At 43.8% G+C, this 144,179-nt stretch overlaps 5 protein-coding genes across 11 annotated transcripts; 3 read left to right on the top strand and 2 right to left on the bottom strand.

Moving 5' to 3' along the window:
- Window positions 1-374: 374 nt before the first annotated feature.
- Window positions 375-27,193, top strand: LOC310868925 (RPA-related protein RADX-like). Its single transcript, XM_083779421.1, has 17 exons — window positions 375-520; window positions 2,045-2,199; window positions 2,803-3,142; window positions 4,793-4,925; window positions 5,477-5,619; window positions 6,854-7,046; window positions 8,798-8,906; window positions 10,441-10,550; window positions 10,768-10,881; window positions 14,868-14,963; window positions 18,501-18,671; window positions 20,204-20,358; window positions 21,781-21,896; window positions 22,670-22,740; window positions 23,515-23,769; window positions 24,985-25,164; window positions 26,687-27,193. Exons 1-17 carry the CDS (start codon window positions 503-505, stop codon window positions 26,815-26,817), a joined length of 2,490 nt encoding a protein of 829 aa, XP_083635547.1. The 5' UTR covers window positions 375-502; the 3' UTR covers window positions 26,818-27,193.
- A 10,928-nt stretch (window positions 27,194-38,121) lies between these two features.
- cbx1a (chromobox homolog 1a (HP1 beta homolog Drosophila)) lies at window positions 38,122-55,039 on the top strand. Of its 2 annotated transcripts, none has more exons than XM_083780097.1 (5): window positions 38,122-38,256; window positions 39,860-40,037; window positions 41,208-41,302; window positions 47,660-47,812; window positions 52,520-55,039. In XM_083780097.1, exons 2-4 carry the CDS (start codon window positions 39,921-39,923, stop codon window positions 47,808-47,810), a joined length of 363 nt encoding a protein of 120 aa, XP_083636223.1. In that variant the 5' UTR covers window positions 38,122-38,256; window positions 39,860-39,920; the 3' UTR covers window positions 47,811-47,812; window positions 52,520-55,039. The 2 variants fall into 2 exon arrangements, with proteins under 2 accessions (XP_083636223.1, XP_083636222.1); XM_083780096.1 differs by having other exon boundaries at window positions 52,510-55,039.
- Window positions 55,040-61,359: 6,320 nt separating this feature from the next.
- Window positions 61,360-91,795, bottom strand: LOC310868886 (endoplasmic reticulum membrane sensor NFE2L1-like). 2 transcript variants are annotated; one of them, XM_083779367.1, is made up of 12 exons: window positions 91,566-91,795; window positions 90,629-90,906; window positions 87,848-88,117; window positions 67,871-68,086; window positions 67,565-67,712; window positions 66,454-66,778; window positions 65,699-65,834; window positions 65,431-65,650; window positions 64,235-64,509; window positions 63,199-63,312; window positions 62,281-62,492; window positions 61,360-62,142 (listed from the first exon to the last, which is right to left on the bottom strand). In XM_083779367.1, exons 1-12 carry the CDS (start codon window positions 91,594-91,596, stop codon window positions 61,743-61,745), a joined length of 2,625 nt encoding a protein of 874 aa, XP_083635493.1. In that variant the 5' UTR covers window positions 91,597-91,795; the 3' UTR covers window positions 61,360-61,742. The 2 variants fall into 2 exon arrangements, with proteins under 2 accessions (XP_083635493.1, XP_083635492.1); XM_083779366.1 differs by having other exon boundaries at window positions 65,431-65,834.
- A 7,610-nt stretch (window positions 91,796-99,405) lies between these two features.
- Window positions 99,406-104,547, bottom strand: praf2 (PRA1 domain family, member 2; the record flags this gene model as incomplete). Its single annotated transcript, XM_083779426.1, has 3 exons — window positions 99,406-99,831; window positions 100,305-100,522; window positions 104,369-104,547. The coding sequence occupies 3 exons, from the start codon at window positions 104,545-104,547 to the stop codon at window positions 99,692-99,694; spliced, it is 537 nt and encodes a 178-aa protein (XP_083635552.1). The 3' UTR covers window positions 99,406-99,691.
- Window positions 104,548-113,499: 8,952 nt separating this feature from the next.
- copz2 (COPI coat complex subunit zeta 2) lies at window positions 113,500-131,307 on the top strand. 5 transcript variants are annotated; one of them, XR_014570189.1, is made up of 11 exons: window positions 113,500-113,562; window positions 116,840-116,908; window positions 117,034-117,118; window positions 119,406-119,497; window positions 120,374-120,429; window positions 121,924-122,001; window positions 123,293-123,344; window positions 125,256-125,294; window positions 127,667-127,699; window positions 128,358-129,125; window positions 129,525-131,307. XR_014570189.1 is itself a non-coding variant. In XM_083780740.1 (11 exons), exons 1-9 carry the CDS (start codon window positions 113,542-113,544, stop codon window positions 125,276-125,278), a joined length of 555 nt encoding a protein of 184 aa, XP_083636866.1. In that variant the 5' UTR covers window positions 113,500-113,541; the 3' UTR covers window positions 125,279-125,294; window positions 127,667-127,699; window positions 128,358-131,307. The 5 variants fall into 5 exon arrangements, 4 of the variants coding, with proteins under 4 accessions (XP_083636866.1, XP_083636864.1, XP_083636865.1 ...); XM_083780740.1 differs by adding an exon at window positions 123,638-123,716 and having other exon boundaries at window positions 128,358-131,307; XM_083780738.1 differs by having other exon boundaries at window positions 128,358-131,307.
- Window positions 131,308-144,179: the final 12,872 nt, after the last annotated feature.

Genomic DNA, 144,179 nt, shown 5'->3' with positions numbered 1-144,179 from the left:
TTATAGCATCATATAGCATCATTTAAATGCTTAATTTGTAGTTTTAATGTGCAAATTAAACTTTTTTTCAATACTCTAGAGGGTACTCTTATTTTGAAGAGATCGTCCACCGGAAGTCTTAAATTAGCTCACTAGATTAGCTCACTAGACGCTGCCCGCTCGGCTGTAGTGTTGTTGTTGATGTTATGGCAACCGAACCAACACTGTCCGTGACGCAATCAAAGTGCGCCCGGCTGTACTGTTTGTTATGGCGGGGAAAACAGAGCGAACACGACAAAAGTATTTATCTATAATAGGCTACTGTTATGAATATCTAAAGTATAACTCTGTGGACAGAAACACTAGTTAATAACAGATACATAGTTTCTGTATGTTCTACATATTATTGTACAGAAACACCAGTTATGTGTCGTGTTGTGGTTGTTATTATGAACGTGTAGTTTGCGAGTAACGTTTGTGAGACTGTATTTAACAACAACACGTTGGAGCAGAGTTGTAAAACATGGACAGAACCTTAAAGGTAGGATATGTACTGTAATGTTCCATAACTTACATTGTCATTTAAAGCAGTGGTTCCCAAACTTTCTCATGTCAAAGACCCAAATAATCTAAAGAATATGTTTCTTTGTTGTATAAGATAACATGACGTTGGTACCATTAGGAGAGATAACATGATGTTGGTACCATTAGGAGAGATAACATGATGTTGGTACCATTAGGAGAGATAACATGATGTTGGTACCATTAGGAGAGATAACATGATGTTGGTACCATTAGGAGAGATAACATGATGTTGGTACCATTAGGAGAGATAACATGGTGTTGGTACCATTAGGAGAGATAACATGATGTTGGTACCATTAGGAGAGATAACATGATGTTGGTACCATTAGGATAGATAACATGATGTTGGTACCATTAGGAGAGATAACATGATGTTGATACCATTAGGATAGATAACATGATGTTGGTGCCATTAGGAGAGATAACATGATGTTGATACCATTAGGAGAGATAACATGATGTTGGTACCATTAGGAGAGATAACATGATGTTGGTACCATTAAGGATAGATAACATGATGTTGGTACCATTAGGAGAGATAACATGATGTTGATACCATTAGGAGAGATAACATGATGTTGGTACCATTAGGAGAGATAACATGATGTTGGTACCATTAGGAGAGATAACATGATGTTGATACCATTAGGATAGATAACATGATGTTGGTGCCATTAGGAGAGATAACATGATGTTGATACCATTAGGAGAGATAACATGATGTTGGTACCATTAGGAGAGATAACATGATGTTGGTACCATTAAGGATAGATAACATGATGTTGGTACCATTAGGAGAGATAACATGATGTTGATACCATTAGGAGAGATAACATGATGTTGGTACCATTAGGAGAGATAACATGATGTTGATACCATTAGGACTCGGAGAGATAACATGATGTTGATACCATTAGGAGAGATAACATGATGTTGGTACCATTAGGAGAGATAACATGATGTTGATACCATTAGGAGGGATAACACGATGTTGATACCATTAGGAGGGATAACATGATGTTGGTACCATTAGGAGAGATAACATGCTGTGTTGATGTTGGTACCATTTCATGAGGGAAAGAGTACGGCTAAAAAAATACAAGAACAAATCAAAAACAAGAAATACAAAAATCACACCGTGTGAAGGCGCTCTTATCATCGTACATCATCATGCATCAGCTCATACTGGCCAATCAGAATGCATGTTGCCACAAATTTACGTCATATCTGGCGGACAATTGACCTAATTTCTCCTTTCATTGTCGTTGGCAAACATGAGACGTGTGGGGACAAGATGACGTACATTTTCCCTTCATTGGCAATGGCATTTAATGTTTGTGTTGCGGACATTTTGTGGGGACAAAAGCTGTATATAGGAAGGGCTAGCCTAGCGCCCCTCATAAATACAAATGCATTGTTTCATTCATTCATGCATTCATTCATTCATGACTCACTCACTCACTCAATGACTCCATTCCAGGTTCCAGATGGTACTCCAGCAGCAGAATCCGTGTCTTTCCTGCAGCGCTGGCTGCGTTCCGGTTCCAGTTCCACTTCGGGTTCCAGTGCGTCAGAGTGTCGGGTGCCGGTGGCCGTCATCGGACTGCACAGATACCTGTCACCTCCTCAGACACGGTAAACATTAGTACCACAGATACCTGTCACCTCCTCAGACACGGTAAACATTAGTACCATTATGGTACTAATGTTTACCGTGTCTGAGGAGGTGACAGGTATCTATGGTACTACCATAGATACCTGTCACCTCCTCAGACACGGTAAACATTAGTATCAGGGGTTCTCAACATGTCTTTACACGGACAAATGTATCCATGGCAAATTCTATACAATCCGATATTTATATATTCGTACAGAAGACTGATGCAATATTGATATCGGATCAGGAGCCAAAATTATTTTTGGCTGTGGGCTCCCCCAGAGTTAGTGTCGAAGTGTCCTTGAGCAAGGTGCCTTGCATGGTTTCCTCTACCATCGGTGTGGGAATGTGTGAATGGGTGAATGTAATGCACAATCTATGTAAAGGTGTGTGAATGGGTGAATGTAATGCACAATCTATGTAAAGCGCCTTGGATAAAGGTGCTATATAAATGCACCATTTACCATTTTAGAATGACTGACATAGAAACATGGCTTTTTCAGAAAACTGTCAGGATTTTAGAAGACATTTTGTAGACTCGTCCTCAGGTCTAAACGGGTTAAATTATGTGACTGCCCCAGCCCTACGCCTCAGCAGCAGTGTGACTCCTCCCACACCTCCTATGACATCATGCTGACAGACGGGGTGTGTCGGACCAAGTGCCTCCTCCACCCCAGCCTCCACCCGCTGGTCCAGAGCAGCGCGCTGCGCAGCGGTATCCACCTAAACCTCACGGAATGGCGCTTCGTTCACGACGAGACCAGGGTGGGCCGCGGAGGTCACGTCTGCATCACCAAGGTCGCGCTCTGTGACCCCTCCTCTCCTTCGGAGGCGTCCGCGGTGCTGGCCAACGTGACGGACGTCGACTCGCTCCCCCTGGTGGCGGCCAGAGGCGACGGCGTGTTGGAAACATCGGCGACGGTAAGACCTGTGGTGGTTATTAGCGTACATACATCACTGTTAACCAAACCGTGGGTTGGGACTGCATATATCTTTTCTACGTCCGAGTATAGACATGCCCCACCTGCTTCTGATTGGCCTACCGACACTGCCTTACCAGAGTTTCCTCTGAGGTGGAAGATACATGCTGGATAGTCTGCCGCGAGGTTACTCCTTGGTCGGAAATAAATACATTATACAAGTACGATATATAATACAAGAGAATGACAGCTTGGCAGGCGCGACAGTAACCTTTTTTTTGTAGAAGAGGCAAACTAATATTGTTTATGCCGTTGGCCTGTTTATGTGTAAACTTGAAACATTATTGTACTGTAAAAAAGTCTCTTTTCCCTTGATCTTTATCTTTTTTAGTATAATAGTATTAGTTTACTATAATTAGATTGATACACGACAATCAACACTAACACTTTAATTTAGAACACAGCCAAATCAAATCATAGTACATACGTGTTCAATCAATTATTCAATCAAAGCAAACGGCACAAACAATATTAGTTTGCCTCTTCCTCTTAAAGTTACAAGTTACTGTCGCATTTTGCCATTCTCTTGTATTTGTATTATTTCCCACCACGGAGTACCCTTGCATCTCGGAGGACAGGTAAGACGAGCAGACTGGGAAGGCCAATCGGTAGGCCAATCAGAGGCAGGCGGGGCGTTACCATGTCTATGCTCGGACGTAGAATGGATATACACGTTGGGACTAGGGACGGAGCTCGATAACCGATACCCGAAAACAAGCTTATCGAGTACCCGTTATCAATAAGCTTTGGGCTTATCAAGCCTGTTATCGAGCATAGCGGCCCATGACATCATGTTTAAACAATCAAGACAAGAGGCGATCAAGATAATCGCCCACACTGGCACACTATTGATTCCTGCCAACCGAGTAAACAACATTACACTTTTAAAGTCACTGTCTGTAGTTCTGTACACATATTAACTCTTCCATCGCCACTAGGGGGCGCAAAAAAGGCCCTGAGCGCCAGTTTCTATACTTTTTATTTTAAATTTTTTTTAATAAAAAAATAAAAAAATAAATTTTGGCCAATGTTATACACGTGTTAAAAAGGCGTTAAAGACGTTGTTGCTGTGGGAGTTGACCCATTCGGCGGCGAGTTCGCCTTTTGACGGCTGTTTTAATATCAATTGATTATGGTTCACATCGGTGTCCTGTACGCGCTCATAACACCCCGGCTGTGGTGCGATGGGGAAAATAAATTTAAAAAACGGAAATGGAAATTCCGCTGGTCTTATGGTGTCTACGGAGTTTTAAGAATCGTAATTTCTCTTGATTCTTCTTTTTGGCTCAAAACAAGCTTGACTTGCGCCTCATTTCTCTGAATTTTATCTGATTTGATCCGGTTTACAAAATGTATATCTATTATAACAAGTGTAAAGTTGTCACAAAAGATGTGCGCACAAGCCAATGAAAAGATGTGCCCATAAGATGTGGCCACCAGCCAATGAAACACAACATTTCATCAATATTGAGCTGTCAATCATCTGTGACATCATCAATAATGGGCTGTCAATCGTCTGTGACATCATCAATATTGAGCTGTCAATCATCTGTGACATCATCAATAATGCGCTGTCAATCATCTGTGACAGGCAGTGCAGTACGACACCACGCCCCTTCAGCTGAGCAGGAAGCACTACCTCCCCTTGTGGAACGATGAGGACCCCGAAGGCAGCGTGTGGCGGGGACCCCCCCAGGGACCCCCCAGCACTGTGGTGTTAGACGGTAAGGACAATTTAGGCATTTAGCAGACGCTCTTAATCCAGAGCGAGAACAAAAAAGCATCATACATCACATGAAATCACATAAAAATAATTTATCATGAAACATGTGTAAGCTAAGAACGTAACAGTGGAATATCTATATAATGAAACTATATAAACTATACATATATACTATACTATGCTATACATATGTACTATGACGTGCTATGGCTACATACAATGCAATTATAGTGCTGTCTACATAACATGCTATAAATCTCTATCAAATGCTATCTAAGTCTACAGAAATGCTATCTAAGGGGGTAGGGTAAGTGCTATGGGCATATATAGAGTAGGAACACTTCATGACAATATATAGAGTAGGAACACTTCATGACCATATCTTCGCTCGTAGCGCGGCAGCTTGTAGATCTGCTATCTTTGAACCCCCCCCCCCCCTTCCCCAGGTTGGCAGAGGAAGTGTAGCCCCCAGGATTACATCAGGTAATTGACACTGGGTGAAAAAATGGCTTACAAAATTGTGGGATAAAACATTTTTCTGTCTTTCAACAGTGTCCAGGATCATGCTCCTCGGTGAGTTGGAGTCCTGTTCAGGGTTCCAGCGTAAACTGCCCCCTCTGCTGGTCAGGATCCTACAGAAGTCCAGACTGCGCTACTACGGGAAGCCTGGACACAAGATCCCTTATCCGTACCAGGTGAGAAGGACACAAGATCCCTTATCCGTACCAGGGGAGAAGGACACAAGATCCCTTATCCGTACCAGGTGAGAAGGACACAAGATCCCTTATCCGTCCTGATTCACTAAGCCGTTTACACTCATATTTTGGGTGTAAAGGAATTGACCAAACTTCCCACGTTAGTGTGAGTTGTATCATGTCTGTGGTTCTGTGTGGTTGTCTGTGAGTTGTATCATGTCTGTGGTCCTGTGTCAGTTGTATCATGTCTGTGGTTCTGTGTCAGTGGTATCATGTCTGAGGTCCTGTGTCAGTTGTATCATGTCTGTGGTTCTGTGTCAGTTCATGTCTGCGGTTCTGTGTCAGTTGTATCATGTCTGTGATTGTGTCAGTTGTATCATGTCTGTGGTTCTGTGTCAGTTGTATCATGTCTGTGGTTCTGTGTCAGTGGTATCATGTCTGAGGTCCTGTGTCAGTTGTATCATGTCTGTGGTTCTGTGTCAGTTCATGTCTGCGGTTCTGTGTCAGTTGTATCATGTCTGTGATTGTGTCAGTTGAATCATGTGTTGTGTGTTTGTATCATGTCTGTGGTTCTGTGTCAGTTGTATCATGTCTGTGGTTCTGTGTCAGTTGTATCATGTCTGTGGTTCTGTGTGAGTTGTATCATGTCTGAGGTTCTGTGTGAGTTGTATCATGTCTGAGGTTCTGTGTCAGTTCATGTCTGCGGTTCTGTGTCAGTTGTATCATGTCTGTGATTGTGTCAGTTGAATCATGTGTTGTGTGTTTGTATCATGTCTGTGGTTCTGTGTCAGTTGTATCATGTCTGTGGTTCTGTGTCAGTTGTATCATGTCTGTGGTTCTGTGTGAGTTGTATCATGTCTGAGGTTCTGTGTGAGTTGTATCATGTCTGAGGTTCTGTGTCAGTTGTATCATGTCTGTGGTTCTGTGTCAGTTGTATCATGTCTGTGGTTCTGTCTCAGTTGTATCATGTCTGTGGTTCTGTGTGAGTTGTATCATGTCTGAGGTTCTGTGTCAGTTGTATCATGTCTGAGGTTCTGTGTCAGTTGTATCATGTCTGTGGTTCTGTGTCAGTTGTATCATGTCTGTGGTTCTGTGTCAGTTGTATCATGTCTGTGGTTCTGTGTGAGTTGTATCATGTCTGAGGTTCTGTGTCAGTTGAATCATGTCTGTGTGGTTGCATCATGTCTGTGGTTCTGTGTGAGTTGTGTCATGTCTGTGGTTCTGTGTGTTCCAGGCGTACTTGGAGGTGGCGGACCAGAGCGGCGTCATGTCCGTGGTTCTGTGGAACGAGCTGTGTCCAGAGTGGTACCTCAGGCTGAGCGTGGGGACGGTTCTCTACCTGCACGGATACACTCTGAAGCAGAGCTACTGCAAGAGGTCCAGACCTCACATGGAGCACCACGGACTGAAGGTCTACAGCTCAGTGGGTACGTTAGGAAGATGTTCAGATCACTGGGTACGTTATACGTTATGAAGATGTTCAGATCACTGGGTACTGTAGGTTATGAAGGAGATCGTCTTGCGTTGCCTGCAGACGGTTGCCTCTCGCAATTTTCAAACGCTTCCGTCGTACAGTCTGGAGCAACTGAAGCTCTGATCACGAGTGAAATATAAATGCTTCCGTCATACAGTCTGGAGCAAGGGAAGCTCTGATCATGAGTGAAATATAAATGCTTCCGTCATACAGTCTGGAGCAACGGAAGCTCTGATCACGAGTGAAATATAAATGCTTCCGTCGTACAGTCTGGAGCAACGGAAGCTCTGATCATGAATAAAATATACATGCTTCTGTCATACAGTCTGGAGCAACGGAAGCTCTGATCACGAGTGAAATATAAATGCTTCCGTCATACAGTCTGGAGCAACGGAAGCTCTGATCATGAGTAAAATATAAATGCTTCCGTCATACAGTCTGGAGCAACGGAAGCTCTGATCATGAGTGAAATATAAATGCTTCCGTCATACAGTCTGGAGCAACGGAAGCTCTGATCATGAGTTAAATATAAATGCTTCCGTCATACAGTCTGGAGCAACGGAAGCTCTGATCATGAGTTAAATATAAATGCTTCCGTCATACAGTCTGGAGCAACGGAAGCTCTGATCATGAGTGAAATATAAAGCGGAAGTGAAGCCTCCTCCCCACTTCCGTTTTGTCTTTACAGTCACACACATTTATGAATAGAAATCATCTAAGCATACATACAGTAGCTTGTTGCTTAGCAGAAATGGAAATAAAAAAATAAGCTCTAAAGATATTTTTAAATATATTTTTGTGAATGGAAATTACAAACCGATTACTCAGACTCTACATATAGTATTCAGAGGTTGTGGAATAGTTACCTCCCTGGAGTCTAACGTGATGTGTCTCTGTGTGCCAGAGATCGGTCTGAATCCCTGGAGTCTAACGTGATGTGTCTCTGTGTGCCAGAGATCGGTCTCAATCCCTGGAGTCTAACGTGATGTGTCTCTGTCTGCCAGAGATCGGTCTCAATCCCTGGAGTCTAACGTGATGTGTCTCTGTGTGCCAGAGATCGGTCTGAATCCCTGGAGTCTAACGTGATGTGTCTCTGTGTGCCAGAGATCGGTCTGAATCCCTGGAGTCTAACGTGATGTGTCTCTGTGTGCCAGAGATCGGTCTGAATCCCTGGAGTCTAACGTGATGTGTCTCTGTGTGCCAGAGATCGGTCTCAATCCCTGGAGTCTAACGTGATGTGTCTCTGTGTGCCAGAGATCGGTCTCAATCCCTGGAGTCTAACGTGATGTGTCTCTGTGTGCCAGAGATCGGTCTCAATCCCTGGAGTCTAACGTGATGTGTCTCTGTGTGCCAGAGATCGGTCTCAATCCCTGGAGTCTAACGTGATGTGTCTCTGTGTGCCAGAGATCGGTCTCAATCCCTGGAGTCTAACGTGATGTGTCTCTGTCTGCCAGAGATCGGTCTGAATCCCTGGAGTCTAACGTGATGTGTCTCTGTGTGCCAGAGATCGGTCTCAATCCCTGGAGTCTAACGTGATGTGTCTCTGTGTGCCAGAGATCGGTCTCAATCCCTGGAGTCTAACGTGATGTGTCTCTGTGTGCCAGAGATCGGTCTCAATCCCTGGAGTCTAACGTGATGTGTCTCTGTGTGCCAGAGATCGGTCTCAATCCCTGGAGTCTAACGTGATGTGTTTCTGTGTGCCAGAGATCGGTCTCAATCCCTGGAGTCCGGCTGCATCCATCACCGTCGTCCCTCCCAGATGTGTTCCGTCTCAGTGGGGTCTCCCCCAGGTCTGCTACCAGTTCACCAGCAGGTAACCCTGAGCCCCCCCCCCCCCCCCCATATAACCCTGAGCCCCCCCCCCCCCCCCCCTCATAACCCTGCAGTGTTGTTTTCGTCGACTAAAACTAAGACGAAAAATGTTCGTCGACTACCTTTTTCCACTGACAAAACTAAATGAAAACTAAGCTACGATGACTAAAACTAAGACTAAATATACTGACAATTTCGTCAACAAAAAAAAACTAGTTAGGAAGGGACTAGTGAACAAGAGATCCAGTATAAGTCATTTTACACTTGGTTGCATGCTGAAAATAGCAGATCTACAAGCTCACAACCTGTCGTCCTGCGACGCGTTGTGAGCTTGTAGATCGGCTATTCTCGGCAAGCGTAAAATCAGTCATTACGACAACATCAACAAACCAAAATACATATTATTCGACTAAATCAACTGTACATTTAGTCGGCTAAAACTAGACTAACACTAAAACATTCCAGAAATGTGACTAGAACTAAATGAAAACTATTCAAGAGACTATGACTAAAACTAAAATCTAAATTCATATCAAGGGCCATTATTTATTTATTGGGTATTTGAGCCACGGAATGCAACCCTGAGATTTAGCCTCTCAGACCCAAAACTAACGAATATGTTGTTGTCGTTGGACAACATGTTGTCCACAATTCCATTCTGTATTGATGTTGGTACCATTAGGAGAGATAACATGATGTTGGTACCATTAGGAGAGAACATGATGTTGGTACCATTAGGAGAGATAACATGATGTTGGTACCATTAGGAGAGATAACATGATGTTGGTACCATTAGGAGAGAACATGATGTTGGTACCATTAGGAGAGATAACATGGTGTTGGTACCATTAGGAGAGATAACATGGTGTTGGTACCATTAGGAGAGATAACATGATGTTGGTACGATTAGGAGAGATAACATGGTGTTGGTACCATTAGGAGAGATAACATGATGTTGGTACCATTAGGAGAGAGAACATGATGTTGGTACCATTAGGAGAGAGAACATGATGTTGGTACCATTAGGAGAGATAACATGATGTTGGTACCATTAGGAGAGATAACATGGTGTTGGTACCATTAGGAGAGATAACATGGTGTTGGTACCATTAGGAGAGATAACATGATGTTGGTACCATTAGGAGAGATAACATGATGTTGGTACCATTAGGAGAGATAACATGATGTTGGTACCATTAGGAGAGATAACATGATGTTGGTACCATTAGGAGAGATAACATGATGTTGGTACCATTAGGAGAGACAACAGGCAAGCGGTGAATTGTGTCTACTTCTTGTAAATTAAGCAATGCAGATGTGTAACAATAATTGAACTCTTGAGAGTGTCAAATTAAACCAAATTGTTTCATTTTACGCTCTTGTACATACGAACCCTGTGTGTGTGTGTGTGTGTGTGTGTGTGTGTGTGTGTGTGTGTGTGTGTGTGTGTGTGTGTGTGTGTGTGCGTGTGCGTGTGCGTGTGCGTGTGCGTGTGCGTGTGCGTGTGCGTGTGCGCGTGCGTGTGCTCCTTCCAGGTCGGACTTGGACAGCGCACCCAGCGGATTGGCCTGTGATGTCATCGGTATGGTGACGTACGTGAGTCGTGTTGAGAGACTGAAGGAAAGCAGCAAGACCAAAGACCAGGGTACTTTCTGTCTCTGTCTCTGTCTCTCTGTCTCTGTCTCTGTCTCTGTCTCTGTCTCTGTCTCTGGTTGGTTGTTTGGTTATTAAATGTGTTTAATGTTTCTAGATAAGTTCTGGGCGGTCCGGTGGGTTATTAAATGTGTTTAATGTTTCTAGATAAGTTATGGGCGGTCCGGTTTGTCCACGCGGTGGTTATTAAATGTGTTTAATGTTTCTAGATAAGTTCTGGACGGTCCGGTGGGTCCACGCGGTGGACGGGACGTCCAGACATCCGTTCATCCTCCAGATCTTCTCCCCGTCTCGCCCCGAGGTCTTCAACGCCATCTGTCCCAGTACGTCCAACCCTTTGGTACTTTAAGCACTTTTAGATGACAATATATTTAGTGGACTTTTACTTGTCACAGAGTATTTCTATATTGCAGTATTGATAGCTGTACTTACATCATTAGAGTACTTTGTCTTCGCATTGCAGTCAGAACTGCAGACTCACTCCCAATCTAAACTATGGATATTATTAAATTAAATGTCAGAATGACCTGAGGCCTATGTGCATGTGCAGCACCATACCGACTTACACCATGGTGTAAGAGGTGTCCTTTGGGAAACCGGGCCATTGAGGTTATATCTTCCCTTCTTCTCTGGAGTCCTGCCTCAAAGCAGACCAGAGGTCTGATGTCATCACTAGGGACACATGCATCAGTAGGCAGGAACTGGGGATGGCAATGAAGGACCGGGAAGTCTGGCGTGGCGTTGCTATGGAGTCGACATTATGTTAATTGTCCCCCACGTGTGGTTATAAACATTACGCTAATAGACGCCCAGGTGTGGTTATAAACATTACGCTAATAGACCCCCAGGTGTGGTTATAATAGTGACATCACGCTAATAGACCCCCAGGTGTGGTTATAAACATTACGCTAATAGACCCCCAGGTGTGGTTATAATAGTGACATTACGCTAATAGACCCCCATGTGTGGTTATAATAGTGACATTACGCTAATAGACCCCCATGTGTGGTTATAATAGTGACATTACGCTAATAGACCCCCATGTGTGGTTATAATAGTGACATTACGCTAATAGACCCCCATGTGTGGTTATAATAGTGACATCACGCTAATAGACCCCCAGGTGTGGTTATAATAGTGACATTACGCTAATAGACCCCCAGGTGTGGTTATAATAGTGACATTACGCTAATAGACCCCCAGGTGTGGTTATAATAGTGACATTACGCTAATAGACCCCCATGTGTGGTTATAATAGTGACATTACGCTAATAGACCCCCATGTGTGGTTATAATAGTGACATTACGCTAATAGACCCCCATGTGTGGTTATAATAGTGACATTACGCTAATACAGTGTCTCTCAACCTTTTTTGTCCCGGGGCACACTTTTCATAGCCTAAAAATCTCGGGGCACACCTAGATATATGGTGTGTGTATATACTGTATATATAATATATGATATATATATATATATATATATATATGAACCCAATATACTTTTAAAAACACACATGACAGCACTCGTCAAATTACTTTAAAGAGAAAGAAAAGGACAGAGACAGTGCCTCAGTTTCACCAATTTATTTTTGAAAACTCATACAAAATGTAGCACACACATGTTCAATTTGTCAATGCAAAGTAATACTTCTAAATAAAAAAAGGAGTTGTAAAAACAAGAACAAAAATCTTTTGCCACAATACAATGGTCTTAAACTTGAGCACTTTTGTACAAAGAAAATCGTAAAAAACAATTGATAAAAAGAAAAGTAAATATTTTTGACAAGTTCTGTCTTAGTGTGAACCTTGAGCTTGTTTTCCTGAACAAAGAGTTTTTATCCTGGCTGGATGCTGGACAAACAGACACGGAGCTCTTCATTTTCAAGTCAGGCTTGAAAAGCTAAGCTCACAGGTAGGTTGTGGAAAAGGGGAGCAGCACTGCCATTGCGCTGGCTGTGATGGCTGGATATTCTTTCAAGTATCAAGAGACTTGCCTGCTTCGTTGTGTCTTTCTCCTTTTTTTCTTTCAAGCTCACGAAAAAGTGTTTGTCCTTCGTAGCGAGTTCATCATGATTGGTATGAAGGTGGCGCTTCAGTATACTCGGAACCATGCGCTGTTTGCAAGCTTGAATCCACAAACTATACACAGCGGAATCGGGTACGTTTTATCCCCAGTAAACGTGAATCCAAACTTCATGTAATCATCGCGGTACAGTCTGGCAGGGGCTTTCTTTGTAGGCGTTGCATTAGTAGCCGCTGTTGTTGCTGTGCCGTCGTCAGGTGGAGGTGACTCGGCGGCGCTGTGTGTGCTGCTATCGGGTTCTGGTGGTGTCTTTCTGGAGGAAGCGAAATGTCTGTGCTGTGCCCCATTTATACAGTAAAGTTGCCAGGCGATTAACATTTCTATGGCCGATGGTCGTTAAGAGTGAAGAGTCTATTGTTCCGTCGTCATGTTGTTTTCGCATGTCTATTTAGACGTGTGACAACAACAACGACGCAACAATAGGACGCCTATCTATCGCTTTCCGGGGAGGGCTAGTGTTACTTTTGGTCAAAATCTCGAGGCACACCTGGAGATTTCAAAGGCACAGTAAAGTGCCGCGGTACATAGGTTGAGAAACACTGCGCTAATAGACCCCCATGTGTGGTTATAATAGTGACATTACGCTAATAGACCCCCATGTGTGGTTATAATAGTGACATTACGCTAATAGACCCCCATGTGTGGTTATAATAGTGACATTACGCTAATAGACCCCCATGTGTGGTTATAATAGTGACATTACGCTAATAGACCCCCATGTGTGGTTATAATAGTGACATTACGCTAATAGACCCCCATGTGTGGTTATAATAGTGACATTGCGCTAATAGACCCCCATGTGTGGTTATAATAGTGACATTACGCTAATAGACCCCCATGTGTGGTTATAATAGTGACATTACGCTAATAGACCCCCATGTGTGGTTATAATAGTGACATTACGCTAATAGACCCCCATGTGTGGTTATAATAGTGACATTGCGCTAATAGACCCCCATGTGTGGTTATAATAGTGACATTACGCTAAGGCCTAAAAAGAAAAAAAACTTTGGTTTCCGGTTGCCGACCGACTCTATTAAATATGCGCGACCCATATTATTTTATTGGCATTTGGTGGAAAAAAAACAAAAAAAGCTCAGAATACGACCGAGTCAAGACCAAAAAGGTCTTTGATCATTAAAATTCTCTTTGATGAGACCATCGGGACAAGCAACCTCATCCTACGTTATAAAAAATATAATCCACGTAGGAACCACTATCGTTTGTAAGTCAACACTGTCAACACAGCGCTCTGTGCGCCGCCATGTTGCTCAGCTCTGACCGCGGAGCGGAGCGCAGCCTCTAGACTAGAGCTGTTTAAAGACAGAGAGTGACGACAATGGACTGATCAATGACGCATGCAACCCCACGAATAAGCAGTGAACGGAGATGTCGCAACTCTCTCAACTAAACCGCGCTGCCTCTGACAGAAATATTTAGGGGAACATGTTTTAACGTGACATGCAGACCCGGTTCAATGGGAAACACAAACACACATTGAATAACACACGCCGATATTGTTGTGTTTCTGTTGCGTGTGTGTTGTGGTGCCACTGCCACCGCACATTAAAATGCCACCAAAAAAATTGCCAAAGCCAACCGCAGGGCAGCAGAAAATATCAGCAACCCTATTTTCTAAACCTGCTGCCTCTACTCCAGGTATGTCACTGTGTAATGAAAACAATGTAAAGTTGTATTAACCATTAAAACTGCCACAGTTATTTCACATAGCCAAAATATGAAATATGTAGAAGCCTATCCATCATTGCCGTAGGATTTTTTTTTAAATCCTTGCTACCCATCCTTCCCACGAAAAAATAAATAAATAAAATAAAATAAATTCCTTGCTACCCATCCTTCCCACGAAAAAATAAATAAATAAAATAAAATAAATTCCTTGCTACCCATCCTTCCCACGAAAAAATAAAATAAAAAATAAAATAAAATAAATTCCCTACCTACTCAGCCCAAAAATGACAGCCAATCGGAAACCAACGTTTTTTTTTTTTTTTAGGCCTAATAGACCCCCAGGTGTGCTTATAATAGTGACATTACGCTAATAGATCCCCATGTGTGGTTATAATAGTGACATTACGCTAATAGACCCCCATGTGTGGTTATAATAGTGACATTACGCTAATAGACCCCCATGTGTGGTTATAATATGAATTGACCCCCAGGTGTGGTTATAATGTTCAGATATGTCTTACCTGTGTATTTTCCCAGTGACGTACCTGGTGTGCACCCAGATGAGGGTGTGTCAGGTGACCGGCTCTTTACCGTACCTCACTAGCAGCTGTGAGACCGAGATCTTCATCACCGGTGAGTCCATCTGTAACCATTCATCACCGGTGAGTCGTGTGCGTGCGCATGCGTGTGTCTCAACAACACTGATACAGTGTAATTCTGATGGAAAACTTTTATTTAGTTTTTTGTCAGTAGTGTCCTGATACATTTCCATTTAGTTTTTAGTCACATTCCTCTGAATTATTTTAGTTTTTGTCTAGTTTGTCTAGACGTTGACGAACGACAAATTATTCGGGACAAGACTGACGCTGACGAGCTAAATCAGCTCTGTTTGATAACTATGACGAGATGTTTGTGTGTGTTATCGTTGACGAGATGAGGCTAGACGAAAATGTTAGTGGATTGACGTGTAACTCTGGAATGTTCCGCCAATAATGTCACAAATGCTGCTCTCACTGCTATCCTCCTCTCCTTTCCTTGTTGGTCACGCCCATCACCTTACATCAGGGGTGCCCAACCTTTTTTGACCCAAGATCTACTTTCAAATTTGCCACCTAGCCGAGGGCTACCAGCCCAAAATGTACTGTAATAACCCATTCAATATGCACATGACCAACAGAAAATATTAATAGTCATTGTAAGGTCGGAATTACAAGAATGAAAACATTGCAACTTCTCATTTGGGACTCCACATTTATTGAACTCTGCCATACACACTGACAACACATTCATTCGAGTGTTTTTTTTGTGCTCTCAGCACTTTGTATTGACCTGTACTTTTCTTGCATTGTACCCATTCTGCAAATTGTAATATTACATTTTTTCCATCAATCAAAACAATCAACAGTCACTGATGTTCAAAGTCTCCGTTTTTTTTCTCGTTTTTTTTTTTTACATTTTCTTTTGTTTTGTTATTTGAATAATGTCAGTCTACCTTAGTGGGAACGCTGGCACTGGGAAGAGGAGGCTAGTTTCTCAAAGTCTGGGTTGTAGGCGCTGGTTGCAAGCCTCAGGCAGGCCACAAGGTGGTCATCTGTCATTGTGGTTCTGTACTTTGATTTGATGAACTTCATGTGAGAGAAAGCAGACTCACACAGGTAGGTTGATCCAAAAAAAGCTGTTATGTTCATGGCACATCTCCTGAGGTTAGGATACTTTTCAGGCAGCAGTAGCTCCCAGAACTCTCCCTGCATCCCTTGTGTTGCCCTGGATTTAATCTCAATGTCATTTTGAAGTGTGAGGATCTCATTCTCCACAGAAGGGCTGTCCAGGTGAAACACTGAGGCTACTTTGGATGTGATGGTGTCGATATCCACAGTTCCAAAAGGAAAACACATGTAGCTGGCAACAGGTTCAATTGTTGAAAAGTCTGTGAAGCGCCTCTCAAACTCTGTCACAATCTTTTGAAGTTGCTCCACATAACATGTATAATCGAGCAGTGCAATGTCCTCCTCCTCCTCTTCTCTCCTCCTCTCTCCTCCTCCTCCTCCTCTTCTTCCTCCTCTTTCCCCGTCTTTGAATGATTTCTTTTTTTTTGCGAGAACGTGGCTAACACGATATGACGCTATTGTAGCCGCCTTTGCCTTGGTTGTCGGCCTCGTAAAAATTGCTTGTTGCCCCGCTAAACGGTCTTTCAATTCCTGTACCTTTGTCGTTCGTAGGACTGATTTTTTTGGGAAGGCTGGGTCGATTTTCTTTTGGTGCATTGAAGAATAATGCCGCTCCAAGTTGCCCCTTTTGGGGAGGGCAACCGTCGCATTGCAGAGCAGACAGATCGATTTATCTTTGAAATAAATAAAGAAAAACTCCTCCTCCCACTCCCAATTATATGTTTTGGGTCGTTTCGGTTGTTGTGCCATTATTGTCGCTCGTCTCAAATCCCTTTTTTTTCTACACTACACCAGTTTTAATGCATCAAAACATCCGCAGGCATGATGGGCGTAACTCCACTTGTTGACTTGATTGACGGTTCATTGACCATTGACGGCTTCCAATTATAATTTATTCACGTTAACCAAGCTGAAAACACCACCTCCGCTGTTTTCGACCAATCGTTTAATTTGAGGTTTAATTTATTCACGTGCAGAACAGATGTACAAGCAAACAACCTGACTGATGCAATGCATAATGCACTTGTAGAGAGGTTGTAGATCTGCTATTTTCGGTAGCAGTGTATTATGGAGGGCTCAAGCTATCCAGCTCACTTTTTTTTTCTTTTTCCCGAAATCATCTCGCGGTCTACTGGCAATCCTCACGCGGTCTACCGGTAGACCGCGGTCGACTGGTTGGGCACCCCTGCCTTACATGCATGCATGCACACACACACACACACACACACGCCGTCCCAAGTCCCATTTCTTCACTTCCACTAACTTCCACACACAGAGTCAGTTGACCATGATGGCGGCGCCCACAGCCTCAACGCCGGGGCTTGGTGGTCGTCGAAAACGACGACGAATAAAACAGAGTGCCTCGTACCGGGAGACGGGGACAAACCATGTGGCTTCAAGTTAGTTGGGAAGAATACCACCAACTTAAAGCGACACCTCAAGGCTCTCCACAAAGAGATATATGCGGCGGTAACGGTAAGTTGCCGTCGCATATATTTGGTTGCTGAGGGGATATGCATAACATATCGCAACGTGGCGATTTAACATGAACACAAATAGACGACCGCTAAACATATGCTGCTAATGTTACAGCAGACACGTGTGTTGCTGCTGTTTATCCAGAGACACATTAGGGAAGGGAACCGAACGTAACAGCAACAGGTCTTTCCCAGTCAAGAAGTCACACAAACATGAAATCCCTAAACGTTTTATTCATAATAACAGACTAACTAGATAAAAAAAATGCCTGCCAAAAACAACACTGGTCCCCAGTTAAAATATGATTATTTTAGGGGGTCCACAGTTAAAATATGGTTATTTTGGGGGGTCCACAGTTAAAATATGGTTATTTTGGGGGGGTCCACAGTTAAAATATGATTATTTTGGGGGAGTCCACAGTTAAAATATGATTACTTTTGGGGGGTCCCCATTTAAACTATGATTATTTTGGGGGGGTCCCCAGTTAAAATACGATTATTTTGGGGGTCCCCAGTTAAAATAAGATTATTTTGGGGGGTCCCCAGTTATAGTATGATTATTTGGGGGGGGGGGGGTCCCCAGTTATAATATGGTTATTTTGGGGGTCCCCAGTTAAAATATGATTATTTTGGGGGAGTCCCCAGTTAAAATATGATTATTTTGGGGGAGTCCCCAGTTATAGTATGATTATTTTGGGTGGGGGGTCCCCAGTTATAATATGGTTATTTTGGGGGTCCCCAGTTAAAATATGATTATTTTGGGGGAGTCCCCAGTTAAAATATGATTATTTTGGGGGAGTCCCCAGTTAAAATATGGTTATTTTGGGGGGTCCCAGTTATAATATGGTTATTTTGGGGGGTCCCCAGTTATAATATGGTTATTTTGGGGGGGTCCCCAGTTATAATATGGTTATTTTCCCCAGTTGAAACGATGGTATCTGCGCCCTGAAAAGGTTGAGAACATCCTCTGTGTTTTAGTGGAGGAAATGGAACAGTGAACTGTCCATGTTGTTTTCCAACCACAGGAGGACACAAAGGTCAGCCGTACGTGTGTGACCCCATAGTGAAGGGCTTCCTCCAGTGGACCAAGACCCTGAAAGACCATGTGACCATGGGCCGCTGCTCTGTGGGGGGCCACTACTGCTACCCCCAGCCCCCTCCCACCTTCACCCAGCCCCCTGAGGACCCAGGCCCAGGTTAGTGCTCTGTGGGAGGGTCACTACTGCTACCCCCAGCCCCCTGGGGAGGGTACTCCTAGGCTAGATCTTACACTCAGTCAGTGTGGTCCAGGCTAGATTTGACACTCAGTCAGTCTGTGGTCCAGGCTAGATTTGACACTCAGTCAGTCTGTGGTCCAGGCTAGATTTGACACTCAGGCAGTCTGTGGTCCAGGCTAGATTTGACACTCAGGCAGTCTGTGGTCCAGGCTAGATTTGACACTCAGTCAGTCTGTGGTCCAGGCTAGATTTGACACTCAGGCAGTCTGTGGTCCAGGCTAGATTTGACACTCAGGCAGTCTGTGGTCCAGGCTAAACTCATGTTATAATTATTTACACTGTAAATCATTACTCTGATATCATTACTTGCGCAAGCAGAGCGTGCAAGTAATGTTGTTTGTCCGGTGCTCCGATATGTCGCGTATGTCCGTGCCGGCGTCTGACGTAATGATTAATTTGTGCTTGATATGGCATTGGTTTCAGATTACATACATGTATACATAGGATATGATTACTGCAATGCACTTTTTTCAGGACTGCCTAAGAAAACAACTGACAGATTACAACTTGTCCAAAATGCAGCAGCCAGAGTTTTAACTAGAACTAAGATGAGAGAACATATTACTCCAGTTTTGGCATCACTGCACTGGCTTCCGGTTGTTTTTAGGATTGATTTTAAAATTATTTTACTTGTCTATAAAGCTCTCAATGGTCTCGCACCTTCCTACCTACATGACTGCCTGCCTAAATATGTCCCAAACCGCCCCCTAAGGTCTTCCACCGCCGGCCTGCTCGCTTTGCCTAAAAAAATGGCAACTAAAAAATACGGGGAAGCAGCTTTTTGCTTCTACGGGCCGTCGGCATGGAACAAGATCCCACTGTACCTTCGTCAGGCAGCCTCTGTAGACATTTTTAAAGCTCAGCTCAAGACCCACTTCTACAACATTGCTTTTAATTGATATTTTATTTTTTTGTTATTCATGTCCTCACTGTATTCAATTGCATTACTGCTTGTTTTTTAATGTCGTTGCCTTGCTTTTCTTTTATTCTCCATTGTTCTGTAAAGCACTTTGAGCTGCATTTCATGTCATGAAAGGTGCTATACAAATAAAGTTTTATTATTATTATTATTATTATATTATTACGTCACCATCGAGAGCCAGTTATACCTATGGGACATACGCATCAAACGACCCAAGTAACCACAGTATACTGATAATCAACTTACAAATTACATATACATATATACGACTTACATATACATACATGTATATATGTAATCTGAAACCTAGCTTTATTACGTCACCATTGTGAGCCAGAGATTTGAAAGTTCGTAGTGGTTGACAGTACTTTGCGCGCTCTGCTTGCGCACTAGTAGGTCATTTATGGCCTACTTGTGTGCAAAGCGCAAGTAGGTACTCGACAGAGTGCAGTTCTAGTTATTTCTGTTCTCTTGTGAACTTCCAGCTGCTATTCCTCTGATATTGATTGATTGATTGATTGTCTTCCAGCTGCCATCCCTCTGCTGGCTGCAGCTGATCTGAAGACGGAGTTAGAATCTCTTCAGTACAGAGAGCACAGGAGAGTGGCGCTACAGGGACGCATCGTGGCCGTCACGTACCGGACCCATCCTCAGAACCCTGACCACCAGAACCCTGACCACCAGGTACTGACCCGTCCTCAGAACCCTGATCACCAGGGACTGACCACCAACACCCTGACCATCAGGTCAGTGGCGTGCAGAGATACACTAGGGGGTGCAATTATTTTTGTATAGTGTACACTGTACAGTATGTGGAGTCTGGACCATGGTGACATTGATCAATTCTTGATAAAAACGCTTCTAACATATTATTTCGGCCCCACAATCTATAAATCTCACACTTATTTTTTTTTTAAGATATGTTTTTGCGGCTTACGCCTTTTATTGGTTTTTTGAAGGGACAGACAGTAGGCTGACAGGAAACGGGAGAGAGATGGGGGGATGACATGCAGTAAAGGCCGTGTCGGGCTCGGGAGTCGAACCCGCGGCACACTGCGACTGGATTACCAGTCGGGTGCCCAGACGGTTACGCCACCGCCTGGGCAATCTCACACTATTAATATATATATAACCCTAACCGGCCGGTTCCACGCGCTGCACAAGGTGCCCTTTTTGCACTTGAGCACCTGCCCCTCTAAATGTCTGTGCACGCCACTGCATCAGGTACTGACATCTAAAAATAGCAGATCTGCAAGCTCACAACACCAGATATCTGTCTAAACACCTGAACGTGTCCAGAGAGCTCTGTCTTCTATAAACACAACACCAGATATCTGTCTAAACACCTGAACGTGTCCAGAGAGCTCTGTCTTCTATAAACACAACATCAGATATCTGTCTAAACACCTGAACGTGTCCAGAGAGCTCTGTCTTCTATAAACACAACACCAGATATCTGTCTAAACACCTGAACGTGTCCAGAGCTCTGTCTTCTATAAACACAACACCAGATATCTGTCTAAACACCTGAACGTGTCCAGAGAGCTCTGTCTTCTGTAAACACAACACCAGATATGTCTAAACACCTGAACGTGTCCAGAGCTCTGTCTTCTATAAACACAACACCAGATATCTGTCTAAACACCTGAACGTGTCCAGAGAGCTCTGTCTTCTATAAACACAACACCAGATATCTGTCTCTGGTAAAATAAGAGCAATGTTTTCCTAAAATGTGCTGTTTTTTCCACTGTTACTACACTTGACACAATGCACGCTACCCCTATAAGCCATAAGGTGGCGCCAGGGCCAAAGAGATCCGCACTATGAGCTTACAAGACGGGTCACTTCCGCTCGCCCCAGATCAGGGGTTCTCAACCCCTGGGGGGTTTTTTTTTTGCAACTGAATCGCTGGAAAATGGAAATGAAGAGTTTACATAGTACACATATATGCAAACACGTTCCCTAATGATTATATCTGGTTTCAGTATTTGTGGTGTATTGTCTCTATTATTAAGGTTATTGTAGCAGTCAATTTATATTGGGGGGCGGGGCGGGGGTCCCGAGACATTGCCAAGCATGCATGGTGATTCTGCTGGTTGTCCCCAGGTCCCAGAGGAGGGGTCCTTAGAGGTGTCGGCCCCCCCACACGGTGACCACACGACAGAGGAGCCCCCCGCCCGCAACGGCTTGGCAAACACGCGGAAAAGAAAGCTTCAGGACAGGTAAAGATCGCCTCGATTAACCCATTTTGACCTGAGATCAGATTCTAAAGAATGTCTTCTACATCCTGACAGTTTTCTATGTCAGTGGTTCTTCGATTTTTCAAAAAATAGCAGACCTACAAGCTCGTAGCGCGCCACTCGGTGGCGCTATTTTTCAATAGCTAAAGCATAACATAATGCTAACACCAAAAGGGGTTTCCGCCCAAAATGGGTTAAATGGGTCCTCGGTTCTCACCAGGTGCTTCATTTGTGCCGGAAAGCTCAGTAACCAAAGTTTCCTTTTTTCTATTTATTTATACATTTTCATCCCACGATTTTGTAACCAATTTTTCACCCCTGGCCTGTGTCAATTATCTAATGTGATCCTGGGCTCTACACACCCTCCGCCAACCTGGGGAGAGCAACAGACTTGAACTTCCTTCATGCCTGAGTGTCCAAGTTGCTCTTTTTCACCTGACAGGGGGGAGTTTCCCTGGTTGGACGTAGTGCGTGGAAGGAACACGTTATTCCAACCCGTTCCTTTCCCCTCCATCAGGCGCACCGGCTGGCCAGGGGGAGGCAGTATAGAGACCAGTTCCTTTCCCCTCCATCAGCTCCACTGACACAGAAACATGGGGTTTTTAAGCAGCTCCACTGACACAGAAACATGGGGTTTTTAAGCAGCTCCACTGACACAGAAACATGGGGTTTTTAAGCAGCTCCACTGACACAGAAACATGGGGGTTTTCAGATATCATACATCTGTAGAATACAGTGTTAATTTCCACCCACAGCACGGAGGACTGCAGCAGTGATGAAGACACGCCTCCAAGTCCATCACATGACCTACAGCTTGACCCGGAAGGTATGTGAAGTGACCTCCGACCTCAGCCGTCATGTCCGTCTGTCCATCCATCCATACATACGCGGGCGGCGGTGGCTTAGGGGTAGAGTGGCCACTAGGGGGGTGGCGGTAACTCAGGGGTAGAGTGGCTGGATGGTAACCGTGAGGTTGCCAGTTCGAACCCTGCATGTGGGCTCCCCCAGAGTTACTGTCGAAGTGTCCTTGAGCAAGACTCTGAACCCCTGATTGCTCCTGATGTGCTGGTTGGTGCCTTGCATGGTTTCCGCTGCCATGTGTGTGTGTGTGAATGGGTGAATGTAATGCACAATCTATGTAAAGGTGTGTGAATGCGTGTGTGAATGCGTGAATGTAATGTACAATCTCTGTAAAGCGCCTTGGATAAAGGTGCTTTATAGAAATGCACAATTTACCAAGGTTTTTTTTATATATATATTTTTGGGGGATTTGTTGCCTTTATTGATGGATTAGACTAGAGTAAGGTACTAGAGGGGGGAGGGGAAGACACACAGTAATACTGTGTGTGTGTGTGTGTGTGTGTGTGTGTGTGTGTGTGTGTGTGTGTGTGTGTGTGTGTGTGTGTGTGTGTGTGTGTGTGTGTGTGTGTGTGTGTGTGTGTGTGTGTGTGTGTGTGTGTGTGTGTGTGTGTGTGTGTGTGTGTGTGTGTGTGTGTGTGTGTGTGTGTGTGTGTGTGTGTGTGTGTGTGTGCGTGCGTGCGTGCGTGCGTGCGTGCGTGCGCGCGCGCGCGCGCGCGCGCGTGCGTGCGTGCGTGCACAGCAGGCGACAGCGGGCCGTCCTGGGTGAACCCCTCCTGGTCTGGGCAGAGAGCAGAGCTCTCGGACCACCTGTGCCGAGGAGGGGGTCTGTTCCAGGACAGCCTCGCACAGAGCTTCCACTACGACCTCAAGGACTGTCTGCTGCACCGCGCCAACCTGCACCCCGCCCACTGGACCCCCCCCGGGCACCATGCCCACCCTGCCCACCTCTGGGACAACGCGGAGGGTCCCGGGTACTACCAAGTCACTATACTAGGTAACATTACCCTTTCTCATGTCATGTGAAAGCAGGGAATCGTAGCTTCAAATGGACATATTGGTTGTTCGGTTTGACCCGCCAGTTTTGGAGATATGGCTTAAGTTATATATAGGGTGCACGATTATGAAATTATGACCGATATCCAATCTCCGATTATTTTCAGGGTCATATCTGACCGATTCCGATATTATACAGAGGACCACAATGGAAACAAGCCTATAGGGGGGCCTAGGCCCCATAGGGCTGGTGAAAGCCGATTATTATTGCTGGTGAAAACCGATTAAATTATCTGTATTATTTTGGGACCGTTCAGATACCGATATGGCCTATTCCGATTATGCTACCGATTCATTGTGCATTCCTACTTATAGAGTAAATGTCTTGCAGAGAAACAGGGAGTTGAGAAAACAGGCTTGAAAGGTTCACTTCTTCTGTGGACTCTAACATTACACCTAGCTACATGTTTAAGCATTATTTCATATTGACATGTCTTCTTTGGTCTCTAACATTACACCTAGCTACATGTTTAAGCATTTATTTCATATTAACATGTCTTCTTTGGTCTCTAACATTACACCTAGCTACATGTTTAAGCATTTATTTCATATTAACATGTCTTCTGTGGACTCTAACATTACACCTATAGCTACATGTGTAAGCATTTATTTCATATTTACTTATTTCAGACATGCGAAGAGTGTGAAGAGTCTGCCTGTGCTATTAACAAATTTTTGGAAAACATACGTTTTTCTCCTCTGGTGAAAAGCTGGAATTTGCGCGATGGTAGTCTCAGTCAAATCTGGTCACATATGACGTAGATTCTACATTCATTGTCAATGGGAATGTGTAGTATGAGTCTAGGATGTGTGGAGCGTTGTCCAGGGTGTTTTAGACAAGGGAGAAGAGTCTGGGACGTGTGGAGCGTTGTCCAGGGTGTTTTAGAGAAGGGAGAAGAGTCTGGGACGTGTGGAGCGTTGTCCAGGGTGTTTTAGACAGGGGAGAAGAATCTGGGACGTGTGGAGCGTTGTCCAGGGTGTTTTAGACAAGGGAGAAGAGTCTAGGACGTGTGGAACGTTGTCCAGGGTGTTTTAGACAAGGGAGAAGAGTCTAGGACGAGTGACTGGAAGTTACAAAACTAGGTAACATGACTTATTTCCGTTTATTCTCTGTATTTAGGATGAGTTCATAATATGACTGTTTGTTTTTGAACAGGCCTGAACAGGGACGTCGCCATCGACGCTGCCTTCCTTCCCGTGGGGAGTTCCGAGGACCCCCGAGCTGTGGGCGTGGTCTGGGACCACCAGGGGGACCCCCGGCCCAGGACCCTGCTGTCCTGCCTCACGACCGGGTTCCTCTGCCCTCCGAGCGACCCCGCGACCCCTCCTCAACCAGGTGACACAGGAACTGACATCAGCCTTTATTTCAGACCCCAGGAAGATCCCTAGTACAATTAAAAAACACACCTGTGTGAAGTGAGGGGCGCTCTTTTCATCATATATCATCTCATTCTGGCCAATCACAATTTGCGTCGGCACTTTTCCGTCGTCAATTGACCTATAGCCCCTCCCCAAACTGCTATGGTCCAATCACAGCTAAGCACAACATGGGTTAGATAAACCTCTCCACCAATAGTTTTCCTATATGACAAAACATTGTTTTAAAAATAAATGCCACGCACATATTTTTCCAGTGCATATGGCAGGCCTTGTTGACGGATTGGAATCGATTTTGAACGTCTGGTTCAAAAAATGAACCAGTATTTAATGTGCAAAGTTGCGAGACCTTTGAGAGCTTTATAAACAAATAAAATATTGTTTTAAATCAATCCTAAAAACAACCGGAAGCCAATGCTGGATGGCTGCAAATTTCTATTTTAGTTTTTAGTCATAGTCTCTTGAATAGTTTTCATTTAGTTTGAGTCACATTTTAGTCACCTGGAATGTCTTAGGGTGTTAGTTTAGTTTTAGTCGACTAAATATCATCAGCACTTACAGCCGCCTTCTAATGAGAGTTCAAAACCTCTCTTGGAAGAGCCACCCATCGACTGATCTAATATACGGCAACCTTCCCCGTGTTTCTTCACTAGTCCACCCATCGACTGATCTAATATACGGCAACCTTCCCCGTGTTTCTTCACTTGTCCGGTCCAGAAGAACACAGTTTGCCGGCCACTGCTACAGAGCTGTCAATGAGGTTATATCTTCCCTTCTTCTCTGGAGTCCTTCCTCAAAGAAGACCAGAGGTAGAAAACTGTCATTCCCTGATGTCATCGCTAGGGACACATGCATCATTAAGCAGGAACTGGGGATGGCAATGAAGGACCGGGAAGTCTGGCGTGGCATTGTGAAATCCATGATCTCGACCGCGGTCGAAATATGATGATGTGTGCAGGCTCCGTTATGACAATGATGATGCCATTTACTGACACATAAACCTGTTTAAACTCTATTTAAAATAATGAATAATGAATTGCAATTTTATAGCGCTTTTCCAAGTGCTCAAAGCGCTTTACAATGGTTCATTCATTCATACATTGGGAGGTGAAGGTTCATTCATTCATACATTGGGAGGTGAAGCGGCGAACAGTCGACGCCAGCATCCTCACTTCGCACATTCACACACCGACGGTGGCGAGCTCACACCGACCGACAGGGCCGTGCAGAGAGCACTGAGGGGGCAGGGGCTCAAACTCCAGAAAAGGGCACACGTGTGGGCGCGCGCAGCGTGCGCCGATTTTTGGGGCTGGTCTTTTTGTGGAGTCCTTCCCTTGTGCCATTTCATGTCAGTGGACAGTAAAATAAGCAATATGTTCTCATTAGTCTTTAACTAAAACTGACTGATGGCAGATTAAAAGTTCTGTTATTGTCGTCGTCGTTGTCTGATGTGTGTATTTCTTGGTCATTGGTTCCTGCAGAGGCCTTGGTGTCGACGGCAGAGGACCTAAAGGAGACCCCTCTGGTGGTGGTGCTGGACGTGTGTCTGCTGGCTCCTGATAGGCTGGAGGTGCTGGTCAGCCGGGTGCACGCAGTGTCTGCTGGCTCCTGATAGGCCGGAGGTGCTGGTCGACAGGGTGCACGCGGTGGCCAATAGGAGGGCAGTGTTTGGTTTCCCCGAACTTTTCAGCCCCGTGACTCAAAGCAGAAATTAGACATTTGACCCAATCTAGTGAAAATAGCAGACCTACAAGCTCACAATGTGTCGATTCGTGCCACATTGTGCGCTTGTAGATCTGGCTATTTTCACTACTTCCTAAATATTTGTCGTAATTTATTTTTCATAGATTGTTTTTGCTTTAATTTCTTCATGACATTATTGAAAGAAAAAAAACCATTTGGGGTTTGTTACTAATTCATGATGAAACATTTTGCTTTTTCAGGGGGGATTTTTTTTTCTTTTTTTAATGTTTTGAAATTGTAATCATTAAAAAAAACGCTTGGGAACCAGTGGCCTCGGGCAGGACAGTATTTAAAATACATGTATTTGTAAATACATTGCAAACGTAAATACGAAAATATGTATTTTATGTGTTTTTAAAAGACAGAACATGTATTTCAAGTACATGTATTTCAAATCCATCTCTGGGGCAGGTCTTGTGGTGGACATGTTTGTCATATATATATATATATATATATATATATATATATATATAATTTGCCACGGACATACAGAACGAGTAGACAATAATATCACCAGAAACACAAAGAGATAGCCCTGCAGGACCATAACAGGTCTGTAACTCTGAGAGTGAACAAATGGAACCAAACAGACCCGTAAGGGTCCATTTGGTTCCATTTGTTCACTATCAGAGTTACAGGGATCTTTGCAAGTAAAACATGTGAGAACCACTAGTCCTAGTTGGACTCCTAATATTCCATACATAGTGTGGTAGTAAATCAGTACTAGTTGGACTGCTAATATTCCATAAAGAAAATCAGTGTCCTACATATTGGGAAGAAAACCTGGAGAATGGCATTCAGTAATTATTGGGTCTTATGATAAAAAATATGAACATTATGAAGGCGTGTAAAGAAGGTTTTGCTACAGAGACCAAGGGTTTGTCACAGACACGTATGTCCATGTATGGACATGTTGGTGACCCCTGGCCAAGGGTCCCCCCACCACCCCCCCTTTTTTATAAAATCCTATTATATAGGATGTATAAAGTCTATGGACTTTAATGTTTGTTTTAGGTCGTTTAATGACGATGGAGGACGTCAGAGTGACTGATGTATAAATACATGTTCTTGTCACTGGTTTTGTTTCATACAATAATAAAAAGCTAGGATGGCTTGTTTTGGTTCCTTTAAACAGACCTTGTTTTGGTTCCTTAGTTTAAACAGACCTTGCTTGTGTTTGGTTTGTTACATTGTTTTCATATTAACCCATTTAGGCCTGACGTGACCGTTTTCTGAAAGACCTCATGTTTCTACGTCAGCGGTTCTCAAGCATGTTCATGTACAGTACCCTCAAACATATATGTAATTGACCTCCGACCCCCCATCTGGAAATATGTTGTTCCAGGGACCCCCCCCCCCCCCCTCACGATTTTTCAAAAATAGTGTTTTATAGACTTTCGTTTTTTATGTCAAAGTCAATTTACAGTTTCTCAATTTGTAATGTGATAAATGTGTTCAATATTGATTTCATTGACAATATTGAATATTGACTTTTTAGGAGCAACATCTCATTCATTGGTGTTTAGATGATTTAGGTTTAGTAGGGCTTGACATTAACTTTTTGAGGCACTTTGTCCTTTCGGTCAAGTACATTTCCCATCCACAAAAGTCACTTGTCCGGAGCACGAGCACACACTAGCCTAACTGTAAGTTGATTTTGTTGAATATTAGATGAATATTCTCAGTTTACAAGTTAATACCTCCACCACTCATGAATGAAGTGCCTGGTGTGGGACCTGTGCAACGCACAGGTCTTCGGCCTGGTGAGAGCAGGAGTGGACCTGGTGAGACGTAGGAGGGGCCCGGACAGGAGTCAACCCACAGAGCCTATAGTCCCTCCATGCGCCAGAAGCGTACCTCCCAGCCCTGGCAGAGTAGTTCCAACGGATTGTGTGTCCCTGGTTTTTCCCTAATGGGTCTGATAGAGGGTAGCTTGATCACCCCGGCTGGGTCACCTGAATGTTATAGAGTGTTATAGAATGTGATCTTACATACATTTCATGTATTCCAAATACACAACCATAAATTGGTCCCATCCGAACACGGTTGGTATAATGATCTCATCTGCATTTAAACTTAGTTGTACCACTGTTTCTGCAATCACCCAATAATGAATTCCTAAGATTTGGAGTCGGTTTTTTTTGGGGGGTGGGGGACTAGTTTCATATTCATTTGAAAGTTCTGGGCAGAAAACGTGTATTTAGTCAAATATCACCACTTTTCCATGAGCATGCATGTACAGTACGGGGACGACATTCTCTCCGGTGAGCGGCCTGGTCGGAATGAGTGCAGGACTGAACATGTCAAAACTTCCTCAATATAGGCACAGCGCAGCACACCTGTCCAATATAGGCACAGCGCAGCACACCTGTCCAATATAGGCACAGCGCAGCACACCTGTCCAATATAGGCACAGCGCAGCACACCTGTCCAATATAGGCACAGCGCAGCACACCTGTCCGTTGTGTTGTGTGTCCCGTATGTTTGTGCTTCGACTGTTCCCAAAGGATGTATTTTAAGTCCATTTCATATTCATTTATTTCATTTCAAAATATGGTTTTACTTAATTATATTCATTTTACTTTGTACTTTTTCTTTTACATATTCCATAACAGAAAAAGAAAAGGAGCAGGAAGAAGATTAAATCTTATTAATACCTGCCCCTATCTATCATTTAAAAACATCTAATTGATGCTGCTATACCAACCATTAATTTTCACCGTGGGTGACGGCAGACTGCTGGGTGAGGTCACGTGCACACATCCACCAGGGTGACGGCAGACTGCTGGGCGAGGTCACGTGCACACATCCACCAGGGTGACGGCAGACTGCTGGGTGAGCAGCGAGCGCTTTGGCATGGGGGGGTCATATCAACATAATGGAATGAATTGTACTGTACTGGCCATATATGGAGTGTGTCTTGAGTGCACAGGGTTTTATGAGGTCAGATCAACAGCTAGGTCAGCTCCATATATGGAGATCTAAGGGTGGCAGCGGGGGCAGTGTCTTGATTGTACAGGATTTGATGACGGCCCATGCGTATTTTATTTTTCTGGCCTGTTGAGAACTCTACTTTTCGCCGGCTGACATACATCATCTACTTTATCGGAGACTGACATCTTGTGCACAATGATACGAGAAGCATGTTCTGTTACTATTCATTTCTGTTCTTCTTATCTGATTAATTGAATTGATTGAACATTGTATTAACAGTTTGCAGAATGTGTACAGTACAGTTCAGAGTGGGTACAGTACAGTTCAGAATGGGTACAGTACAGATCAGAATGGGTACAGTACAGTTCAGAATGGGTACAGTACAGTTCAGAATGGGTACAGTACAGTTCAGAGTGGGTACAGTACAGTTCAGAATGGGTACAGTACAGTTCAGAATGGGTACAGTAGCCTACAGATCAGAGTGGGTACAGTACAGTTCAGAGTGGGTACAGTACAGTTCAGAATGGGTACAGTACAGTTCAGAATGGGTACAGTACAGTTCAGAATGGGTACAGTACAGTTCAAGGAAGGTACAGGTCAATACAAAAACTGCTAAGAGTATTCAAAAACAAAACCCTGAAAAAGCACTTGTTTACATCAGGGTAGGCCCTACTCCATTTTCAATTAATCTGGACATTTAAAGACTCACAGATATACAATAAATATGCACAAAATAAAGAAATCATCCTATAGGCCTACATGGTTAGAAAAAAGGGAAAATGTGTACAGTATAAAAAAGAGGGGGGGATTTGTACTTAAAGTAAAGTAAATCAGAGTTGACAATGCCTCACATCACAATGCATTGTGAGCTTGTAGATCTGCTCTATTAAAAAAAAAACACTTTCTGAAAACTTTAAGAAAAGTAATTTAAATGTTTGTTTTGTATTGTAGGGGGCGGAGCGGGGGGGGGGGCGCGGGTGTCTTTCACATTTAAATGGTAGGGGGCGGGGCGGGAGTCTTCAGAGCCAGGCAGCCATTTCCCTCCATGCCGCTTTCTCTCCCTTTCTCCATTCTGAACAGGAGCTCCCATAGCCCGGAGGGATGCTGCTCCCTCCGCCTGCTGTGACTGGCTGCTGTGGGTTGTCATGGCAACCACCTGTAGCGCGAGCAGTGTTCATTCAACGGTAACAAGAGGTCTCGCCCCCTCCCAGAATTTTCCCCAATGTGAGGGGTGGGAGAGGCTGGACAGCAGACGGCTGGACTTTGAATTTCTCTGACTATAAACTGTCATGACAGCAGACAGCCTAAGTACAAATATAATTTATGAAAAGCTACTACAGTGAAGTCTGTTCACAGAAGTTGTTGTAGGATATGTGGGGATTATCTGACGAGGTAGGCCTACCATTTGAGTGTGCAAAACCTTACATATACTAAATAATACTAAATTGTTTATAGGGTCAATATAAGTAAAATAATATAGCCTTTCCACAGGAGTATCTTTTTATATTTTTCCAAAAAGAATACAAACAGCCAATAGCATATTACAAAGTTATCCCCCTCACTGCAGGTGACAATTCCGGGAGGAAAAACGGGCAAGCACCGGGTCAAGTCTTCCGGTATTCCATTCAATAATAATATATCATTATTCAGAAGAACATTCGATGTATTATTAAATTATAGGCTATGTGTATAAGATAAATATATAAGAAAGTATATAAGAAAAAAGTGTGTTTGCAGGCGCAGTCGCTTACATAGCCTTTTGGGCAAACACACTAATAATTACGGTCCTATAAGGCCAATAAAGTGTAGTAACTGATTGATTGCTTGCTTGCTTGCTTGCTTGCTTGCTTGATTGATTGATTGATTGATTGATTGATTGATTGATTGAAGGTATTAATTAACAGTTTGCAGAATAGGTACATTTCAAGCACAACTCAATACAAACACTGTTAACAAGAGGGTCCACGTTTTTTTTTGGGGGGGGGGGTTTGACACTTTTTTTTTATTAATTTGTGAATCAGATTAAATTAGCCTTTGTGATTTGGAGAATAAACAATTAGCAGGCTCGAGAACAGAACATATTTACAATATATAGTTATATTACTGTAATATTATATAATATAATATGCCTATTACTACGTAATATCACTCATTTATTTCGGCGACCAGTTGGAACTCTTTTAAAACCATTTATCAGCCAGAAAAATAAAACACAAATGTCGTTGTAACTTGTCACAGTTGATATTGTGGTATTGCTGCATGGAGTTGTGCTTGAAATGTACTGTAATTCTGCAAAACTGTTAAATAAATACTTCAATCAACCAATCAATTGTTGTGGTTGAGAATGTTTTTGTTGTTGTTAAATGTTTTGTTTAATTGTATTATTATTATTTTGTTATTTCTATTTCTATTTCTTTCTTTTCTTGGCGTTGAGTCTCCCTCGAAACGTCATCATGCCTAAATATGATGCCTAAAGCTGTATCCGCTCGTCTCCGCCGCCGTGCCATGCGCTAATATGGTTTCTGCCTCGGGTTTGAGTTGGATCTCTGTGTGTTGTGTTGACCTTGAGGACTTTCGTCTTTCCTTTGTGGATGGTGAGGCCAATTTGTGATGAGGTGTCTGCCAGCACTCTTATCTTCTCTTGCATCTGCTTTTGAGTATGTGAGAGCAGAGCGATGTCGTCCGCAAAGTCTAGATCATCGAGCTGTGATGTCATTGTCCACTGAATCCCGTTTCTCCTGTGTGTTGTTGTGACCCTCATTATCCAATCGATGGATAAGAGGAAGAGGAAAGGGGACAGTAGACAGCCCTGTCTGACTCCAGTCTTCACGTGGAAGCCATGGATGACTCTGCATGTCGTCCCTTCGTTGGAGTTCCTTATCAGGTTGACCAGTTTTTCTGGGATGCCATAGTGCCTGAGCAGTTTCCAGAGGGTGTCTCTGTCAACACTATCAAACGCCTTCTCATAATCTATAAAGTTTATGTAGAGTGGAGAGTTCCATTCCACTGCTTGCTCAACTATGATACGGAGAGTTGTAATTTGGTCAACACAGGATCTATTCTGCCTGAAGCCTGCTTGATGGTCTCTTAGTAGCGGGTCCGCCGCTTTCTTTATTCGGTCCAGGAGAATCCTGTTAAAGATCTTTCCTGGCACTGACAGCAGCATGATTCCTCTGTAGTTATGGCACTGACTGAGGTCTCCTTTCTTGGGGAGCTTGACCAGGTATCCTTCCTTCCAGTCGGTTGGAATTTCCCCTTTCTCCCAGATCTCCTTGAACAGTGGGTGTAACATCTCTACAGAAGCATCTGTGTCCGCCCTCAGTGCCTCTGCTGGGATGTTGTCTGGTCCTGTCGCCTTCCCGTTCTTCAGTTGAGTGATGGCCTTCTTTATTTCCAGCTTGGTTGGGATTCCACAGTTGATGAGAAGGTTTGTCTCTGCTGCTTGTATATCCGGCGGGTTAGGTGGTGTCGGTCGATTTAGGAGCTCCTCAAAGTACTCTGCCCATCTTTCCTGTTGTTGTTGTGGTTCTTTGCTTGTATTTCCCTCCTTGTCTTTCACTGGTCGCTCTGGTTGGCTCCTCTTTCCTGACAGTTTCTTGGTGGTGTTGTACAGCTCCGCCATGTTTCCTTTCGCAGCTGCCTCTTCAGCTTCTTTTGCCAGGCTGTCGACACCTAAACCTAACCCTAACCTTAACCTCAGTAAAACTATACCTAAACCTAACCCTAACCTTAACCTTAACCTTAACCTCAGTAAAACTATACCTATAAACCTAACCTCAGTAAACTACCTAAACCTAACCTCAGTAAAACTAACGCAGTGGCTGGGGGGCGTTTCCAAGAACCCGAATCCGCGGAAGAAACCCTTTTAGCGTGCCATGCGTATGTGCGGCGCGACCATGGTTTTATCTTCGGGTTGAGTACAGAGTGCCGTATGACGTAGAGCAGGGGTGTCGAACTCAACTTGGGGCGAGGGCCGCATTGGTCAAAAGGTCACTTGATGGGGGCCACAACCAGTTGCGGACGCACGCTCGATGTCTCAGTCAGTCACTGCTATAATATCTATCTATCTATCTATCTATCTATCTATCTATCTATCTATCTATCTATCTATCTATCTATCTATCTATCTATGTATGTATGCTCAGACCCAGTCGTCGTAGAGGGTGCGCTGTGACTGGCCAGTCGCTGTGATTGACAGCCTACACCTAACCCTAACCTTAACCTCAGTAAAACTCAGGCCCGGCGCCAGGATGAAATGACTGAGGTGTCAATTGAGATTTATTTTTTATGTTTTTGTAATGTCAATAATAAAATATAAAACGACGAAAAATCATATTCATCTTTACTGTGCTATTATTGCCATTTGTCAACATCAGCAGTAGGCTACAAAACAAAACATTGGATAGGGAAGGGGTGGGAAACTTTGATGATGGAGAGGGCACTATATTTCAAACTCACTATCAGTATTCTGATATTAACCTGCAGTGCAGACCACATTAAGTGAACTGTGTCAATAGCACCCCTCCCCCCAATGGCAGACAATCATGCAGACACATACATTCATTTGATCCGAATTAACATGTGTTAAATCCCTGTGCCTCAGGAATGTCATACTTCCTGTTCTTTCCAGATGGGAGATGGCCATGACGCATGTTAGATGTTCCTTGCATGCCTGTACAATATAACCAGTGCTGCTAGTGAATATCACTGCCAAATATCACTAGAAAAATCAATCCAGCCCAAAAGGTCGTTTTATATTTTATTATTGACAAAAGGAGGTCGGGTTGAGGGGTCAAGTACCCCCTTTGACCCCTCGTGGCGCCGGGCCTGGTAAAACTATACCTAAACTTAACCCTAACCTTAACCTCAGTAAAACTATAGGCCTACCTAAACCTAACCCTAACCTTAACCTCAGTAAAACTATACCTAAACCTAACCTCAGTAAACTATACCTAAACCTAACCTCAGTGAAACTAACGCAGTGGCTGGGGGGCGTTTCCAAGAACCCGAAGATAAAACCATTCCGTTTCCGTATCCGGGTGGTCTAGAAACCGGAAGCGGAACCGGAACCCGCTCCACTTCCACCACCAACCAGCACCAACAACAGCAGTTTGAACTCACAACGCAGCCAATCACAGCACGCGCGGCCGCTCGCGCAGCCAATCGCGGCGCTCGGGCGTCCTTTCGGGCTATGGGGTAACTGTGTGTGTGTGTGTGTTGTGTCTACAGAACGGACCCACTCCACACCACAGTCCACAGCGCGCCTCTTCTACCCTACAGTTCAGTCCGCTCCGCTCGGGTCCATTTGGTTAATCCAGATCCTCTGTTCTGCTGCAGCCTGTCTGGGGTTCATTTGGTTCGGCTGCAGGTTCTAAACGTCCACCTGGAAGCTCGACCTCCTGTTTGTTTCACATAAAGGTGAGCTGTTGTGTGTGTGTGTGTGTTAGATGCTAACAGGCTAACGGCCATGTTGCTCCATGGCTGGCTGGCTGCAGGATGTGTGTGTGTGTGTGTGTGACTGTGTGTGTCTCAACATGCAAACTATCGATTTTATGTCCTCGTTTTAAATTATTATTGTATCGATTATTTGTCGAGACATCAGGGTTTTTTATCGTGTATTTTTTACTATCTATTGTTCTGAAGACATTCCAACATGCTGTGATCACACACACACACACACACACACACACACACACACACACACACACGGACTCTGAACTGAAGTGCATTGATTAGGATGGTAGCTTTGAAAAGATGTGCACGAACCAGCCGTGCACGACACGAGAGGAATGTTGTCCTCTATTAACTTTACACGTGTGTGTGTTGTGTGTGGAATCTGTTGATATTTATTATATTTATTTATGCATCCTCCAATTTGTCTGTAAGTTGGTCTATAATAATACTCAATTCTAGTTCAATTTAAACTTTTTTTGGAGGGGTAATCCTCCCCTCCCCCAATGACCCACTGCTGTTCAACTCTAGGCAATGATTTACATTTTAAAACATTTATTTCTAAACTGTATTTAGGTTTGTTTGTTTGGTAAATATAGGAGAGAAAACGCATACATGCATGTTTTGTTTGGGTGATGATGTGGGCATTAGAAGGACGTTTTCTGGTAGCAATTGAAAACGGTGGGCCCTGTTGTAAACAAGTGTAGTGCTTTATGGTGTCGTCCACTCAGTTAACAGTCTTTATATTGAGTTGTACTTGAAATGTACTGTAATTCTGCAAACTGTTAATAAATCAATCAATCAATCAAAAAACACTAATAGTTCCATCTACAGCCTAGGAGGACAATGGTTCTCAAACCTTTTCACATCAAGGAACCCCCAAATTGGCCCAGGCCGTAGCGTAACGGTCTGGGCACCGGACTGGTAATCCAGTCGCAGTGTGCCGCGGGTTCGACTCCCGGACCCGACACGGCCTTTACTGCATGTCATCCCCCCATCTCTCTCCCGTTTCCTGTCAGCCTACTGTCTGTCCCTTCAAAAATCAATAAAAGGCGTAAGCCGCAAAAAAACCCCAAATTGGCACTAAATAGCCGGCGGACCCCCATTTGAAAAGATATGCCAGGGACCCCAATAATAATATTTTTAAACTGTTTAATTTCAAGGACCCCCAGTTTGACATGCATTAGTCTACGGACCCCCATTTCATTGCATTTCTATCTCGGCATGGGACCCTCGATTTATATTGTAAAATCAATGCTAATTTAACTGAGTGTATATTTGTGTAATAACAGTCATTACGACGGCATCAAGGCCCGCCAAAATACATTTTGTTCGACTAAATCAACTGTAGATTTAGTCGACTAAAACTAAACTAGATTAAACACAAACATTCCGGGTGACTAAAATGTGACTGAAACTAAATGGACTAAATGACTAAAACTAAAAATCTAAATCTTCTGCCAAAAACAACACTGGTACTAGCAATAGAAAGGAGTATTTGAATTGATCAAACATCAATGAGGCATTTTCCACTTTAGTTCTTTATGGAGCAAGATGCGTTTTTCACGGTTGGGATTTATTTAGAAGGCGGAAGAAAACGTTTATTGTCCATTACATTTACATAAAATGTAAATTTGTCTTTGGCACACCGGCAGTCGGTTACAACAATAACACATAACATAAAATACACAGATGTAGGGATGCACCGAAAGGGAAATTCTTGGCCGAATACCGAATATACGAACATGATTAATATTATATATCTTTTTTTCCTACCATTGCTGTCATCGTCGTACCTTAAAGCTACCTGATTTATGGCAAAATAAATGTTTATGGCAAAACTTTAAATAATCACTATTATCGGTCCATAAAACATTTATTCAGCTCTTTTGAATGCATTAATTGCATACACTATTCGGTGATATATTTTCTGCCTAATTTGGGCCGAAACCGAATAGGCCAAAAATATATTTTTTAGCCATTTAGTGCATTTTCTGGTTTTATCCCCAGTAGTAGTTTTTGTATTGTACCTGTAGCCTACGTTCGTTGAACTGTACCCATTCTGTAAACTGTTAATGCAATTTACAATCAGTTAATTCAATTCAAACTTCAAAGGGCTTTAATTATTTGCATGAGAAAACATACGTTTACACGAAGCAAAAAGTGGAACGATACATTCAACACAATGCATTGTACAGTCGATGATAAAGTGAATACTATCTTAAGTTGTTATGGTCGCACCGATCCATGATTGTTTTCATTCATTCATTAAGTTTGGGCACTGAGCCAAAACTACTAGGCCAGTAGCTCTCAAAATATAAACAAATTAATTATCCTACGATTTAGTCTTACCCTGAGCCACTGACATCTCTTTGGGATTCCATTCCACACCACCGAACCTACAAGCTCACAATGTGTCGCAGTTGTGAACTTGTAGATCAGCTATTTTCAGGGGGGGACGGATTTGGCATTGCGACGGAATGGAGCTGCATCAGAATAGCGGTCTTTGGAATGCCTCATTACTCATTACATTGAAAACATAGTGACATCACCGACACATCTTTTACCCTGCTGTCCTTCCCCCTCCCGTCCACCAGAGGCACTGACACCACTCAGTCAAGCTGGCGACCACGGCGGCAAAGAAGGCCAAGAAGCCCGAGGAGGTGGCGGAGGTGGAGGCGGAGCCTGTTGCCGAGACACCGGCGGCGACGGCGGCTGCGGCAGAAGTAGCAGACAAAGCAGCAGACGCAGCGGCGCCCCCTAGCGGCGAGGAGGCTCCCGCTGCAGCGGCGGCCGCGGCGGCGGAGGGGGGTGCGGCCCCAGAGGAGGAGGAGGAGGAGGAGTATGTGGTGGAGAAGGTTCTGGACAGACGGGTCGTCAAAGGGCGGGTGGAGTTCCTGCTCAAATGGAAGGGCTTCTCTGAGTGAGTACACCATGTCTCTTTAATGTCTTTAATGTCTCTTCTCTGAGTGAGTACACGATGTCAAGGACCCCCAAAAATGTTGTAACATCTAAAAATATATGTAGTTCCAGGGACCCCCCCCCCCCCCCCCCCCCAGAAGCAAATATTTCAGTTAACCCATTTTGTTTCTTTGTCAACATAATGCCATTGCTAACACCAAAAGGGGTTCTCGCCCCAAAATGGGTTAAAAGCGTTCGCTCTGATTATTTTTAACATTAAAAAGGTTCATTCCAAGCATTAGTTTTGCACGAAAAATACCACATGCCCAAAATGTGCTGACCTCATCACATCACAACATCACACACACCGTTTTTAGCCCAAGGAGTGCAAAACTAATGCTTGGAATGGATTTAGAATCTTGAAAATCCCCTAGTTTGACATGTCACAATTGTCACATGCTACTTAAAGGGATAGTTCAGATTTTTTTAACTTAAGCTGTATGAAACACTTGAGATTAAAACTCACTCAGTGCCACAGGACGCCTTTGGATGCCTCCCCTTTATTATAGTGGTTGCAACTGTAATAATTGATTGCCCGAGTCCCGTGGTGGGAGTTCTGCTCTGGTTTTGGTCAATATTAAGTAGGGGGGCACTGGAGGCCACGCATTAAAAGTAAATTAATACACAAAACTAACGTTATTTGCAGGGGTGCACACTATTATTTTGGGCTAGTACTCAAAGGAGCACCTGCCCATGTAGTTTGGGGCGCACAGCGGGGTGCGCACTGCTGCTTAACGATAGTGTCGGCGTTAAGCAGCAGTATATCCCACTGGCAGCACCTGTCCGTTTATCTCTAGCACAAACGTTTAACACATATACAATGAATTACTCACCTAATGCTGCCTGCAGGTTCCTTGTTTAATTCCAGCGTGTGACAGTTTTCATATTGTAAATATGGTCCCTAACATGGTTTAGCGACTAGCACTTTGACAGCTCATCCATCGTAGCTTGTTTACAAGTGAAACAGACTTTCTGTGCAGCAACTGCCTCATCAAAATAAGAACCACTTGTATTGATTAGTCAACACTAGTTTTATTTCTAAGTCTACTTACAGGACGTTAACATCTCATTTGAGTGCCTGTCAGCATTCTCTAAATCCCTGTCTCTCAGCTGGTGCGCAAATGCGCCTCCATGCCTTTGATCTACCGCGCACCAAATGTTTTGACGACGCATGCGCACTTTCGTTCAACTTTGACCCCTCTATCACATTTTGTTTTGGCATAGTGATATGGACACAAAAAACATAGAGGGAGGAGGAAGTAACTACGGTAGCCTGCGGGCGAGTGCAAGAGAGATTTACCGTAAATAGTAAAAACCCTAGTAAATATCGCGATTTCGATCAAATTTCGATTAATCGCGCAGCCCTAAAAGGACGTGCGTACACGTACTACAGTCTTGATGTGTTAATGGCTTGCATATAGTAATACTAACGTGTGTGTGTGTGTGTGTGTGTGTGTGTGTGTGTCATTGCGTGTGCCTGCCTGTGTGTGTGTGTGCGTGTCCGTGTTTTCGTGCCTGTGTGTGTGTGTGTGTGTGTGTGTGTGTGTGTGTGTGTGTGTGTACAGGGAGGACAACACATGGGAGCCTCAGGACAACCTGGACTGTCCTGACCTCATAGCCGAGTACATGACCAAACACAACGAGAAGGAAGCCAAGAAGAAGGAGACCAAGAGGAAGGCTGCCAGCGACGCAGCAGCGCCCCACGATGGAGAGGAGAGGAGCAGCAAGAGGAAGAAAGACGAGGTGAGCAGGGCGCAGGTGGGCCCATTTAGACCCGAGGACCATTCTACAAATGTCTTCTAAATCCTGACGGTTTTCTGAAAAACCCCAAGTTTCTGTGTTCAGTGGTTCTCAAACATTTTCATGTCAAGGATCCCCAAGATTATTATGTAATCGGCCCGCCGACCCCCATCTGAGAATATGTTGTTCACTCTGAAAGAATATATATTCAAAGATTTGCACCACATTTAAACGATTTCTCAAAAATAGCAGACCTACAAGCTTGTGTCTTGTGCTTAAAACACAAATGGGTTCCCGTCCAAAATGGGTTAGAAACGGTGTTGTTTTCGTCGACTAAAAGTAAGACAAAAAATGTCTGTCGACTACTCTTTTTCCACTGATGAAAACTAAGCTATGATAAATATACTGACAATTTTGTCAACAAATACAAACTAAACTAAAATTTTAGGAAGGGACTAGTGGACAAGAGATCCAGTAGAACGCTGCGACGCGTTGTGAGCTTGTAGATCAGCTATTTTCAGCAAGTGTAAAATCAGTCATTTCGACGGCATCAAGGCCCGCCAAAACACATTTTAGTCGACTCTTTCGGCTCTGGGCCGTCTGTATCTCCACAGACACAGAAAGGTAGACGCCTCCTTCGGCTCTGGGCCGTCTGTATCTCCACAGATACAGAAAGGTAGACGCCTCCTTCGGCTCTGGGGTGTCTGTATCTCCACAGACACAGAAAGGTAGACTTCTCCTTCGGCTCTGGGCTGTCTGTATCTCCACAGACACAGAAAGGTAGACGCCTCCTTCCGTTCCGTGTATCTTGACCGGAGAGTTTAAAGGGGAGGAGCCAGTGATAAAAGGGGAGGAGAATGGAGCCAGTGAATAAACCAGCAGTACTAGAACAGTTTCTCAAACATGTTCATGTCGATTACACAACGAGGTTCAGTTTATATTTCGCGAAGATTAACAATTTTCAAATAGCGAAAGTACCATCTTTGTTCAACACAACACTGCCTCAGCAAATACAGCTCAATGTGTTCTTAAAACCTGCATTTCATTCCAGTCAGCAGCGCCTCATGTAAGCTTGTAGATCAACTATTTCCGGTATTTTTGAAAAGATCTTTGATAATGTATGACATTTTTCATGTGTCACTAAAGACGTCCATTTGTGTCATTGTGTTTCAGGGCGAGAAGGCCAGAGGGTTCGGAAGAGGTTTACAACCTGAGAGGATCATTGGAGCAACAGACTCTAGTGGAGAACTGATGTTCCTGATGAAATGGTACACACACACACACACACACACACACACACAATTCAATTCAAAGGGCTTTATTGGCATGAGAAAACATACGTTTACATTGCCAAAGCAGAACGAACAATACAGCAATACAATCAAAACAAAAATGATGTACATTTGAAGGTCAGAATCTTCAATAGATCAAATTCTATGTACCAAGGTCACTCAATGCAGGTATAGTGCAGGAATATACACAATGATCAGTCTTTAGGGTGGTTGTGTTCCATTTGATATCCTTCTCCTATCACAGCAACTCACAAATCTTGCTGCTGTGTTTGCACATTGTTGTACTTCGCCCAGCAGATATGGGAGTTTTTTGTCATTGGTCATGTTTTCAAAATCTCTGTGTGTGGTTGTAATCTGTGGGAAGTATGTGTCTCTGATGTCTTGGTACAATGGACAGATGGTTAGGAAGTGTAGCTCGGTTTCCACTTCATTTTGTGTGCAGTGGGTGCATAGTCTGTCTTCTCTCGGGATACAGGTCTGCTTATGACGGCCTTTCTCGATTGCGAGACTGTGCTCACTGAGTCTGTACATAGTTAAGATTTTCTTTGTTTTGGGTCGGTCACGGTGCTCAGGTATTCTGCCACTGTGTATTCTCTGTTTAGGGCCAGATAGCATTCTAGTTTATTCTGCTTTTGTGTTGCTTCTTTCCAATGTGTCAGATAGTTTTCCTTTTGCTGTTTTATAATTTGGTTTAGTCCAATGGGTTTTCTATCTCGTGGCTCTGTTTGTGTTTGTGTTTCTAGGGCCAGATGGCTGAGGGGGCATCTCTCTAGATTTTCACTGTGTGTGAGTGCCTTGTTATGGAGTGCATCTAGGTCACTTTCTTTTAGGTGGTTGTAGAACTTAAGTGCTCTCTTTTTTATTTTGATTATGAGTGGGTATCGTCCTAATTCTGCCCTGCATGCATTATTTGGTGTTTTTCGCTGGAGTTCTGTGTGTAGGGTCTCTGTTTGGTGTTTTTCCCATTTTTCAAGATCATGGTTTGCTAATGGTCCCCAGATCTCGCAACCATAGAGGGAAATTGGTTCTATCACAGAGTCCAGTATTTTAAGTCTTTTGGAAAAATGCTTAATTAGTCTTAGTCAGTCTTAGTCATTTGGAAAAATGCTTAATTAGTCTTAGTCAGTCTTAGTCATTTCTATCCTTGATAGTTTTAGTCGACGGAAACTCCTAAGGGTTTTAGTCAGTTTTAGTCATTTTAGTAAAAGGTTTTAGTCCAGTTTGTCAAAAAATTAAAAATGTCTTTAAATAAAATGTCTATAGCGTACAGGTATTAATTAGAGCTGGGACTCGATTAAAAAAAATAATCAAATTAATCAGAGGCTTTGTAGTTAATTAATCTCGATTAATCACATTTTAATCGCATATCATTATTTGACCCAAGAACTGAGAGCCATTTTTTAATGGATTTTAGTATACTAGTGAATCAATGAATAGTGAATACATAAGTTTAAGCAATAAAACATTGTTTTTGTAATATCTCAAAATTAATAATTTATATAGAGCTTTTCTGAGTACCCAAAAACATTTTATTTGGCCATAACCGTTTAGTTAGAAACCATGTCATCTGGTCGGGTACTTGAACTGCTACTGGGAGTTGGAATAACATTAGCTCTGATCCATAGTGTTAGAAGGAGGAAAGTAGGCTTTCACATCTTTTTTTATGTTAAAAACGAGGTGCTGCAGCACAGCCTGCACTTCCGCGGGTGTGAGTGAGGCGAAAGGATCAAATTGAGTACCATAGAACTCCTGAGTCCTAACTACGCTATCGACCAGAGCTACTGTTGTTGATTGACGTTAGCTTCCAGGCTAGGCTAGGTGCAATATGTTTCGCATTGAGCCGATACTGGAGGCTTGCCGAGGTGCGGTGAATTCTTTATTGAATAATTGCACACAACTGTGCTGTAATCCACGCTATCATCGAATAGCCTTTTAAATCCTATTTCCAATCCACGGGGACAAGCAAAGTGATCTAAGCGGGTTCCCCCAGTCTGGTGGTGTTATTGTTGTCTGAAGAGGAGTGTGTGTGTGTGTGTGTGTGTGTGTGTGTGTGTGTGTGTGCATGCATGCAGATGGGCGTGACCAACAAGGAGAGGAGAGGAGGATAGAGGCGAGAGCAGTGACAGGCGAGGGCAGTGACAGGCGGAACATTTTCATGCATTTAAAACTTTGTTCGTCAATCAACTAAAATTTTCGTCTAGCATCGTCTTGTCAGCGATAACACACACACGTCTCGTCATCGTCATCGCGTCAAACAGAGCTAATTAGCTCGTCAGCGTCAGTCTTGTCCCGAATTATTTGAGTGTCGTTCGTTTTAGTCCGTCTTAGTCCTGGAAAAAGGGGCGTTGACGTCGTCATTTACGTTATCGCCAGTCCTGACGAAAACAACACTGGTTTTAATTGGGATGTCTATTTTTATGTTTCTTTTGATGGCATAGAATGCACTTCTTGCCTTGTCTCTCAGGTCCTTTACAGCTTGGTTGTAGTTCCCTGTGCTGCTGATGTTTAGGCGAAGGTAGGCTCTGTTTGTGTTTGTTCTAGTGGGATTGTATTAGGAAAAATTGGTGGTTTTGGCGGCTGGGCCTATTTTGAAATATCATGATTTTAGTCTTAGTTAGGTTCACTGTCAGGGCCCATGTCTGGGAGAATTTGTGTAGGAGATCAAGTTGCTGCTGTTGTCCTTCCTTGGTTGGGGACAGCAGCAGCAGGTCATCTGTGTAAAGTAAGCATTTGATTTCTGTGTTTGCCAAGGGGATGCCTGGAGCTGTAGACTTTTCTAACGTTTTTGCTAATTCGTTGATATATATGTTGAAGAGTGTTGGACTCAGGCTGCATCCCTGTCTAACTCCTCGATTTTGGGGGAAAAAGTCTGTGCTTTTCGCCTATTTTAACTGCGCATTTGTTGTTAGTGTACATTGATTTTATGATGTCATAGGTTTTCCCCCCCAATGCCACTTTCCAACAGTTTGTACATCAGGCCCTCATGCCAAATTGAATCGAATGCTTTTTTGAAGTCGACAAAGCAGGAGAATAATTAGCTTTTGTTTTTGTTTATTTGGTTGTCAATTAGGGTGTTGAGAGTGTAAATGTGGTCTGTTGTGCGATATTTTGGTAGAAAGCCAATTTGTGATTTGCTCAGGACATTGCTTTCAGTGAGGAAATTTAGAATGCTGTGGTTGAGGTAGGGGTGGACGATATGGCGATAATTATCGTCGGGACGATACAACGTCTCCACGATATGGCTTTTTAGAGTTATCGTTTTCATCACGATAAATGTGCTGCATCAGACAGTGAATGCACACTCTATATATGCAGTTCTATGCCGTAATTTTTACTTCTGCAGTACGACAGTTTCGTTCACAAAAAATAAAAGATCTACAAGCTAACCACACGTTGCTACGGCACCCCAATGGACGGCGTGGTTTGCTTATAACTCTGTTGAGTTCTCAGCACTCCCAAAGTCCCCGCCCCCTTTCTTCTAGGCAGAGGGAAACAGCATTGCGCTGAGCTGTAGCCTCATGTAGTAAACAGCTCAACATGTCGAGGAAGGGCGACGTGTTTATAGTTCCCAAAAAGAACTCCACGTCTGTCACACAGACAGAGCCCGTGTGTTAAGACCAACGTGACTCGTCTTCATGGATATAAACTCACAAAACAACAGCATAGACTGCAGGACTCCTCCACCACCATTTACCACGCTATCGTCTGCTACGCTACAGAGTAAATTGTCCGTAACACCGGGGCTCCACCGGGCGCATCAGCATCGCGTCTCCGTCACCATCACAGAATGTTCCCCTTTTAATCAATGAAGGGGTCACCATTAAAATTGAACTGGTTCGTTTGTTGACGCACGCGACGGAGACGCAACGCGCCCGGTGGAGCCCTGGCGTTAGGCTGGCCACGGCTAGTAGCCAAGCACCAGAGCGCGCGCCGCTCACTGTACACGCGTCGCTCGCTTAATAATCATTAATTTCTGTATCAATGCGGACATAACGTGGTAAATGTTCATAAGCACACAAGTGTACAAAATGCTTTTTACACTTGATTTATCTCCAGAGTCCTCAGTCCTGCACCCCCACAATGCCTATGCCAGTTTAGCCTTAACATCTACATGTTATTCAATGTATTACTTTAGCACAAAATAATCTTTTCTAAACCAAGCCCTCATTCAAAAGTTATGTAAGTAAGTAAAATGAAATGTTATTTATAAAGCACCTTAAGAAACAAAGTTAGAAGGTAAAAACAAGGAACATATCAATCACAGTTGTGACAATATCAGAACAAAAACAGACGAGGCAGAACAGAAACATAGGGCTATACAAATGAATGTATTTTCTGTGAATTAACTCAGTTTAATCCAGTGATCCTCAGCCATTTTAATTTCAAGGACCCCAATAGAAAAGGAACCACCGCTCATCCGCTGAAAAAAACTTTAGAGAGATGCTGGAGCCACAAAGGGAATAAGAGAAAAAATAAAGGGAAGCTCCGCACACTCAGATCTGCGCACAATCAATTTATTTTTGGCAAGCTTTCGGTCTACTGACCTTCTTCAGGCATTTCAAGGACTTATCCAGGAATTTCAAGGACCCCCAAATTAAATGTATATGAATTAGCCTATAGGGTGACAGGGTCCTATAGGCCTTTTCATTGTGATTTTCATCTCTGCACTGGGACCCCATGTTACAGACATGTTTACAATATTTTACAACAGTAGCTACTTATATTTTGTTATTTAAAGCTGTGATTATTTATTTAAGAAGCACTGTTCTGAACCAATGTTCGCCTTTAAATAAATAAAAAATGTATCATCCTTAACCTTTTAAGCTAAAATAATGATGACCGGGGACTTAAAATCATTGTTTTAATTGATGGCCTTCATGCCCTGGCACTTGGCCTTGTGCCCTCAAAAAGTTGACCACACTAAAGGCCAAATGGGACTCATAACAACTTTTTGGGAATCATTTGAATGACCACCTGTGCATCCCGGGACCCATATTTGAAAACCTATTTACATCACTGATACAGCGTCACACAAAAGCAGCAAAAGTAGAAGATCCACAAGCACGAGATGTGTGAGTGAAGTGACATGATTTGAGCTTGTAGATCTGCTACTTTAGCCCTTTTTGAATTTGAATCCTATATGGGATTTCCACCGACAGAGACGATAAGCAGAGCTTGCGGATCTGCTATTTCTGTTGCTTTTGTGTGATGCTATAGTATGGTAGAGCATACATTTGCAAGACATAAAATATAAAAAAATGACAACAAGCGGTTTCTGCTGACAGCTACATTATAATAGTGTGGGGTGTGTGTGCTCGTGCACATACCGATGAGGAGTTTCTCATGGTATTTAAATGTCTAAATACAGTCTAAATGGTATTTCTTAAATTTTTGTTACCTTGTACTGTTAAGTAACTTGAAAAATAACCATAAAAAACCGCGCGCGAAAATATCGTGATAATATCGTGTATCGTGATAAGCTTGAAAAAATATCGTGATAAAAGTTTTGTCCATATCGCCCACCCCTAGGTTGAGGATCATGCAGAGGATCTTTCCGAGGTTGTCCCCGTGGTAGTTATTTGGGTCATATTTGTCTCCACTTTTGTGGAGTGGCGTTATCAGCCCTTGATTCCATATGCTGGGGAAAATCCCAGAGCTGAGCACGATATTTAGGAGTTTTAATATGGCCAGTTGGAATTTGAGGTCGGTGGATTTTATCATTTCATTTAGAATTCCGTCTGCCCCACAGGCCTTCTTTGTTTTAAGTGTTTTTATTTTGTATTTTTGTACACACAATTTTGTATTTTTGTACACACACACACAAAGAGAAGAGTCTGGGACATGTGGAGCATTGTCCAGGGTGATTTAGAGAAGAGAGAAGAGTCTGGGACGTGTGGAGCGTTGTCCAGGGTGTTTTAGAGAAGGGAGAAGAGTCTGGTACGTGTGCAGTGTTGTCCAGGGCGTTTTAGAGAAGGGAGAAGAGTCTGGGATGTGTGGAGCGTTGTTGAATTACTCAATTAATTTCACCCATTCTTGACATTATTCCGGTACTGTCTCAGCCCTAGCGGTCTTTATGGCGTTTTACTGGTGTGTAAACACACATGATTTCCTGAATTTACTCACTGTTTTCTTTCTCTCCTCTCCTCTCCTCTCCTCTCCTCTCCTCTCCTCTCCTCTCCTCTCCTCTCCTCTCCTCTCCTCTCCTCTCCTCTCCTCTCCTCTCCCACCACCCTGTTCCTCCTCTCCTCCTCAACGATTTTCTTTCCCTCCATCCCTCCGCCACCCCCCCCCCCCCCCCCTCCCCCGCTGGTCCATCACTTCCTGTCCCGGCAGGAAGAACTCTGACGAGGCGGACCTGGTTCCCGCCAAGGAGGCGAACGTGAAGTGTCCTCAGGTGGTCATCTCCTTCTACGAGGAGAGACTGACCTGGCACTCATACCCCACGGAGGAGGAGGACAAGAAGGAGGAGGAGAAGAAGGACTAGAGGTGAGCCCTAACCCCTACCCCCTAACCCCCTGTCCTCCTACCCCATGGAGGAGGAGGAGGAGGAGAAGGACTAGAGGTACGCCCTGACCCTAAAACCCTAAGCCCTATCCCAGAGTCTTAGATATAGACAGAGTTACGCAAACTGCGTTCCCTTCATGGGGCTTCAGTCTAATGAAGTGTCTCTCCTATACATAGACTTCTGTTGAAAATGGGGACGACCAACTGGGACAAGTCCTGGACCGGAAGTAGGCAGAAATGCATTGGACTCAGGGCAACAGCCCAGCTGTAATGATCTTAAATCCCTTTATTGTCTCCACCAGGCCGAAGGCATGTGGGGAGAGTATGTTTTGCACTCCGTCCGTCCGTGTGTCCGTCCGTCCGTCCGTCCGTCCGTCCGTCCGTGTGTCCGTGAGCAGCTAATCTCGGCCACCGTTAACCCGGTCGATGCCAAATTTTGCACACACACTCCCTGGATGCCAAGGATGAACCTCTGCCCCAAACTTTCCAGAACGGCCTGTTATAGTGCCACAGGGAGGCCGCTTTGTGCAAAACAAGTGCAAAACAAGTTTTTGCACAGTACACCTACAGATTTTGTCCAAACATCACGCAAATTGGTACACAGTCTCTCTAGAGCCATTCAACGAAACCGGTCTTTCAGATTTCTCACACTCCATCCTGATTGGTTAAGATTGGCTTCCAAAGTTCACAGGAGTGCTCAGTTTCAAACAAAATGCTGCAAATCATGAACACATCGCGTGATTTCCGTGAAATTGTGCACCCACATTCCCACTAGGCCGAGGACGAAATGCCACATGAACAATTTCAACTCAGACTCAAGGTGGCGCTATAACTGGCCGAAAAGTGTTTTTACCTCTAACTGCACGGATCTGTGGATAACTCTGTATGCCAACTCCCTAGAGGCCAAGGAAAAACCTTTGCCTGGAATTTTTCACATCTGCTCTTTATAGCGCCACCAGGAGGCCGACATATGTAAAACACATTTTCTATTATTACTCCAGATTTTATCCAAATTTCACGCAAATCGGTATACACTATCTCCATAGTCATGTGATCAACACGGAGCGCCACCATTTCCCATCTTCCATCCTGATTGGCTACGATTGGCTTCCAAAGCTCACACGATTCGTCCATTATACACGCACATTTTCACTAGGCCGAGGACGACATGCCACAATTTTTTCCTCAAAATCAGCCTCACGGTGGCGCTATAACAGGCCAATTCCTGTTTTTAGCTATAACTGCATCGATCTGTATACAACTTATGTATGCACACATGGAAAAACATTGTACCTGCATCCCTCCAACACGAACCCCTGGCCCAAATCTTCCTCAACAGCCTGTTATAGCGCCACCATGAGGCCACAACCTGACCTGCCCTGGTGGAGACCTGTGCCGATTGGCACTTTGTCTAGTTTTAGATTGTTTTGTAGTAATGGTACAACTTAAAGATACTTTAGTTGTTACTGTACAATACTTTAAAACAGTTGTCATGTCATGCGCCGCCCTCGTTGAAAACAATGTATTTCCAACTCCAGCTTGTCTCAGTTCAGGCTGCATGAACAGCGCTCGAGCGCTCGGTTTCTGCCCCCTCAATGTCCTAACTCTTCTAGTAGATGGCTCTACCCTATCCTAACCCGCCACCTCGCCCTAAAGGGCATGCACTGGCCATATATGGAGCGTACAGTGTACAGGCTTTGATGAGGTCAGATCAACATATGGAATGTCAGAACAGGTCAGCTCCATATATGGAGATCTAAGGGTGGCAGCGGGGGCAGTGTCTTGAGTGTACAGGCTTTGATGAGGGGCAGGGGCGTCTAGAGTTGAATTGGACGGGTATCAGTCAAAAGGGAGACGCTGTGATATGATCCCTGATTTACTATCGTCCCTGGTGATGTCACGAGACCTGGGCACAATATATGGGGCCTTTCCCCATGTATGGGGATTTTGAGTGACGAAAAAATGCAAGATTCCATAGTTAACTGTAACTACATCACCCTCCTACTTTACTCATGGGTTAGTTAACTGTAACTACATCACCCTCCTACTTTACTCATGGGTTAGTTAACTGTAACTACATCACCCTCCTACTTTACTCATGGGTTAGTTAACTGTAACTACATCACCCTCCTACTTTACTCATGGGTTAGTTAACTGTAACTACATCACCCTCCTACTGTACTCATGGGTTAGTTAACTGTAACCACATCACCCTCCTACTGTACTCATGGGTTAGTTAACTGTAACCACATCACCCTCCTACTGTACTCATGGGTTGGTTAACTGTAACCACATCACCCTCCTACTGTACTCATGGGTTAGTTAATTGTAACCACATCACCCTCCTACTGTACTCATGGGTTAGTTAACTGTAACCACATCACCCTCCTACTGTACTCATGTCTCATGGGTTAGTTAACTGTAACCACATCACCAGCCTATTGTACTCATGGGTTAGTTAACTGTAACCACATCACCCTCCTACTGTACTCATGGATTACTGTTCTCAATGGCCACGACGGATCATTTGGATTCCATCGACCCCCCCCCCCCCCCCCCCCCCCAACGTGTATTCTGTGAAGGCATGCTGCTGCACACCAAACATATTTTCAGTCATTAGTTATTTTAAGATGAAAGCGTATTTGAAGTGATCAAACTAGCGGTCTGTGATTGATTTCTTCAGCTGGTCGGCCTGTAACCCTAGCCCTAAGACATTACATTTTCATCCATCCATCCATCCATCTTCAACAGCTTATCCGTAGTTGGGTCGCGGGGGCAACAGCTCCACCAGAATGCTCCAGACTTCCCTCTCCAGAGCAACATTAGTGACTTCCTCCTGGGGGATACCGAGACGTTCCCAGGCCAGTCAGTCTCCTCCCAGTGGGACGTGATCCTTGGTCTGCCCCGGGGGTCTCCTCCCAGTGGGACGTGATCCTTGGTCTGCCCCGGGGGTCTCCTCCCAGTGGGACGTGCCCCCGGGTCTCCGAGTGGGACGTGATCCTTGGTCTGCCCCGGGGGTCTCCTCCCAGTGGGACGTGATCCTTGGTCTGCCCCGGGGGTCTCCTCCCAGTGGGACGTGATCCTTGGTCTGCACCGGGGTCTCCTCCCAGTGGGACGTGATCCTTGGTCTGCCCCGGGGGTCTCCTCCCAGTGGGACGTGATCCTTGGTCTGCCCCGGGGCTCTCCTCCCAGTGGGACGTGATCCTTGGTCTGCACCGGGGGTCTCCTCCCAGTGGGACGTGATCCTTGGTCTGCCCCGGGGTCTCCTCCCAGTGGGACGTGCCCCGGGGTCTCCTCCCAATGGCACGTGATCCTTGGTCTGCCCCGGGGTCTCCTCCCAGTGGGACATGATCCTTGGTCTGCCCCGGGGTCTCCGAGTGGGACGTGATCCTTGGTCTGCCCCGGGGGTCTCCTCCCAGTGGGACGTGATCCTTGGTTTGCCCCGGGGTCTCCTCCCAGTGGGACGTGATCCTTGGTCTTCCCGGGGGTCTCCTCCCAGTGATAGGTGATCCTTGGTCTTCCCGGGGGTCCCCTCCCAGTGGGACGTGATCCTTGGTCTTCCCGGGGGTCTCCTCCCAGTGGGAGGTGATCCTTGGTCTTCCCGGGGGTCTCCTCCCAGTGGGACGTGATCCTTGGTCTTCCCGGGGGTCTCCTCCCAGTGGGACGTGATCCTTGGTCTGCACCGGGGGTCTCCTCCCAGTGGGACGTGATCCTTGGTCTGCCCCGGGGTCTCCTCCCAGTGGGACGTGCCCCGGGGTCTCCTCCCAATGGCACGTGATCCTTGGTCTGCCCCGGGGTCTCCTCCCAGTGGGACATGATCCTTGGTCTGCCCCGGGGTCTCCGAGTGGGACGTGATCCTTGGTCTGCCCCGGGGGTCTCCTCCCAGTGGGACGTGATCCTTGGTTTGCCCCGGGGTCTCCTCCCAGTGGGACGTGATCCTTGGTCTTCCCGGGGGTCTCCTCCCAGTGATAGGTGATCCTTGGTCTTCCCGGGGGTCCCCTCCCAGTGGGACGTGATCCTTGGTCTTCCCGGGGGTCTCCTCCCAGTGGGAGGTGATCCTTGGTCTTCCCGGGGGTCTCCTCCCAGTGGGACGTGATCCTTGGTCTTCCCGGGGGTCTCCTCCCAGTGGGAGGTGATCCTTGGTCTGCCCCGGGGGTCTCCGAGTGGGACGTGATCCTTGGTCTGCCCCGGGGGTCTCCTCCCAGTGGGACGTGATCCTTGGTCTGCCCCGGGGTCTCCTCCCAATGGGACGTGATCCTTGGTCTGCCCCGGGGGTCTCCTCCCAGTGGGACGTGATCCTTGGTCTGCCCCGGGAGTCTCCTCCCAGTGGGACGTGATCCTTGGTCTGCCCCGGGGTCTCCGAGTGGGACGTGATCCTTGGTTTGCCCCGGGGTCTCCTCCCAGTGGGACGTGATCCTTGGTCTGCCCCGGGGGTCTCCTCCCAGTGGGACCTGCATCGAGTACCTCCCTAGGGAGACGCCCGAGAGGCATCCTAACCAGATGCCCGAACCACCTCAGCTGGCGAAGGAGCAGCAGTTCTACTCAGAGTCTCTCTCGCGTGACTGAACTTCTTTAAGGGAGATGCCAGCCACCCGTCGGAGAAAACTCATTTTGGCCGCTTGTATTCTTAGCCTTATACTTTCGGTCATGACATTACATTTTGTTTTGTTTCATTCCAGGTCTCACCAGGCTGTGGACACGCCTCCTCTTTGGCTGGAGATTGTAACCTTTTTCATTGGTTCATCCTGAGAGGGAAACCAACCAACCAGACGACAGCGGTTTCTCTGTGCCATCATCAGCTGTGTTTTCATTGGGTCATCCTGGTGGGAAGCCGACCGGCCGGCCGACCAATCAGATATGTTTTTATTTAGTATATTTCTTTGCATCAGAAACGGAACCTCCATCTGACCTTTGATGACCTTTTTATCAAGACGACAACATTTCTAGACTAGAGTTATCCCCCCGAAAATAGCAGATCTACAAGCCTGTGTATAGAGCTCGTAACGGCACGCGGCATTCGTTGACGCTCACAATGTGTCGCAAACCGTTGGAGCTTGTAGATCTGCTATTTTTATGAAAATGTATAAAAGTATAAAATTGGGGCTTTAAGACAATTTAAAATCTGGAAAAATAATCCTCGTCTCGTCTCACATCACCATGTTTTTATTTTTAATCGATTCGAATGTGGACTTTTTTTTGGCGAACGGCCTTAATGTTGACGTTGTTGTTATTCCCGGGGGGGGGGGGGTGTCATTATGTCGTGATCTGCAAGCTCACCACATGGTGTGTTGTTGTGTGAGCTTGCAGATCTACAATTTTTGCTGTTTTCTTTCAGGGGAAGTACAAAATGAAGCAGTTTAATCAAACTCGTAGATTTAGTCCATTTGTTTAGTTTTTCCTGTTTTATTTTTATGGACATTTATCAAAGACTCTTCTCAGTACGATGGAATAAACAGACAAAGTAAAAGACTAACGACTAATAAATTGATATCTAGCGCTCTGTTGTATTTGGCAGAATACAGTGTTCCAACCACGCCATTAAATGCCAAAAGTCAAGTTTTATTTTCTTCTCTCTAGACCTCTCCAAACGTTTTTATTTTATTTTATTATCATCGTTAATAATTCATAGAGATTTGAGTCAAAACACTTGGGTTTTAATTTCATCGATGGTAACAATACGTGGAGATTTGAGTCGGTCTCGCCGTGCAATTCTTCTGTAGTCGGTCTTAAGGGCCGATTCATACTCCTATTTTACCGCTGTTTCGGCGCTGTAGTGCCGGAATGATTTCGGCTCGTCATCAATTTTCAGTAGCACCGAGGAGACGACTTTAGGACGGTACACGCCCCCCCAGACCTCAAATGACGTCACATTGTAGGCTCTACAGAGCCTTTTATTCAGCTCTAAAATAAGAGTATAAGAGTATGAATCGCGCCTAAGTCTGTCCGTAGAGCTCTTTCCTCACTCAGTGGAGCCATTAACCCATTTTGGACTGAGGTAGATTTAAAAAAAGCTTCTAAATCCTAATTGTTTTCTGAAAAACCCATGGTTCTATGTCAGTTGGTGCTCAACCTTTTTCATGTCAAGGACCCCCAGAATTATCTCTATTGGGCTGCGGACCCCCATCTCAAAATATGTAGTTCCAGGGACCCCCCCCCCAGAAGCAAATATTTTCGTTAAAAATGCTCTGAAATATATATTCAATGATTTGCGCCACATTTTAATGATAGCAGACCTACAAGCTCGTAGCGCACCACTCGGTGGCATGCTATGACCCAAAATGGGTTAATTTCTGTGCTGTTTTGTCCATACGTCTGAGGAGATCTGAGAGTCTATGTTCTGTCATGTTTAGATTCTTCTTTCGGAAATGCAAAATAAAAAAAAGAAGTAAAAGCAACATGGAAGTAATTGTCCATGAATTACAAAGTTCCAAACTTTTGGGGGTGATTCTTTTCTTCTCTTCTCTGCCAGTGATTTTATTCTCGGCGGTCCGAGCCTCGTTAGCCTCGTTACGCTCAAGACAGACGGTTTCAGCGTTTCTAAAGATGGTGGAGATTCTGTTTTTCTTCACCTTTTTCCATTTTGCATTCCTAAAAACCTTTGGGCGGGGGGGGGGGGGGGGGGGGAACACGCCCCTACCAACCAACCCCCCCGCCCCACCCCCCGTCTGTAGAAACATAATATTAACCCCTTGTGCGCATGTCGTCGCTCTAAACTGTCGCTTTTTAAAAACCCGTAAAAAATACTTTTATATCCAGTGTTTAAGCGATAAATAAACTTCCTTCCTTCCTCCCTCCTTTACTTAAAGTGTACTTTTGGCGTAGCGTTTTTTCTAGCGCGGTGGCGTTGTTGTTGTTGTCGCGTTGTGGAGCGCAGCCAGGGGGCGATGGTGTGTGGTTGTTGTTGAATACGGTTAGTGTTATTGTTGTGTTCTCCAGAGAGGTTGTGTTAACGTTTATTAGAGCTTTGTAGCTTTTTTATTTTTTGTTCTTCCCGTAAGACCCCATAGCGTGCGTACAGGTCGCTGGTTCAAACCCCCTTCCCTGGCACCTCGCGCCAACACGACGAAAAAGCATGCATAATTATAGATTAGTGTGTTTTGGAGAATTATAGATTATATTGGGGATCGCACGTTGGGATACTTCATGATGTTATTAAACGATTCCCTCTTAATGATGTAATGATTCCTAGATATATATATACACATTTTATTTTTATTATATAATTTTGGCCTTCATTATAATTTTTGATATTAAACACAGGAGTTTCCAAATGGACCCTTACAGGTCTGTTACTCTGTTTAGGTTTAACCAGATGGACCCTTACAGGTCTGTAACTCTCTGTTTGCTAAAGAAAAACCTGGTTCCAAAAATGTGCTGGAATCCATTCCTGGTTCCATCCATGGATTCTGGATCCTACGCTTCCTGATCCCAATCCTGTTAGTGTTCCAGCTCCACATTTTGATGTGGAGTTGAAAAAAGAAGATGAAAACCAGAAAAAACGACATACCATAGAATGTCGTTTTTCCTGTCAAACCATGAAGTCGAACCTAAAAACCATGGAAAATGACGTGGCCTTTTATATGGTATGTCGTTTTTCATCTTTTTTTATCGTCAAACCATGAAAAAAATGACGTTACTCCCCAAAAAGTCCCGTTCAACCTACAACCTCTCTGTGACAGCCTGCGTGGTTCTCCCGGGCCGTCAGCAGGGGGTGCCAGGGAGCGGTGTTTTGACAACCTGTGTGCCTTGAGGTCTCATGGTCGCTGTAGTTCTTTTATTACTTTCCTGTAGTTCTTTATAACCTCCCTGAATGTTAATTTTGTGTGTATTTCCTTGGCCTTAGCAGTGCTCCGTCATGTTGTTGCATGTTATTCCCTCCTCGCCCCTCGGCCAAATCATTGTCACGGCCGTCTCTACGATATACCATACAATGTTTGTGTTTTGGAAAATAAAGATACCCTTATTCTTTTTTTTGTAAAAGGCTTGTGGCTGTGGTGATTTTAACCCATTTAGACCTGAGACCAGATTCTATAAAATGTTTTTTTTCTAAATCCAGACCATTTTCTGAAAATGTTTCAGTGGTTCTCAAACTGTTTCATATCCCCAGAATGATATGTAATTGGACGCTGACCAACATCTGAAAATATGTTATACGCAATTTGCAACATAGATTTTTTAAATAATGGGATGAATCTAGAGTTGCAATACCCTCCATTGACTCCCCATTCATCCAATTTGTGTTTGCGATCTGCTTGTATTAAACGACGTTAAACTCACCAACATTGCAGCTCTAGGCCATGCTTGAATTATCCTCTTTCAATCTGCCGAGCAAGTGTTGGGAGTTTGGAAGCGCTCGTAGTAAGTCACTGAACGGCCCAGCGTAGTGCATACCACCTGTTTTGTGCCATACGACAGATCTCCGTGTCCACACACAAACGCAGAAACGCATTGAACACAGGATAAAATCACTGCAGTAGCAGGTTTCAATTGTAGGCTATATTATTTGATTTTATATTTGAGGTGCCAATCATATATATTTTTTAAAGAACGAATAAGTACCCCATTTTAAAAGCCACCTAAATTGTGAGTGGAAGTGGAACATGTTTCTTTCATTGTCTGTCAGCATGTCTCTCTGTGCGTAAAATCTCCAAATCCCGACTCGACCTTTCCTCTCCATATAATTAAAAAATGATAGACACTTTACCATTGCTCTGGCGACTTGGCAAGTTCTGCACAGAAAATAATAGCAGTCAGACCTATAGAAGTGTCCACAACCAGTTGTGAGCTTGCAGAGTGGCTATATTTTCCAGGTGTATAATAAATGTCACGCTATAATGTAGTCTAATAAAAGTTCACACGTGCACATTGTCGGCATGCAGGCGCAGTGACAGCGGAAATGCAGTTAATTGGGCACCCTTGATTACCTAAACAGGAGAGAGATGTGTCATACATGCGCACGGCGACCCACTATACTTTCTTCTCACCAACCACGCTATTTGATGCGATTCCATTCACACCTCTCTCTGCACCCTCTCTCTCTCCCTCCATGACCGTGACCATGAAATAGAGAGCAAAATACAGCACGAGAATATAGTTTGTGGCTATGTACACACCATGCATAGACTTGTTGGTGTACTGTAGGCTACTGCGCAATGTCATTTGGCCTTGGTCCTTATTGGTAGGTTAATATCCACAGTTTTATCTGTAGCGTCCACAATTAACCTATTGTTCAAGCTTCGCACTCGGCACCAATACAAATGAAATCACCAGTCCGCACTGGACTAGTAGGCTGATATATTTATTTTTGGATGCAGCAGAGCCTTTGCTCGCTGCAGTTGATGCAACATATGATAAGTTCTTAACAGTGATATATAAACAATCGGATTGATATCTATGTAGTTTCCATGCAGGCTCAAGCTGCATTTCTCTAGTAAAAAATATATGCGCTAATAAGTGCTGACATCATCGTGTCTCAAAAGCTCCGTTTCACATGACTACACAGATCCACTGTTCCGATATTCTTCACTTATTAATCAGTTTCCAAAAACCTCCGTTTAGTGTGCCGGCAATGGCGGTTGCGTGTGGCTGAAAGGCCCAAACGCGCGTTTTGCAAAAGATCCATATACGTGTCACGTGTGGCCTGGGCCTTAATGTCATCAAATGGTGGTCCATCAATAAATAATGTACCATGATACAAAAAGGTTTGAAACCCACTGATTTAATAGGATTTATAATGTATAGTTGGAGGGTATAAATGTGAAGATACTCTAGTCTGTACTGTATCCTACACTGTAGGTTTGTTGGTTTACTGTTGTGTGAAAACTGATGTCGAAATTTACAAAATGTCTTCTAAATCCTGACAGTTTTCTGAAATACTTTCTGTATCGGTGTCGCCAAGGACCCCCAGAGTTATCTGTATTTGGCCGTGGACCCCCGTCGGCCAAAGACCCCCATCTCCCATCTGTTGTTCCAGGGACCCCCCTAGAAGCAAAGACTTGAAACGTTCGCTCTGAAAGAATATATATTCAATGATTTGCGGCACATTTTCACGATTTTTCGTGCCGCGCTACGAGCTTGTAGATCTGCTATTTTTCAATAGCTAAAGTACAACATGATAATTAGATAATCCTCTCTTTGAAAACCATTTATCTGAACAACGTCATATGAACAGTGATGTAAGGAAAACGATCTTAGAGATGAGCTGGAGTCTGAAGAGTTTTAAAAATATTGACTCGGACAAAACAGGAATATTAAGTCACATTATTATTCATTTATTTACATTCCCTGTACATCCAAAACAGTCCACAGTTCTCGATCACCAGCGAGTGCGTTTTGACTGATCCACATTTCAAAACATTTTCTATTAATAATAATAATGGATTTGATTTATAACGCACTTTACATTCGTAAGTGCTACAACAGTGAATAAAAGCAAAGAAACAACACACCATTAACATCTAAAAGAACAGGATTAACCCCATTTAGACCTGAGGTCGATTTCTACAAAATGTCTTCTGAAGAATGACAGTTTTCTGATAATCCCATGTTTCTATGTCAGTCGTTCTCAAACATTTTCATATCAAGGACTCTCCAAAAAATATCTGTATTTGCCCGCCGACCCCCATCTGAAAATATGTTCCTGGGACCCCCGGCCCAGAAGCAAAGATTTGAGTTAATAACGTTAACATATATTAACGTTAATATATATTCAAAGATTTGCGCCACATTTTCACGATTTTCCAAAAAAAAATTGCAGATCTACAAGCTTGTAGATCTGCTATTGCCTATTTTTCCGCATTTGGCCTGTTTTCTTGAATGTCCTTGTTTATAAACCAATAATACACTTCAATATAGACTTTGATCAAATAACACTCAGAAACCATGTGTACATTTTGAGAAACACATTGGAGTGCATTGTACCAGAGACGTGCACACATAGACATCAAAGGGGGCTTCATCCCCTGCCCTTTAAGCCGTCTGTAAAACAACTGCCCTCTCCAGACCAACGAATGCAGCATTTACTACATGGTGAAAGAAATGCAAAATGCCCTCCTCTCCTTTCCATGCCATACCGGAAGGAAGGCAGCATTCAGGAGAATTGTTTTTCTTTTCTCCAAAGTCTCCTGAACTAATTTCTTTAGAAATCCATGTCGTTACACACTGCATCTCCACTAGATAAAGAGTGCAGTGTTGCGCCCCGAAAATAGCTGATCTGCAAGCTCACAGCGTGGCGCGTTGTGAGCTTGTAGATCTGCTAGTTTTGGGGCAAAAGTGCCCTCCTATGGGATTTCAGCACTGGCCTGCCTCTCTAACACTGCACGTCCCTGCTGGTTCTTAAGGCTCATACATAGTCTGGATTTACGGTGGTGCGGTGACCACCGAACTACAACATGACGTCACGAGCCGCGGTGAAGAGCAAACCACCGCCCCAGCCCTTCTCTCTGTTTTTACTCACCACCGCTCAACGTTTTTTCAGCTCCGGTGGTCAGCTCACCACCGGAGCGGTGGTCACCTCACCACCGAAAATCCAGACTATGAATAGGCCATGAATAAGTCCATGAGCCACAGCTCCAACATTGGAACGTTAATTATTAATTGAGTGTAGCAAAACTATACCTATATTAGATTGTTATCACCATGACACTTCCCCAGTGGAGTACTTACACGAAGACCATGATTTATTGTATTACAAATTTTATGCAAATGAGGCATTATGTAGGAAAATGTGCAACATAATAGATAATATGAAAAGCTGCTACTGTGGAAGGGTTATCATGTATTAATTTACTTATATTGATCCTATATAAACAATTTAATATAGGTCCAGTTTTTCCCACCAATTTTGGAGCTCCAAAAAGAACTGAACTGGTTAGTCTGGCAGAAGTACTAGTGATTCAACTCCTAATCCTTGAGTATAATTGAGTAAAAAGTACAGGCTCTGAAATGTACTCGCAAGTATAAAAGTATTATCTATCCCTCTGGCATTTCATGTTCTGTGCAAACAACAAAACCTTCACTCTATAAGAATAATAATAGTAACATTCTTAGAATACCGTATTAAGCATAAACCTTTTTAACTTTAAACAAAAAAACGAACGAACTCTGATATTTGATCAAAATGTGCCAAATATCAGTTAAATGTCAGCAACAGATTCAACCAGTGGCCTGACGTCGAAATAAAAAAGAAGTCCTCTGAAAGAATATATATTCAAAGATTTGTGCCATATTTTCACGATTAAAAAAAAATAGCAGACCTACAGACCTTGTAGATCTGCTATTTTTCAATAGCTAAAGCATTAGTTAAAACACCAAAAGGGTTATTAATGTGGGTGGAGGAACGTCGGAATCCTCACAGCACAGGAAGTGTGAAGGTTTGTAACCTTTATAAAAAAGAAGAGGTCCATTCTGTTATGCAGAGAACAGCCACAAGGTGGCATATGTTGTCCTTTGTGCTTTGAATGGGATGCCTAACTGTAACAGTCAGTGCCTGCTGGTTTGACGCCGGCTCTGCCCGAGTGCCCTTGAGCAAGACCCTGAACCTTGTGTGTGTGTGTGTGTTTATTTTGCATGGCAGGTTGTCGGTTCTACACCTCCTTGAGCAAGGCACTCATCGTGTGGATTAGCTCTCAGCTCACACTGGCCAATGGGATCCAGCCTCTCAGCTCACTGACCAATGGGATGGATCACGCCTGTTAGCTTGTTGAGTTGTGTGTGTAGCTTCGTAGTTGCAAGTGGGCATGGTCATATGCCTAAACAACAACTTCACGCCTCAAGCGCACAAGACCTGAGGTTCAGAGAGGATTGTGGGAAACGCAGTCGTTGCTTCTTTCCAGTCGAATGAATGCGAGATCAGATCCAGTCCAGTGTCTCAGTGACTCATGATGAAGAGTGGGCGTAGTCTTCCTCGCCAACACTGAAGTCAACCCAGCAGACCACCTACAGCGTAGAGACCATGTTGGGTCAAAATGTCCACCTACAGCGTAGAGACCATGTTGGGTCAAAATGACCACCTACAGCGTAGAGACCATGTTGGGTCAAAATGACCCCACAGCGTAGAGACCATGTTGGGTCAAAATGACCCCACAGCGTAGAGACCATGTTGGGTCAAAATGACCCCACAGCGTAGAGACCATGTTGGGTCAAAATGACCACCTACAGTGTAGAGACCATGTTGGGTCAAAATGACCACCTACAGCGTAGAGACCATGTTGGGTCAAAATGACCCCCCAGCATAGAGACCATGTTGGGTCAAAATGACCCCACAGCGTAGAGACCATGTTGGGTCAAAATGACCACCTACAGTGTAGAGACCATGTTGGGTCAAAATGACCACCTACAGCATAGATACCATGTTGGGTCAAAATGACCCCCCAGCATAGAGACCATGTTGGGTCAAAATGACCCCCCAGGTTAGAGACCATGTTGGGTCAAAATGACCCCCCAGCTTAGAGACCATTTTGGGTCAAAATGACCCCATAATATGAACTACTTCCATACAGTAGTGTTGTTCTGTGATGTGCAGAGTGTATATGCCTAGAGGCCACGCCTTCCAAGCCTCTGATTGGCTGGTGGCTCTGTCTGTCTGTCTCGAAGCGTCAAAGTTGATTTCCCCAACTTTTCAAGCCTTTTTTGTTGTCGTTAGCTGCCGCTAGACCTGGTGAGAGGCACGTTGGCGCGACAGAGAGAGCTCCATAAACAAAGATGTTTTTCTCCTTCTTCGTCTCTGGAGAAAAAAATAAGCCATTTTAGTGTCAATAAGTCAAAATGTTCGAGTGATAAACTCCGACCTGCTGCTTCTGGTCTCCTAGAGGGGGCGAGGCCACACCTACGTGACATCACACAGGAAGTAAACCGGAGAGACTGCGGATTAGGGTTTGTCCTATCATGTCTTTGTTTAGTTTTTTTATTTTGTTCACTGCTTCCGGTTCCTCCTCTGTTTCCTGCCCGTCTTCCCGTTGTTGTCCTGTGGTGGCGCCACCACCACCACCGACGCCCCCTCCTGGCTGCCGCGGTGTCCGCGACGCGAGGCCACGAGCGACACGCTCCCGTCGGGGCCGAAGTGCAGCTCGCCGGCGCCCCCCAGGGGCCCCGCGGAGGCACTCTGCAGCACTTCCTGGTACAGAGCACCCAGCTGCCGCTTCATTTCCTGCAGGTCGCGCAGCGCTTCCTGCCGGCTGCGCTGGAGGCGGGCCTTGCGGCGACTCAGCAACGTCACTTCCTGCTCCAGGCCCAGCAGCACGTCCAGCTTCCTCTTCCTGCAGTTCTGGGCGGCCATCTTGTTCTTACCGCGCCGACGGATGTCCCTGATGAGGCTATGGGGGGGGGGGGGGGGGAGGGGACCAATCACAGTCAATCATTTTGATTGTAACAACACCTGAGTTGGTGGTCTAATGAATGAGTTTTAGTAACAGCACCTGTGTTGGTGGTCTAATGAGATTTAGTAACAACACCTCAGTTGGTGGTCGTCGAGGCGATATTGCGCCAGCAGCTCGTTAAAGTCGTCCACCGGCAGGTTAACGATGTGGTCGTTGGAGAACGGGATGCGCAGGAGGCGAGCGCGCCGCTCGTCCACGCTCCACTGCCGTCTGGAGTGGGCGTGGCCTCGGTGAGGGGGGGCGGGTCTGTGGCGTTTGGCGTCAGTGGTGGGCGGGGCCTCTCCAGGCTGGTTGTAGGTGTGGTGGGGGAAGAAAAAGTACTCCGTTTTTACTGAAGTAAAAGTATCAGTACTGCGTCACAGAAATACAGTGGCGTGCACAGATAGACACTAGGGGGTGCTACATCACCACCTGCCCTTGCCCTCTGTACAGCAATGTGCCCTTTTGAACCCCCCAGTGATTTGGAAAACCCCCGGTCCGCCCCGGTAACAAGATGTGCACTACAGTGGGGGGGACACGCAACAGGCCAACAGCACACACACCAAGGCCCGCCTCCGCTCGATCATGATTGGCGGAAGGCCCCTCTCTATCCTGATTGGATGAAGGCTGGGCCACCTATAGCCAAAACCTAAAACTATGGTTTTTTGACCCCCAGGGGTTAACTGGGGACAGGGAGGAACTCCTTATATGGTCAGCACACTCTATAGTAGGGAGGATTATCAAAACAAAACAAGATGTGATTTTCGAATTAAGTAAAATCACTGAATATACCTTTAATGGCATTTCTATTTCTGGGACCCACATTTATGTTGTAAAATCAATGTTAATTTAACTCTGAGATTTGTACATTCTCAGAGTTACAGACCCATAAGGGTCCATTTGGTTGCAAACTATCATTTTGCTGGGGACCCCCTGGAACTCCCTCAAGGACCCCTGGGGGTCCCCTGACCCCACTTTGGGAACCACTGAATTAAAGTACTTTACGTCACTTACGTTGCCCGGCTGGTTGTAGGTGTGGTCGTGTCCGACGCGCTCCAACCAATCGAACGGGTTCTTGGCCACATGTGACCAATAAGCTCCTCCTCCTCCTATGGCTCCCAGCTCCACCTACGGGAAAATATATAATACAATATCACAATATCTTTATTGTCTCCACCAGCCGAAGGCATGGGGAGAGTATGTTTTGCACTCCGTCCGTCCGTCCGTGTGTCCGTGTGTCCGTCCGTCCGTGACCAGCTAATCTCAGCCACCGTTAACCCGGTCGATGCCAAATTTTGCACACACACTCCCTGGATGCCAACCATGAACCTCTGCCCCAAACTTTCCAGAACGGCCTGTTATAGCGCCACCAGGAGGCCGCTTTGTGCAAAACAAGTTTTTGCACAGTACACCTACAGATTTTCAGGGTTATTAAGTTACTTAACACTACAACGTAAGAGAGGAGTAACAGAACATTTAGGTACACCAAAATACTTATTAAAACTCATTGACCGCCATCTAGTGTCCTGCGTTGATCCTGCCTCTAGCTGCCGCTGATTGGCCAGGCCGTTTGGTGGCCGGAGCATCCAGTCTGCCTGAGAGTTCCCAGATGGGAGCAGGAGGGGGGGAACCCAGTGTACTCTCTGCTGCCCCATCTGGCGGAGTCAGGTTACCCCGGAAATGCTTGCCAGTGTGGAACTATAGTGGCCCTCTGGAGTGAGTGTGGAACTATAGTGGCCCTCTGGAGTGAGTGTGTAACTATAGTGGCCCTCTGGATTGAGTGTGGAACTATAGTGGCCCTCTGGAGTGAGTGTGGAACTATAGTGGCCCTCTGGATTGAGTGTGGAACTATAGTGGCCCTCTGGAGTGAGTGTGGAACTATAGTGGCCCCCTGGAGTGAGTGTGGAACTATAGTGGCCCTCTCCATCGTCAAAGTTGCCCACCCCTGAATTAAGGTATAGAACTCCATTCACTACACCACAATACCATATATCATGGAGACATTTTATCACCGTACCCTATTCCTCACCACATCATCGCCCATCCTTACCTCTTCCTCTTCCTTCTTTATCCTCGCGGCCAAGCCCCTCCCCTCCTCCTCTGATTGGCCCGAGGATGTGTAGGTCACGCCCCTCCCCTCCTCCTCCTCTGATTGGCCCGAGGAGGCGTAGGTCACGCCCCTCCCCTCCTCTTCCTCCTCTGATTGGCCCGAGGAGGAGAAGGAGGCGGAGCTTGAGGAGGAGGAGTAGCAGGAGGTCTCGGAGGCGCAGGGAGACGCACGGCTGAAGTCTAGAGAGAGACCAGAGTCTGACTCGCCCTCCACACCTAGAGAGAGAGAGAGAGACATTAGAGATGCATGGGGAGAGAGAGAGAGAAAGACCAGAGTTTGACTCACCCTCCACACCTAGAGAGAGAGAGAGAGAGACATTAGAGATGCATGGGGAGAGAGAGAGAGAGACCAGAGTCTGACTCGCCCTCCACACCTAGAGAGAGAGAGAGAGAGACATTAGAGATGCATGGGGAGAGAGAGAGAGAGAGAGACATTAGATGCATGGGGAGAGAGAGAGAGACATTAGAGATGCATGGGGAGAGAGAGAGAGAGAGACATTAGAGATGCACGGGGGAGAGAGAGAGATACATTAGAGATCCATGGGGGAGAGAGAGAGAGAGAGAGAGAGAGACATTAGAGATGCACGGGGGAGAGAGAGAGATACATTAGAGATCCATGGGGGAGAGAGAGAGAGAGAGAGACATTAGAGATGCATGGGGAGAGAGAGAGAGAGAGAGAGAGATACATTAGAGATGCATGGGGAGAGAGAGAGAGAGAGAGAGAGACATTAAAGATGCATGGGGAGAGAGAGAGAGAGACATTCGAGATGCATGGGTAGAGAGAGAGAGAGAGAGAGAGACATTAGAGATGCATGGGGAGAGAGATAGAGAGACATTAGAGATGCATGGGGAGAAAGAGAGAGAGACATTAGAGATGCATTGGGAGAGAGAGAGAGAGAGAGAGACATTAGAGATGCATTGGGAGAGAGAGAGAGAGAGAGAGACATTAGAGATGCATGGGGAGAGAGAGAGAGAGACATTAGAGATGCATGGGGAGAGGGGAAAAGGAGCCGACCAAGTATACAGAGCCCTGTGGGAGGACCGTTCAACTGAGAGAGACAGGCTCCTCCCCCTTACCTTGCTGCTAATGGTTGCTATGGTAACCATGGTCGTTGTCCTCTGGCTCCTCCCCCTTACCTTGCTGCTGATGGTTGCTATGGTAACCAGGGTCGTTGTCCTCTTCCTCCATGAAGAACAAGTCGTCGTCATAGCGACCAGAATCCAGCCGCTGTGATTGGACAGTCTCTGGATCGATGTTCGACTCCACCCCCTCCACCGAGGTGGGCGTGGTTCCGGGGTCATCCTCCCCCTCTTCCAGAGCCAGATCCAGCAGGCTGATCCCATCCAAGATGGCCGCCTCCTCCTCGTCCAAGATGGCCTCCTCCTCGTCCAAGATGGCCGCCACCTCCTCATCCAAGATGGCCGCCTCCTCCTCGTCCAAGATGGCCACCTCCTCCTCATCCAAGATGGCCGCCTCGTCCAAGATGGCCGCCTCCTGCAGCTGGTCGCCTAGCGGGCTGGGGAGCTCCTCCTCCGCCTCACTGTTGTCAACGAGGAAGAGACCAAGGGTCAAAGGTAGAGCTTGTGTTTGTTGATGACATATATATATATATATATATATATATATATATAGCATTATATATTCTATGCTCTTTCTATGCGATATTCTATGCTCTGTTGATGAATTGATAACATATGAGAGGCTAGCAGTGCTAATAACAGGAGAGGCTTGCAATGCTAATAACAGGAGAGGCTAGCAGTGCTAATAACATAGTAGAGGCTAGCAGTGCTAATAACATAGGAGAGGCTAGCAGTGCTAATAACATAGGAGAGGCTAGCAATGCTAATAACAGGAGAGGCTAGCAGTGCTAATAACAGGAGAGGCTAGCAGTGCTAATAACAGGAGAGGCTAGGAGTGCTAATAACAGGAGAGGCTAGCAGTGCTAATAACAGGAGAGGCTAGCAGTGCTAATAACAGGAGAGGCTAGCAGTGCTAATAACAGGAGAGGCTAGCAGTGCTAATAACATAGGAGAGACTAGCAGTGCTAATAACATAGGAGAGGCTAGCAGTGCTAATAACATAGGAGAGGCTAGCGCCGCTCAATAACACATGTCAGAAACAGAATACCAGTAAACGAAAATGTAAAAACTATTAAATACCTTAGCGGAGTCTGGGGACCGGTGTCCATGGGGTCTCCTTCACCAGGGACCCCCGGGCTCAGCAGATCCATGCTAAAGGGGTCCAGAGCTAGATTGAAGCCGCGTGCGGGGTCCTCCTGATCGTCCTCGAGCAGAGACAGGTGGTCCGAGGGCGGACACTGCAGTGAGGGATCCTGGACCACATACCAGAGGAGGGGAGGTGGGGGTGGGGTGGAGCCGGGGGGGTCCCAGAGGATTTGGGGGGGTGGGGTGGAGCCGGGGCGGTCCAGCTGGTCACTCGGGGTCAGGGACATCAGGGACGGAGGAGGGTCCGGGGCCAAAACGTCTGAGAGGGAAACACGACAACAGAACCAACGTGATGTCAAGGGCTCTGTTCCTCTGTTGACCACCGCTTCACTCCATCTTAGCCCCGTATCCCCTCCCCTAGCCTCCCTGACCTTACAGCCTCGTAGCCCCTCCCCTAGCCTCCCTGACCTTACAGCCTCGTAGCCCCTCCCCTAGCCTCCACGACCTTACAGCCCCGTAGCCCCTCCCCTAGCCTCCCCGACCTTACAGCCCCGTAGCCCCTCCCCTAGCCTCCACGACCTTACAGCCCCGTAGCCCCTCCCCTAGCCTCCACGACCTTACAGCCCCGTAGCCCCTCCCCTAGCCTCCACGACCTTACAGACCCGTAGCCCCTCCCCTAGCCTCCACGACCTTACAGCCTCATAGCCCCTCCCCTAGCCTCCACGACCTTACAGCCCCGTAGCCCCTCCCCTAGCCTCCACGACCTTACAGCCCCGTAGCCCCTCCCCTAGCCTCCACGACCCTACAGCCTCGTAGCCCCTCCCCTAGCCTCCACGACCTTACAGCCCCGTAGCCCCTCCCCTAGCCTCCACGACCTTACAGACCCGTAGCCCCTCCCCTAGCCTCCACGACCGTACAGCCTCGTAGCCCCTCCCCTAGCCTCCACGACCGTACAGCCACGTAACGTAACACTTTCCCCTATAGCCTCCACAACCTTACAGGCTTAAAGGTTCAACCTATGTAGCTTAGATAGCATTTTATGTAGACAGATGTCGAGGTCGCGGTTTTTCCTCCATCATTGCAAATGGCCGCCGTGGTAATGTACCTCCTCCAGGCCGCTGTAGACTCACGTCCCGACCAATGAGAGCGTCGAGATGGAGGTGCTGGTTGCCATGGTAACCCAGAGCAGCATCAGGACCGCGGTGGTGGTCGCCCGGCAACAGCTGTGTCACTGGACTGTCGACCTCCATGTCCTGAACACGCACACACGCACGCACACACACACACACACACAGACACACACACTGGACTGTCAAACTCCATGTCCTGAACACACAACGGTCACTGATTGATTGGTAAACATCCACACTGTAAAATGTTCAGTGTTAAGACACGAGGCGTACTGACTGACCTCTGTCTCCAGAAGAGACAAGACGTCTTCCCACTGGAGCTCCAGATCACTGGAGGAGACCAGAGGACCACCACGGACCCCCTGGACCCCCACAGACTGAGGCTGGACCCCCGGGGCCCCCTGGACCCCCACAGACTGAGGCAGGAATCCCTGGACCCCCTGGGGGCCCTGGGACTGAGGAGGAGGACCTGGTGTGTCATCTGTCAGCGCTCCGTCCTGTAAGTAAGGAAACACATGTTTATTTAACCACCTAAACCACACAGATAGACTTAAGACTAAGACTTTAAAACAAAAAAAAGATGTTTGACCACTATGGGCCCCGGACCCCCTGTCTGTAGTAACTTTGAGGACCCCCTATGGGTCCCGGACCCCCTGAGGACCCCCTACCCTGAGGACCCCCTGTTTATAGTAACCCTGAGGACCCCCTACCCTGAGGACCCCCTGAGGACCCGGTTTGAGTGAACCAGAATGAACTTGGCTTCAATAAGAGCTGTGTTGTTGTTTATCTCATTGTGTGTCTGTGGACATTCTATTCTTATCCTTTTGTCCTCCGTGAACCCAGACAGACAGACAGACAGGCAGGCAGGCAGGCAGGCAGGCAGGCAGGCAGGCAGGCAGGCAGGCAGGCAGGCAGACAGTGTGAATAGTTGTCCTGTCTGCATTGCAGAGTGTGTCACAGACATTGTCTCACATCCATACATTCCCAGCAGCCTCCAGACATGTTGTTCTGTCTGCCTCCATAATGTTCTAACTTTAGCTGCTACTGTTGGAGGGTCTTATAGCAACCCAGCCACCCCTGGCCCTGTTGGAGGGTCTTATAGCAACCCAGCCACCCCTGGCCCTGTTGGAGGGTCTTATAGCAACCCAGCCACGGCCCCTGGCCCTACACGACCTGCATGGATATTTATATACACAGGTCCATCGCATGTAATTAGAATATTTTGTAAAAGTTAATTTTCTTCCGGAATATATTTCAAAAAGTGAAACTTTCATATATTCTCCATTCATTGTGCATAAAGTGAAGTATTTAAAACTTTTTTTTTTTAATCTGGCGTACAGCTCATGAAAATCAAAAAATCCTATCCCAATGAATTAGAATATTTTACGAGAGTATAGTAATGTATGCAGTTAATACTTGGTCATCAATGGGGCGTGGAGGTGATCAGCCTGTGGCACTGTTGAGGTGTTATGGAAGCCCAGGTTGGCTTTGATAACAGCCCTAAATTAATTTGTATTGTTCAGTCTCATGTCTCACACCTTCCTCTTGACAATACAACCTAGATTCTCTGTGGGGTTCATAGGTCAGGCCAGTTGGCTGGTCAGTTAAGCACAGTAATACCATGGTCAGTACACCAGTTACTAGTAGTTTTGGCTCTGTGCGCAGGTGCCATATATATATATATATATATATATATATATATATATATATATATATATATGAAACTGTTTAGTGCCAGGGAGCCCCAGAAGTGAATAAAGAGAAAAAATAAATCTGTGAGCTTTGAGAGATACGGAAGCTGTGAACTTGTATATCTGTTATATTTTGAATAGGCAGGGTATAAAAAGTGGTTGAAATGATTGTGATGCTTTTTTGCCGGGGACCCCCCCTGGTCCCCACCCTGGGACCCCCCCTGGGGACCCCCTGGGACCCACCATGGGGACCCCCCCTGGGGACCCCCTGGTCCCCACCCTGGGACCCCCCCTGGGGACCCCCTGGGACCCCCCCTGGGGACCCCCTGGGACCCACCATGGGGACCCCCCCTGGAGACCCCCTGGTCCCCACCATGGGGACCCCCCCTGGAGACCCCCCCTGGGGACCCCCTGGGACCCACCATGGGGACCCCCCCTGGAGACCCCCTGGTCCCCACCATGGGGACCCCCCCTGGAGACCCCCTGGTCCCCACCATGGGGACCCCCCCTGGAGACCCCCCCTGGAGACCCCCTGGTCCCCACCATGGGGACCCCCCCTGGAGACCCCCCCTGGAGACCCCCTGGTCCCCACCCTGGTCCCCACCATGGGGACCCCCCCTGGAGACCCCCTGGTCCCCACCCTGGTCCCCACCATGGGGACCCCCCCTGGAGACCCCCTGGTCCCCACCATGGGGACCCCCCCTGGAGACCCCCCCTGGAGACCCCCTGGTCCCCACCCTGGTCCCCACCATGGGGACCCCCCCTGGAGACCCCCTGGTCCCGACCCCTTAGGTCGCGGCAACAGCAGCTGTTGTACAACAAGGTCATTCAGTTCACGTCCGTAAGCAGGACGGACAGAAATGCTGCCGGCAGTGAAGGAACGCGTTGAACCGCAAGGTTGACACGTAATGTTCTGTACTGTACCCACTGTACCTACTGTACCCTCACATGAACTGTAAGTTACATAATCTATGTAACATTAGTACACACCCTCACATAAACTGTAGGCTCATCCGAGGATGAGAATGCGCTGCTACAGCATGCATTGTACAGTACAGAGTCACATGCTCTACTTCTAGGGATCTGCCTGGAGAACTGGTCTGACCTCCTTATACAAGACCTGCTCAGTGAAGTTAAACATTATATAGTTTACAATGTAGACAGTGTAGCGTCTCAGTAAACTATAGGATCATAGAATGCAGAGAGACAGTGCAGCGTCTCAGTAAACTATATGATCATAGAATGCAGAGAGACAGTGTAGCGTCTCAGTAAACTATAGGATCATAGAATGCAGAGAGACAGTGTAGTGTCTTAGTACAGGATCATGAATGCAGAGAGACAGTGTAGTTTCTCAGTAAACTATAGGATCATAGAATGCAGAGAGACAGTGTAGCGTCTCAGTAAACTATATGATCATAGAATGCAGAGAGACAGTGTAGCGTCTCAGTAAACTATAGGATCATAGAATGCAGAGAGACAGTGTAGCGTCTCAGTAAACTATATGATCATAGAATGCAGAGAGACAGTGTAGTTTCTCAGTAAACTATAGGATCATAGAATGCAGAGAGACAGTGCAGCGTCTCAGTAAACTATAGGATCATAGAATGCAGAGAGACAGTGTAGCGTCTCAGTAAACTATATGATCATAGAATGCAGAGAGACAGTGTAGTGTCTTAGTATAGGATCATGAATGCAGAGAGACAGTGTAGTTTCTCAGTAAACTATAGGTTCATAGAATGCAGAGAGACAGTGTAGCGTCTCAGTAAACTATAGGATCATAGAATGCAGAGAGACAGTGTAGCGTCTCAGTAAACTATAGGATCATAGAATGCAGAGAGACAGTGTAGCGTCTCAGTAAACTATATGATCATAGAATGCAGAGAGACAGTGTAGTGTCTTAGTATAGGATCATGAATGCAGAGAGACAGTGTAGTTTCTCAGTAAACTATAGGTTCATAGAATGCAGAGAGACAGTGTAGCGTCTCAGTAAACTATAGGATCATAGAATGCAGAGAGACAGTGTAGCGTCTCAGTAAACTATAGGATCATAGAATGCAGAGAGACAGTGCAGCGTCTAAGTAAACTATAGGATCATAGAATGCAGAGAGACAGTACAATTTACAATTTTGGCATTTAGCAGACGCTCTTAATCCAGAGCAATTTACATTAAGCAAGAACAAAAAGCATGGGAATACATCACAAAAAAGCATTCATCACAGTGTAGTGTCTCAGTAAACTATAGGATCATAGAATGCAGAGAGACAGTGTAGCGTCTCAGTAAACTATAGGTTCATAGAATGCAGAGAGACAGTGTAGCGTCTCAGTAAACTATAGGATCATAGAATGCAGAGAGACAGTGTAGCGTCTCAGTAAACTATAGGATCATAGAATGCAGAGAGACAGTGTAGCGTCTCAGTAAACTATATGATCATAGAATGCAGAGAGACAGTGTAGTGTCTTAGTATAGGATCATGAATGCAGAGAGACAGTGTAGTTTCTCAGTAAACTATAGGTTCATAGAATGCAGAGAGACAGTGTAGCGTCTCAGTAAACTATAGGATCATAGAATGCAGAGAGACAGTGTAGCGTCTCAGTAAACTATAGGATCATAGAATGCAGAGAGACAGTGCAGCGTCTAAGTAAACTATAGGATCATAGAATGCAGAGAGACAGTACAATTTACAATTTTGGCATTTAGCAGACGCTCTTAATCCAGAGCAACTTACATTAAGCAAGAACAAAAAGCATGGGAATACATCACAAAAAAGCATTCATCACAGTGTAGTGTCTCAGTAAACTATAGGATCATAGAATGCAGAGAGACAGTGTAGCGTCTCAGTAAACTATAGGATCATAGAATGCAGAGAGACAGTGTAGCGTCTCAGTAAACTATAGGATCATAGAATGCAGAGAGACAGTGTAGCGTCTCAGTAAACTATAGGATCATAGAATGCAGAGAGACAGTGTAGCGTCTCAGTAAACTATAGGATGATAGAATGCAGAGAGACAGTGTAGCGTCTCAGTAAACTATAGGATCATAGAATGCAGAGAGACAGTCGTCTCAGTAAACTATAGGATCATAGAATGCAGAGAGACAGTGTAGCGTCTCAGTAAACTATAGGATCATAGAATGCAGAGAGACAGTGTAGCGTCTCAGTAAACTATAGGATCTTAGAATGCAGAGAGACAGTGTAGCGTCTCAGTAAACTATAGGATCTTAGAATGCAGAGACAGTGTAGCATCTCAGTAAACTATAGGATCATAGAATGCAGAGAGACAGTGTAGTGTCTCAGTAAACTATAGCATCATAGAATGCAGAGAGACAGTGCAGCGTCTCAGTAAACTATAGGATCATAGAATGCAGAGACAGTGCAGCGTCTCAGTAAACTATAGGATCATAGAATGCAGAGAGACAGTGCAGCGTCTAAGTAAACTATAGGATCATAGAATGCAGAGAGACAGTACAATTTACAATTTTGGCATTTAGCAGACGCTCTTAATCCAGAGCAACTTACATTAAGCAAGAACAAAAAGCATGGGAATACATCACAAAAAAGCATTCATCACAGTGTAGTGTCTCAGTAAACTATAGGATCATAGAATGCAGAGAGACAGTGTAGCGTCTCAGTAAACTATAGGTTCATAGAATGCAGAGAGACAGTGTAGCGTCTCAGTAAACTATAGGATCATAGAATGCAGAGAGACAGTGTAGCGTCTCAGTAAACTATAGGATCATAGAATGCAGAGAGACAGTGTAGCGTCTCAGTAAACTATAGGATCATAGAATGCAGAGAGACAGTGTAGCGTCTCAGTAAACTATAGGATCATAGAATGCAGAGAGACAGTCGTCTCAGTAAACTATAGGATCATAGAATGCAGAGAGACAGTGTAGCGTCTCAGTAAACTATAGGATCATAGAATGCAGAGAGACAGTGTAGCGTCTCAGTAAACTATAGGATCTTAGAATGCAGAGAGACAGTGTAGCGTCTCAGTAAACTATAGGATCTTAGAATGCAGAGACAGTGTAGCATCTCAGTAAACTATAGGATCATAGAATGCAGAGAGACAGTGTAGTGTCTCAGTAAACTATAGCATCATAGAATGCAGAGAGACAGTGCAGCGTCTCAGTAAACTATAGGATCATAGAATGCAGAGACAGTGCAGCGTCTCAGTAAACTATAGGATCATAGAATGCAGAGAGACAGTGCAGCGTCTAAGTAAACTATAGGATCATAGAATGCAGAGAGACAGTACAATTTACAATTTTGGCATTTAGCAGACGCTCTTAATCCAGAGCAACTTACATTAAGCAAGAACAAAAAGCATGGGAATACATCACAAAAAGCATTCATCACAGTGTAGTGTCTCAGTAAACTATAGGATCATAGAATGCAGAGAGACAGTGTAGCGTCTCAGTAAACTATAGGTTCATAGAATGCAGAGAGACAGTGTAGCGTCTCAGTAAACTATAGGATCATAGAATGCAGAGAGACAGTGTAGCGTCTCAGTAAACTATAGGATCATAGAATGCAGAGAGACAGTGTAGCGTCTCAGTAAACTATATGATCATAGAATGCAGAGAGACAGTGTAGTGTCTTAGTATAGGATCATGAATGCAGAGAGACAGTGTAGTTTCTCAGTAAACTATAGGTTCATAGAATGCAGAGAGACAGTGTAGCGTCTCAGTAAACTATAGGATCATAGAATGCAGAGAGACAGTGTAGCGTCTCAGTAAACTATAGGATCATAGAATGCAGAGAGACAGTGCAGCGTCTAAGTAAACTATAGGATCATAGAATGCAGAGAGACAGTACCATTTACAATTTTGGCATTTAGCAGACGCTCTTAATCCAGAGCAACTTACATTAAGCAAGAACAAAAAGCATGGGAATACATCACAAAAAAGCATTCATCACAGTGTAGTGTCTCAGTAAACTATAGGATCATAGAATGCAGAGAGACAGTGTAGCGTCTCAGTAAACTATAGGATCATAGAATGCAGAGAGACAGTGTAGCGTCTCAGTAAACTATAGGATCATAGAATGCAGAGAGACAGTGTAGCGTCTCAGTAAACTATAGGATCATAGAATGCAGAGAGACAGTGTAGCGTCTCAGTAAACTATAGGATCATAGAATGCAGAGAGACAGTGTAGCGTCTCAGTAAACTATAGGATCATAGAATGCAGAGAGACAGTCGTCTCAGTAAACTATAGGATCATAGAATGCAGAGAGACAGTGTAGCGTCTCAGTAAACTATAGGATCATAGAATGCAGAGAGACAGTGTAGCGTCTCAGTAAACTATAGGATCTTAGAATGCAGAGAGACAGTGTAGCGTCTCAGTAAACTATAGGATCTTAGAATGCAGAGACAGTGTAGCATCTCAGTAAACTATAGGATCATAGAATGCAGAGAGACAGTGTAGTGTCTCAGTAAATTATAGCATCATAGAATGCAGAGAGACAGTGCAGCGTCTCAGTAAACTATAGGATCATAGAATGCAGAGACAGTGCAGCGTCTCAGTAAACTATAGGATCATAGAATGCAGAGAGACAGTGTAGCGTCTCAGTAAACTATAGGATCATAGAATGCAGAGAGACAGTGCAGCGTCTAAGTAAACTATAGGATCATAGAATGCAGAGAGACAGTACAATTTACAATTTTGGCATTTAGCAGACGCTCTTAATCCAGAGCAATTTACATTAAGCAAGAACAAAAAGCATGGGAATACATCACAAAAAAGCATTCATCACAGTGTAGTGTCTCAGTAAACTATAGGATCATAGAATGCAGAGACAGTGTAGCGTCTCAGTAAACTATAGGTTCATAGAATGCAGAGAGACAGTGTAGCGTCTCAGTAAACTATAGGATCATAGAATGCAGAGAGACAGTGTAGCGTCTCAGTAAACTATAGGATCATAGAATGCAGAGAGACAGTGTAGCGTCTCAGTAAACTATATGATCATAGAATGCAGAGAGACAGTGTAGTGTCTTAGTATAGGATCATGAATGCAGAGAGACAGTGTAGTTTCTCAGTAAACTATAGGTTCATAGAATGCAGAGAGACAGTGTAGCGTCTCAGTAAACTATAGGATCATAGAATGCAGAGAGACAGTGTAGCGTCTCAGTAAACTATAGGATCATAGAATGCAGAGAGACAGTGCAGCGTCTAAGTAAACTATAGGATCATAGAATGCAGAGAGACAGTACAATTTACAATTTTGGCATTTAGCAGACGCTCTTAATCCAGAGCAATTTACATTAAGCAAGAACAAAAAGCATGGGAATACATCACAAAAAAGCATTCATCACAGTGTAGTGTCTCAGTAAACTATAGGATCATAGAATGCAGAGAGACAGTAGCGTCTCAGTAAACTATAGGATCATAGAATGCAGAGAGACAGTGTAGCGTCTCAGTAAACTATAGGATCATAGAATGCAGAGAGACAGTGTAGCGTCTCAGTAAACTATAGGATCATAGAATGCAGAGAGACAGTGTAGCGTCTCAGTAAACTATAGGATCATAGAATGCAGAGAGACAGTGTAGCGTCTCAGTAAACTATAGGATCATAGAATGCAGAGAGACAGTCGTCTCAGTAAACTATAGGATCATAGAATGCAGAGAGACAGTGTAGCGTCTCAGTAAACTATAGGATCATAGAATGCAGAGAGACAGTGTAGCGTCTCAGTAAACTATAGGATCTTAGAATGCAGAGAGACAGTGTAGCGTCTCAGTAAACTATAGGATCTTAGAATGCAGAGACAGTGTAGCATCTCAGTAAACTATAGGATCATAGAATGCAGAGAGACAGTGTAGTGTCTCAGTAAACTATAGCATCATAGAATGCAGAGAGACAGTGCAGCGTCTCAGTAAACTATAGGATCATAGAATGCAGAGACAGTGCAGCGTCTCAGTAAACTATAGGATCATAGAATGCAGAGAGACAGTGTAGCGTCTCAGTAAACTATAGGATCATAGAATGCAGAGAGACAGTGTAGCGTCTCAGTAAACTATAGGATCATAGAATGCAGAGAGACAGTGTAGCGTCTCAGTAAACTATAGGATCATAGAATGCAGAGAGACAGTCGTCTCAGTAAACTATAGGATCATAGAATGCAGAGAGACAGTGTAGCGTCTCAGTAAACTATAGGATCATAGAATGCAGAGAGACAGTGTAGCGTCTCAGTAAACTATAGGATCTTAGAATGCAGAGAGACAGTGTAGCGTCTCAGTAAACTATAGGATCATAGAATGCAGAGAGACAGTGTAGCGTCTCAGTAAACTATATGATCATAGAATGCAGAGAGACAGTGTAGTGTCTTAGTATAGGATCATGAATGCAGAGAGACAGTGTAGTTTCTCAGTAAACTATAGGTTCATAGAATGCAGAGAGACAGTGTAGCGTCTCAGTAAACTATAGGATCATAGAATGCAGAGAGACAGTGTAGCGTCTCAGTAAACTATAGGATCATAGAATGCAGAGAGACAGTGCAGCGTCTAAGTAAACTATAGGATCATAGAATGCAGAGAGACAGTACAATTTACAATTTTGGCATTTAACAGACGCTCTTAATCCAGAGCAACTTACATTAAGCAAGAACAAAAAGCATGGGAATACATCACAAAAAAGCATTCATCACAGTGTAGTGTCTCAGTAAACTATAGGATCATAGAATGCAGAGAGACAGTGTAGCGTCTCAGTAAACTATAGGATCATAGAATGCAGAGAGACAGTGTAGCGTCTCAGTAAACTATAGGATCATAGAATGCAGAGAGACAGTGTAGCGTCTCAGTAAACTATAGGATCATAGAATGCAGAGAGACAGTGTAGCGTCTCAGTAAACTATAGGATCATAGAATGCAGAGAGACAGTGTAGCGTCTCAGTAAACTATAGGATCATAGAATGCAGAGAGACAGTCGTCTCAGTAAACTATAGGATCATAGAATGCAGAGAGACAGTGTAGCGTCTCAGTAAACTATAGGATCATAGAATGCAGAGAGACAGTGTAGCGTCTCAGTAAACTATAGGATCTTAGAATGCAGAGAGACAGTGTAGCGTCTCAGTAAACTATAGGATCTTAGAATGCAGAGACAGTGTAGCATCTCAGTAAACTATAGGATCATAGAATGCAGAGAGACAGTGTAGTGTCTCAGTAAACTATAGCATCATAGAATGCAGAGAGACAGTGCAGCGTCTCAGTAAACTATAGGATCATAGAATGCAGAGACAGTGCAGCGTCTCAGTAAACTATAGGATCATAGAATGCAGAGAGACAGTGTAGCGTCTCAGTAAACTATAGGATCATAGAATGCAGAGAGACAGTGCAGCGTCTAAGTAAACTATAGGATCATAGAATGCAGAGAGACAGTACAATTTACAATTTTGGCATTTAGCAGACGCTCTTAATCCAGAGCAATTTACATTAAGCAAGAACAAAAAGCATGGGAATACATCACAAAAAAGCATTCATCACAGTGTAGTGTCTCAGTAAACTATAGGATCATAGAATGCAGAGACAGTGTAGCGTCTCAGTAAACTATAGGTTCATAGAATGCAGAGAGACAGTGTAGCGTCTCAGTAAACTATAGGATCATAGAATGCAGAGAGACAGTGTAGCGTCTCAGTAAACTATAGGATCATAGAATGCAGAGAGACAGTGTAGCGTCTCAGTAAACTATATGATCATAGAATGCAGAGAGACAGTGTAGTGTCTTAGTATAGGATCATGAATGCAGAGAGACAGTGTAGTTTCTCAGTAAACTATAGGTTCATAGAATGCAGAGAGACAGTGTAGCGTCTCAGTAAACTATAGGATCATAGAATGCAGAGAGACAGTGTAGCGTCTCAGTAAACTATAGGATCATAGAATGCAGAGAGACAGTGCAGCGTCTAAGTAAACTATAGGATCATAGAATGCAGAGAGACAGTACAATTTACAATTTTGGCATTTAGCAGACGCTCTTAATCCAGAGCAACTTACATTAAGCAAGAACAAAAAGCATGGGAATACATCAGAAAAAAGCATTCATCACAGTGTAGTGTCTCAGTAAACTATAGGATCATAGAATGCAGAGAGACAGTGTAGCGTCTCAGTAAACTATAGGATCATAGAATGCAGAGAGACAGTGTAGCGTCTCAGTAAACTATAGGATCATAGAATGCAGAGAGACAGTGTAGCGTCTCAGTAAACTATAGGATCATAGAATGCAGAGAGACAGTGTAGCGTCTCAGTAAACTATAGGATCATAGAATGCAGAGAGACAGTGTAGCGTCTCAGTAAACTATAGGATCATAGAATGCAGAGAGACAGTCGTCTCAGTAAACTATAGGATCATAGAATGCAGAGAGACAGTGTAGCGTCTCAGTAAACTATAGGATCATAGAATGCAGAGAGACAGTGTAGCGTCTCAGTAAACTATAGGATCTTAGAATGCAGAGAGACAGTGTAGCGTCTCAGTAAACTATAGGATCTTAGAATGCAGAGACAGTGTAGCATCTCAGTAAACTATAGGATCATAGAATGCAGAGAGACAGTGTAGTGTCTCAGTAAACTATAGCATCATAGAATGCAGAGAGACAGTGCAGCGTCTCAGTAAACTATAGGATCATAGAATGCAGAGACAGTGCAGCGTCTCAGTAAACTATAGGATCATAGAATGCAGAGAGACAGTGTAGCGTCTCAGTAAACTATAGGATCATAGAATGCAGAGAGACAGTGTAGCGTCTCAGTAAACTATAGGATCATAGAATGCAGAGAGACAGTGTAGCGTCTCAGTAAACTATAGGATCATAGAATGCAGAGAGACAGTCGTCTCAGTAAACTATAGGATCATAGAATGCAGAGAGACAGTGTAGCGTCTCAGTAAACTATAGGATCATAGAATGCAGAGAGACAGTGTAGCGTCTCAGTAAACTATAGGATCTTAGAATGCAGAGAGACAGTGTAGCGTCTCAGTAAACTATAGGATCATAGAATGCAGAGAGACAGTGTAGCGTCTCAGTAAACTATATGATCATAGAATGCAGAGAGACAGTGTAGTGTCTTAGTATAGGATCATGAATGCAGAGAGACAGTGTAGTTTCTCAGTAAACTATAGGTTCATAGAATGCAGAGAGACAGTGTAGCGTCTCAGTAAACTATAGGATCATAGAATGCAGAGAGACAGTGTAGCGTCTCAGTAAACTATAGGATCATAGAATGCAGAGAGACAGTGCAGCGTCTAAGTAAACTATAGGATCATAGAATGCAGAGAGACAGTACAATTTACAATTTTGGCATTTAGCAGACGCTCTTAATCCAGAGCAACTTACATTAAGCAAGAACAAAAAGCATGGGAATACATCACAAAAAAGCATTCATCACAGTGTAGTGTCTCAGTAAACTATAGGATCATAGAATGCAGAGAGACAGTGTAGCGTCTCAGTAAACTATAGGATCATAGAATGCAGAGAGACAGTGTAGCGTCTCAGTAAACTATAGGATCATAGAATGCAGAGAGACAGTGTAGCGTCTCAGTAAACTATAGGATCATAGAATGCAGAGAGACAGTGTAGCGTCTCAGTAAACTATAGGATCATAGAATGCAGAGAGACAGTGTAGCGTCTCAGTAAACTATAGGATCATAGAATGCAGAGAGACAGTCGTCTCAGTAAACTATAGGATCATAGAATGCAGAGAGACAGTGTAGCGTCTCAGTAAACTATAGGATCATAGAATGCAGAGAGACAGTGTAGCGTCTCAGTAAACTATAGGATCTTAGAATGCAGAGAGACAGTGTAGCGTCTCAGTAAACTATAGGATCTTAGAATGCAGAGACAGTGTAGCATCTCAGTAAACTATAGGATCATAGAATGCAGAGAGACAGTGTAGTGTCTCAGTAAACTATAGCATCATAGAATGCAGAGAGACAGTGCAGCGTCTCAGTAAACTATAGGATCATAGAATGCAGAGACAGTGCAGCGTCTCAGTAAACTATAGGATCATAGAATGCAGAGAGACAGTGTAGCGTCTCAGCAAAACTATAGGATTATAGAATGCAGAGAGACAGTGTAGCGTCTCAGTAAACTATAGGATCATAGAATGCAGAGAGACAGTGTAGCGTCTCAGTAAACTATAGGATCATAGAATGCAGAGAGACAGTCGTCTCAGTAAACTATAGGATCATAGAATGCAGAGAGACAGTGTAGCGTCTCAGTAAACTATAGGATCATAGAATGCAGAGAGACAGTGTAGCGTCTCAGTAAACTATAGGATCTTAGAATGCAGAGAGACAGTGTAGCGTCTCAGTAAACTATAGGATCTTAGAATGCAGAGACAGTGTAGCATCTCAGTAAACTATATGATCATAGAATGCAGAGAGACAGTGTAGTGTCTTAGTATAGGATCATGAATGCAGAGAGACAGTGTAGTTTCTCAGTAAACTATAGGATCATAGAATGCAGAGAGACAGTGTAGCGTCTCAGTAAACTATAGGATCATAGAATGCAGAGAGACAGTGTAGCGTCTCAGTAAACTATAGGATCATAGAATGCAGAGAGACAGTGTAGCGTCTCAGTAAACTATAGGATCATAGAATGCAGAGAGACAGTGCAGCGTCTAAGTAAACTATAGGATCATAGAATGCAGAGAGACAGTACAATTTACAATTTTGGCATTTAGCAGACGCTCTTAATCCAGAGCGACTTACATTAAGCAAGAACAAAAATCATGGGAATACATCACAAAAAAGCATTCATCACAGTGTAGTGTCTCAGTAAACTATAGGATCATAGAATGCAGAGAGACAGTGTAGCGTCTCAGTAAACTATAGGATCATAGAATGCAGAGAGACAGTGTAGCGTCTCAGTAAACTATAGGATCATAGAATGCAGAGAGACAGTGTAGCGTCTCAGTAAACTATAGGATCATAGAATGCAGAGAGACAGTGTAGCGTCTCAGTAAACTATAGGATCATAGAATGCAGAGAGACAGTGTAGCGTCTCAGTAAACTATAGGATCATAGAATGCAGAGAGACAGTCGTCTCAGTAAACTATAGGATCATAGAATGCAGAGAGACAGTGTAGCGTCTCAGTAAACTATAGGATCATAGAATGCAGAGAGACAGTGTAGCGTCTCAGTAAACTATAGGATCTTAGAATGCAGAGAGACAGTGTAGCGTCTCAGTAAACTATAGGATCTTAGAATGCAGAGACAGTGTAGCATCTCAGTAAACTATAGGATCATAGAATGCAGAGAGACAGTGTAGCGTCTCAGTAAACTATAGCATCATAGAATGCAGAGAGACAGTGTAGCGTCTCAGTAAACTATAGGATCATGGAATGCAGAGAGACAGTGTAGCGTCTCAGTAAACTATAGGATCATAGAATGCAGAGAGACAGTGTAGCGTCTCAGTACCCTATAGGGTAGCACTTTACAATAATGACCCGTTATAAAGCATTTATAAACGTTTATAAGCAGTTTGTAGACTATTAACAAATCATTATTAAACCTGTTTGTTGACATTCGTAAATGATTATTAAAACCGTTATAACTATGGTTACAAATCATTTATAAGGTATTAGTAAGTAGTAAACTATTCATTAATAAGCCATTTATATACATCTGTAAATGATTATTAAATCATTTGTAATGACCCCATGATAAAGCATTTATAAACGTTTATAAGCAGTTTGTAGACTATTAACAAATCATTAACAACCTGCTTGTTTACATTTGTAAATTATTACTAAAACCTTTATAACAAATTTACAAATAATTTATAAAGTATTAGTAAGTAGTAAAACTATTCATGAATAAGCCATGTATAATACATCTGTAAATGATTATTAAATCATTTGTAACTGATGTTATATAATATATACAAGCTATTTGTATATTTGGGAAATGTGTTTGTTCATGTTTAACATATACTTTGTAAAACATTCCTAAAATATCTATAAATCCTTAGTACATGTTATTAAGTGGAGGAGGACAGTCATACTCGGATACGAGTGACCGCCGATGATGATGAAAGTGACGACAGTTCATCATTTACAACTGTCTGTTAATGTTTGTTCATGTTTAACATATGCTTTGTAAAACATTCCTAAAACATATATAAATCCTTAGTACATGTTATTAAGGTCCCTATAGTAAAGTGACGACAGTTCATAATTTACAACTGTCTGTTAATGTTTGTTCATGTTTAACATATGCTTTGTAAAACATTCCTAAAACATATATAAATCCTTAGTACATGTTATTAAGGTCCCTATAGTAAAGTGACGACAGTTCATAATTTACAACTGTCTGTTAATGTTTGTTCATGTTTAACATATGCTTTGTAAAACATTCCTAAAACATATATAAATCCTTAGTACATGTTATTAAGGTCCCTATAGTAAAGTGAAGACAGTTCATAATTTACAACTGTCTGTTAATGTTTGTTCATGTTTAACATATGCTTTGTAAAACATTCCTAAAACATATATAAATCCTTAGTACATGTTATTAAGGTCCCTATAGTAAAGTGACGACAGTTCATAATTTACAACTGTCTGTTAATGTTTGTTCATGTTTAACATATGCTTTGTAAAACATTCCTAAAACATATATAAATCCTTAGTACATGTTATTAAGGTCCCTATAGTAAAGTGACGACAGTTCATAATTTACAACTGTCTGTTAATGTTTGTTCATGTTTAACATATGCTTTGTAAAACATTCCTAAAACATATATAAATCCTTAGTACATGTTATTAAGGTCCCTATAGTAAAGTGACGACAGTTCATAATTTACAACTGTCTGTTAATGTTTGTTCATGTTTAACATATGCTTTGTAAAACATTCCTAAAACGTATATAAATCCTTAGTACATGTTATTAAGGTCCCTATAGTAAAGTGATGACAGTTCATCATTTACAACTGTCTGTTAATGTTTGTTCATGTTTAACCCTACATCCTTTTATGTTGAAGATGTTGTGTTGCTTTGTGGATAATCCTCAGTACAGAGGAACTCCATACTGAGGGTAAGATGGTCTCCTGTTTGCTCAGGCACAAACAAATTAATTACAAACATCTAAGCTTCATATAAGTGGCCAGATATGCACTCATGTTTACATAGTGTTATTCAGTAACATTCGTTTTTGAGAATTCACTTACATGGAGTGTCAGTGAATTCTCATGTAACACAGGCTACACAGCACAGCTAACAGCTAGCTAACATGCTAACCGTTTTCCAAACAATTAAATAAACAATGTCATATGATACCATGTCATACAAAAACGAATGTTACTGAATAACACTATGTAAACATGAGTGCATATCTGGCCACTTATATGAAGCTTAGATGTTTGTAATTAATTTGTTTGTGCCTGAGCAAACAGGAGACCATCTTACCCTCAGTATGGAGTTCCTCTGTACTGAGGATTACCCACAATGCAACACAACATCTTCAACATAAAATGATGTAGGGTTAAACATGAACAAACACATTAACAGACAGTTGTAAATTATGAACTGTCGTCACTTTACTATAGGCACCTTAATAACATGTACTAAGGATTTATAGATATTTTAGGAATGTTTTACAAAGCATATGTTAAACATGAACAAACATTAACAGACAGTTGTAAATTATGAACTGTCGTCACTTTACTATAGGGACCTTAATAACATGTACTAAGGATTTATATATGTTTTAGGAATGTTTTACAAAGCATATGTTAAACATGAACAAACATTAACAGACAGTTGTAAATTATGAACTGTCGTCACTTTACTATAGGGACCTTAATAACATGTACTAAGGATTTATATATGTTTTAGGAATGTTTTACAAAGCATATGTTAAACATGAACAAACATTAACAGACAGTTGTAAATGATGAACTGTCGTCACTTTCATCATCATCGGCGGTCACTCGTATCCGAGTATGACTGTCCTCCTACACTTAATAACATGTACTAAGGATTTATAGATATTTTAGGAATGTTTTACAAAGTATATGTTAAACATGAACAAACACATTTCCCAAATATACAAATAGCTTGTATATATTATATAACATCAGTTACAAATGATTTAATAATCATTTACAGATGTATTATACATGGCTTATTCATGAATAGTTTTACTACTTACTAATACTTTATAAATTATTTGTAAATTTGTTATAAAGGTTTTAGTAATCATTTACAAATGTAAACAAGCAGGTTGTTAATGATTTGTTAATAGTCTACAAACTGCTTATAAACGTTTATAAATGCTTTATCATGGGGTCATTACAAATGATTTAATAATCATTTACAGATGTATATAAATGGCTTATTAATGAATAGTTTACTACTTACTAATACCTTATAAATGATTTGTAAACATAGTTATAACGGTTTTAATAATCATTTACGAATGTCAACAAACAGGTTAATAATGATTTGTTAATAGTCTACAAACTGCTTATAAACGTTTATAAATGCTTTATAACGGGTCATTATTGTAAAGTGCTACCAACTATAGGATCATAGAATGCAGAGAGACAGTCGTCTCAGTAAACTATAGGATCATAGAATGCAGAGAGACAGTGTAGCGTCTCAGTAAACTATAGGATCATAGAATGCAGAGAGACAGTGTAGCGTCTCAGTAAACTATAGGATCTTAGAATGCAGAGAGACAGTGTAGCGTCTCAGTAAACTATAGGATCTTAGAATGCAGAGACAGTGTAGCATCTCAGTAAACTATAGGATCATAGAATGCAGAGAGACAGTGTAGTGTCTCAGTAAACTATAGCATCATAGAATGCAGAGAGACAGTGCAGCGTCTCAGTAAACTATAGGATCATAGAATGCAGAGACAGTGCAGCGTCTCAGTAAACTATAGGATCATAGAATGCAGAGAGACAGTGTAGCGTCTCAGTAAACTATAGGATCATAGAATGCAGAGAGACAGTGTAGCGTCTCAGTAAACTATAGGATCATAGAATGCAGAGAGACAGTCGTCTCAGTAAACTATAGGATCATAGAATGCAGAGAGACAGTGTAGCGTCTCAGTAAACTATAGGATCATAGAATGCAGAGAGACAGTCGTCTCAGTAAACTATAGGATCATAGAATGCAGAGAGACAGTGTAGCGTCTCAGTAAACTATAGGATCATAGAATGCAGAGAGACAGTGTAGTGTCTCAGTATAGGATCATAGAATGCAGAGAGACAGTGTAGTGTCTCAGAAAACTATAGGATCATAGAATGCAGAGAGACAGTGTAGCGTCTCAGAAAACTATAGGATCATAGAATGCAGAGAGACAGTGCAGCGTCTCAGTAAACTATAGGATCATAGAATGCAGAGAGACAGTGCAGCGTCTCAGTAAACTATAGGATCATAGAATGTCCGACAGGGGCCTTGATCCGACTGATGCATCGAACCGGCAAGGTGCCTTCGGTAAACAACTACAGCTGAAAGTGTCCGTAAGGGGCGGGTCTTCTACAGTTCTTTGTATGTTTGACCAATCACAATGTTCTTTGTATGTTTGACCAATCACAATGTTCTTTGTATGTTTGACCAATCACAATGTTCTTTGTATGTTTGACCAATCACAATGTTCTTTGTATGTTTGACCAATCACAATGTTCTTTGTATGTTTGACCAATCACAATGTTCTTTGTATGTTTGACCAATCACACAACGTGGTTTTTGATGTTTCATGTAAACAGTCAATCTGACATGCTTACTGTGTGTGTGTGTGTGTGTGTGTGTGTGTGTGTGTGTGTGTGTGTTTGTGTGTGTGTGGGGGTTGTGAAAGTAGAAAGCAGCTCAGATTTCAAAACAAGCCAGTCACGCTGCTTTGGTCACACACACACACACACACACACACACACACACACACACACACACACACACACACACACACACACACACACACACACACACACACACACACACACACATGTGTGCATGCCCTGTGGCTGAGTCTGCCTGTGTGTGCCTATGCGTGTCAGATGACATGTTGATGTTGCAGGTGGAAAACAGGAACATTAAAATTTCTCAATGTTCATTTATGGAGCCATGAACATGTGTGTGTGTTCACACACATCCTCATCCTTTAGTGTGTGTGTGTAGCCTACAGTACAGGGGGGGTGGGTGTGTGTGGGGGGGGGGATGTTGACTAGACACGGACATACGTTTTGAGGGTGGAACACGTCTCACTCTGAGTCCAGTGGGGGGGGGGGGGGGGGGTATATACATCCAGGTGTGTTAATCGTTTGGGTTAATAATTGAACGATATTCAATATAGTATTATGAGACAGTGAGAGGGAGGCAGGCAGGCAGTAATATGTCTGGACATGTCCATGTGGGCGTGTCCACCATGTGGGCGTGGCCAGGTGGGCGTGTCCACCATGTGGGCGTGGCCAGGTGGGCGTGTCCCAGTGGAACACTCTGGAAGAAGTGTCTCCCCGGCAACGCTACAGTGTCTGACTGACAGGTGTCAGCGTATGGAATGAACTTCCCATTGCAGTCAGAACTACAGACTCACTCCCAGTCATCCGCCGTAGTCTGAAAACCCACCTCTTCAGACTTCATCTTAGCCCGTAGCACTTGCCCTAGCCTCTACGTCCTTACAGGCGAATGCAAAGGCTTAACCTGTGTAACTTAGATAGCATTTTATGTAGACATAGCACTATATAGTGTATACTGTACAGTATGTATAGTTTCATTATATAGATATATTCCACTGTTATGTTCGTAGCGTACGTATGATTCATGATTACTATCCTTTATGTGATGTATTGCCATGTTTTTGTCCTTGCTTAAATGATTAAGAGCGTCTGATAAATGCCTAAGCTGTAAATTGTAAATTGCAGACGTGACTTCAGCTATCATGAGATTACAGATCAACCTCTGGCCTAATGCCATGGAGGTTCCATGCTTAATGTATTTCCAAAGTGTGCGTACGTTGTTTACGTTACAGATGCATAGTTTTCATTTGAAAGTCTTTGGCTAAAAGCTTAATTGTGTTTAATTAACGTGGGTTCACGTTTTCTCGTGTGAAGTTCTGATATGAACAATAATGCCATCACACGGCTAGCACTCTCAATATCACGTGACACTGATCATCCCCTGTATCGCTTCTTCAACCTCATGCCATCAGGACAAAGATACAGAACCTTACCCTGGAAAAAGGTTCGTTTCAGTAGGAGTTTTGTCCCATCAGCCATCGCGGCATTAAACAAACTGCCCCGCCGATAGGAGGGTTTCTGTACACAGTGGGGAACTCATGTTTTTGTATTTTTGTCTTAGTGTAATGTTTTTCTGTACTATGTGCTGCTTTTGTTGTTGGTGTTGAACAGACCTGTGAAGATGAATATCCTTCGGGACAATAAAGATTATTATTATTATTAAGTGAGGGGCGCTAATATTTTAAAGTCTAACTCATGTTGATTAGGTGATGTAATGGTGATGTAAAACAAACGGTGGCAACACAAACATTAAACGCCAATAACAATAAAGAGACACACACACACACACACACACACACACACACACACACACACACACACACACACACACACACACACACACACACACACACCTCTTTAAGCTCCTCCTCTTCCTGCTGTTCCTCGTCTAGCCCAGCGGGTGGGCGGTCCATCTGGGGGTCAGTGTGGGGAGTCTCCCTCTGGGCCACTGGGGGGCGCTGGTGGTCAGTGTGGGGCGTTTCCCTTTGGACCACTGGGGGGCGCTGGTGGTCAGTGTGGGGCATTTCCCTTTGGACGAGTGGGGGGCGCTGGTGGTCAGTGTGGGGCGGCAGCATGTCTGGTTCTCTCTGGACCAGCCAGGCTTCCAGCTCCGTACCAGGAACCTGCCATACATGTCATAACAACACAAAGTATTAGTTACTGCGACCAGTAACGACCTTCGGTCGCAGTAACTAATTACTTTGTTAATTATGAAATCGTGCATTTCCTGGCATTTCCTGACAGTCAGTGTGTCACTCAAAATCTCCATACATGGGAAAGCCCCATATATGGTGCCCAGGTCTCGTGACATCATCAGTGATGAAGATCCCTGATGTCTTAGTAAATGCGACCTGCTGTCCCATATATGGAGATCCCTGACGTTGTCAATATTTATGTTCTCAACAGGCCAGAAAATTAAGGCCCGGCCCTACCTGGGCCTTCATCAAACCCTGTACACTCAAGACACTGCCCCCGCTGCCACCCTTATATCTCCATATATGGAGCTGACCTAGCTGTTCTGACATTCCATATGTTGATCTGGCCCTCCATTCCAAAGCGCCAGTGCACGCCCAGCAGTTTGCTGTCACCCAGGCGGATGTGTGCACAAGGTCGCTTCTCGCCCTCAGTCTTACTGGTGCATGTAGAGTTGTTTATTTTTGAGGGGCGCTAGCCCCTCAAAAATAAACGCCATTGACAATGAAGGGAAAATGCATGTCATGTTGTCCCTAACACAAACATTAAATGCCATTAACAATAAAGATGTAAGGGTTTTACATAACCCTTACATCACCTAATCAACATGTAGTAGTAGTAGTAGTAGTAGTAGTAAGCCTTGCCGAGCCATGAGGCCCATAGGGGCAGGAGCCTATATCCTGTTTCTGTAGCGTGAGGCAGCTTGATGTACAAGTACACCCCCTGGACATGGCGCTAGTATGTCGCAGGGACTTACCCCCAATCCAACCCTTGATGCCGAGTGTCAAGCAGGGAGGCACTGGGTCCCATTTTTAGAGTCTTTGGTATGACCCGGCCAGGGATCGAACCCCGACCTCCCAGTCTCAGGGCGGACACTCTAACCACAAGGCCACTGAGCTGGTCTTAATCAACATGAGTTAGACTTTAATATATTAACACCCCTCAATTCACACGGGTGTGATTTCAAAGGATGAAGAACACGGCATATAATATTGCACATACAACAGTTAACTGACTGCAGTCACATCAAGTCAATTCCGATTCAAATCAGATTTTTTTCTGATCTTTTCACACTACCGTTTGACCAGTGTGACCAGATCCGATCTGTGTGTTCAGACAGATTTTAACAACTCGACCCAAAGCCGTCCTGCGTCGACATATCTGCTTGTCCTATCTGACATTGCAGATAGGACCGTGTGTAGCCATTCTCTAACATTCTCATGTCTAAGAGAATAGCTGAAAAATAATAATTGTTCAATGACAGGTGTAGTAACTACGACCAAAATGTCCCAAGAAACTAGCTAGCCAGTAGCCACCGATTCTGCTGCGCTCTGGGAGAACAGAAACTAGCTAGCCTAGCCACCCAGTCTGCTTCGCTCTGAGAGAACAGAAACTAGCTAGCCTAGCCACCCAGTCTGCTGTGCTTTGAGAGAACAGAAACTAGCTAGCCTAGCCACCCAGTCTGCTGTGCTTTGAGAGAACAGAAACTAGCTAGCCTAGCCACCCAGTCTGCTGCGCTCTGGGAGAACAGAAACTAGCTAGCCTAGCCACCCAGTCTGCTGCTCTCTGGGAGAACAGAAACTAGTTTTTGCAAAAGTGGCAAAGTGAACTCAATAGTATGACATCATGTGACACCTATGTCGAATACAAACAAGAGTTCAAACTAGAAAAATACCTTCTATGTGAAAACCGTAAGTATAGACAGGCTATTTGCAACCTTAGGCTAAACAACACAAGAATCCCAAAGGTCATCGGTAGATATAAAGGATTGGAAAGAAATCAGAGGATTTGTAACCTATGTAATGAAGCCAGAATTGGAGATGAGTATCATGTTTTGTTGGAATGTAAGAATACTGACATTATGAATTTCAGGCAAAAATACCTGCCACTTTATTTTTTTACCTACCCTTCTATGTTTAAACTAATTGCATTACTAAAATCTGAAAAACAAAAAGTAATCTATAAATTGGGTGCTTTTCTGAAAAATGTTCTTCCACTGTACAAATAGGGAAAGCCTTCCGATATGTCTATGTCTATGTATATCGTGTAATCTGTAATGTGTTGTATACTTTCGATTGTATACTTTTATGAATCTGTGCTCCAAACCATGTGATCATGGTCGTGAGTTAAATAAATGATGATGATGAGCTAGCCTAGCCACCCAGTCTGCTGCGCTGTAAGGGAACAGAAACTAGCTAGCCTAGCCACCGAGTCTGCTGCGCTCTGGCAGAACAGAAACTAGCTAGCCTAGCCACCGAGTCTGCTGTGCTCTCAGAGAATAGCACGGCTGAATTCTTTGTTTTGATTAGCCGTTGAAATGTCGTGGTTTAAAGCATGGCTAGAAAGCTGTTTTAACCAATCAGATTGCTTCCTCAAAACGACCTGTTGTATAATGAATTAGTTGACACCTGGCAGTGAGTGTGTTAGGATGAGGTCATCACCTGCATTCTGTCCAGAGATCGGACCCAGCTCAGGAGGCGTCGGCTCGTCGCCGGGTCGCTGCCGCCGCGGTGGGCGTCGCCCTCGATGCTCTTCTGGGGAAGAAGCTCCGCCCCCTGGCCCCGGAGGTTCCAGAGGTTGCGGGAGTGGGCGTGTCTTTGCGCCAGGCCGGGACCGCCCACCTGCTGCAGCCACTCCCCTCCCGCGGGGAGGTAGGGTTCGAGTCCCACGTCCACCCACACTCCGCACACGCTGAGGAGGATGGCCACCCGCATCACACCTGCAAGTAGATTATATCACATTTGTTCTACTCTTCGTCTCATAGGAGGGCTTTGTTAAGATTTAATTTTAATGTATTAATTAATTAAAAACCGTTATAGCATGCTAACTTTCCAGGAATAGAAAGCCTACCGTTTCTATTAGCTAAGATGCGGTAGGTCTGAGACCCTTTAAAGATGGGACTGCCACAATTTTTGTATTTTTTCAGTTTTTCATGTCTATGAGGTGACAGTAGGCTACTTCATTAGACACCCTGGTTTTGTTTTTATGTGCAATGGTGTATTAACTTTGTATTTAGGGTTTCTTCCTGGAGGCTGAACCCTTGACAGTCAAACATGCCAATGAAAAAAACAGTAATATAGTGACATCACACTATCAGCCCCTCCCATAACCCCTCCCCCTTCATCATACAACTACAGCTGTGGGTGCGGCTTCAGTTCAGGTGCATCACCACCCATCACCACCCACCAGGCAAACCAGGCATACTTAATGAACTGGTGGGGGTGCCCACATAAAAACTACATTTTAACAAATACTGTACACTTTTTTGAAAAAAGTCTTCCTCCTTATATAGCAATAAGACCTGATGATCATGTTTTAGGGTGGGAAAAAATCATGGCACAAGTAAAATAGATGTAGCCTACTTCTTCCAGCACTGACCTTCATTGACGAACTTCTTCAGGTACAACATGACTCCAGCAGAGTTGTGGGGGTTCTGGAGGGCTGTGGGTTGACTCCAGCAGAGTTCCTGATGTTCTGGAGGGCTGTGAGTTGGCTCCAGCAGAGTTGTGGAGGTTCTGGAGGGCTGTGGGTTGACTCCAGTAAAGTTGTGGAGGTTCTGGAGGGCTGTGGGTTGGCTCCAGCAGAGTTGTGGAGGTTCTGGAGGGCTGTGGGTTGACTCCAGCAGAGTTCCTGAAGTCCTGGAGGGCTGTGGGTTGACTCCAGTCCTCTACAAGACTGGTTGTACTAGTGGTCAGTACAACAGTATCAGACTGTTCTCCATCGTCAAAAATGTCTACAGAGGCTGCCTGACGAAGGTACAGTGGTAGCTTAACCTAAACCTAAAGTCAAGACTGACACCTCACAGCCCTGTCAGTTGACGAGTTATGACACAATGTTATCTAATATAACACGCACGCACGCACGCACGCACGCACGCACGCACGCACGCACGCACGCACGCACGCACACACACACACACACACACACACACACACACACACACACACACACACACACACACACACACACACACACACACACACACACACACACACAGCTTTAGTAACTTTGACCTAGATTAGAAACTAGTTTCACCTAATAGTACCGGCCGGTGTTACAACAGCAGTGGTGACCTATCGAATTGTGTGACTCTGTTTTCTGTTTCTGTTTTGTTTTTGTAACGTAGCCTATAGTTACTGGATTCACCTGACGTCACCCCACTTAGTCTGTTGTTAAACTGACAGGGTTTCTTAACCACAAAACGTTTAAATTGGTCGTGAAAACTAGACATTGTATTATATTGACACATTCTTCTATATTTAAGTATAGCCTACTTAATCAAATTATTAAAATGTCAAAACATCTAGATCCTTTGTGTTCTGTTGAAAACACTTTGACAGGACTGTCTGTGTGCAGCTTTTAAAAGGTCTGTATGGAATACTATAGTCTACAATACTGTCTTGGGTCACCGAGTTATTTAAGTCACCAGCTCGTGTGTAACAACGCGTCTATACTCGGTTGCCTCCTACAGCAGCCACTGATGTAATCTCTACTGTTTCCCTGGAAATATATATTATGATGACATCATAATCATTGACATGTTCCACCTATATACACACAGTACAGCCTACCTGCTGTTCCCATGTATTCTTAAGGCTATTCAAAAATAGCAGATTTATTACGTTTTCTGAATCATTTCGAATTTCTTTAACATAGCCTACATACATGTGTTTTTCTCCTCTTCTGGCTGAGGGGCGGGGGGGGTCCTTTTTCAGAGGAGGGCCAAATATAGGTTACATATACATTTTGGGGGTCCCTGACACGAAAAGGTTTGAGATTGAGAACCACATAAAACTATAGGCTTTTAATTGAAATCGCATATACGCTAGCCTACATATAGGCTAATTAGTTCTGATGCGTACGTGTGTCACTTAATTAATTGTCAAACAGAATGCGGTCCTACCTGCCCGTCACCCTCGCGATATTATTAGTTTAGAGTAAATGAATTAAATTAAGCTGTAGGAATCACGGCAGGTTACTAAAACTACAGACAGTCACAGTTTTAGTATAGCTAATATAACTCCATTCAGAATTAAAACGTTTGATAATTAATGATTTGCCATCGCAATGTAATAAAGTCCAATAAACCAATTAATACACCATAAAGAAAAAACCCATTTATGTTCAACTTTGTAGGCTATACTATTTCGATTTCAACAATAATTAATAACAGCCATATAGCCATTACAGCCTGAATGTTCACTTAGCCTGTATGTTATTGTATGTGTTTTATGATCAGTCTATTGTATAATAAAACATATATATATATATCATGTTTATTTATCTTACCTTGTTGTAGTTTAAAGTGCGTTTCTCTGGGTGTGTGCGTCTTTTTACAGCCAGACGCTGAAGAAGCTTTTATACCGGCACCAGTCCAACCATCCCATGGGCCAGGAGGGAGCTCTGCGCCGCTGATTGGCTGACAGTCTGGAGATCCCATGTTCCGGGGGGGTACGGGACGGGGAACCCCCCATGAGGTGACGTAGGGTCGCCTAGTTCTGATAAACAACAACACGTGTGTGTGTGTGTGTGTGTGTGTGTGTGTGTGTGTGTGTGTGTGTGTGTGTGTGTGTGTGTGTGTGTGTGTGTGTGTGTGCGTGTGTGTGTGCGCGCGCGCGTGCTGCGTGCGCGCGTGCGTGTTACTAGAGAAGTCTAAGGATTGCGTGTTTATACTGACCCCTGCTGTCAACACAGTGAACTGCAACGTGGCTCAAACTTTTAAAAGTCATACTAGGTATTAGGTAATAATAATAATAATAATAATAAAACTTTATTTGTATAGCACCTTTCATGACATGAAATGCTGAAAGTGCTTTACAGAGCAATGGAGAAAAAAAGAAAAGCAAGGCAAAGACATTAAAAAACAAGCAGTAATGCAATACAGTGAGGACATGAATAACAAAAAATAAAAGATCAATTAAAAGCAATGTTGTAGAATTGGGTCTTGAGCTGTGCTTTAAAAATGTCTACAGAGGCTGCCTGATGAAGGTACAGTGGTAGCTTGTTCCATGCCGTCGGCCCGTAGAAGCAAAAAGCTGCTTTTCCGTATTTTTTAGTTGCCATTTGTTTAGGCAAAGCGAGCAGGCCAGCAGTGGAAGACCTTAGGGGGCGGTTTGGGACATATTTAGGCAGGCAGTCATGTAGGTAGGAAGGTGCGAGACCATTGAGAGCTTTATACACAAGTAAAATAATTTTAAAATCAATCCTAAAAACAACCGGAAGCCAGTGCAGTGAAGCCAAAACTGGAGTAATATGTTCTCTCATCTTAGTTCTAGTTAAAACTCTGGCTGCTGCATTTTGGACAAGTTGTAATCTGTCAGTTGTTTTCTTAGGCAGTCCAGAAAAAAGTGCATTGCAGTAATCAAGCCGAGAAAAAACAAAGCGTTAGCGTTTTTGCATCGTCCAAAGACAAATAGGCTCTGATTCGTGCATTATTTCTAAGGTGAAAAAAGGCAATCTTGGTAACATGATTAATGTATGAATTAAAATTCAATTCAAAATCAATAATGACCCCCAGGTTCTTTACTGTACTGTTACTTTCTACAGTCAGGTTGCCAAGTCTGCTTATTATTGATTCTTTCTGCTCACTAGAACCGATTATGAACAACAAACGTTTTAATTTCAAGGACCACCATCATTCAAAACAAACGTTTTTTGTTAAAAGGTTAAATCTCTATATTGTGATAGTAATCATAGAGTGTTTGTTCAGTAACAGAGGTCTCCCTGTCTCTAAATGGTGCATTTATAATATAGCGCCTTTATCCAAGGCACTTTACACAGTGCATTATATTCACACACATTCGTACACCGATTGATTATATATTTTAGTTCCACTAGTCTCTTCCTAACATTTTAGTCTAGTTTTTTATCTGTTGAGAAGATTGACAACATATTTAGTCTTAGTTTTAGTCATTATTGCTTAGTTTTTATCTAGTTTTCATCAGTGAAAAGTCGACGAACATTTTTCGTCATAGTATTAGACAGTCGCCAAAATAAACACTAGTGTATAAATTAATAGACAGTTTGTGTATATATTAGATCTGGAGAACGCGAGGAGTTGTGCTTGTAGAGCTGCTATTTTCACAATCTGCTCGTTTCTTGGGCGGGAACCCATTTTGGTATTTTAAGCATTATGTTATACTGTTGAAAAATAGCAGATCTACAAGCTCATATCGCAGCACTGAGTGCCGCGCTACGGGCTTGTAGATTTGCTATTTTTGAAAAATCGTGACAATGTGGCACAAATCTTTATATTTTTTTAGAGTGAACATTTTTGACTCATCTTTGCTTCTGGGGGGATCCCCGGAACAACATATTTTCAGAGGGGGGTCGGCGGCCAATTACATAAAACCTTTGGGGTCCTTGACAAGAAATAGTTTGAGAACCACTGATATAGAAACATGATTTTTTAACCCTGTGAGAACCACTGATATAGAAACATGAGGTTTTAACCCTGTGAGAACCACTGATATAGAAACATGAGGTTTTAACCCTGTGAGAACCACTGATATAGAAACATGAGGTTTTAACCCTGTGAGAACCACTGACATAGAAACATGAGGTTTTAACCCTGTGAGAACCACTGATATAGAAACATGAGGTTTAACCCTGTGAGAACCACTGATATGATTAGAAACATGAGGTTTTAACCCTGTGATAACCACTGATATAGAACATGAGGTTTTAACCCTGTGAGAACCACTGATATAGAAACACAAGGTTTTAACCCTGTGAGAACAACTGATATAGAAACATGATGTTTTAACCCTGTGAGAACCACTGATATGATTAGAAACATGAGGTTTTAACCCTGTGATAACCACTGATATAGAAACATGAGGTTTTAACCCTGTGAGAACCACTGACATATAAACACGAGGTTTTAAACCTGTGAGAACCACTGATATAGAAACATGAGGTTTTTCAGAAAACTGGCATGATTTAGAAGACATTTTGTAGGCTACCCCCAATTTATATTGTAAAATCAATGTTAATTTAACCCTGAGAGTGTACAAATGGAACCAAATGGACCTGTTAGGGTCCACTTGGTTCCATATGTACACTCTGAGTTACAGATGCATCAGGCTCCATTTGGTTCCATTTGTACACTCTCAGAGTTACAGACCCATAAGGGTCCATTTGGTTCCATTTGTACACTCTCAGAGTTACAGACCCATAAGGGTCCATTTGGTTCCATTTGTACACTCTCAGAGTTACAGACCCATAAGGGTCCATTTGGTTCCATTTGTACACTCTCAGAGTTACAGACCCATAAGGGTCCATTTGGTTCCATTTGTACACTCTCAGAGTTACAGACCCATAAGGGTCCATGTGGTTCCAAGCTATCATTTAGCTGGGGACCCCCTGGAACTCCCTCAAGGACCCCTGGAAGGACTTTGGGAACCACTGCCTTAGAAAGTCTACAACATTTAGGCCTTAATGAGGATTTGAACATGAAAACATTAAAAAACTAATGACGTTTGCATTAGATTGCATTTGGGTTTTCTTGGGTTTGTAAATAAAATGTAATCATGTTTTCCTGATGTTTTCGTCTGTCTCAGTGGACACTACAACTCCCATGAGCTGTCTCAGTGGACACTACAACTCCCATGAGCTATCATTCTCAATGACCTGTTTTGACACAGGTGTGGACCATATAGTTACTCTAAAGCTAAATTCCAATACCCAAAATCTCGGACACTCGCTCACTCCCACTCGCTCACTCGGGGTCATTCCAGCGTGACCCGGAAATGGTTAACGTTCCGATTGTTAAAGCGCTCCATCGAGGAGGAGAGGAGAGTCGAGTGGAGGAGCCGAGTGAGCTCTCCGAGACCGCATAGAGCGAGTGTACATCAGGTGCAGGCTCGGTGGGGTATTTTGTCTCCTCGCAGCGGATTTCCGCATCACGTGTACATGTTTTTTTTCCTTCTCCAGTGACATAAGTCCGCCTCCTCCACATGTGGCACAGAAAACACTGATGAAACCCGATACTGTGCACCCCCCCCCCCCCCATCCACTAGCTGCCGGCCGGCTGACTGGCTGAAGTCGCCGACCCAACGGCCAACACACACATGCACGCATTGCACGCACTGTTCAACTATTTGTTGAAGAGACACATTTTCGCTGAATGAATAGAGCTTCAGAATGATAAAGTAGCCTATCTAGCCTACTTATGTGAAAGTGAAAGGACCACAACAAGCCACTGGCTTTATTGCGTTGTGTGATATAAGCATAATAAAAGTAGGATATATAAATTAGGCCGGCTATATTGTGCGCACCTCAAAAGCTATAGTTAATTTATCTCTGTGCATGCCTGAATGCACAGAGAAAAATTTATTTATTTATATGTGGACTGAACTGAATATGTAAGTCAGAGAGACTATACCTAATTCCTGTTATAGTGTCCGTTATTTGCAAAGACCGCGGAGGAGGACTGACTGTCGGAGGAGGGGGGGGGGTGATTTATACGTGTGCGCATCCTGGCGCTTATTCACTATTTCAGGAATAAATAGCCTTGCCTTGCACATGTGTTACCAATACATACACATTGGCCTCGGACCCTCGGTTACATGTACAAAATGATGAATTGTCTATTCTGCACTGTACGGCTCTGTTGGACTTCGGAGTTCCAGTGATCCAGCTGTGTGACACCACTTTTGCTTTGGCAACGTATGTTTTCCCATGCCAATAAAGCCCTTTGAATTGAATTGAATTGATACACGTCATTAGTGATCGCGGATTGTGCCGTCGCTTTGAAATGACAGCGTAGTACATTCCGATTCCAGAGGAAAATTCGACCACCACTCTGTCCTCGCATAGAATCCTCTCCTCCTCCTCTCCTCCTCGCTGGGGGCGGAGCCGAGGAGCGAGTGGAGGACGCGAGGAGAGTGAGCGAGTGTGAAAGTTGCGGTATTGGAATTTAGCTTAAGGTGTGGACATTCCTTCAATCAAGTGATGGACATAATTATATCCTGTCCTTTGATTCTGCCTGAAGAAGGTCAAAGGTCAATAGACTGAAAGATTCCAGCAATAAAATGATTGAAATGAATGAAATGAATGAAATTAATTATTATAATTATTATTACACTTCTATACTTGTGTGACTCCAGAAGCTCCACCTAAACCTGTCAGATGCAGTGTTGTTTCCCTCGACTAAAACTAAAACGAAAAATGTTCGTCGACTGCCTTTTTTCACTGACGAAAACTAAATGGAAACTAAATGAAAACTAAGCTATGACGACTAAAACTAAGACTAAATATATACTGAAATTTTGTCAACAAATAAAAACTAGACTAAAATGTTAGGAAGGGACTAGTGGACATCAAGGTCCGACAAAACACATCGACTGAATCAAGATTTAGTCGACTAAAATCTTATGATATTTAGTCGACTAAAACCTTCCAGGTGACTGAAATGTGACTGAAACTAAATTAAAACTATTTAAGAGACTAATGACTAAAACTAAAATAAAGATTTGCTGCCAAAAACATTTTTACAAATATTTTTGTCACATTTTGAAAAGTTGAAACGGGACATTATGCATTGTGAGTACTTTTGAGTACATTTTGATGTCAATACTTTAGTACTTGTGGTACTATATTTGGAACTCCAGAGTTTTACCTTGTAACAGAGTATGATCTAGATTGAAGTATTGGTACTTTTACTTTAAGTAAAGAATGTGCACGTACTTTAATAAAATGACAATAAAGTGACATTAAAGATGAACAAATCAAACAGTGCTTTGTTCTTCTATTGTAACTAAAGGATGACTCAGCAACTTTTAATCTATAGTTAAATGTTCAATTTGTGCTTCTATTTGTGTGTGTGTGTGTGTGTGTGTGTGTGTGTGTGTGTGTGTGTGTGTGTGTGTGTGTGTGTGTGTGTGCGTGGTCACTAAAGAAGACTAAACAAGAGAATGAAGCTAAGGCCAGTTAAACTGTAGAGCCCTGCTGCTTGTATTGTGTGTTTATACTGACACCTGCTGTCAACACAGTGAACTGCAATGTGTTCATGGCTCAAACTTTCACCACTCATACCAGGGTCAACAAACTTTAATTTCAAGGACCACAAGAGGTACAGACCTGTGAGGGTCCATTTGGTTCCATGTGTTACACTCTCACAGTTACAGACCTGTAAGGGTCCATTTGGTTCCATGTGTTACACTCTCACAGTTACAGACCTGTAAGGGTCCATTTGGTTCCATGTGTTACACTCTCAGAGTCACAGACCTGTAAGGGTCTATCAATGATTTAGGACCCTTGGGGGGTCCCCGGACCCCACTTTGAGAACCACAGTCCCAGAGGACAGAAATAGAAGATACAATGTTGCACATTCTGCATTTATTTGAAAATATATATATATTTTTTTCAAATAACTAGGACCCAGCCTCCTGCTCCTGTCCCAGAGCCTCCTCTCCTCTAGGACCCAGCCTCCTGCTCCTGTCCCAGAGCCTCCTCTCCTCTAGGACCCAGCCTCCTGCTCCTGTCCCAGAGCCTCCTCTCCTCTAGGACCCAGCCTCCTGCTCCTGTCCCAGGGCCTCCAGTAACAGACCCATGGGAGTTCTCTTCAGACCGATGCTCTCCAGCTTGTTCTCCAACTTGTTCTTCAGGTTCCTCAACCTCACAGAGGAATGGACCAGGACCACTGGAGGGGAGGAGAGGAGAGAGGGGAGGAGAGGAGAGGAGGGGAGGGGAGGGGAGAGGAGGGGAGGGGAGGGGAGGGGAGGGGGAGGGGAGGGGAGGGGAGGGGAGTGCTTTATAGTGCTTTTCCAAGTGCTCAGAGTGCTTTACATTTATTGAATCATGTCTACATGTCGAAGTGTCCTTGAGCAAGACACTGAACCCCAAATTGCTCCCAGTGTGCTGGTTGGTACCTTGCATGGCTTCCGCCGCAATCGGTGTATGAATGGGTGAATGTAATGCAGAATCTATGTAAAGCGCATTGGATAAAGGCGCTATATAAATGCACCATTTACCATTTACCAACATGATATGCAGGAGGTGCGTGCGTGCGTGCGTGTGTATGTATGATGTGTGTACATGCGTGTTTATGTGTGTATGTGCATGCGTTTGTATGCACATACACACATACACATATGATGTGTGTGTGTATCTTACTCAGTATGGGGAAGGCGATCCCGAACAGGAAGACGGCCACGCCCCCCAGCATGGACAGCAGGAGGTAACTGGCCAATAGAATGGCCAGCAGGAAGAGCGTGGGATGGTTCCTACGGAAACGGCGAACGGGAGCCCGGTTCTCGGCCGCCCACACGGACCCCAGGAAGAGAAGCACCACCACAGTCGCCCCGGCAACCAACTGGAGGGGCTGGAAGTACCTGAGGGGAAACACGACCTTATATGGAGTGAACAGCCCAATCATGAACAGCCCAAGGAAGATGCACTGGAACTTCCGCAAAGCCAACTGGAAAAAATACAGTGAAACCCTGGACCGGAGTGTCGTCACTATCCCAAATGTACTCCCGCAAGGCTCAGTTCTATAGCTCCAACCCTGTTCAACATCTACACAAATTATCTACCAACCACCAAACCCCTCAAATTCATCTACGCTGGTGACATCTGTCTGGCATTTCAAGCACCAGACTTCGACCCACTGGAAAAAGTGCTCACCGAAGACCTCTCCAAACTGGACCAGTTCTGCAAAACATGGCGCCTAAAACCGAGCCCAGCAAAAAGGGCCAGTTTATTTATTTCCAGTGTATTCCATCTCCACAACGCTAAAGCTGCCAGAGAACTAGACATCTACCTGAGCGGACTCAAACTGAAGCATGCACCCTATCCAACCTACCTTGAACTCTGTTCAAGGAACACCTAAAAGGGACGGCAGCTAAGGTGATGTCCAGAAACAATCTGCTCTGCAAACTTGCTGGTGCAAAATGGGGGGCGGCAGCCTCCACACTGCACACCTCAGCACTGGCCCTGTCATACTCTGCAGCAGAATATTGTGCCCCTGTCTGGTCTAGGTCATCACACACACACACACACACACACCAACTGGACACCCAGCTCAATACCACCATGAGAACCATAACCGGGACTATTCACTCCACACCACTCCCCTGGCCCCCAGTATTATCAAACATAGCACCCCCACACATCCGGTGAGCAGCAGTCTTTCAAAGGATGCTTCAAAAGGTCAAAGACTCTCCCCATCTACCAATCCATGCAGACATATTCAACCCACGCACTGCTCGACTCCCATCGAGACGACCAATTTGGAGGAACCCCCCACCAGCTGACTTCACCATCCAATCAGCTTGGAAAAGGGAATGGGAGTCCAAAGAGGTCCCAAACAAACACCTGGGGCTGTATTTTGCGTGTCTTAAGTACCTGGTCTTATTCCCTAACTTGAGTAAACTAAAGACCTGGAGGCGTGATCAATACTCTTTGGCCACTCAGAATAGCCAAATGGCATTGATCACGCTTCCAGGTCTTTAGTTTACTCAAGTTAGGGAATAAGACCTGGTACTTAAGACACGCAAAATACAGCCCCTGGTGTCAGACCCCAACCAACAGGTCCCTGGCACCACCCTCCCAAGGAGACAGTGGTCTACGCTCAATAGATTCAGGACTGGACATGGCCCCTGCTTGGCCAGCCTTCACAAATGGGGCAGTAGCCCAAGCCCACTGTGTGCGTGTGGTGAGGAGCAAACTATGGAGCACATCATAGAAGTGTGTCCTCTCCAAAGACTGGAAGGAGGATTAATTACCCTCCACACAGCAGACCAGGAGGCAACCGCTTGGCTTAAGGACTTTCGCATTTGCTAAATAAAATAATTGAGTCTATGATGTCAGACGGCTCCATATATGGATATAGGCCCAAACATGGAGTCTATGATGTCAGACAGCTCCATATATGGATATATGCCCAAACATGGAGTCTATGATGTCAGACAGCTCCATACTGTATATGGATATAGGCCCAAACATGGAGTCTATGATATCAGACAGCTCCATATATGGATATATGCCCAAACATGGAGTCTATGATATCAGACAGCTCCATATATGGATATATGTCCAAACATGGAGTCTATGATGTCAGACAGCTCCATATATGGATATATGCCCAAACATGGAGTCTATGATGTCAGACAGCTCCATATATGGATATATGCCCAAACATGGAGTCTATGATGTCAGACAGCTCCATATCATTACTAAATGGACCGATCGCTGTCTCTCTGTCCACTTCCGGGTCACCAGTGAAAGTGAAATGCATTGGGACGGACACAGATTAAAACTGGGACACACTTTACCGCGTAACAGACCCACACAGGGAATTGGGGGAAAACAACTCTGACCCTGATATACTACTATAGCTACTCTTGCGTCAGTCGACAGAACGTCTTCTTTGGGGAAGCATCGCAGCCAACGCGGGGGTTGCGTGGCATGTTAACGTGAACACTCGCGCTGAACATCATTTGCTGTTCATATTCAGAACGGAGTCTATGTTGTCAGACAGCTCCATGTGCATTGGCACCATGTTCTTGTATAAAGCCATGCTTGTAGATTGTCCTAAATACATCTCATCTCTCCTGAAGTGGGACTCTGAGCCCTACCACACCCGGTCAAAGTAATTTCCCCAAATTCAAGGGACCAAAAGTTAACTCTGAACTTGGTAGATCTGCTTTTAGCTTCTGTGGCCAAAATAATACATGGAATGACCTGCAAACGTTACATTTGACCACATTCGTACCCCTGTGGTTTTAAAATCTTGGTGAGCATACAGACTCCCACAATATGTAACTGTTTTTTAGATCGTTTGTTTTAGCTGGTTTTAGTTTTATCTTTTTTTATTAGTAATTCTGTATGTATGTAATGTATTTTGTATGTAATTCACATGTATATCTTTTGTTTTCCTTTTCCTGATCTTCTGATGTTTTTCTTGACGACACTGAAAATGAGTTTAACCCTTTTAGACCTGACCTTTAGACGATTCTACAGTTTTCTGAAAAACCTCATGTGGTTTTCAAAATATTTCATGTCAAGGACCCCAAAAATTACATGTAATTGGCCGCCGATCCCCATCTGGAAATATGTTGTTCCAGGGACCTCCCCAGAAGCAAAGATTTGAGTTAAAAACGTTCACTCTGAAATAATATATATTCAAAGATTTGCACCACATTTTCACCATTTTTCAAAAATAGCAGACCTACAAGCTCGTAGCGCTATGAGCTTGTAGATCTGCTATTTTTCAATCGCTAAATGATAACATAATGTTTAAAACACCAAAAGGGGTTCCCGCCCAAAATAAGTTTGACTCAGTGTAATTTCGAGAATAAATAAAACTTGAATGAATATGGAGTCTATGATGTCCATATGAATATATACGGTTATACGCCCAAACATGGAGTCTATGATGTCAGACCTAGTGTCACGTAACTATATGGGTCTATGGCAACCTATCTGACAAACCTGTCAGGTAATTATAACCTGCATATTTGTATATATAACGACGCAATGTTGACACTATACGCTGTACCCCTCCAACTGTTTGAATTATAATGTTGACACTTTGCTTTGGCAATTATGTAAACATATGATTTCTCGTGACAATAAAGCTCCTTTGAATTGACAACCAAATCAATGGAAGTTAATCTTCGTGTAGGACAAAAAATACCCTCAAACAACGACGTGTCTATTAGTAACACGTCTCACAAAGACTGAAATTCACTTTCCATGGAGAGGGAGAGAGAGAGAGAGAGAGAGAGAGAGAGAGAGAGAGAGAGAGAGAGAGAGAGAGAGAGAGAGAGAGAGAGAGAGAGAGAGAGAGAGAGAGAGAGAGAGAGAGAGAGAGAGAGAGAGAGAGAGAGCTAGGGGGGAACAGGCAGAGAGAGAGAGAGAGGGAGAGAGAGGGAGAGGGAGAGGGAGAGGGAGAGGGAGAGGGAGAGAGGGGGCGGGCAGAGACAGAGAGAGAGAGCTAGGGGGGAACAGGCAGAGAGAGAGAGAGAGAGAGAGAGAGAGAGGGAGAGAGAGGGAGAGGAGAGAGAGGGGGCGGGCAGAGAGAGAGAGAGAGTTAGGGGGGAACAGGCAGAGAGAGAGAGAGAGAGAGAGAGAGAGAGCTAGGGGGGAACAGGCAGAGAGAGAGAGAGAGGGAGAGAGGGGGCGGGAATGCAGAGAGAGAGAGAGAGCCGCAGTAATGACAACGCTATGGGACTCACCCCACTATGAGCAGAAATGACGTCACGGACACAAAGTAATTAGTCTGGTAATAAAGGAGGTTATTGATGACCCTGTTGTTCCATCTGGTGACGTCACGGACGTCCGGAGCCGCGTACCGAGCCGAGCCCAGGACGAAATCCTCCGTGCTGCGCAGAGGAGGAGGCTGCACGTCTCCCATCTCTCTCTGACGACGACAACAGACTACACCTCCCAGCATGCCATGCGGCTGGTGGGGGGGGGGGGGGGGGTGTCACGTGGAGGGGGCGCGGTCACTGGGAGGCTCATTATGATGAGAGAAAAGGGTGATTTGCCCCAATTGAATTGAACAAGGTGGACCCTCTTTGTAAACAAGTGTAATGCTTTATTGGGTCGTCCACTCACAGTTAACAGTCTTTGTATTGAGTTGTGCTTGAAATGTACTGTAATTCTGCAAACTGTTAATACATATATTAAATCAATCAATCGATGTAGCCCAGAGCATATTCTCTAATGATTACTCACTTCCAATCTTCCACCGTATAGTCTGAAAACCCACCTCTTCAGACTCCATCATGGCCCGTAGCACCTGCCCTAGCCTCGGGTCCGGGGACCCCTAGGGGTCCTTGAGAGAGTTCCAGAGCCGGGTCCCCAGCTAAATGATAATGGTAACCAAATGGACTTATGGGTCTGTAACTCAGAGTGTACAAATGCAAACGGACCCGTCAGGGACCCGTAAGGGTCCGTTTGGTTCCATTTGCACACTCTCTGAGTTAAATTAACTTTGATTTTAGTTTTTCAATATATATTGGGGGTCCCAGAGATAGAAATGCCATTACATGGGGGTCCGCAGACTAATGCACATGTCAAACTGGGGGTCCTTGAAATGAAACGGGTTGAGAATCACTGCTAGAGCTGTAAAATTCTTCTCTCACATGGGGTCCCAGGCATACCTCTTCAAATGGGGGTCCGCGGGGCTAATTGGTGTCAATTTGGGGGTCCTTGACATGAAAAGGTTTGGGATTAACCACTGATTTAGATAACATTTCATACAGACTTATAGCATTTTCTGTAGACATAGCACTTTATAGTTTATATGTAGTTTCCACTGTTACGTTCTTAGCTTACGCATGTTTCATGATAACTACTTATTATGTAGGCCTATGTGATGTACTGCCATGCTTTTTGTTATTGCTTAATGTAAATCGCTCTGGATTAACCCATTTAGGCCTGACATCGAAATGTAAAAGATGTCTTCTATCTAAATCATGACAGTTTTCTGAAAAACCTATGTTTCTATATCAGTGGTTCTCAATATTTCATGTCAAGAACCCCCAGAATTATCTGTATTTGCCCGCCGACCCCCATTTGAAAATATGTAGTTCCAGGAACCCCTCAGAAGCAAAGATTTGAGTTAAAAACGTTCACCCTGAAAGAATATATATTCTTTGTGGCACATTTTCACGATTTTTCAAAAATAGCAGATCTACAAGCTCTTAGCGCGGCACCGAGCAGCTTGTAGATCTGCTATTTTTCAATAGCTAAACTATAACATAATGCTTAAAACACCAAAAGGGGTTCCCGTACAGAATGGGGGGTTGCCACCGGTGGTATAGTTAGCGGGCATGCTCGTAGAACGTGTCGCGTGCGTGCTAGATCCCCCGTAGATACACTAGAGCATGTCCCCCGTAGATTCACTATAGCGTGTCCCCCGTATAGATTCACTAGAGCGTGTCCCCCGTAGATTCACTATAGCGTGTCCCCCGTATAGATTCACTAGAGCGTGTCCCCATAGATTCACTATAGAGCGTGTCCCCGTAGATTCACTAGAGCGTGTCCCCGTAGATTCACTAGAGCGTGTCCCCCATAGATTCACTATAGAGCGTGTCCCCGTAGATTCACTAGAGCGTGTCCCCCGTAGATTCACTACAGCGTGTCCCTGTAGATTCACTAGAGCGTGTCCCCTGTAGATTCACTAGAGCGTGTCCCCCGTAGATTCACTAGAGCGTGTCCCCCGTAGATTCACTAGAGCGTGTCCCCTGTAGATTCACTAGAGCGTGTCCCCCGTAGATTCACTAGAGCGTGTCCCCTGTAGATTCACTAGAGCGTGTCCCCCGTAGATTCACTACAGCGTGTCCCTGTAGATTCACTAGAGCGTGTCCCCCGTAGATTCACTAGAGCGTGTCCCCCGTAGATTCACTATAGAGCGTGTCCCCCGTAGATTCACTAGAGCGTGTCCCCCGTAGATTCACTAGAGCGTGAAAATGTTTGAAAACCACTGACATAGGACATAGAGACAGGATTTATAAGACATTTGTCAGGTCGAAATGGGTTAATGCAATCAGATAGGACTTTTCTGTTTGGATGTAGTGTGGTATATATTCTTCCAGGAGTTTGTAGATTATGACCTTATTTCCCCACTGTACAAGAACGAGAAATGAGCTCCGTTTTTCCAGGCAAAGTCCTTCTTTTATTCAATCAAGGCATGTCCCATAGTTACATCAAGTTACAAGCATTCAAGTCATCCTCTCATCGTATACCTCCAGGCCAGGTCAAGCCCTGTCCTCCATGGCCTCCAACTCACCAGTCCCCCCAAAACCTCCCAGCACATCTCTTTATACCACATAACCTGCAGTGGGTGTCACCTTTTGTCCCTGTGTGTGTGTGTGTGTGTGTGTGTGTGTGTGTGTGTGTGTGTGTGTGTGTGTGTGTGTGTGTGTGTGTGTGTAAACAGCTACTCAAAGACCCCCAACTGTGACAGTCCCTAGACAAACTGTAGCCTCCTGTCCTTATCAAACAAACAGGAAGGCCTATAGATAATATCAGATGCCCCAAAAAGGCCCACAAGGCATCCTGCCTGTAGGACAATTGATATGCAAATAGTTACAACACTGTAATGGGATGAAAGGAGAAAGGCTTGCACTATAACTAACCAAGTAGCCTATATATATATGATTCAAATTACACGACACTCCCCCCTACTAATAGTCCTCAAGGCTATTAGTCTAAAATATGAATCATAATTTGGCTCCACATGTTTTCCTCCCCACAATCCCCAAATGTTCAAATTCCCAAAAATGTCTCAATTAAACCTCAAACCGAATCCCTTTGTAAGATAAGTACCCTCCTCCCCCCTGGATACTGAGAAGGTAAAACACAGTCAGGTTGACACAACACTCGAAACAAAAATGAACAAAATCAATAGCTATGTTATTTGACATCTGCTAGATAATGACCCTATCAGTCTTATCTTGCCCTGCGACTGTTTTAGACTCACATACTGTTCTTGACATAAAAGTCCTGATTTGAGAATTCCTCACAACAAATAAAACTTAACACATTAAAAGAAAACTGTATAGAATTAAACAGAATAATTAAAATTAATTCAAATATATAAATGTACCCCAACATTTTTTCTATCACAGACAGGCCTGGCCAGGACTTGAATACACTCAGACACACAAACAAATACCCCCCTTTCCCCCTTCTTAGTTTGTGAGTAACTTTCACAGAACAATGGACAGATGATAGTCCTGCAGAAACCATCACCTGACCATGATTCGGAAAGCAACACAAACCAAGAGCTAAAACAATATTTGTCAATCAAACTGTACTATTGCAATCTCAATCTCAAGAATAAATTAATGAAGAAACATACAGTACATGAAAATCAAACATCAATACATCAACATGGAAACAATAGATAAGCACTATTCCTCAGCGCATTTAGATGGAGTCTAGGAAGAGTCAGTTGTCAGATGACAGCTAGGTGACAGATCAAAAGCCATGCTGTCAATAGCACAGAGAGGGGCGTGTCAAGTCAACTGTCAAAAGAAGAACATGGAGGAGCCATGCCACTTCTCCTTTAGCTGTCCAAATCATTGTTCATGAGATCCGGTCAAGCTTGACTTCCCTCAAAGTTTCCCGTTGTGGGTTCTGGTCACACTGTCCAGCAAAATGACCATGTGTCCTACAGTTATGACACTCTCCTTTCATCCTCCAGCTTTCTGAACTGTGACGTGTCAGTGGAATATATCCTTGCTGAGGTGCACGTGCAGCCCACTGATAGGGTGACACTGGCTGTTGTGGTGCCCTCACTCTCCATGGCGGCACTTTTTGTTGGTCTGCGCTGTCCTGCAAATGTGTCACTTCTGGTTGAATCAGTCTCTCTTCTTGAATCTTTGTCAGCACTTCCGCTTGTAGTGACACTGTATTCTCGTTCATTTGACGTACAAGGTCAACATCTTCAAGTCTTTGGAACTCCTGTTTTTTCCGGAACAGGTCGACACAGTGAGCAATATGGTTTGTGTAGGTTTCCAAAGGCAGTGTTGAGAGGGAGACGACCTCCTCCAATTTCGTCTGTACAGGCCCTGGCAGTCCCTGGAATATCTTGTCTCTAACAAGTGTCCGGTCGAAACCTGGACCGCGGGCGTCATTCCCCGTCACGTCCATCCAAATCTGATGCGCTTTGGCCACGTACCCCCTCGGATTCTCTGTGGCTCTCAGCGGGTCAATGTTGACACTATCCGTGTACACTTTGAGCGGGTAAACTTCTCTCAGAGCACGCCAGAATGCACTTCTGTGTGCCACAAAAGGATCACTGTCATTCTCTGCATTGTCGATATATTCTCTGAGATCTGCTCTGGTCAAGAGATCATTAAGAACATGCACATTCTCCAGCTTGTCAATCAACGCTTTCATGTCACCGATAGCCAACTGATTATCCCTGATTCCCAACTGTGGGTCCTTCATCAATGCATGAAACTTCGAAATCCAATGATATGCTCCCTGTTCGAGGGGTGGCAGACGTTTCAAAACGTATGACAAGTCTGAATGGTACCATGGCATATATTTCCCTCTCATCACTGGCAGCTGAGTGACAACTGTGTCAATGTCAGGTGTGGGCATCTCAGCCCTCTTCTCCATGATCTCCTCCATGTATGCGGTCTGACGTGCTTGAACCTCCGTCAGGTCTCTCATCTTCCGGTCTAGGGTCAATGACATGGCAGCGATTGCTTCCTCCCAGTCCTGTGCCGCCTCCTCTTGTCGCTCTCGGCCCTGCTTTGACAGTTCCTGCCCCTTTTCCCATTGGACCAAAAACCGACTGATTTCCTCTTCTTCCCTCGACAGCTCCTCTAGACTAGCCACCAGTGCTGCCATGATGGGCTTGTTATGTTTGTATCCCTTCAGGTCAGCCTTCTGTCGTGTTTTGCATTCCCTGATCTCGAGCAGTCTTTTGTGGGAAGCCTCGGGTGTTCTCTCCTCCGCGCCATCTCCACCCTCGTCCTCCGATCCTAGTGCGCGACTGGCAGTCCTCTTCTGTGGTCTGCATGGGCGCCTGCTCAAAGCCCCCCTGGAGTCTCTCACACGTCTCTGACTCAAATGTGTGCGAGTGCGGGGAAGCCTCTCACAATCACTGCTGTCCTGTTCAAAGTCCTCATCACTTTTGTTGATGCTCTTCCTCTTCCTCTTACTTCCACTCTGCCTGTTTTTCAGCTTGTCCGGTTCTCGAGCAGCTTCACATCCTGCGGTCAAGTCCACTTCTTCCATAGCAATTGTAGCAATACTTTCCATAAAGTTCTGCGCAGTGTCTTTGTCCCCACATTTCTCATAGAGTCGTCTCAAATGCTGTAAGTCTCTCTTCTTGCGGGCTTGAGTAGAACTGTCATCCCATTCCTCAGTGTCAGAATCAATGTTCGTGTCTGTGTTGGGGCGGGCTGCCCTTCTGTAGATGTCTTGTAAACTGTCTCTGTGGCTGTGCGCAGCCTCATCATGTAGGTCAATCAAGTCGAGGACCAGATGGGCCTCTTTCATCAGAATTTCACTCAAACGTGTCTCTATAGCACGCATATACTGTCTCTGTGTCCTTAATTCACTGGTCACGTCCTCTTTCAGGGAACGTACCCGCTCCAGCTCCCTCTTAACAGAGCATTGAGTGTCGCTGTCGTCTGGCTTTGATGTCCTCATGTCACTGTTCTCCAGAAAGTCCACCTCAGTCTGTGCTGAGTTGTCGCTGTGACCCACAATGTCAATGCACTGGTTCTGGTTGTCTGTGCTGCAATCAGCGGAAATCTTCTCCTCCGGCAGTACTGACACAGACAATGGTGCGGAGTCTGACAATTTCCTGCTCATCTCCTCCCTGACAGTAGGCCTCTGGCTCGCTCTATGTGCGACAATATGAGGACCCATTTTCACTTTTTCTTTCAATCCTCTTCACAGAACAAGTCTAAAACTGACAGTTCTTCTTTCCTTTTCATTTCTCTCTCTTTTGTCGTCTCATCTGCTCTATATCTACACACCTCTGCCTTTATAGATTCAAGGTCTTCTATCTCGAAAGAGCCCTCTTTTGGCCATGGTGGCCAACGCTTATGCCATTTTCCTGAAATGCTGGGAATATTCTTAGATGGATATTTCTTGTGCACAATTTGCACTGGAGTACGCTTTGTGGCCATAACTACTAAATTGTAGCTAATCTCACTAACTGTTACTCATTCTGTCACGCATGCATGTCTCCTCACCTCCCACAGTCTCAGACACGCATACTCATTTGCATACTGGCCCCATAGAATGAGCAGATAGTCCACAAACTCACTCACTCACTCACTCAAGGAAAACAGGCAATACTTTCTTATCCCCGTTCACACAGGAAAGTGTAAAATAAAGAAATGAGATAGACAAACTATATACTTAGTCTGCAATTTAAGAAAGAAATATAGAAATGCCTCTATTTTCTTTTAGACTGATTTTAGGGAAATTACCCCCCTTGATCACTTCAGTGACCTGCCACCAGCATGTCTCACTATCTCATTTGCATTTAAGCAACCGTGCCAGTGGTTTCGTCCCTAAGGTCAATTTATTTATATGCAGACTATACATTTTGACTAAAATAAACCTGTAGGCTTAACCATCCAATTTAACCTATCTAATTTTACAAAAGATCAATGAAATATCCTAAATGTGAAATGTATTCTCATACTAAACTCAAAATTTAGATTTAACCCCAAATTAAAGCCAATTCAATTTTAAACCTTAACTAAACCCCCAATTTAATATCTATACACTCCCCCCTCTGAAACTTGTTTCACATGTTTCAGAAATATCTAAAAGAAACCAATTAACGCTTTACAAAAAACCAGCCCAAATTTAAACCACCCAAGTAAAAAATAAAATCCTCCCCCAGCCCTCAGCCCTTGAGACAAAGGAAGGCCCCCACTAAACCAGGATAGCAACGCGAAACAATGAATAAATGCCAAATCACACCCAACCAACGTGTAAGTCACTGAACAACAGCAATTTATACAGCCAAGACCGCACAATTAAAAATAGCAACAAAAGACTTGATTGAGAACTATTTGGCATTCAATCACAGCTCACAATGATCTACCAGCACTAACACATATACGACCACAGACCCACAGACAAAACTCAAACAAACCAAACACATACACACACAGTCGCTCACTCATACCACGCACACACGCACAATCCCTAAACATCCTAACACAGTGTGCACTGACCTACACTATCATCCAAACACTTAGCTTACGAATTCTTGCCAGTCCTTGGTTCGCAGAACTCACTCCAAAAAAATAGAAATTAAGGAAAATCCACAAAATCCTTCGCAGGTCCAATGTTCGTGCCGTAGTAAACCACGGAATCGAAATATCACGTTGGGCGCCAAAATCTGTGGTATATATTCTTCCAGGAGTTTGTAGATTATGACCTTATTTCCCCACTGTACAAGAACGAGAAATGAGCTCCGTTTTTCCAGGCAAAGTCCTTCTTTTATTCAATCAAGGCATGTCCCATAGTTACATCAAGTTACAAGCATTCAAGTCATCCTCTCATCGTATACCTCCAGGCCAGGTCAAGCCCTGTCCTCCATGGCCTCCAACTCACCAGTCCCCCCAAAACCTCCCAGCACATCTCTTTATACCACATAACCTGCAGTGGGTGTCACCTTTTGTCCCTGTGTGTGTGTGTGTGTGTGTGTGTGTGTGTGTGTGTGTGTGTGTGTGTGTGTGTGTGTGTGTGTGTGTGTGTGTGTGTAAACAGCTACTCAAAGACCCCCAACTGTGACAGTCCCTAGACAAACTGTAGCCTCCTGTCCTTATCAAACAAACAGGAAGGCCTATAGATAATATCAGATGCCCCAAAAAGGCCCACAAGGCATCCTGCCTGTAGGACAATTGATATGCAAATAGTTACAACACTGTAATGGGATGAAAGGAGAAAGGCTTGCACTATAACTAACCAAGTAGCCTATATATATATGATTCAAATTACACGACAGTAGCTATGGGGTTGTCAAGGCCAGAAAGTAGTTTTTTGCCACTCAGTAGGCATTCCTGCATAACTTCCTGGTTTGATGATGATGTGACACCCTCTATTAGCAAAACAAAAATAGCTATACAAGCTCAAAATGCGCCCACGCATGGGGTGTTTTGAGTTTGTAGATCGGCGATATTTTGCTACGACAGTAATATGCAATGCGGCCTCCTGGAGTGAGAGCGGAAACATAGTGGCCCCGCCCCTCCCTCGTCAAAGTTGCCCACCCCTGTCATGATGTCATAGATGTCTATGATGTCATGATATGTTGTCATGGTGATCATAGACAGGTTCCAGGTGTCCAAAAATTAAATAAGGTTTAAAATACCAAAACTAAATGAATACTAAATACCACAATGAAAAAAGAAAGAAACAATGCAATTCAATAAATAAAACAATAAAACGAAATAAATACATATTAGGCCTATTTAATTGTATTATGTATTAATTGTATTGTATTATTCATGTATTTAATTGCATGTATTTTCATTGCTGTATTTTTTTAATTATTTATTATTAAAGTTTTGGTATACATTATTTAATTATTTTTTCCGACCTATGGACTTTCCACAGACCTCCAGCCCAGCCAATCACAGCGCGCCTCTATCCGTGGCCGCCCGCCCGGGCTATGGGAAGAAAGGATGTGGTCAGAGGAGGAGTGTGTAGTCTCGCGCGAACCTGGTGGTAAAAAAAACAAAAAAAAACACGCAGATCTACAAGTCCACAGCGCGCGGCCGTGGCGGAGCGCTGTGGACTTGTATATCTGCGCGAGCTGCGGCTGACAGCTCAGAGTGTCCACGTCAACACACACGCACGCACGCACGCACGCACACACACACACACACACACACACACACACGGAGGCAGAATGGACAACAGCAGCGCTCTGGTGAGAGAAGAGAAACACTCATTGATTTAATTTAATTTAATTTAAAACACTTTATAACAACATTGATATGAACATTTGGACACTTTGTGAAAGACTACATAAAAACCTCCACTAAAGACTACAGTTAGTCGCACAGTTTGACGTGTGTGTGACTGTGTGTGTGTGTGTGTGTGTGTGTGTGTGTGTGTGTGTGTGTGTGTGTGTGTGTGTGTGTGTGTGTGTGTGTGTGTGTGTGTGACGTGAGAAGCGGTGCCATTTGTTGCATGGAATGATGCTGCAGACACTTTATCTGACTCAGGGCCGTAGGAACCACGGGGGTCCCCGGGGACACGTCCCCGGCGGGCCGCGGAGCGGCCCACTCGGGGCCGCGAACCGTTTTGGGCCGCCGGCCACGGGGAATAAAAAAGCCTCAAATTGGGCAGGCACTTGGACCATGCGGCCGCCGCTGACTCGCTGTCAGTGTTGTGCGAGTGCGTGTGATTCTGCTATAGTGGAGATTTCAATGTATTTCTATGGGGGAACTTGGATAGGATTCAGGAAGTTGTTTATATGTTATGCCCAGTGCTGGTTAAAGCCGTGTATGTCTCGGGCAGGCTCATCAAAAAGGTAAGATTTGCACTAGGCTATTTCTGCTGTGCAGACCCGTTTTTACCCGAAAATAACGACTTTATAACCGCAAATACCCGATTTTTTTCCGCACGGGCGCGAAGCGCCCGTGCGAATCGCCCCACATGCACGGGCGCTTCGCGCCCGTGCATGTGGGCCGGTTCGGATTCGTCCCCCCCATCTGTGAAGTGCCGGATACGGCGCTGATCTGACTGTTAGTTATTGTTATTATTATAGTGATTATTGTCTATTTTAGACGCTGCCTGCCTGTCTGGTTGCTCTCATTTCAACTGACTGTTGTTTTTGGACATTATTAATTCGTTGTAATGTAATTATGAATATAATGTCTGTTGTTTATTTATAGAGCAGTAAAAGTTGTTGTTCGGAGAAGTTTGTTGTTTGTTTGTGGTTGATGTCACTGGATGAGGCTACGTGTAGCTCTATGTAGTGCCACGTCCACCTCTCTCTCTCTCTCTCTGTGTGTGTGTATCTGTCTCTCTCTCTCTCTCTCTCTCTCTCTCTCTCTCTGTGTCTCTCTCTCTGTGTGTGTGTGTATCTGTCTCTCTCCCTCTCTCCCTCTCTGTGTGGCTGTATCTCTCTCTCTCTGTGTCTGTATCTCTCTATCTCTGTCTCTGTCTGTCTGTCAGTCACAGTGAGAAAGCAAGAGACAGAAAGACAGAGAGATAGCTCTTGCTCTCTGATTGGTTGATTGATTGAAGTATATGTATTAACATTTCAAGCACAACTCAATACAAAAACTGTTAACTGTGAACGGACGACCCAATAAAGCATTACACTTGACACAACGCGTCGCGCTGTGACACGTTGTGAGCTTGTAGATCTGCTATTTTCAGCATGCAACTAAGTGTAAAAAGAACCGCGGACCGACCGTCCCGCTATAGGCCTCTGTCTGCCAGTAACAGTTTTCAGAAAAAACGTGTTTCTGTGTCAGTTGGTGCTCAACCTTTTTCACGTCAAGGACCCCCAGAATTATCAGTATCTCTCTCTCACTCACTCTCTCTCTCTCTCTCTCTCTCTCTCTCTCTCTCAGGCACACACACACACACACGCACACACACACACACACACACACACACACACACACACGCACGCACGCTCATCAGATAAAAAGCCTGGAAGAACTGAAAGGTGAGCCTGATCTAACCTGGTTCCCAGGCTTCCCCTCCCCCCCCCCCGGAACCACATCTCACTCCCATTGGCCTATTGAGCTGTCAATCAAACTACGTACGACAAGAGGATGTGTTCATCGACCCATTTAGGTAGTGGCTGTGATAGTCATGACGACGCTGGATGTCTGTAGTCTCCGGCTGAAGTTCTGTGATTCACTCTGACTGTCAGTCAATACTAGTCAGTGCATAACAGAACTTTGACCTGGAACTTAATACACTGCCATGACCTCTGACCTGGAACTAATTACGCTGACATGACCTCTGAGTCTGACCTGGAACTAGTGACTACCATGACCTCTGACCTGGAACTAGTGACTACCAATGACCTCTGGCCTGGAACTAGTGACTACCATGACCTCTGACCTGGAACTAGTGACTACCAATGACCTCTGACCTGGAACTAGTGACTACCATGACCTCTGACCTGGAACTAGTGACTACCAATGACCTCTGACCTGGAACTAGTGACTACCATGACCTCTATGACCTCTGTGAATTATATTAAAAAAAAAAGCAGCAAGCGGAGCCCGCAGCACCACCTTCTCACTCGGGTGGAGTCTGTGGAACCGCACAGGTCCTGGGCCTGGTGAGAGCAGGACTCTGGGCCTGGTGAGTGCAGGACTCTGGTGCAACGCACAGGTCCTGGGCCTGGTGAGAGCAGGAGTGGACCTGGTGAGACGTAGGAGGGGCCCGGACAGGAGTCAACCCACAGAGCCTATAGTCCTTCCACGCGCCAGAAGCGTACCTCCCAGCCCTGGCAGAGTAGTTCCGGAGTAGTTCCAACGGTTGTGTGGCACTGGTTTTGCCCTAGTGAGACTGATTGAGGGTAGCTACTGAGACGTAAGTCGGGACTTGATCACCCCGGCTGGGTCACCCGAGTGAGGGGTATGATGTTCGAGAGACCCGAAACCCCGATGACCTTGGGATACATCACTGAGGATACGTCCCAGGTGATGACCTCAGGATACATCACTGAGGATACGTCCCAGGTGCATCCATGCAATGTATTTTTGTTATAGCTGGGGGACCCCCCTGGAACTCCCTCAAGGACCCCTGAGGTTCCCCGGACCACTGATTTCTATAATCTTCATATCTTTGTGTGTAGGAACCGCCTCTCTCCACAGTGAAACATTATATTAGTTATAGTTAAGTATAGTTGTACCAGACAGTGGCCTTGTGGTTAGTGTCCGCCCTGAGACTGGGAGGTCGGGGGTTTGATCCCCGGCCGGGTCATACCAAATACTGTAAAAATGGGACCCAATGCCTCCCTGCTTGGCACTCAGCATCAAAGGGTTGGATTGGGGGGTCAAATCTACTAATCAAATGATTCCCGAGCGCGGCACGCTCCTTGGCTGCGGCTCACCGGCGCTCCAAGAGATGGGTCAAATGCGGAGAACAAATTTCACTGTGGTAACGTGTGACTAATTGTACTTTGACTTTGACTTTTGACTATTATTTATATTCATGTCATTGTGTTGTAGGAACCGTCTCTCTACACAGTCAAAGCTGTTCTCATCCTGGACAACGATGGGAACCGACTGCTGTCCAAGGTAACGACATGTTTATATTAATTTACATGAAGCATTTAATTAAAGTATTACATCACCACCTGATGGCAATTAGTACTCCGACCCTGACCTCTAGGGGGCGCTGTGTGTGTGTGTGTGTGTTTCAGTACTACGACCCAGACCTCTACCCGTCCATGAAGGAACAGAAGAACTTTGAGAGGAATGTCTTCAACAAGACGCACAAGGCAGACAGTAAGACACGCCCACTTCACTAAGACACGCCCACTCCAATAAAACACAAGGCAGACAGTAAGACACGCCCACTTCACTAAGACACGCCCACTCCAATAAAACACAAGGCGGACAGTAAGACACGCCCACTCCAATCAAACACAAGGCAGACAGTAAGCTCTGCCCACTTCACTGAAACACAAGGCAGACAGTAAGCTCTGCCTACTTAACTGAAACACAAGGCAGACAGTAAGACACGCCCACTTCACTAAGACCTGCCCACTCCAATAAAACACAAGGAGACAGTAAGCTCTGCCCACTTCACTGAAACACAAGGCAGACAGTAAGCTCTGCCTACTTAACTGAAACACAAGGCAGACAGTAAGCTCCGCCCACTTCACTGAAACACAAGGCAGACGGTAAGCTCCGCCCACTTCACTGAAACACAAGGCAGACAGTAAGCTCTGCCCACTCCAATAAAACACAAGGCAGACAGTAAGCTCTGCCCACTCCAATAAAACACAAGGCAGACAGTAATTTCCGCCCACTTCACTAAAACACAAGGCAGACAGTAAGCTCCGCCCACTTAACTGAAACACAAGGCAGGCAGTAAGCTCCGCCCACTTCACTGAAACACAAGGAAGACAGTAATCTCCGCCCACTTCACTGAAACACAAGGCAGACAGTAAGCTCCGCCCACTTCACTGAAACACAAGGCAGAATGTAAGCTCCGCCCACTTCACTGAAACACAAGGCAGACAGTAAGCTCCGCCTACTTAACTGAAACACAAGTCAGACAGTAAGCTCCGGCCACTTCACTAAAACACAAGGCAGACAGTAAGCTCCGCCACTTCACTAAAACTCAAGGCAGACAGTAAGCTCCGCCCACTTCACTAAAACACAAGGCAGACAGTAAGCTCCGCCCACTTCACTAAAACACAAGGCAGACTGTAAGCTCCGCCCCTTCACTAAAACACAAGGCAGACAGTAAGCTCCGCCCACTTCACTAAAACACAAGGCAGAGAGTAAGCTCCGCCCCTTCACTGAAACACAAGGCAGAATGTAAGCTCCGCCCACTTCACTGAAACACAAGGCAGACAGTAAGCTCCGCCTACTTAACTGAAACACAAGTCAGACAGTAAGCTCCGGCCACTTCACTAAAACACAAGGCAGACAGTAAGCTCCGCCCCTTCACTAAAACTCAAGGCAGACAGTAAGCTCCGCCCACTTCACTAAAACACAAGGCAGACAGTAAGCTCCGCCCACTTCACTAAAACACAAGGCAGACTGTAAGCTCCGCCCCTTCACTAAAACACAAGGCAGACAGTAAGCTCCGCCCCTTCACTAAAACACAAGGCAGACAGTAAGCTCCGCCCACTTCACTAAAACACAAGGCAGACAGTAAGCTCCGCCCACTCCAATAAAAACACAAGGAAGACAGTAAGACACGCCCACTTCACTAAGACACGCCCACTCCAATAAAACACAAGGCAGACAGTAAGACCTGCATTGTACTACAGTACAGATCACACTAGCTCAATGTTCCCGACCCGAGGCTAACGCTAGCTAGCTAGCTAGCTGGAGGCTATGCTAGCATAGCCTGGAGGCTATGCTAGCCAGCTAGCTAGCTAGCGTTAGTGTCAGCCAATGACGTCTCATGTTGTAAGATGATCGCACGCACGCACGCACACACACACACACACACACACACACACACACACACACAGAGGAGGAATCCTCCTTTTGTTTAGACACCTCCTGCATTCCTCCTTTTCTCCCTCGCTTGTCTTCCATTTCTCCTGTTTCCTCTCTCTCTCTGTCTCTCTATGTCTCTCTCTCTCTCTTCTCTCCTTACATGGCGTCTTTACATTTCTTCTCTATTCTTCCCTTTCTCACGTTTTCCACTTGTCCTTCCCACCTTCTTCGTGTCTCTCCGTTCACATCCCTCCATCTCTGTGCGGGGGGGGGGGGGGGGGGGAGGCAGGGGTCTGGGGGGGTGGAGGGGTGTGGGGGAGGGGGGGAAGGGGGGGTCACAAAGTAGGACTTTAATTAGTTCCAGTCATGAATAAAACTAAAAGTCACCAGCGTTCAGACTATTCCTTTTGATCACCTCCACTTTGTTGTAACCGTGTGTTTAGTTGACAAATAAGTTGTTTTGTTACTGTGAAGATGATCAAATAAACTAAACTAAAATATATAGATTTAATCCATGTATTTATTTACTTTTGCTCTCTCTCTCTCTCTCTCTCTCTCTCTCTCTCTCTCTATCTGTGTCTCTCTATGTCTCTCTCTCTCTCTCTCTCTCCAGATGAGATAGCGTTTCTAGAAGGGATGACCATAGTGTATAAGAGCAGCATTGACCTGTTCTTCTATGTGGTCGGCAGCCCCCAGGAGAATGAGGTGCACGCACGCACGCACACACGCACACACACTCAGGCACGCACACGCCGGAAGGCATCGTTCAGGATCAATTATTTTCCCGAAGTCTCCTGAACTTGGAACGCAGTATTTTTTGCATTGAACAAATTTGTGTAGAAATCCATGTTGTTACACACCTGCATCTCCACTAGCTAAAGAGTGCTGGGGTTGCGCCCCGAAAATAGCTGATCTACAAGCTCTCAACGTGCGTTGTGAGCTTGTAGGGGGGGGGGGAGGGGTCCCCTGGTAGTTACATTAGCAAATGACTGAAAAATGGTATTTAACTTAGATAGCATTTCATGTAGACATATAAGGCTCCATTTTCGTCACTGCTAAACCCCTTATCCCTAACCTTCTTTGCCTTTTTCTTACTATTTTGTCTTTCAAAATAGTAAAAAGTTTAGGGATAAGGGGTTTAGGGATAAGGGGTTTAGTGGTGACGAAAATGGAGCCCTATACACTCTAGTCTAGTGTATACTGTATACGCATAGTTTAATTTGATAGATATTCCGTCTGATAAATGACTACATTGTAAATTGACACCAATGTCTGTCTGTCTGTCTGTCTGTCTGTCTGTCTGTCTGTCTGTCTGTCTGTCTGTCTGTCTGTCTGTCTGTCTGTCTGTCTGTCTGTCTGTCTGTCTGTCTGTCTGTCTGTCTGTCTGTCTGTCTGTCTGTCTGTCTGTCTGTCTGTCTGTCTGTCTGATGTCTCTCTCTAGTTGATGCTGATGTCTCTCTCTAGTTGATGCTGATGTCTCTCTCTCTCTCTCTCTCTCTCTCTCTCTCTCTCTCTCTCTCTCTCTCTCTCTCTCTCTCTCTCTCTCTCTCTCTCTCTCTCTCTCTCTCTCTCTCTCTCTAGTTGATGCTGATGTCTGTGTTGAACTGCCTGTTTGATTCTCTGAGTCAGATCCTCAGGTGGGTAGAGAGCACACACACACACACACACACACACACACACACACACACACACACACACACACACACACACACACACACACTGTGTGTGTCACACTGCAACACCCTCAGCTTGCTGCCATGGTTGTCGTGGTAACCATGTAGCATGATTACAGGGTGTCGGATTGACAGACAGCTCTTCACATTGTCTCCTACGGCTGGAAGGGGCCGTTGCTATAGTTACACACTGCTGTTATCAGCCAATGACAACGCAAGGTCCATGCTCATTATGTCTAATGAGATAGATTACGTCTGATCTCCATAGAGCAGGGGGTTCCAGGTGGTCCCCATGTGGTCCGGGGACTCCCCAGCGGTCCCCGGACCAAAAAAAAAACAATGGGTTAATCAGCACGCTACAATATGTATCTGTATCTTAATCAGCACGCTACAATATGTATCTGTATCTTAATCAGCACGCTACAATATGTATCTGTATCTTAATCAGCACGCTACAATATGTATCTGTATCTTAATCAGCACGCTACAATATGTATCTGTATCTTAATCAGCACGCTACAATATGTATCTGTATCTTAATCAGCACGCTACAATATGTATCTGTATCTTAATCAGCACGCTACAATATGTATCTGTATCTTAATCAGCACGCTACAATATGTATCTGTATCTTAATCAGCACGCTACAATATGTATCTGTATCTTAATCAGCACGCTACAATATGTATCTGTATCTTAATCAGCACGCTACAATATGTATCTGTATCTTAATCACACGCTACAATATGTATCTGTATCTTAATCAGCACGCTACAATATGTATCTGAAAACATAACTTAACTAGAACTGCACTCTGTCAAGTGCATACTTCCTTGTTGCACACTAGTAGGCCATTTATGGCCTACTAGTGCGCAAGCAGAGCGCGCAAGTACTTTCGACCGCTACAAACTGTCAAATCTCAGTAATGACTACTTGTGCCTGATACGGCAGTGGTGCCAGATTACATACATGTATACATAGGAGCATTACCTTTAATCCTCCCAACACTAAAACATATCGTCATTACGTCACCATCGAAAACCAATTACACTCTGGCATTGGGTCCTTTAATCCACATCTTTTTTACGTCATCATTGAGAGCTAGTTATACATATACTATGTATATGTATATATAATTTGTAAGTTGATTAGCGGTATACTATGGTTACTTTGAGCCGTACGCACCGTCCCAGCCGTCCTGCCAATTTTGATGCGTATGCACCGTCCCAGCAAATTGTGCCTGATACGGGCAAGTGGTGCCAGATTACATCTGTAGAACTATCTCTCAATGATGACGTAATAAAGATGTGGATTAAAGGACCCAATGCCAGAGTGTAATTGGTTTTCGGCCTGGAGGGACGCAACGTTCTGATTGGTTTCAAAAACAGACGGCAGACGGTGAAAACTTCTAAATAAAACGCACCAGGTCTTGAATAATCAATATGTTTGTAATTGTAGGAAGAACGTGGAACGGCGCTCCCTGCTGGACAACATGGACGGGGCATATCTGGTGGTGGATGAGATCATCGATGGAGGGTAAGAATCCACCAATGAGAGACAATGTACTGAATTATGGAGGGATGAATACAGCCAATGAGAGACAATGTACCTGTATACATTGTAAATAAATACATGAATAAATAATATTGTAAATAAATGCATGAATAAATAATATTGTAAATAAATACATGAATAAATAATATTGTAAATAAATAAATGTACCAATTTCTAAAATATTACCAGAACTTTCGTTCAACTTTGACCCCTCTATCACAATTTCTTGGGCGTAGTGATATGGACACAAAAATCAGACCAGTCTGAAGCGAGTGGTGCAACAGCACCTCCTATTGGTACTCACCTGTTGGTGGCGCTATAACAGGCCAATGTGAAAAGGGTACGATATATTCCTCAGCCTAGTAGATTAGTACATTCTGTGAAAGATTTCACGTAAATTGCACGCTGCGTTCATGATTTGAGGCTTTTTGTTCAAAACGGGCCAATCCTGCAAACCTTGAAAGCCAATGTTAGCCAATTAGGATGGAATATGAAATATCGGACAATCCGTCTTGTACACATGACTATAGTTAGTGTGTAACGAATTGTGGGATTTTTGGACAGAATCTGGAGGAGTAATATCATAAAATGTGTTTTTCAAAAGTCGGCCTCCTGGTGGCGCTAAAACAGGTCGTTGTGGAACATTTGGGACAGACGTTCATCGTTGGCATCCAGGGAGTGTGTGTGCAAAATTTGGCATCGACCAGAACTACTTAATATTTCACCAAAACCAGAGCAGAACTCCCACCACGGGACTCAGGCAATCAATTAATACAGTTGCAACCACTATAAATCCATCGCCACCAGGGGGCGCCAAAAGGCTCAGAGCGCCATCATATATCTATTTTCTTTGTTGCCCATGTTAAACACATGTTAAAAGGCGTTAAACACGTTGTTGGCAGTCCCTTTAATGTCCCAAGAAGATAGCTAGCCTAGCCACCCAGTCTGCTGCTCTCTGAGAGAACAGAAACTAGCTAGCCTAGCCACCCAGTCTGCTGCGCTCTGAGAGAACAGAAACTAGCTAGCCTAGCCACCCAGTCTGCTGCGCTCTGAGAGAACAGAAACTAGCTAGCCTAGCCACCCAGTCTGCTGGGTGCCATTGTCGTGGTTGAAAGCACGGCTAGAAAGCTGTTTCAACCAATCAGATTGCGTCCTCAAAACGACCTGTTATAATGATTGATATCGAGAATATCTAATTGGCTCCCCCGATAAGGTGTCTCTCTCTCTGATTGGCTGTTTTTTTTTGGTTTGTTTTGTGGGCGTGGCCATGCAGGGTGATCCTGGAGAGCGATGTGCAGCAGGTGCTACAGAAGGTCAACTATAGGGTAAGAAACCTGTCAATCAACACGGGGCCGACCAATCAAATGAACCGAAGCATCCTTTTGATTGAAACATTCTGTCTGATCATTGGTTCCTACTTCTCACCTGTTTCCTGTTTCCCCTTTGCCTCTCCTCTCCTCTCCTCTCCTCTCCTCTCCTCTCCTCTCCTCTCCTCTCCTCTCCTCTCCTCTCCTCTCCTCTCCTCTCCTCTCCTCTCCTCTCCTCTCCTCTCCTCATTTCCTTTCCATTCCCCTTGTCCCGCCCCCCGGTCCCTCCTCCTGCCTTCCCATTGGTCCAGCTGGTTTCAGAGCAGGCCTATGGCTTCGTCCTGTTTGATTACATCACTGGTGACGGACAGACAGACAGACAGGCAGAGGGTGAGACAGACAGACAGACAGGCAGGCAGAGGGAGAGATACACAGACAGGCAGAGGGTGAGACACACAGACAGGCAGAGGGTGAGACACACAGACAGGCAGAGAGATAGAGACAGACGGGGGGGGGGCTGCATCCTAAACCATGGGGAATTTTCAACCAGTGGCCCACAACGGCCCCATATTGCAGGTATTGCAAAAGAATAAATTTATTTTTTAATTATTTACTATAGTCGCAATAAACCCCTGGAAATTTCATCTGGCCACAAAACATCACGAGATCTACTGAAAGTGTCAAACTGACATTGAGCCTATGACACACAGTGTGGCTTCCCCCCAGTAGGCTACCTTCACATTCAGTAGATCCTGTGATTTATTTGTGGCCAGATGTAATTTCCTGGGGTGTATTAGGGCTATAGTAAATAATCTCCATATTAAATTAATATTTAGCACCATGCTCGAATGCCCCTGTACAAAACAGCTAAAATCCCTAAAACGAAAGAAAGCAGCAAATGGAAAGAAAATAACACTCATCTTTTACTTTCTCTAATAACAACCTAAACATGAACCTTGGTTGAAAAAAACTAAAGTTGTCCTTTAACTTAACTTCAGGTCCTTCAATAAGGACTTAGGAAAAGCTAACCGTGCTGACTAGCAGTTAGGTGGGAAATTGCAGATTTTTGAAAGAAAAACAGAAACAAAACATATTCTCTTGTGTCAAAATGAGGGGGGGAAGATTTACATACAGCCTCAGATAGTCCAAAAACGTAGGCCCCGTGGCAGCCATTTTGAAAACTGGCTGCCATCTTGAAAAATTTATGAATTCTGTGTTGCCTGAGGTTGTAGTAGAGTCACAAGCAATATGTTCTGTGACCATCCTCTGGAAACAACGTTTTGATGATTGATTTGACCTCTGTGGACCCTTTATAACAGATGTAGCCCCCAGGTCCCTCGCAAAAATCCCTGCATTCAAAATGGCACACGGCGCCATAGCCAAAACATTACTTTTGATCCAGACGACCTAGATAGATTGATGGATAGATTGATAGATTTGGGCCAGATTCCATTTGCACTTTTTTTTTTTTCACCAGTTTCCCACCTAACTAATAGGTCTTTACCAGGCTGTGATGTCATGATGTTAGAGACTTACTGTAACTAACTATGATGTCATGATGTTAGAGACTTACTGTAACTAACTATGATGTCATAATGCACAGACAGACAGGCAGGAAGGCAGGCAGGCAGGCAGGCAGGCAGACAGACAGGCAGGCAGGCAGGCAGACAGACAGGCAGGCAGGCAGGCAGACAGACAGACAGACAGACAGACAGGCAGGCAGGCAGGCAGGCAGGCAGACAGACAGACAGACAGACAGACAGACAGACAGACATAATGCATGGATTGAAGGTGTGCAGATTAACCCTCACTAATCCATTAAACATTTTGAACACTGTGTGTGTGTGTGTGTGTGTGTGTGTGTGTGTGTGTGTGTGTGTGTGTGTGTGTGTGTGTGCGTCATTGTAACATCTCTTTTTTTAATTACAGGCGGACGAGAACCCACTATCTGAACAGAGTGTAGCACAGGTGACACACACACACACACACACACACACACACACACACACACACACACACACACACACACACACACACACACACACACACACACACACACACACACACACACACACACACACACTCAAGGGACTGATCGTTATTTATCAAAAGTTGGTATGGTGCAAAAAAAATGGGGGGGGGCAAATTGTGTGTTTCTCTGTGGAGTATGAAGCTGTAGTATTAGTCCATTCTGGGCGGGAGAATCCTTTTGGTGTTTTAAACATTATGTTATACTTTAGCTATAGCTAAAATAGCAGATCTACAAGCTCGTAGTGCGGCATTTTAAAAATCTTGAAATGTGGCGCAAATCTTTGAATATATATTCTTTCAGAGCGAACGCTTTTAACTCAAATCTTTGCTTCTGAGGGGGGGGGGGGGGGGGGGTTCCTGGAACAACATATGTGACCAGATTTGACTGCGAGCCTGCCATCGCGCAAACTCCAGCTCCAGGAGAAAAACTTTATTATTTTTTTTCCAAAATGAGTTAATAGCACAGGCAGACTCTTCACATACTTGTCTGAAATAAGCGTCAGAGCTGAAATCGACATGTAAATATGAAATAAATTCTTAAACATGTAGCTAAGTGTATAATGTTAGAGACCACAGAAGACATGAAATCAATGCTTAAACATGTACCTATAACGTTAGAGACCACAGAAGACATGTAAATATGAAATAAATGCTTTAGGTGTAACGTTAGAGACCACAGAAGACATGTAAATATGAAATAAATGCTTAGACATGCACTGTAGCTAGGTGTAATGTTAGAGACTACAGAAGTGAACCTTTCAAGCCTGTTTTCTCAACTAGCTGTTTTCCGCAAGCCATTACTCTATAAGCCATATCTCCAAAACTGGTGGGTCAAACTGAACAACCAATATGTCAATTTGAAGCTATGATTCCCTGCTTTCATATGACATGAAAAAACGGAAATTAATCCAATGGCAGCCCCTCAGTCAAATTTGGTTACATATTTTCAGATAGGGGTCTGTGGGCAAATACAGATAATTCTTGATATGAAAAACTTTGAGAACCACTGACATAGAAACATGGGTTTTAACCCTGTGAGAACCACTGACATAGCAACATGGGTTTTAACCCTGTGAGAACCACTGACATAGCAACATGGGGTTTAACCCTGTGAGAACCACTGACACAGAAACATGGTTTTTTTCAGAAAACTGTCAGGATTCAGAAGACGTTTGTAGAATCATCCACCGGTCTAAATGGGTTAACAATGGTATACATGTACCGTAGCATGTACAGTAGGCAATGACTAGAAGTACATGATTTGATAGACAAGTGAGCACTATGATGTTGAAATGACTGATCTGGATCGGACATAAATTCATATCATGTATGTTGGTGAAATGGTAAACATGTAAAATGGGTTCAATAATATTAGCATGGATTATTATTAATGAAAAACAACTACTGCTATTTTAAATTGGTCTAGTGGTTCATTTGTATTCAACCAATGGGGATGCAGAAGCAGCAACCAATCAGAACAAATATAGACTATAGTTAAAACGTTTGCCGAGCAATGACCAAAAGTCAACTAACGCATGCATTTAGAACACATTAGTTTGCACTGATATTTAAACCGTAAACCAAATGTATATTATGGCCAAAAGGAAATGTCTACATTCAGTAGGCCTGGTTTGACATAATGCTATTTTTTTAATAGCTAAAGTATAACATAATTATTAAAACACCAAAAAGGGTTCCTGGGAAATTCCCGCCCAAGATGGCTTAACCCATTTTAGACCTGACGTCGAAATTAAAAAAAGCCTTCTCGAAAGAATATATATTCAAAGATATTTTGCCACATTTTCACGATTTTTCAAAAATAGCAGACCACTACAAGGAAGCTTGTATATATTCTCAGTATATATTCTTCCAGTCCTCTGAGGGGGGGTGGTCCCGAAAAAATATTTGGAGGCTGAGGGGGGGGGGGGGGGGGGGGGGGGGTCAATAAAAAATATATACCCCCCTGGTGCATTAATAACGATCAGTCCCTAACACTGGAAATCTCTGTTAACCCCGCAACCCGATTGTGAATAAGCGGTTGAAGATGGCTCTGGATGGATTCGATTGATGGATAACAACCGTACTGCCTCATGTATGGATAACGTGCGTGCGTGTGTATGTGTGCGTGCGCATGTGCGTGTGTGTTTGTGTGTGCATGAACTGTTCTGCCTGCTTGCGTGTTCACTTGCTTTTGTGTCATACGTACTTGCATGGCTGCCTGTGCAATTAATCTGTACTTGCATTGTGTGTGTGTGTGTGTGCGTGTGTGTGTGTGCCTCTCTAACTGATGTTGTGTTTAACCCTAACAGCACATTACTGACAAACTGGCTTTGACTACTAACGTGAGTTCTGCTGTGCACACACACACACACACACACACACACACACACACACACACACACACACACACACACACACACACACACACACACACACACACACACACACACACACACAGCTTTTGTCCCCCATTAAGTGAGGTCCATGCGCCATCTGCTGGCGGAATACGGTATCACATTTCTGCTCCAACCTGGAGGATTGTCTTGGATTCTCAGACTTTTTAAAAAGATTAATTATTATTTATTATTTTTATTTCAAAGTATGATTTTCATTTGACCTGCAGGCGTTCTCAACGTCTTTGGCTGGGTGAGGACCCCCTGGGGACCCCCGAAAATGCTTTGGCCATGTCTCGCGCTACATACGCTTGTAGCTATTTTTGAAAAACCTGTGAAAATGTGGCGCAAATCATTGACTATATATTCTTTCAGAGCAAACGTTTTTAACTAAAATCTTTGATTCTGGGGAGGGGGTCCCTGGAACAACATATTTACATATAACATATAGTTTTTGGGGGGTCCTTGTCATAAAATAGTTTGAGAACCACTGATAGAAACATGTTTTTTTTTTTAATCAGAAAACTGTTTGGATTTAGAAGACATTTGTAGAATCTTTTCTCAGGTCAAAATGGGTAAATTTTTCTCTCTTCTCTTCATTGTGCAGGTTTTTCATTCAGCCAAAGAACAGATTAAATGGTCCATCCTCAAATGATCCTGAACCAACCCCCCGTCCCCCCCCCGTCCCCCCCGGAACCCTTCTCCAATATAATGGACCGGTCCGGATCACAGGTCTATTGACTATATGCAGATGGCGACCTTCTTGAGATCAGAGTTTTGAGCCGCTCGCTCTCACCACAGCAACGTCCTGCTGCCTCCTGCATCATCCGGAACAGGTGGTACGCTGCGTACGCAGGGCCGTTGAGTGATTTCTAACGAGCGCTTCCAATCTCCCAACATTTAAATAATCACCTGCAAGGACAGAAAGTAACTCATTTTAATGAAACAAACACGTTTGCAGTTAGAAAGAGGATAATTCAAGCTTTCTGTACAGCTACAATGTTGGTGAGTTTGACGTCGTTTAATACAATCAGATTATAGGACTTTTCTGTTTGGATGAATGGGCTGTCAATCAGATAGGACTCTTCTGATTGGATGAATGGGCTGTCAGTGGGAGGTTACACCTATAGTTAGCTCCTTGCTGGCAAGATGGCCGCCGTCTGCATGAGGTCAAATGTCTCTCAGGGTCACCGTCCTGTAAATATCCTTTTCATCTAGACGGTGGTTTTCAACCTTTTTCACATCAAGGCCCGTTATTTATTCTGCATTTGAGTCACGGAGCCACCATTTGATATATTTGACATTTAGCCTCTCAGACCCAAAACTAAAGAATATTTTGTTGTCGTCGATATGATTTAGTCCACAGTTCCATGTTGTATTGATGTTGGTACCATTAGGAGAGATAACATTGATGTTGGTACCATTAGGAGAGATAACATGATGTTGGTACCATTAGGAGAGATAACATGGTGTTGGTACCATTAGGAGAGATAACATTGATGTTGGTACCATTAGGAGAGATAACATGATGTTGGTACCATTAGGAGAGATAACATGGTGTTGGTACCATTAGGAGAGATAACATGATGTTGGTACCATTAGGAGAGATAACATGATGTTGGTACCATTAGGAGAGATAACATGATGTTGATACCATTAGGAGAGACAACATGATGTTGGTACCATTAGGAGAGTTAACATGATGTTGGTACCATTAGGAGATAACATGATGTTGGTACCATTAGGAGAGATAGCATGATGTTGGTACCATTAGGAGAGATAACATGATGTTGGTACCATTAGGAGAGATAACATGAAATGTGTGACATGTGTATGTAGTGAAAATGTGGTTTTTTTAATCATTTTTAAGGGATATAAGTTATTATTAAGGATAATAAATTAGTGATCACAGTAGGTGATGATTTTATTTGACCTTATGTGAACAGACAGACAGGCTGGCGGGTGGGCGGGCGGACATTTATAGATGAAGTTTAGTGATTTAGTTTAGTAATTAAACCCCACTTCCTTGTTTTGAAGGAATATTTCACGGCAAAACGGTTGCCGTTGGTCAGTTAAAAGAGTAGGAAGAGACTAATCAAAACGATGTGTCAGGAAAACGTTACGCGTGTTCTGAACTTTACCGAAGTTACATTTAGAATGGAAATAAAGTTACTACTGTTAATAACCTGGGTCATTTAAATGATTAAAGGTATATTCAGTGATTTCACTTAATTCAAATATCACTTCTTTTTTTGTTTTGTTTTGATAATCCTCCCTACTATAGAGTGTGCTGACCATATAAGGAGTTCCTCCCTGTCCCCAGTTAACCCCTGCTGGGGTCTAAATACCTTAGGTTTCGTTTTTGGCTAGGTGGCCCAGCCTTCATCCAATCAGGATAGAGAGGGGCCTTGTGTGTGTGTGCGTGCTGTTGGCCTGTTGAGAATCACTGCTAAAGCCGTACAAATCTTCTCCCATGGGGGTCCCTGGCATATACTTTCAAATGGGGGTCCGTGGGCTAATTAGTGTCAATTTAGGGACCTTGACGTGAAAAAGCCTGGGAACCACTGATCTATAGGCCTATAAGTGGTTAATGACACGATAATTGTACGTTAATGACATGGATGAATAATTAGTTACTTAATTAATTAACTGCCAATTGATTAATGTTTTAAATGCACTACGAGAGCAAAGAGAGGGAGCCATACATTGTATCATTATTTTACCATACATTGTATATCGTTACATTTTGTATCGTATATTTTGTTACACTTTAGCAGGTTTCTGGTACTATTTAATTTATTTGAATTCATGTTCAGTCTCGTTTTGATTTATTTAATCTCCAGAAGACATCTTATAATCATATTATGAATATTAATATACTTATATTAATGAATGATCGTAGTATTAGACGCATAATATAGTTTTAATATAATTGTTTTATAATATAAAACAAGGTGAAAGTTACACAAAAGTGTCTGAGTGAGACCACAGTAAACACCTATACATGTTTAGTACATGTTTAGTACATGTTTACCAGTGGTGGAAAAAGTACTCAATTGTTTTACTTCAGTAAAAGTACCAATACTGACATTTAGAACTACTTCATTACAAGTAAAAGTACGGAATTGAAAATGTACTTAAAAAGATACTTAAAGTACTAAAAGTAAAAGTACTCATATTGCAGAATGTCCCATTTCACAAGTTCAAAATGTGTACAAAGTTATTGAAAATAGCCGATCTACAAGCTCACAATGCGTTGCGTTGCGACACATTGTGAGTTTGTAGATCGGCTATTTTCAAATGGCCAAAATGTATAGGGTTGAAGTGGTTAATGTATGTTTTCAGTCAAAGAATAACAATATATTTTATTAATAGAACGCCAACACATGTTTTTGTTAATATATTGAAATTAATTGGAAATCCAAAGAGAAGACTGAAATGTTTTATGTTGTTTTTTTTGCAAAGAGATAGAAAACAGAAAGCAATTTTGGCATTTTGTTGACTTTTACTTTCCTTATTTCTGTATGTTGTTACTGATAAATAAAATTGTAGCCTTTTTTCAATGACTTCACTTTTCTGGATTCTAGATTGAATTTGCTAGTTTGTTTTTGTATTAAAGGACACCTTTAGTTTTTCAACCAAGGGTCATGTTTTAGGTTATTAGAGAAAGTAAAAGATAGTGTTAATCTTTTTTCATTTGCTGCCTTTCGTTTTAGGGCTTTTAGCTGTTTTTCACAGGGGGGGGGGGGGGGGGGGGGGGGGGGGGCGGGGGCATTCTAGCATGGGGCTAAATATGTATCTTTGCGAAATGTTATAGCGATTTATTTTGTTATCATTTACTATAGTCCTACACTGAAATATGGACATTGGTTGCACATTAATGGTTGGCTTTGGCAGCACTAGCGCCAATTGTCTAGGTTAAACACATCTATATGAACTTACCCTAATGCAATTGAACAGTGTTACTTACATGTTTCAATCACGTTGGGTCAACATGATTCAGTTAACGTCATTCAATTTACTAGTACATGTTTTAATCAAGTTGGGGCAACATGATTCAGTCATATTCATTATTCTAGCTACATGATGTGATCATATTAGTCCAACACAATTTGATCCATGCAAATTATTTTTAATGCAGGGAACAGTGCATTCATGCATTACATAACATACAAATATGTGTTTTAACATAAATCACAACAACATGTATATGCAACAATAAAACACATGTATGTAACAATTTTTTTTTAAACACTAATAACTTAAAACCTGGAAAAATAATACTGTACAAGCAGTACAGTATCCCTCTCATCTTGTTCTGATGCATGTATGTGATTATATCACATGACATCTGTTCTTGGTGTAGCAGGGTAGGTCCATCACTGCTGATGTATGACAATTATATAAAAATAATGTAAAACAAATATATAGAATAGCAGTTTTGAAACAATTTTGCAATAGCAGATATACAGCTTGTATATCTTGTACATGGAGGCACAACATATTTTCAGATGGAGGTCTGTGGCCAAATCATTTTGGGCGTTGTTGACATGAAGACGTTTTAGTAGTACTGATTTAGAAGGCATTTGTAGAACCGGCCTACGGAGCACTTTACCCATTTTCAAATGGTTCATATAATTGGTCATCACTAATGCTCATAACATGGCATCATTACTGTCTACTCACTCCGTCTCATTGGTGGGCTGTGGACAGTTCAGAAAAGTAACATAACATAACACACATGTATGTATGCGACAATAAAACACAACATGTATGTAACAATGTTTTTTTTAAACACTAATAAAACTTATAACCTGGACAAAATAATACCGTACAAGTATATCTTGTACATGGGGAGGCACAAAATATTTTCAGATGGAGGTCTGTGGCCAAATTTGGCGCGTTGTTGACATGAACACGTTTTAGTACTACTCACTGCTGGTGTAGCTTGGTTTTCAAGCTTTGTGCTTTGTGGGAGAGCTCCTCCATCATAATGTTCTGCAGTACCTCAAATGTGCATTTGAGCTTCGGTGGGTAACTCAGGTTCAGTGCGTAAATGAGCCCAAACATGGCAGTTGCAAAGGCCACATTGTCCAGGTCTTCTACGACCGCGACTCCCTCAAGGACAAATCTGACATCATCCTCAAAAGGTGTTTTTGATCACGATGATCCCCATTGTCGTCTTCTCCATGGCACCCTCACTGATCGTCTCTCCTCCACTTCCTAAGTGTTCACAAAAAGGCATTTTATTATAAATATTTGAAGCTTATAAGAACCTAGGTCAGGATTTAGAAGGCATTTTTATAATCAGTCTTATGTCTAAATGGGTTAAGTCACAACTATGTATACCGTCACATTTGAGTTGGCAGCAGTAAAAACACTGCCGCTTGAGTGTTGACAAAAAGCAGTAGTTCTTCAAAGATGTACACAGTGCAGTCAGTCACTTACTATGAACTCCTGCACAAGGTCTCGAGGATCTTCGTTGAGGTAGATGCAGAGTCCTTTAATTATGCCGTCCCTTCCTGCGTCAGTGTCCTCCTGAAAGATAAGGGACAGAACGGACACTTAAAACTCAAATACATAAGCGGTGCTTGCAGGTTAACATGTGTCAAAGAAAAATAGGCCTACAAGCTCACAATGCATCACATAGTACCATGAGCTTGTAGATAGTTTATTTTGTTTGTGTGACACTTTTATATGATGAAGTGTTTAAATGTAATAAAAAAAATAAACGTTTAAATATGGAGACACAAGGTTTCTGCCTGAGAGCAGTTCCATTAAGGTAAAGTAAGTACACATGGATGCGACACATAAAAACACATACAGAGAGACCTGCTGCAGGATGTACAGTAATGGTCAGGAGGTACACGCACATCCCAGTCAATTCAACAGGTGCTCTAACAAACAAAATAAACTGAAAAAGGAGGAAGTCTGCACAGCGTTTTAAAAGCTTATATCTGACGAAGGCCACAGAGGCTGAAACATGTTTTTTTACCACTCTGGTAATTAAAGTTGTTTAGGAGCTTTTAAAACAGTGTGCAGACACACACGCACACACAGTAGCACACCCATGTTTGCATACATTCTTGCACCTATAAACACTCGCTACACCTATCAACCTTGGTATAATGTATTTTTACCCTGAATTAAATGTGTCCTTTGTGAACTTCAAGAAACATGTTCCAGGGAATCAGTTGCCAGCAAAGATTTGAGCAATGGAGCAGGATTAACTTGACTTTTCTGCATTTGTATTTGCAAATCTCATGGATACATTTCATGACTTTTGAGGTACCCCTGATAGAAGAGTAGGAGCAGTATTACTGGTCTTACTATGTATACTTGACTGATCCAGCGCAGTCTGATGGAGGGCTCTCGACACCATAAATGCATTGTGAATGAGCACTACTCTTAACTCGAAAGCCATTTTGGATCTGATAAATATTCTGATTTGAGCAGGTGGAACTCACTCTGCGATTGGACGGCGGTGCACGGGCAGGTGTTCCTTGTCACCACCGGAGGGTCTGCCGGGTGTAGCAAAGAGCTCTGTGGCCATGCCCCATGACTCTTAAAGGGGGAGGCGTCTTGTAGCTGCAGTACGGCCAATCCCTGATGGTCTAGTAGTGGTTAGGAAGGGGGGGGGGGGGGACCCAGGCCAGACCTGGCTGGCTGGCTGACCAGAGAGGCCTGGCCTGTATGGGTCCGCAGTTTTTGAAGGGGGGGGGGGGCTCTCCTCCTGCTGCCCTTGATCCCGCGCCTCCTCCATCTCCTGGGAACACATCTAGTGGTTAGGAAGGGGGGGGGGGGGGGGGGGGGACCCAGGCCAGACCTGGCTGGTTGGCTGACCAGAGAGGCCTGGCCTATATAATAATAATAAACTTTATTTATATAGCACCTTTCATACATAAATGTAGGTCAAAGTGCTTTACAGAGCAGAAAAGATAATAAAAGCAAAACAAAACAGCATTAAAACAGGCAAGCAGTTAAAACAATAGGACAATGGTACAAAGATAAGAACAGATAAAATAAGGCAACGACATTAAAAACAAGCAGAATAAAAAAAATAAAGATCACTTAAAATCAATGTTGTAGAGGTGGGTCTTAAGCTGAGCTTTAAAAATGTCTACAGAGGCTGCCTGACGAAGGTACAGTGGGATCTTGTTCCATGCCGACGGCCCGTAGAAGCAAAAAGCTGCTTCCCCGTATTTTTTAGTTGCCATTTTCTTAGGCAAAGCGAGCAGGCCAGCAGTGGAGGACCTTAGGGGCCGGTTTGGGACATATTTAGGCAGGCAGTCAAGTAGGTAGGGAGGTGCGAGACCATTGAGAGCTTTATAGACAAGTAAAATAATTTTAAAATCAATCCTAAAAACAACAGGAAGCCAGTGCAGTGATGCCAAAACTGGAGTAATATGTTCTCTCATCTTAGTTCTAGTTACAACTCTAGCTGCTGCATTTTGGACAAGTTGTAGTCTGTCAGTTGTTTTCTTAGGCAGTCCTGACAAGAGCGCATTGCAGTAGTCAAGCCGAGAAAAAAACAAAGGCGTGGATTAGCGTTTTTGCATCGTCCAAGGACAAATAGGCTCTGATTCGTGCAATATTTCTAAGGTGAAAAAAGGCAATCTTGGTAACATGATTAATGTGTGAATTAAAATTCAATTCAGAATCAGAATCAATAATTACTTTCTACAGTCAGGTTGCCAAGTCTGCTTATTTCTGCTCGCTAGAACCGATTATGAGAACTTCTGTCTTATCCTCATTTAGCTTGAGAAAGTTCTCACTCATCCAACATTTGATGCTAGACAGACAGGTCAACAGCGGGTCTAAAGCACAGGGATCATCTCCTCCTGCTGCCCTTGATCCCGCGCCTCCTCCATCTCCTGGGAACAAATAATAATAATTAGTTTTCCTTTCAGGCTTTGTAAAAAAACTTTGCACATATAAAGTTGCAAATTGCGGCTAGTGCTGTAGTAATTTATCTTTAATGTGTGGCTAGACGTTAATCAAAGAGCAAAACGGTTTGAGCTTGTAGATCTGCTACTTTTGAATTCTGAGAAGTTTGTAGGCTAAATTTGAGTTTTCCATCCAGCAGAGAGAGACATTCATTTTAGATTAATCTTATGAATGTAACTGCTACAGTTACAACTTGTGTTACCATTATGTACTACTACACTTAAAAAGTGATGGCATCAACATGTAGGCCTACTTAAAAATAACCAAATGTACTCATAATGCAGTGTCCCATTTCAAATGTTTAAAAAAAAAAACATCTGAAAATAGCAGATCTACAAGCTCACAGTGCCTTGCAATGCATTGTGAGCTTGTAGAGCGGTTACTTAATTAGTATACATTATTAAATATTCTGCTGGTTGGGTTTGTGGGCTATGAGCTGACCACCCAAGTATCCCCAGTCAGAGAGAGTATGTGACACCAAGGTCAGGTTTATTATCTCCTTAAAAGGTATATTCAGTGATTTCACTTAATTCAAATATCACTTATTTTTTTGTTATAATCCTCTCTACTATAGAGTGTGCTGACCATATAAGGAGTTCCTCCCTGTCCCCAGTTAACCCCTGGGGGTCAAAAAACCTTAGGTTTCATTTTTGACTCTATCCTGATTGGACGAAAGGCTGGGTCCCAGCCAAAAACGAAACCTAAGGTTTTTTTTAGTGAAATCACTGAATATACCTTTAATCCATGGTTTCTACAAGCAAGATATAAGAAATGGAATACACATAATTATTAACTATAGCATGACAATGAAGGACCATATTGAATGACAAGTAAATATACACTAGAACATATGTGAACAATCATATATATGGCAAAGTGATCAACATAGCATACAATACATCAGTCAATACAGTACAGGGGAACAAAGGCTTACTTTGGTCAAGTACGCGTGGCTGGAGTAGTGGGTAGATGCAGGTGCTGCATGTTTCCTGTGTGAAGGCTGGTGACTGAGTATGGGGTGAGTTGCTGGTTATATAGGGCACACCTAGACTGTGATTGGTCATTGAGTTGAGTGGTGTGATGGCAAAAACATGTGTGATTGTGGATGCAGGGAATGGGGAATGTCCACCAGAGGCTGCCAGTCAGACAGCATGCAGATAATTCACAACATAGTCACTCAAATGGCCAAAATGTGGCTGTAGCCTAGTGGTAAATAATACATTGTAGCCAAAAGGCTGTGTTATTCTCAACAATCCAAATCTACAAAGCAACTAGTAATTAAACATTTCCAAATAATTGTAGTAGTGGAGTATAAAAATACATTACATAATTATTAACAGTCTTTCTATTGAGTTTGTTCTTGAAATGTAGGCCTACTGTAATTCTGCAAACTGTTAATAAATATTTCAATCAATCAATGAAAGAAGGGCAAGACTTGTACTGATGGTAGTGAATTAATTTAAGTCCATAAACCGCCGACAAGAAAATAAAGAACACAAAACAAAATACTCTGTTAGTATTACACATATCTTTCCATATAATTGCTGTAGCTCACATAAGCTCCAAATGTAGGCTAACTAGCATAATTCAAAACAGTACAATTCCCTTTTAAATGGTTTTGACCATTGTTATAATAAATAGCTTTATGATTCTTATATAAGTACTTGGACCCTCGTCTGGTTCTGGTGTGTGACGACCCGGTTGACATTTCCATGGTTCGGACAGACGGACATACGGGCAGGCCTGCTCGGGAGAAGAGATTAACATGACACGGAGACTTGGGTCACATCAACTCATTCACAAGGTTTATTACACTTACAGGATCATATATAGCACTTCATGTCCTACTGACGTCACTGACTAGACATCACAACCCCTGCCTGCCAGCATGCGGCCTTCAGCGTGCCCTAGCAGCTCATAAAGTATGTTACAGTTCAGTGCACCATAGGCCTACACATATCCATACACATATAAGTACATTGCATATTCACGTACAAGTACCTGTTATCAGTACACAGCCTGTTGGATATTACAACAACCATCAGTGAGAAATTAGAATTACTGCAATCACGTTACAATTAATTGATGACTTTAACGTCACCATGCACTTATCACAATTAACTCGTTTTTCCTTTTTAGCAGCCGTTTTTAACTCAAAGTAATTAAATACCTTCTTTTAACCCTTTTTAAGTGTATAGACCCCAATAAATTACATCTGGCCACAGAAGATCACAGGATCTACTGAATGTCAATATGAAGCAACTGATGAACATGTTATTTCAATGGTAGTGGATGGAGAGAGGATTTTTGTCCAACCACGACACAGCAACCAATGGGCAGGACTTGACAAAGGGTGAATTTGGGATTGGGCCTTTGTTTCAAGTTCTGGTAATTAGTCTGACTCAGGACAGGTGAGATCAGGTTGGCATCAACCATCACGCACACGCACACGCACGCACGCACGCACGCACGCACACACACACACACACACACACACACACACACACACACACACACACACACACACACACACAGACTAAGGACAGCTCACAGCTGGTGTGGTGGTTGGATTCAGCCATCAGCCACAACAAGACTGTGAAACATATGGCAGGTAATCTGTCCATTTAAAACATGTAGGCTACGTTTTTTTTATATAAATTATTCATGCATATTTCACTGTAGCCTGCTATATCTGAATAACATGCAGAACCTGTTGCTCTGGTCTCTACAGTAGGCCTACATGCCAGGAGTTAGCTTTATTTTTCTATATATGCTATGTGGAATATGTCATGCTATAAATAAACGTTAAGGAAAGTGATTGATTGTAAATTGTATTAACAGTATGTAGAATGGATACAGTTCAATCAAGGTACAGGTCAATACAAAAACTGCTAAAGAGGATAAAACCAGACGGGGGGGGGGGGGGGGGGGGGGGGGGGGAATACTTGTTTACATCCAGGGTTCTCCGAGGAGTAAAAATCCTTACTACTTTGCACACCTCCTAAAAATGGACGACAAAAGTTGAGAAGAGCAGAAAAGGGGAGTCCCAACATGTTGGTAGTTTAGTGCAGATATATATTTCTAATCGTTGGGACTCCCGTTTTGTTGCTCTTCCATCCATAGATGAAGGAAAACTGTGTTTTGATTGTTATTATTGTCATTGATCTTAAATCTAGGAGTGATAGGCATGCTGTGCAACACGCAGTGCAACACCTCCATCTGGTGGCCAGCGACGGCCACAGCAGCATCTGGTGAGACGACTTTTTTTTAATGAAGTAAACGTTTTCAATCCTTGAGAAGGTTCCAGGTGGTCCCCAATGCAGCTAAATTATGTTGAGTAGGTAACCAAATGGACCCTTATAGATCTTTAACTGTTGAGAGTGTAAAATGAAACCAAATGGACCTGTAGTTATTTTGATCAACGTTTGCCTGTCATCTCTCCTAATAGTAGGCTACCAACATCATGTTGTCTCTCCTAATGGTACCGACATAATGTTGTCTCTCCTAATGGTACCAACATCATGTTATCTATCCTAATGGTACCAACATCATGTTGTCTCTCCTAATGGTACCAACATCATGTTATCTATCCTAATGGTACCAACATCATGTTATCTCTCCTAATGGTACCAACATCATGTCTCTCCTAATGGTACCAACATCATGTTATCTATCCTAATGGTACCAACATCATGTTGTCTCTCTCTCTCCTAATGGTACCAACACCATGTTGTCTCTCTCTCCTAATGTTACCAACATCATGTTGTCTCTCTCTCCATGGTACCAACATCATGTTGTCTCTCTCTCCTAATGGTACCAACATCATGTTGTCTCTCCTAATGGTACCAGCATCATGTTATCTCTCCTAATGGTATCAACATCACATTATCTCTCCTAATGTTACCAGCATCATGTTATCTCTCCTAATGGCACCAACATCAATACAGCATGGAATTGTGGACAAAATCTTATCCCAACGACAACAAAATATTATGTCGTTTTGGGTCTGAGAGCTGGCTAAATGTCATCAAATGGTGGTCCGTGGCTCAAATGCAGAATAAAGTAGTTTATTCAGAACAAATCCTACTCGTGTGAAAGTGAGGGGCGCCCAGTCAGGGATGTTCTGTAGATGTTTTTAACTAGTAGGGATATATGTTGCGTGTACGCGCTCGCAAGTGACCACCCATTTAAATAACCTCTTAAATGTAAATCTTATTAACCCACAATAATACTCTATATCAAATGTTATTCCATTTACTTGCATAATGGCCAAAGCCAAACTTTAGTGTTGTCATAATTATGCATTGCAACGTCACCTCTGTCACTTAGTTCAATTAGTTCATGAATCCATCAGCCACTGTTATTCTACTCTTATTGGAACATGCCACCTACAGGGCGCCCGCTGGCCCAGCGGTCCAGGCGCATCGTGCCACATACAGACTCTGGGCCTGACAGTGTGTCGCGTGTTCGAGTCCCGTTCATGCTGCGTCTCTCTCTCTCTCTCTCTCTCTCTCTTTCCTGTCTGTCCTCACTTGAAACTATCAATAAAGGCACAAAAAACATAAACAAACCTTAAAAAAATACAATAACCTGACAGTACAGTAGCAGGTGGACACGAATGGACACATAAACATTGATATACGTGTGAAATTACATAGGTTTACAAATAAATAGCTGAAGCAAATTTCAAAATGATCTAAGAACAGTTACGTATCGTTTGAAAGAGTCAAGGGATTTGCATGTCTTAATGACTGTTGGTAGGGCGTTCCACATTTTGGTGGCATAGGAGCGAAAATAATTTAGTCCCTTGTTTGTGCCGAATCTGGCCCCACTCTGGTGTTGTGGGTGTGGACTTCGTTTACATTAAGATGTGCTGTGGTACAAGGAGGTGCATGCATAGTCAAACAAACCTTGTACGAGGGCTCCTGTTAAGGTCTTCAAGGTGTTTTTGTTGACCAGTGAGGAGATCCTGTAAAGGAATCTTGTTCTTTTGTTGACTTTTTTTATTACGTTGGTGGCCATTTTATCACCAGAAAGATTAGCTTCCAGGATGGAACCTATTTCATCTTTACGTGTGATAACATTGTCACCCACTCTAACCAAGAAGCCATTTGCCTTGCTGAGATTACTAGTGTAACTAAGTGTAAAGATAGTTTGTTATCAGCGAGCCAGGTAAATTAAAAAATAGTAGTATGCCGTACGGTATGGGCTATAGCCCATGGTCAAAAAATATGAAAATGTATTCATGAAACACTTTTCTTGGGGTTCTTGGGGTCCAGGGTGCTGGTTCTTGGGGGGTTCAGTCTTCTATCACAGCGTTGGGGTCCAGGATGCTGGTTCTTGGGGTTTCTCTGGTCATTCGTCTGATGATGACGATGGTGAGGAGGAGCATGAGGAAGATGGCCGCCGTGCCGACAACACGGACCGCCATCACTGCCACGTGTATGGAGTGGGCGGAGTCTGGCGTTCCAGTGGGAGGGGCAGGCGGAGGAGGGGGGTGGAGGGTGGAGGAGGAGTCAGCTGCTGGTCCAGTGGGAGGGGCAGGCGGAGGAGGGGGGTGGAGGGTGGAGGAGGAGTCAGCTGCTGGTCCAATGGGAGGGGCAGGTCGAGGGGTGGTCGCTGGTGTCGTCGTCTTCACGTCACGTAGGAAGTCGACGGATGTCTTCTCTTTTCCGTCGACGGTCACCTTACATGTGATCTTCTTGTTCTGGTCGAGTTTTATAACACTTTTATAACATCCAGACCAGGAGTTTATCAGAGCACCGTTCTCATCTAGCCAGCTCAGATTGTGATCTTCACAATTTCCTCCGAACAGATAGCATGCCAATGTCTGCACTGTCCCACTGTCTGCTCTGGTGATGTCGTTCACTTCCACTACAAACAGATCAATATATTGAGCACCTCCACGTGGGCTTGAATATCTATCTGTGTTGAATTGTTGACAGAAATAAAGACCAGCATCTGCACCTCTGACGTCTGTAACAGTCAGAGAGCAGTTAGACTCCAGTCTCATTCTCTCTTTAATAGAAGGGTTTAGTTCAGTCTTAATCAAACCGTCCTCAGCTACAGTAACAGCGTCTCTTCCATATAGTCCGGCATAAGTCCATGTAGTATATTTACATTCAGGACCATCAGGTGACAAGTTGTTAAAGGACAGATTGACAGTGTCTCCAGATCGTCGGTACAGGTCCATTCGGTTCTGCGTGAGGATGTTGTCGACTCCAATCAGCAGAATGAACAACAGCTGAATCCTTCTGACCCCAGACATTCTGACCTGAACTATAGCTCTGTCTGTCTGTTTGTCTGTCTGTCTGTGTCTCTCTGTCTTGTGTAAATGAGTGTGTTGAGTGGTCTCTCTGTGTCTCTGTCCGTGTGTCTCAAAGTGTGTCATTATATATGCCTATAGAAAGCAGGCAGAAGTCGTGCGGTTGAATGTAGTTCCTCATCCATCATCGTGGCATCGATGTTCTGTTTCTTGTAAAATCATGCATGTTGAAATGCAGTTTACGTGCAGGATAGACGTCAACGCCTCTGCATTATACAACTTTATATATTTTTAGTAGGGATGCATCAATGTGGAAACTCCGGGCAGATACCCATGTTTAAAATAATAATTTTAGCCGATATAGTTGTTTAGTTTTTGTTATTATTTCTCCCTTAGACGTTAATGATTTGAATCTAGTACTTGTTATTACTTGGTCATTGGATGTGTGTGTGTGTGTGTGTGTGTGTGTGTGTGTGTGTGTGTGTGTGTGTGTGTGTGTGTGTGTGTGTGTGTGTGTGTGTGTGTGTGTGTGTGTGTGTGTGTGTGTGTGTGTGTGTGTGTGTGTGTCATGCACGTCGTCACTATCAACCTAAAAGTTCCTTTTGTCTGTCTGTCTGTCTGTCTGTCTTATAGTTCCTCTCTCATAGATTAGCAAGTCATCGATAGAGGAACTACAAGTGTAAAATATACGTAATATAATAGGCCAAGCAGAGATAGATGGACATGGAAACTTATTTCTGTATTCTGGGTTATCTCATGCTAAAATCTGCTGATGCCTATATTGATTATATTTTTGTTGAACTAAGCTCTATGCAGTTTTGTTTTGTAACTAAGAAAGTTACTCTTCAAATAGTATAGGCATAATAAAGCCTTGGCTTCAGCCTACACCTTTTGGGTTACATATATGTTTAAAGCACTGCATGGCTGTGAATAAGGACAGTTTATTTTAAGTGATGCAAAGTGTCATGAATGGCGGACTCATATCTTCTCATCTTCAAAGTGCTTTCCTTTCACAACAATGTGGAGCCCTTGCAGCCTCTCACCCTCAAGCACTTACAGCTGACGTCACCAAAGTCAATGAGGGTTCAGGGCTCAGGGCTTTAGGGAGGCAATTCACCCTTTGTCGGACTTCTAATTGGTCCCCGACTGACAAACCAGCAGGCTATTTCTTCCACCCTGGTTCCGCATTGTCTATGTTGAATTTGATAAAACATCATTTTTGGGGAAAAAACTAAAAACAAACTTGATATGCCCAGTCACCATGCTGGGCCTGTGATGTTCCTTTTTACTGACACCAAGTTTAAAATAAGAATTGAACGCACAGGATATCAATATGAAGCAACTGATAAACATGTTATTTCAATGGTAGTGGATGGAGAGAGGATTTTTGTCCAACCACGACACAGCAACCAATGGGTGCAAAGAGGGGCACAACCATGGGCAGGACTTGACAAAGGGTGAATTTGGGATTGGGCCTCTGTTTCAAGTTCTGGTAATTAGTCTGACTCAGGACAGGTGAGATCAGGTTGGCATCATCCATCACACACACGCACACACGCACGCACGCACGCACGCACGCACGCACGCACGCACACACACACACACACACACACACACACACACACACACACACACACACACACACACACACACACACACACACACACACACACACACACACACACACACACACACACACACACACACACACGACTCAAGACTGTGAAACATATGGCAGGTAATCTGTCCATTTAAAACATGTACGTTTAAAATATTATTTCGTTTTGGGTCTGAGAGCTGGCTAAATGTCATCAAATGGTGGTCCGTGGCTCAAATGCAGAATAAAGTAGTTTATTCAGAACAAATCCTACTCGTGTGAAAGTGAGGGGCGCCCAGTCAGGGATGTTCTGTAGATGTTTTTAACTAGTATTAATTAATTAATTTAATTAAAATTACTATTTTAAAACATTTAAAAATAGTTCAATGCCAATCTATACATCGACACGTTGTTAGCTTGTAGATCGGCTATTTGTACTATTTTAAAATGTTTTAAAATAGTACAAAAAAAAGGCAAATTAGTTTAGGGGTAAGGGGTAAGGGGGGGGGGGGGTATAGCAAGATATAGGGCGATATGTATTTAGGACAATCTCCATTGATTGGTTTCGATTGAAATATTTATTAACAGTTTGCAGAATTACAGTACATTTCAAGCACAAA

The sequence above is a fragment of the Protomyctophum parallelum genome, assembly GCF_964188405.1.
Source record: "Protomyctophum parallelum genome assembly, chromosome: 13".
Lineage (NCBI taxonomy): Eukaryota > Metazoa > Chordata > Actinopteri > Myctophiformes > Myctophidae > Protomyctophum > Protomyctophum parallelum.
The sequence above is the reverse complement of the archived record's forward strand: the minus strand, read 5'-3'. Positions and strand labels throughout refer to the sequence as shown.

Coding starts and splice junctions, on each gene's coding strand:
- cbx1a (XM_083780097.1), top strand. CDS start 39,921: ATGACCAAACACAACGAGAAGGAAGCCAAGAAGAAGGAGACCAAGAGG. Junction 40,038..41,207: donor GCAAGAGGAAGAAAGACGAG/GTGAGCAGGGCG, acceptor ATTGTGTTTCAG/GGCGAGAAGGCCAGAGGGTT. Junction 41,303..47,659: donor CTGATGTTCCTGATGAAATG/GTACACACACAC, acceptor CTGTCCCGGCAG/GAAGAACTCTGACGAGGCGG.
- copz2 (XM_083780738.1), top strand. CDS start 113,542: ATGGACAACAGCAGCGCTCTG. Junction 125,295..127,666: donor CTGAACAGAGTGTAGCACAG/GTGACACACACA, acceptor TAACCCTAACAG/CACATTACTGACAAACTGGC. Junction 127,700..128,357: donor AACTGGCTTTGACTACTAAC/GTGAGTTCTGCT, acceptor TTCATTGTGCAG/GTTTTTCATTCAGCCAAAGA.
- LOC310868925 (XM_083779421.1), top strand. Junction 2,200..2,802: donor CTGTCACCTCCTCAGACACG/GTAAACATTAGT, acceptor TGACTGCCCCAG/CCCTACGCCTCAGCAGCAGT. Junction 10,551..10,767: donor CAGCAAGACCAAAGACCAGG/GTACTTTCTGTC, acceptor TAATGTTTCTAG/ATAAGTTCTGGACGGTCCGG.
- LOC310868886 (XM_083779366.1), bottom strand. CDS start 91,596: ATGTTGTACCTGAAGAAGTTCGTCAATGAAG. Junction 68,087..87,847: donor AAGAGGAGGAGCTTAAAGAG/GTGTGTGTGTGT, acceptor CCTTACTTACAG/GACGGAGCGCTGACAGATGA. Junction 67,713..67,870: donor TGTCTCTTCTGGAGACAGAG/GTCAGTCAGTAC, acceptor GTGCGTGTTCAG/GACATGGAGGTCGACAGTCC.